Source organism: Pecten maximus, chromosome 18 (genome assembly GCF_902652985.1).
Source record: "Pecten maximus chromosome 18, xPecMax1.1, whole genome shotgun sequence".
NCBI lineage: Eukaryota > Metazoa > Mollusca > Bivalvia > Pectinida > Pectinidae > Pecten > Pecten maximus.
The window spans coordinates 6,733,778-6,855,673 of record NC_047032.1 but is presented as its reverse complement, the minus strand read 5'-3'; the positions used below and the strand labels follow the sequence as shown (position 1 = coordinate 6,855,673).

Here is a 121,896-nt window from a genome sequence, read left to right as displayed (position 1 = left end):
ACAATGAGTGGGTCTCCACCACGACACGTACAATGAGTGGGTCTCCACCACTACACATACAATGAGTGGGTCTCCACCACGACACATACAATGAGTGGGTCTCCACCACTACACATACAATGAGTGGGTCTCCACCACGACACATACAATGAGTGGGTCTCCGCCACGACACATACAATGAGGGGGTCTCCGCCACGACACGTACAATGAGTGGGTCTCCGCCACGAAACATACAATGAGTGGGTCTCCGCCACGACACATTCAATGAGTGGGTCTCCACCACGACACATACAATGAGTGGGTCTCCACCACGACACATACAATGAGTGGGTCTCCGCCACGACACATACAATGAGTGGGTCTCCCCCACGACACATACAATGAGTGGGTCTCCGCCACGACACATACAATGAGTGGGTCTCCGTCACGACACATACAATGAGTGGGTCTCGGCCACGACACATACAATGAGTGGGTCTCCGCCACGACACGTACAATGAGTGGGTCTCGGCCACGACACATACAATGAGTGGGTCTCCGTCACGACACATACAATGAGTGGGTCTCCGCCACGACACATACAATGAGTGGGTCTCCACCACGACACATACAATGAGTGGGTCTCGGCCACGACACATACAATGAGTGGGTCTCGGCCACGACACATACAATGAGTGGGTCTCCGTCACGACACATACAATGAGTGGGTCTCCACCACGACACATACAATGAGTGGGTCTCCACCACGACACATACAATGAGTGGGTCTCCGCCACGACACATACAATGAGTGGGTCTCCGCCACGACACGTACAATGAGTTGATCTCGGCCACGACACATAAAATGAGTGGGTCTCCGCCACGACACATACAATGAGTGGGTCTCCGCCACGAAACATACAATGAGTGGGTCTCCGCCACGACACATACAATGAGTGGGTCTCCGCCACGAAACATACAATGAGTGGGTCTCCACCACGACACATACAATGAGTGGGTCTCGGCCACGACACATACAATGAGTGGGTCTCCGCCACGACACATACAATGAGTGGGTCTCGGCCACGACACATACAATGAGTGGGTCTCCGCCACGACACATACAATGAGTGGGTCTCCGTCACGACACATACAATGAGTGGGTCTCCGCCACGACACATACAATGAGTGGGTCTCCACCACGACACATACAATGAGTGGGTCTCCACCACGACACATACAATGAGTGGGTCTCGGCCACGACACATACAATGAGTGGGTCTCCACCACGACACATACAATGAGTGGGTCTCCACCACGACACATACAATGAGTGGGTCTCCACCACGACACATACAATGAGTGGGTCTCCACCACGACACATACAATGAGTGGGTCTCCGCCACGACACATACAATGAGTGGGTCTCCACCACGACACATACAATGAGTGGGTCTCGGCCACGACACATACAATGAGTGGGTCTCCGCCACGACACATACAATGAGTGGGTCTCCACCACGACACATACAATGAGTGGGTCTCCACCACGACACATACAATGAGTGGGTCTCCGCCACGACACATACAATGAGTGGGTCTCCACCACTACACATACAATGAGTGGGTCTCCACCACGACACATACAATGAGTGGGTCTCCGCCACGACACATACAATGAGTGGGTCTCCACCACGACACATACAATGAGTGGGTCTCCGCCACGACACATACAATGAGTGGGTCTCCGCCACGACACATACAATGAGTGGGTCTCCGCCACGACACATACAATGAGTGGGTCTCCGCCACGACACATACAATGAGTGGGTCTCGGCCACGACACATACAATGAGTGGGTCTCCACCACGAAACATACAATGAGTGGGTCTCCGTCACGACACATACAATGAGTGGGTCTCCACCACGACACATACAATGAGTGGGTCTCCGCCACGACACATACAATGAGTGGGTCTCCGCCACGACACATACAATGAGTGGGTCTCCGCCACGACACATACAATGAGTGGGTCTCCACCACGACACATACAATGAGTGGGTCTCCGCCACGACACATACAATGAGTGGGTCTCGGCCACGACACATACAATGAGTGGGTCTCCGTCACGACACATACAATGAGTGGGTCTCGGCCACGACACATACAATGAGTGGGTCTCCGTCACGACACATACAATGAGTGGGTCTCCGCCACGACACATACAATGAGTGGGTCTCCACCACGACACATACAATGAGTGGGTCTCCACCACTACACATACAATGAGTGGGTCTCCACCACGACACATACAATGAGTGGGTCTCCACCACGACACATACAATGAGTGGGTCTCCGCCACGACACATACAATGAGTGGGTCTCCGTCACTACACATACAATGAGTGGGTCTCCCCCACGACACATACAATGAGTGGGTCTCCACCACGACACATACAATGAGTGGGTCTCGGTCACGACACATACAATGAGTGGGTCTCCACCACTACACATACAATGAGTGGGTCTCCGCCACGACACATACAATGAGTGGGTCTCCGCCACGACACATACAATGAGTGGGTCTCCGCCACGACACATACAATGAGTGGGTCTCCGCCACGACACATACAATGAGTGGGTCTCCGCCACGACACATACAATGAGTGGGTCTCCACCACTACACATACAATGAGTGGGTCTCCACCACTACACATACAATGAGTGGGTCTCCACCACGACACATACAATGAGTGGGTCTCCACCACGACACATACAATGAGTGGGTCTCCACCACGACACATACAATGAGTGGGTCTCCGCCACGACACATACAATGAGTGGGTCTCCACCACGACACATACAATGAGTGGGTCTCCACCACTACACATACAATGAGTGGGTCTCCACCACGACACATACAATGAGTGGGTCTCCACCACGACACATACAATGAGTGGGTCTCCGCCACGACACATACAATGAGTGGGTCTCCACCACGACACATACAATGAGTGGGTCTCCGCCACGACACATACAATGAGTGGGTCTCCACCACGACACATACAATGAGTGGGTCTCCACCACGACACATACAATGAGTGGGTCTCCACCACTACACATACAATGAGTGGGTCTCCACCACGACACATACAATGAGTGGGTCTCCGCCACGACACATACAATGAGTGGGTCTCCGCCACAACACGTACAATGAGTGGGTCTCCGTCACTACACATACAATGAGTGGGTCTCCCCCACGACACATACAATGAGTGGGTCTCCACCACGACACATACAATGAGTGGGTCTCGGTCACGACACATACAATGAGTGGGTCTCCGCCACGACACGTACAATGAGTGGGTCTCCGCCACGACACATACAATGAGTGGGTCTCCACCACTACACATACAATGAGTGGGTCTCCACCACTACACATACAATGAGTGGGTCTCCACCACGACACATACAATGAGTGGGTCTCCGCCACGACACATATAATGAGTGGGTCTCCCCCACGACACATACAATGAGTGGGTCTCCACCACGACACATACAATGAGTGGGTCTCCACCACGACACATACAATGAGTGGGTCTCCACCACGACACGTACAATGAGTGGGTCTCCACCACTACACATACAATGAGTGGGTCTCCACCACGACACATACAATGAGTGGGTCTCCACCACTACACATACAATGAGTGGGTCTCCACCACGACACATACAATGAGTGGGTCTCCGCCACGACACATACAATGAGGGGGTCTCCGCCACGACACGTACAATGAGTGGGTCTCCGCCACGAAACATACAATGAGTGGGTCTCCGCCACGACACATTCAATGAGTGGGTCTCCACCACGACACATACAATGAGTGGGTCTCCACCACGACACATACAATGAGTGGGTCTCCGCCACGACACATACAATGAGTGGGTCTCCCCCACGACACATACAATGAGTGGGTCTCCGCCACGACACATACAATGAGTGGGTCTCCGTCACGACACATACAATGAGTGGGTCTCGGCCACGACACATACAATGAGTGGGTCTCCGCCACGACACGTACAATGAGTGGGTCTCGGCCACGACACATACAATGAGTGGGTCTCCGTCACGACACATACAATGAGTGGGTCTCCGCCACGACACATACAATGAGTGGGTCTCCACCACGACACATACAATGAGTGGGTCTCGGCCACGACACATACAATGAGTGGGTCTCGGCCACGACACATACAATGAGTGGGTCTCCGTCACGACACATACAATGAGTGGGTCTCCACCACGACACATACAATGAGTGGGTCTCGGCCACGACACATACAATGAGTGGGTCTCGGCCACGACACATACAATGAGTGGGTCTCCGTCACGACACATACAATGAGTGGGTCTCCACCAAGACACATACAATGAGTGGGTCTCCACCACGACACATACAATGAGTGGGTCTCCGCCACGACACATACAATGAGTGGGTCTCCGCCACGACACGTACAATGAGTTGATCTCGGCCACGACACATAAAATGAGTGGGTCTCGGCCACGACACATACAATGAGTGGGTCTCCGCCACGACACATACAATGAGTGGGTCTCCACCACGACACATACAATGAGTGGGTCTCGGCCACGACACATACAATGAGTGGGTCTCGGCCACGACACATACAATGAGTGGGTCTCCGTCACGACACATACAATGAGTGGGTCTCCACCAAGACACATACAATGAGTGGGTCTCCACCACGACACATACAATGAGTGGGTCTCCGCCACGACACATACAATGAGTGGGTCTCCGCCACGACACGTACAATGAGTTGATCTCGGCCACGACACATAAAATGAGTGGGTCTCCGCCACGACACATACAATGAGTGGGTCTCCGCCACGAAACATACAATGAGTGGGTCTCCGCCACGACACATACAATGAGTGGGTCTCCGCCACGAAACATACAATGAGTGGGTCTCCACCACGACACATACAATGAGTGGGTCTCGGCCACGACACATACAATGAGTGGGTCTCCGCCACGACACATACAATGAGTGGGTCTCGGCCACGACACATACAATGAGTGGGTCTCCACCACGACACATACAATGAGTGGGTCTCCGCCACGACACATACAATGAGTGGGTCTCCGCCACGACACATACAATGAGTGGGTCTCCACCACGACACATACAATGAGTGGGTCTCCACCACGACACATACAATGAGTGGGTCTCGGCCACGACACATACAATGAGTGGGTCTCCACCACGACACATACAATGAGTGGGTCTCCACCACGACACATACAATGAGTGGGTCTCCACCACGACACATACAATGAGTGGGTCTCCACCACGACACATACAATGAGTGGGTCTCCGCCACGACACATACAATGAGTGGGTCTCCACCACGACACATACAATGAGTGGGTCTCGGCCACGACACATACAATGAGTGGGTCTCCGCCACGACACATACAATGAGTGGGTCTCCACCACGACACATACAATGAGTGGGTCTCCACCACGACACATACAATGAGTGGGTCTCCGCCACGACACATACAATGAGTGGGTCTCCACCACTACACATACAATGAGTGGGTCTCCACCACGACACATACAATGAGTGGGTCTCCGCCACGACACATACAATGAGTGGGTCTCCACCACGACACATACAATGAGTGGGTCTCCGCCACGACACATACAATGAGTGGGTCTCCGCCACGACACATACAATGAGTGGGTCTCCGCCACGACACATACAATGAGTGGGTCTCCGCCACGACACATACAATGAGTGGGTCTCGGCCACGACACATACAATGAGTGGGTCTCCACCACGAAACATACAATGAGTGGGTCTCCGTCACGACACATACAATGAGTGGGTCTCCACCACGACACATACAATGAGTGGGTCTCCGCCACGACACATACAATGAGTGGGTCTCCGCCACGACACATACAATGAGTGGGTCTCCGCCACGACACATACAATGAGTGGGTCTCCGCCACGACACATACAATGAGTGGGTCTCCGCCACGACACATACAATGAGTGGGTCTCGGCCACGACACATACAATGAGTGGGTCTCCGCCACGACACATACAATGAGTGGGTCTCGGCCACGACACATACAATGAGTGGGTCTCCGTCACGACACATACAATGAGTGGGTCTCCGCCACGACACATACAATGAGTGGGTCTCCACCACGACACATACAATGAGTGGGTCTCCACCACTACACATACAATGAGTGGGTCTCCACCACGACACATACAATGAGTGGGTCTCCACCACGACACATACAATGAGTGGGTCTCCGCCACGACACATACAATGAGTGGGTCTCCGTCACTACACATACAATGAGTGGGTCTCCCCCACGACACATACAATGAGTGGGTCTCCACCACGACACATACAATGAGTGGGTCTCGGTCACGACACATACAATGAGTGGGTCTCCACCACTACACATACAATGAGTGGGTCTCCGCCACGACACATACAATGAGTGGGTCTCCGCCACGACACATACAATGAGTGGGTCTCCGCCACGACACATACAATGAGTGGGTCTCCGCCACGACACATACAATGAGTGGGTCTCCGCCACGACACATACAATGAGTGGGTCTCCACCACTACACATACAATGAGTGGGTCTCCACCACTACACATACAATGAGTGGGTCTCCACCACGACACATACAATGAGTGGGTCTCCACCACGACACATACAATGAGTGGGTCTCCACCACGACACATACAATGAGTGGGTCTCCGCCACGACACATACAATGAGTGGGTCTCCACCACGACACATACAATGAGTGGGTCTCCACCACTACACATACAATGAGTGGGTCTCCACCACGACACATACAATGAGTGGGTCTCCACCACGACACATACAATGAGTGGGTCTCCGCCACGACACATACAATGAGTGGGTCTCCACCACGACACATACAATGAGTGGGTCTCCGCCACGACACATACAATGAGTGGGTCTCCACCACGACACATACAATGAGTGGGTCTCCACCACGACACATACAATGAGTGGGTCTCCACCACTACACATACAATGAGTGGGTCTCCACCACGACACATACAATGAGTGGGTCTCCGCCACGACACATACAATGAGTGGGTCTCCGCCACAACACGTACAATGAGTGGGTCTCCGTCACTACACATACAATGAGTGGGTCTCCCCCACGACACATACAATGAGTGGGTCTCCACCACGACACATACAATGAGTGGGTCTCGGTCACGACACATACAATGAGTGGGTCTCCGCCACGACACGTACAATGAGTGGGTCTCCGCCACGACACATACAATGAGTGGGTCTCCACCACTACACATACAATGAGTGGGTCTCCACCACTACACATACAATGAGTGGGTCTCCACCACGACACATACAATGAGTGGGTCTCCGCCACGACACATATAATGAGTGGGTCTCCCCCACGACACATACAATGAGTGGGTCTCCACCACGACACATACAATGAGTGGGTCTCGGCCACGACACATACAATGAGTGGGTCTCGGCCACGACACATACAATGAGTGGGTCTCGGCCACGACACATACAATGAGGGGGTCTCCGCCACGACACATACAATGAGTGGGTCTCCGCCACGACACATACAATGAGTGGGTCTCCACCACGACACATACAATGAGTGGGTCTCCGTCACGACACATACAATGAGTGGGTCTCCGCCACGACACATACAATGAGTGGGTCTCCACCACGACACATACAAACATTCCTTTTCACAGATTTTGTATATACAGTGTATATCTTTAGTTTGTTTAATTTCTAGTCAGTTTGTATTATGTGAGATATTTTTCAGTAGTCTTGAGACTGAGTCGAAGTCTTCCTGCTCCAGTATGGTCATCACCCGGTACATTTAGAAAGGAAGGACTTTTTTTTAAACAAATGTTCAATGTGAGGCATTTGTGTTGAAACTTAATTTCATTTGAAGATATTAAAACAAAAATAGTCCATCACTAAATTTTGTGTTTATGCAAATGTAAAAACACAGATTTTGTGTTGTAAGGTTTTAACTTAGTTTCTATTGCAATACTGGTGTGTATGTACCAATTTTTCTCCCATCTCTTAGATACCTCCTAATACAGTGGTACTTGTGTGGCTTGTGAGTGAATTGCTTGTGATAGATTGTAAAGTTTTTGGAAGTGTCTCTTTTGCAATAATGTTGAATTTCCAGTCAAAAACTAACTTAATATACATCAATGAAGTTGAACATATTCTGTTTTTCAATCTTTGACTGAAATAAAAATATTAATGAACATGTATTTTCAATTTATTAAATAATATATAATGTTTTAGTAAATTCTAAAAAAGCTCTGATTTTATTCAGAGAACGGAAAGTTCAGTTACATGGATGAGCATTAGTATTTATCCATACAAACAGTTTCTGATTGTAAACTTCTTTGCCACTTCTCTCCTAGTTGATGTAAACTTCTTTGCCACTTCTCTCCTAGTTGATGTAAACTTCTTTGCCACTTCTCTCCTAGTTGATGTAAACTTCTTTGCCACTTCTCTCCTAGTTGATGTAAACTTCTTTGCCACTTCTCTCCTAGTTGATGTAAACTTCTTTGCCACTTCTCTCCTAGTTGACTTTTCTTAATTCTATGTAAATAATCCCAAACTTTACACACATACGCATGACATATTTAGTTCAATAACCATACCATTATTGAAATATCACAATGCAATACAATGCAAGTATAACCTTGTTTTATTGCTACTATATGTACAGTAAAACCTTGTTATACTGCCACCATTTGTCAGTGAAACCTTGTTATACTGCCGCCATTATACAGTAAAACCTTGTTATACTGCCACCATTTGTCAGTAAAACCTTGTTATACTGCCACCATTTGTCAGTAAAACCTTGTTATACTGCCACCATTTGTCAGTAAAACCTTGTTATACTGCCACCATTTGTCAGTAAAACCTTGTTATACTGTCCCCATTTGGCAGTAAAACCTTATGCTGCCACCATTTGTCAGTAAAACCTTGTTATACTGTCCCTATTTGGCAGTAAAACCTTGTTATACTGTCACCATTTGGCAGTAAATCTTTGTTACACTGTCATTTGGCAGTCAATCGCTGTTACACTGGTGTGCTGGCAGTATGAGGCAAGATGGGAGAGAGATGAGGGTATTGTAACAAGGTTCTACTTCAATTTTTCTTATTTTTGCTCCCATTTTATTTGTATATATAGAATTTGCATTACGTTCAGAAGTTGTGAATGAATAGTTAGATCATTCAGGCTTGGCCTGGTGGTGACATTGGTGTTGTAGACTTCATTACTACACGGATTTCTGTCTAACAAAACGACTTTAAATAGGATTAATGGTCAGAGGAACTAACCAAAGTATAGAAGATAATAAATTTTTCAACAATCTGCTCCATCCTATTTGGTTACATGGAAGTCCTGTGATGTTAATTTGACATCTGTAATTAATTACGTGACAAAGGAGATTGTGGAAAGTGAAAGTATTGAGAAAATGACAAGTCTTCATGTTGTAATAGTAAACGGGATAAAGTGTGATGTAAATATCTTTTGGAAATAATTTGAAGCAGTTTTACTTACATATATATACATGTAAAAAGCATTATTTTTGATATTTTATGAAAATGATTGAAAATAATTTAGATGATGGAAGAATTGCATCCATCTCGCATGGTCCCTAGGTACCTCTCGGTAGTGCAACAGAATTGCAATCTAGCTTTCTTTACAAGTTTGTACTGTTCAAAGGGAAACGGATCCTGTACAAAATTAGGACAGGTTAAAATTTTTCTGAGAAGAGTTGTCTTAACAGCTCTGGTTCATGAAAATTTTCTTCAGCCTCGTGCTAGGGTGTCTGCTTAAAGGTCACTAGTTCCAGCCTAAGTGTGGTCAGGATGTTTTGTGCTGTCAAATGCTCCATATGTAAGCAACAGGAGAGTGGTTTTGTTGGAATAGAAGAATTTGGGTTGTGATTGCCTTCTGGGCGGATGATTTTGTGAAGGAGGGAATGGATAGATGTTGCCTTACAAATTTCAGCTGGCTGAATTTCTCTTTATTTAGTAGCAGATTGTGAGGTCTCTCGTTTGATTCCCAGTGTGCTAGGATATTTCCCCTTACACACAAAAGTGAATCACCGAAATAAATGAAATTCATCTTTCATGACTTTATATGATGTACAAGTTCTTTTTTCATGGTTTAAGATGTAAAATGTTAATTACCGAGATTAAGATGTTGATATTTATAATTTATTCTTCGTTATATCCACAACTTTTTTCATGTAAATTTGGATGTGTAAAAATATCATTCCGTACTAAAAAGTAGATTTGGATGCACATAATTTTGTTTTTTGTTCAAAAATTGAAAATTATCTTTCATGCTTGTTATTGATAGCTAGATGCTTCAATTATTGCACGAACAGTAAAATGAATGTCTACATGTGAAGTATGATGGAACAAGGTGTATTCACGATTCTATGAACTCTCAAATACGCAATGAATCCCTGTAAATCTTTGTTAACCAACATTAAATACATTGAAAACAAAATAAAAAATATTTAACATGTCATTCTCATCTCGGACTTGTGACTTTAGTTCCAACAGTTTTCAGCTTTTGATGCGTTTCATGGCTTTTAGCTCATCTGACCAGTGGTGCGGTTTCCGTCGTCTACTTTTGCTTAAAACTACTTCTCAAAAACCAAAATGCCTTGCATCCAATATATAGCTGGTAAGTTCCTTGGACAGAGCCCCACAAAGTGTGAGAAAAAAATCCCCTTTACCCATATTAAAGGTCAATGTTGTTAAAGCATAGAAATAAGTTCTTTGATTACGTGAAGGTCGGAGAATCATCAAAGATGTCAATAACAAGTGATCACTGCTGGCCCATTAGGCTCTGTTATAGCACAGAATGAAAATTACCGAAGAAACGAGATTCCAGGAAGACCTTAGCACTCGCCAAGGAATATTGTAAAAGTGCATATTTTAGCAGTTATTTTATTTTAGCAACTTTGTGAGCTTGAAGCATTTCCTTAAATTATACCTGAACTGGTAAACACTGCGGAGGCACAAATTCATCATGGTATTTACCTTTCTTGAATTTTTTAGGTTCAGTTATCTTTGATTGTGCAGCAGACCTGAATTCTCCTACCCACCCTAAAGCTAGTCGCGGGTACAACAAAGTGCACAAATACTTCTAGTCTTTTGTGGCGTCATGAATTGTGAAATTATTAGAAACTCGAACTTTCTTACTATACAAAATGAGAAAAAATTGGCACATTGGTGTTTTGCCATCGCGAAAAAAAATAAAGAAAAAAAAATGTAAATTTTCTGATGATGAATTTCAGCATCCAGAACAAATGCAAGCCCACATTTTATTTTTCCTATCCCTATTCAAAGAGTGAAATTAAGCTTAATTAAACTGTGGCAAAAGATTTCCCACTGTGATTTCCTTGGACATCGGGATCTAATCTTGGTTCTACAGATATAACAAAACTTATTTCATTTTTTTGTAAAATTTTATTTTAATGAGAATTTAAATGAAATAATTATATTAATAATGACAATAAAATAAATGATTTTTTTTTCAGTAACGTGTAAAACATATGATAGAGAAAGATAGAGACAACCCTACATACATTTCGCGGAACTCAAAACACATTGGAATTCTGAACTTTCACACAAACCCCAGCCACACTCATTCATTCATGATATTGAAGAGACACACCTTTCTTTTCCTCAATACATGTAAATACTCAAAATATTCATTAAGTATGTACTAAACATTTTTGTCATTTCCAATTCCCCCCCACCTAAAATTGGTCCCTAGTGTAACCACCTTATTAGCACTACAATTTTTTTATGCATGTCGCACCAAAGAGTTTTTATGCATATCACATCATATGCAATATTTGAAAAATTTCTTAATGCATGAAAATAAATATTCATAAATAAGTTTCAACCTAAACTGTGAAGTCTCACCCACACGATTCCTCGTACTATTTGAGATCATTAAGATGGTATGATAAACAGAACAGGGTTATTATGTAACACACATTTTTGTCAGTGTCCGAGTGCTTTCCATATTCAGTATATTTGTGTACAACATCCACCACTGGAATTCTTTTCATTTATATCAGAAAGTGTGCCTCCTCAACAAAAGCTTTTTGGTGCTATTTTTTTCTCGATGATAAGATATCCTACTTCAAAACCTGGATCACTTTTCTCCTTTCCTGTAATGATAAAGTAAACCGCATCTGTTATCATGATGAAACATTATATTTAAAGATTTTCAAGTTGGAATCAATTTTATTTTAAAGTTTCATAACGGGACGGGACAGGAAGAACATGGGTAAGTAAATAATCTTCATTTAACATTGTTTACAAGATCAACAATCAACATTAGCTCTTTAGACAAGTGTTTCAGATGTTGGGAGGAAAACCCACAGGGAACGAGTGTGTCATCAGTGGAAAAAACTAAAACACATCCCTTGTCGCTCTAACTAATCTTCTACTAGAGAGTTATCTGAAGCTCAACCTCGACTGCTCTCATCTCGACGGCATTCTGCACAGCAATATGTTTCAGAAAATAGTATTAAACAGACATAACCCAACTAACAATGCTCCGCCAAATTAATTGACGATGCTTGGGGGCTGCTGAAATTTCCTGCGAGAATATTTTACCATTTCTGATGATAAAACTTGCAAAAAACATACTTTGAAAACCAGACAAGTTTTCCTACATTTTTTTTGGTAAAATTGCGAAAACTTGACCCGTAAAAGAAACCAACCTTCTATATTGAATACTACATTCTAGAAATCAAATTTACTCTACACGATTTTTTTGTCTGTCTCCAATAATAACTGAAAATGGTGACTCGCAATGCTGTGCCAATTCAGCGTGATCTCCCCCAGGAGGTATTTACCTTTTTGCTGCTATGCTGCTCAGTAATCTGTTACCAAATATGAATAGAGGAATGCTGATGAGTCCCAGGTACCGCAGCGTTTCAAACATGGAAAGGTGAGTCCAGTAGCAATAGTACAATGCAAACACACCTGAAATGGAGGGAGAACATTTTAATTGGACCAATACCGGCTGTGAGGAGGGAAGAACCCCGAGGGCTGTTCCAGTAAAATACATTCCTTACAAGAGGACCCAAGAAAATACATAGTGGGTGCAAGATAAACAAGAGGCCCAGAAGGCCTGTATCTCTCACCTGGTTTATTTGAGCAAACATCAAAATAATGTTCAATCATGCTATATTTGAAACAAGGTCAAGACTCAACATGATTGTGTTTAAAGAAACCTCATGTCCCTTGGCCCCTGGCCATGGCTTATTTTTACATCAGGAATGTCAAACATTGCTATATATTTTAATTGTCAGAATAGGTCAGTCAAGTTTCATAGAGCTTCACTGTCTTACTGAAATTGTTAAGCTTGTTTGATGATCAGAATTAGGTCAGTGAGGCTTTAGAAGACTGTTAAGTCTTTAAAGCAGGTAATCATCATACTACTGAAAGTGTTAGGATTTTTTACTAGTCAGAAAGGGTCTGTCAGATTCTCTAACTTACCTCCAAGGCACAGGTGGAATCCAATAGCACTCAGCGACATTGGGAAGTTACTGATGTTAGCTCCAATCTGCAGCCACTGAAATGGAAATAAATTGGTGTAGGAATCCTTACATAGATATACATTAAACAAATATAAAAGGCATTTGACAGCCATCAAGGCTGTTTTCCGACTTGCTGTAAGTCAGACAGCCATCATGGTACTGCGTTCATCTTGTAAATCAAACTGTTAGTATGGTAACATGCTATCAGCAAATGTTTTCAGCAATGTGACAACACATACATGCCATCGTGATTCTGATATCGTTTCTAAACATCATGTAGCATGCTCCATCAACACAAAAACGTGTAACAATAAAGGGTCAATCTACATGCCAAAACATTACAAACATTTTCTTTGTTTTCCAGAGAAATGGCCGATTTCTTCCCGACTGCTACACTCCAAGAGTTTTTTCAGGAATACTACACTCACAACTACACTCAAGATTCATTATTGCTCGAAAAATAAAGTAATATGGGTGATACGAGAATCATTAACATGGATTGGAAAATGTTAAAGGTTCCGAGTTAACACCAATTAAAGCTTTAATATTTTTTTCAGCTTTTTACCTCTTTAAAAATATATAAAGACATTTTCTATCAATATCCTCCCAATGACCAAATATTCCAAAATCAAGGAATTATCCATGACAACGAATACCAAGTAATGCAAGATTCAAAATCCTAAAAGCATAGGGGAACAAATACTGTTAATCTCCATATCGGCAACACATTTAGCAAGTGTACATATGTAAGCTGGTTCAGGGAATGGTGAAGTGACGACATCATCAGATCTGGTGAAAAGTCAGCAGCTTCACTGTGTTGTTAGTTTGGTTTTTTTTTAATCTGCTGGTTTACATTTGGTAAATGACGGGGTATTTTACATGCCATCAGAAAATTATTCAGCAATTTTAGATGGATAAGCATCTTTCTGATATCGTTTCAAAACATCACACAGCATGCCCCTTACATATTATAAGCTACAACAATGCTCTCTGTTAAGCTTGTTCTGTCAAACTCGGCCGAAGATGTTAACTCTGTCAAACTGGGCTGAACGTGTTAACTCTGTCAAACTGAGCTGAACGTGTTAACTCAGTCAAACTGGGCTGAACGTGTTAACTCAGTCAAACTGGGCTGAACGTGTTAACTCAGTCAAACTGGGCTGAACGTGTTAACTCTGTCAAACTGGGCTGAACATGTTAACTCTGTCAAACTGGGCTGAACGTGTTAACTCTGTCAAACTGGGCTGAACGTGTTAACTCTGTCAAACTGGGCTGAACGTGTTAACTCTGTCAAACTGGGCTGAACGTGTTAACTCTGTCAAACTGGGCTGAACGTGTTAACTCTGTCAAACTGGGCTGAACGTGTTAACTCTGTCAAACTGAGCTGAACGTGTTAACTCAGTCAAACTGGGCTGAACGTGTTAACTCAGTCAAACTGGGCTGAACGTGTTAACTCTGTCAAACTGGGCTGAACGTGTTAACTCAGTCAAACTGGGCTGAACGTGTTAACTCTGTCAAACTGAGCTGAACATGTTAACTCTGTCAAACTGGGCTGAACGTGTTAACTCTGTCAAACTGGGCTGAACATGTTAACTCTGTCAAACTCGGCCAAAGATGTTAACTCTGTCAAACTGGGCTGAACGTGTTAACTCTGTCAAACTCGGCCGAAGATGTTAACTCTGTCAAACTGGGCTGAACGTGTTAACTCAGTCAAACTTGGCTGAACGTGTTAACTCAGTCAAACTGGGCTGAACGTGTTAACTCAGTCAAACTGGGCTGAACGTGCTAACTCAGTCAAACTGGGCTGAACATGTTAACTCAGACAAACTGGGCTGAACATGTTAACTCTGTCAAACTGGGCTGAACGTGTTAACTCTGTCAAACTGGGCTGGACGTGTTAACCCTGTCAAACTGGGCTGAACGTGTTAACTCTGTCAAACTGGGCTGAACGTGTTAACTCAGTCAAACTGGGCTGAACGTGTTAACTCAGTCAAACTGGGCTGAACGTGTTAACTCAGTCAAACTGGGCTGAACATGTTAACTCTGTCAAACTGAGCTGAACGTGTTAACTCTGTCAAACTGAGCTGAACGTGTTAACTCTGTCAAACTGGGCTGAACGTGTTAACTCAGTCAAACTGACCTGAATCTGTTAACAAGGACTTGTAGATATCTTAACTTTTAATCACAGCAAACCATGCAACACAATGCAAATTTCAAGTCCTACAAGTTCACAGTCTGACAGGGGACTTAACCATACATAGTAAGTATTCTGGCCCAGAACAACTTAAATGTCAATACAAGAGTAAAGTCACATGGAAACTTTCATTAAGTAAAAAAGCTTTTTTTGTCAACAAGGTATCAGCTTCTGTGAACTTGTAGAATAATTGGCTCCTACTTACCAAGAACAGGAGAATGACAACAGGCAGGAAAACCAGAGCTGTGAATGTCATGGATACCACTGCTGGAGGTCTCTTCTCGGCCTCACGGAACATGTGCTGAAACACAAATTCCCGAATTATTTATAACATTAATATATTTACCACTTTGCTCCACTAATGCAACATAAATATTTCCTTTTTACGATAACTTACTTTTGAAGTATTAAACAAGTATACAGCTACCTCTCAAGGATTTCTTTCATTTCATTTTAAATATATTTTATTGACTAAACAAAAAGTATTGAGTAACAGACTTTGCCAATATAAGCTCCCTCCATATTTCTTCCATCAATTGAAGAGAATTTAGCTCATCATACCTTGATTTCTGGTTTCTTGGCATAGCGGTTCTCACTCGACTTCTTTTCTACTGTTCCCTCAGGGAAGACCAGGTTAACATCAGCCTAAAACAGATCCATGTTCATAAATGAAAGCTACCAGGTAATAGTTCAAACAAATCACAATGTAGAAACAAAGGGTCCAAATTACTCAGACTTACTCAGGTCTTATCCCAGAAACACTAGCTTTTTCTCTGACCATTTCCTTTAATTAAATTGAACTTAAGGACATTTTCAGGATTCTGTTTTTATTTAATGGGGTCCTAATCATGTATAGTTCAAATAGAATTCCAGAGAATAACCATGGTCACTTTTACCTTCTAAGCTTCAAAGGGATGCCTTCCTATACAAACTCTGGGGGCCTTTATTTTTATTAGAATATCCATGAACAATTCAATAATAAATATTTAACTGGCATGTTTGGAAATACTAATTCCCTGAACACAATTATGATTTTTTTTTTTAGTATAATGTGCCCTGCATGGTCTGTCTAGCCTGCCATTGTCACATAGTGACTACAGGAAGTTGATGGAATATACAGGGCCCCGTCCACACCCTACTAATGCCGGTGGGCTATCAGTAGGGGGACGGAGTTTCTCTCCAATGTGGTGGAATGGGAATATACATCAAGTCCCCGGAGGGACATTCAGCTCCCGTACGCCACACAGACAGAGCCGGGCCAAATCTGACACGAGGTCAAATAGCCCAGATGTCAACATTGGGTAGGAAATATCTTTAAGTACACCCGATTCATGCCTTAAGAATGACATATTTGCGATGTTTCAAGGAAACGCCTTATTTTTTCTGTTCTTTTTCACAAACCAAATAGTAAATATGCCAGTACTTTGAAATCATTAACTTTTTTTATTATGTGTTCTAAAATAAGACATTTTCCAATATCATCTGAGCAATGTGTGAATCAAATTAAAAATACATCCAACATCTGGCCTACACACAGCTAAATACATACCATAGTCCAAGAGAATGGGTTCTCGATGACAGCGTCTCCAACAATAAGCTCCATGCTGTATTTACCGGACTGGTGACCGAAGTCAGATGCACTGGATCCAACATCCTGAAAACCACGTTAAACGTTAATTAGGGAGAAGGATAAAACTTTTCCAATAAATTCACATGCGACATTCCACAAGATAATATCTACTAGTATTCAGCCAAATAAACATATTTCATTTCTGCCTTCTTTACTATCGACTCATTTCGGTTTCCGCTAGTGATGGGAATCAGTTTCACTCTCAGCATTGATAATTGGAAACTCCAAATCGATCAATTATCAATTATAATCATTTTTTTAAATCCAGCACAGAATTGCCCTTTTGTAAAAAATGTATTTACATCTCAAGTATATTAGCCCTAGCCTTTGTTATCAATATTTTAAATACTGAACACAAAGCATTTAATGGTTGTTAATATATCTTTCCTTAATCACTTGTAAATGAATATTTCAGTTAAATATAAGATAAACTACTTTTTGGTTCGGTAACATTACAAAAATATGTGAAATATGTGAAGCCAAAGATTTATGAACACTTTCAGAAATTTCCGATTAATTGCCTTTTCAAAATCATCCATCTAATTTTCCATCATCGGCTCACTGGCTCACCTCATGTTCTCACCCACATTGTTTGTTTAAGGCAAGCAGGGATTTAGGCCAGTAAGAACACTCTTATTTGTGGAATAATGATTTATCTAGGCAGTATAATTGAATGAAAGTGAGAATTTACATATGTACAATTGTGTCTGCAGAATAAGATCTTCATTTTTTGTTTTTTAAATCTAACGCATTAAAAGCAGGATTATAAGTAACAACAAAGATTCATTCTTTAAATTTTTCTACCAGAAGAGTTCTTTAGTCAAGATAATAAGAAGTTTCTTTAACTAAATCAAGACTATTTTTAAACAATGTCAGTCTACGTTGTCACCTACCAGATCAAATTTGTAGGAGTCTCCAGAAGTCTCGGCCACAAAAATGATCTCTTGTTGTGTCTTCTGGTTTGTCATCTTGACAAAAGTCTGATGAGCCGAGAGTGGTTTGCCCGACACTTTCTCCTTCAGCTGGAACTTCATCACAATCTTCTGGTGGTAATCAGCCTCAAATGCATTAGCTGCTTTATTTGGGTGCTGGATCCTTTAACAATCAAACATCAATAGGAAATATTAGATCTATTTACCAGAAATTTGAAGCTTTGATGTTTCTGGTTAAAGTCTAAATCTGAGCTACTGGATTTTTCTTTTACCATCAAATTGGTATGAATACAAGAAAGTTGATGGTTTCAATTCATATAAATATCATAATATAATGAAAGTACATTATTTAATCAGCAAATTTAATTTCACTAGACATTTTCACTAGACATTTCTAGGCTTTCCCCCTGACCATCCATTGCTCACAAATTTCAAATTATACACAAATGCTTCAACACATTTTCTCATATAGTACAAATAACATAGAGATGAAAAAATAGTGCATCAGGGCTGTTCCAGAAACATAAATGTAAGTAAATCTCCTGTGACATAACTCATTCTTACAATTTTCCTTTGGCATACAATTCCTATATTTTAAATTTCGAGCCCACCTATCGCCAGTAATATGAAGTGCTTCCGTGGGATCCTTTCACAGGAAAAACTCTGAAATGTTTCTTGAGAGAGAGAGAAAAAGAAACCAACAAAAGTAAAGAAGAAAAATATTAAAAGCATGTTGTGGGAAAGGAGATCCGCCAACATTTAAATGTGAAAAGGAACTACTGGACTGTGGTCTTTCTTTGTCGTTAGTAACAATTAGGTGGACATTGCATGGGGGAGAGGGGTAGGAGATGTCTTCGAAATTTTGAAGTTTTAGGGTTAGAACAGGTACATCTTGTATATCAGAAAAAAAACAGTCACCATGTTTTAATTCTGGTTTAAAATTGGCAAAGAAAACAAGCATTATAGACATAGTTTACATAGTAACCAGTCTGATTTCTCCCAAATTCATCATATTCCAGGCTTAATAAGAGAAAATTTATATAAAGGTTTCAAAGATGAAAATGTTACAACAATTATGTTTTGGGGTATTGAGGCTGAATGGGATATCAAAAAGCAGGGAATTTAAAATATCTTCCTGTTCATATACAAGTAAATTATTACCCTACCCATAAAAGCCCTTAATTTTAACTTGTATAGTTTAGTAGATATCAAAATTTGTATGGCCATATTTCATTTCAAAATATGCTTACTGTTCCTTTCTTGGAGACCTGAGAAAGTTGTGGGTTAGTAAAGAAATTCAGATTCAGCACAAAACAGAACACATAAAAAACAGATTAAGCACACAACAGCACATAAAACAGATTTAGCACAAAACATCAGACAAAGAAGAAAATCTTACACATAGAATTTTTTTTAAATAAGATAGAAGATTAAGTTTAGAACAGAATCACATGTGTCGATTCATAGGAAATATGAAAGATTACAGACAAGGAACACAGACAAATACATTATCATATTTCTCAAAGTGTAACTCAATGAATTCTTATCATTATTTACTAAACTGAACTGACAACAGCTGATAAATATATATATATTGCCAACATCTGCCTGGAGACTTACTTTGTAGTTCTAGCAGCAGTTGTCTGATCCTTGTCGGCCACGCCCACATCGACATTTTCAACAGACACTTGTGTGGTGACCTTCACCTCAACCTTGATGGAAAAACAAAACAGCATCAGATATGACCAGACTTGACAATATATGGCCACAAAAGATTTCTAAAAAGGAACTAACATTCTGATAAAGATGTAACCATTTTGTGCCCTGCATGGTCTGTCTAGCCTGCCATTGTCACATAGTGACTACAGGAAGTTGATGGAATATACAGGGCCCCGTCCACACCCTACTAATGCCGGTGGGCTATCAGTAGGGGGACCGAGTTTCTCTCCAATGTGGTGGAATGGGAATATACCTCAAGTCCCCCGGAGGGACATTCAGCTCCCGTACGCCACACAGACAGAGCCGGGCCAAATCTGACACGAGGTCAGATAGCCCAGGTGTCAACATTGGATTATCACACTTGATAAGGGCATAGCAATTATTCCAATACTTTGATGAAATTTTAAGAGACTTGAATGAAATATCTGCAATGTTTCAAAGAAACGCCTTAAGTAAACATTTGGTAAGAAATATATTGCAATACACTTGATTTATGAATTAACCCTGAGCTATCAAAGATACAATCAATACAAAACTCAATTTTCCCCAAAACTTCCAATGTCAACACTCGAGATTTAAACTGAAGACAATAGTTGGTATCAATTCCACTAACCTCTGCTCCAGTTGTACCAATAAGTCGGCTGTCTGCTTTCTTTGGAACAACACTGATGGTCAACTTGTAGAATCCCCTAGCTGGTTTTGTCTGCATAAAGTTCAGCTCATACAGGGAACTGAAGTAAGATTTTGTTGACCAACATCATTTTTCAAACCGAAAAATAAAATGCAACGTGCAATCTCAAAAGAGAGGTCTGCAGTAAATAAAATCATGGCCATACTGTTGTTCTCATTTGTAGCTTCTGATAAATGCTTAAATCAAAACTTTGGGATATTCCAGACATCAACACAATGCCATGAAGGAGAAAGGGGTCGTTCATACATTGGTGACAGAATCTATAATAGCAGTTCACTATTATCTTACAAGTCTAGGTGGAACTTAGAATACCTAATTGCCAGCTCATTCTAATGCTATGTATTAAAATATCACTTAAAATATGTGATAACATTAAACTTGTTTAAAATCTAAAGATGCATAATATTTCTTTATCACAAAGAGATATAATTTTTATAACAAATTGTCACAAAAAAAACTTGTATCGAAAATGTGCCCTGCATGGTCTGTCTAGCCTGCCATTGTCACATAGTGACTACAGGAAGTTGATGGAATATACAGGGCCCCGTCCACACCCTACTAATGCCGGTGGGCAATCAGTAGGGGGACAGAGTTTCTCTCCAATGTGGTGGAATGGGAATATACCTCAAGTCCCCGGAGGGACATTCAGCTCCCGTACGCCACACAGACAGAGCCGGGCCAAATCTGACACGAGGTCAGATAGCCCAGATGTCAACATTGGTATTAATTACAATTTAAATTGTATTTTCAGTTAAAAAATAAAGCACTTCCAAATTTTGGAATTTGCGATTACTATCATATAACATGATAATGTTGGTTACTTTTCATATGAAAACTTGACTAAATAGGACCACACACCTATCAGTTTTACTGGCAGTGAAGGGCTTCTTGCTGAGCACAATTGCTTCATCTCCAATGTGACGGGCACTATCAGCAGTAACAGTCAAATCGCCAAGGGAATTGCCCATCAGGTTGGTAACTCGCACCTGTCAACCAATACAAAAATTTCATTATTTTTCTATGGATTTTGAGCTCACAAGATTACAGAAAGTTTCCTGGTACACTGTTTAATTAATTTCATGTTTTTACTAAAAGGAAATTAAATGATATCTTTAAATTTGAACATTGTCATCAGTTTACTATCATTATTCATAATTTTACAATACATTTTTACTTAAGAAAGAAGATAGATGTTTGTCGCTCTTAGTCCGGCGCTCTCACTGGGCGGAAGATGGTCGGGTGGAAAGCAACACTTTTATCTAGCACCCGATAGCGAACAATCCAGTCACAAACAAACTGAAGTGCTGATGATCGCCATCAGATGCAAATTCTTAATTTGTGATATTTCACTTTAATTGAGACAATTATAAATGAATTTTTTAAGATAAATCCAAGTTCCAAGTATGGCCAAATTTCTACCAACTCATTATCATACCAACAATAATTACTTAATTTTCAACATACAAAAATCACATTGTGTATTATTTGAGGTAATAGAAAGTTTCGTATGTATTTAGACTTATAAATCAACAAGAGATCCCAGAGGGATCTTGGCGCCCACCATTGAATGATCTTCATAGGTTCCATGTCAGATTGATCTTTTCTCTACTTTTCCCTTCCTCTAAGTCTTACTAATCTGTGTAAATTCAGAAACAGCCCTCTAGTACTTTTCAAACAAGGGGAACCTATATATAAAATTTAAGATTTAGCGATAATGGCTGTCTGTTGTTTTCGGATTGGTCCCAAAATGCAACACCAGGGACCAAGGGGAACCTACATATGAAATTTGAGAAAGATCCCTTCATTACCTTCTGTAAAATAGCGATAACAAACTTCAATTGTCAAAATACAAGATGGCTGCCTGTCGGGCAGGTTGTTTTCTGACTGGTCTCAAAATCCAATATGCATAACTAGGCACAGAGGGCAACCTACAAATGAAATTTCACAAAGATCCCTTCAGCAATTTCTGATAAATAGCGATAACAAACTTCAATTGTCAAAATCAAAGATGGCTGCCTGTCGGCCATGTTGTTTTCCTATTGGTCCCAAGAATTAGATGCAATATGCAGAACTACAGACCAAGGAGAACTTGCAAAAATGTTTGAGAAAGATCCCTTCAGTACTTTCTCAGAAATAGCGATAACAAACTTCAATTGTCAAAATCCAAGATGGCTGCCTGTTGGCCATGTTGTTTTCCGATAGGTCTCAAAATGCAATATGCATAACTAAGCACAAAGGGGAACCTACATATGAAATTTGAGAAAGATCCCTTCAGTACTTTCTCAGAAATAGCGATAACAAACTTCAATTGTCAAAATTCAAGATGGCTGCCTGTCGGCCATGTTATTTTCCGATTGGTCTCAAAATGCAATATGCATAACTAGGCACCAAGGGGAATCTACATATGAAATTTGAGAAAGATCCCTCCAGTACTTTCTCAGAAATAGCGATAACAAACTTCAATTGTCAAAATCCAAGATGGCTGCCTGTCGGCCATGTTATTTTCCGATTGGTCTCAAAATGCAATATGCATAACTAGGCACCAAGGGGAATCTACATATGAAATTTGAGAAAGATCCCTCCAGTACTTTCTCAGAAATAGCGATAACAAACTTCAATTGTCAAAATCCAAGATGGCTGCCTGTCGGCCATGTTGTTTTCCGATTGGTCTCAAAATGCAATATGCATAACTAGGCACCAAGGGAAACCTACATATGAAATTTGAGAAAGATCCCTTCAGTACTTTCTCAGAAATAGTGATAACAAACTTCAATTATCAAAATCCAAGATGGCTGCCTGTCGGCCATGTTGTTTTCCGATTGGTCTCAAAATGCAACATGCATAACTAGGCACCAAGGGGAATCTACATATGAAATTTGAGAAAGATCCCTTCAGTACTTTCTCAGAAATAGCGATAACAAACTTCAATTGTCAAAATCCAAGATGGCTGCCTGTCGGCCATGTTGTTTTCCGATTGGTCTCAAAATGCAACATGCACAACTAGGCACCAAGGGAAACCTACATATGAAATTTGAGAAAGATCCCTTCAGTACTTTCTCAGAAATAGCGATAACAAACTTCAATTGTCAAAATCCAAGATGGCTGCCTGTCGGCCATGTTGTTTTCCGATTGGTCTCAAAATGCAATATGCATAACTAAGCACCAAGGGGAGCCTTCATATGAAATTTGAGAAAGATACCTTCAGTACTTTCTCAGAAATAGCGATAACAAACTTCAATTGTCAAAATCCAAGATGGCTGCCTGTCGGCCATGTTGTTTTCAGATTGGTCTCAAAATGCAATATGCATAACTAGGCACCAAGGGGAACCTACATATGAAATTTGAGAAAGATCCCTTCAGTACTTTCTGAGAAATAGCGATAACAAGAATTGTTTACGGACGGAGGGACGGACGGACGGACGGAGGGACGGACGGAGGGACGGACGGACGACGGACCACGGACGCAGGGCGATTTGAATAGCCCACCATCTGATGATGGTGGGCTAATAAAAGCAGACATTGTTTTTTGTTAGGAAATACCATAGACAATGAATCTAACTACCATTAACATTTTTTTTTGCAAAATAATTTAATGACATTTTCAAACAAGAGATCCCAGAGGGATCTTGGCGCCCACCATTGAATGATCTTTATAGGTTCCATGTCAGATTGATCTTTTCTCTACTTTTCCCTTCCTCTAAGTCTTACTAATCTGTGTAAATTCAGAAACAGCCCTCTAGTACTTTTCAAACAAGGGCAACCTATATATAAAATTTAAGATTTAGCAATAATGGCTGTCTGTTGGCCATGTTGTTTTCCGATTGGTCCCAAAATGCAATACCAGGGACCAAGGGGAACCTACATATGAAATTTCAGAAAAATCCCTTCAGTACCTTCTGTACAATAGCGATAACAAACTTCAATTTTCAAAATACAAGATGGCTGCCTGTCAGCCAGGTTGTTTTCTGACTGGTCTCAAAATCCAATATGCATAACTAGACACAGAGGGCAACCTACAAATGAAATTCAGAAAGATCCTTTCAGCAATTTCTGATAAATAGCGATAACAATCTTCAATTGTCAAAATCCAAGATGGCTGCCTGTCGGCCATGTTGTTTTTCGATTGGTCTCAAAATGCAATATGCATAACTACGCACTGAGGGAAACCTACATATGAAATTTGAGAAAGATCCCTTCAGTACTTTCTGAGAAATAGCGATAACAAACTTCAATTGTCAAAATCCAAGATGACTGCCTGTCGGCCATGTTGTTTTCCGAATAGTCTCAAAATGCAATATGCATAACTAGGCGCCGAGGCAAAGCTACAATTGAAATTTCAGAAAGATCCCTTCATAAGTTTCTGAGAAATAGCTATAACAAACTTCAATTGTCAAAATCCAAGATGGCTGCCTGTCGGCCATGTTGTTTTCAGATTAGTTTCAAAATGCAATATGCATAACTAGGTACCGAGGGAAACCTACATATGAAATTTCAGAAAGATCCCTTCATAAGTTTCTGAGAAATAGCTATAACAAACTTCAATTGTCAAAATCCAAGATGGCTGCCTGTTGGCCATGTTGTTTTCCAATTGGTCTCAAAATGCAATATGCATAACGAGGCACCAAGAGGAACCTTTATATGAAATTTCAGAAAGATCCCTTCATAAGTTTCTGAGAAATAGCGATAACAAACTTCAATTGTCAAAATCCAAGATGGCTGCCTGTCGGCCATGTTGTTTTCCGATTAGTCTCAAAATTCAATGTGCATAACTAGTCACTGAGAGGAACCTACATATGAAATTTCAGAAAGATCCCTTCATTAGTTTCTGAGAAATAGCGATAACAAACTTCAATTGTCAAAATCCAAGATGGCTGCCTGTCGGCCATGTTGTTTTCCAATTGGTCTCAAAATGCAATATGCATAACTAGGGACCAAGAGGAACCTTTATATGAAATTTCAGAAAGATCCCTTCAGTGCTTTCTCAGAAATAGCGATAACAAACTTCAATTTTCAAAATACAAGATGGCTGCCTGTCAGCCAGGTTGTTTTCTGACTGGTCTCAAAATCCAATATGCATAACTAGACACAGAGGGCAACCTACAAATGAAATTCAGAAAGATCCTTTCAGCAATTTCTGATAAATAGCGATAACAAACTTCAATTGTCAAAATCCAAGATGGCTGCCTGTCGGCCATGTTGTTTTCCGATTAGTCTCAAAATTCAATGTGCATAACTAGTCACTGAGAGGAACCTACATATGAAATTTCAGAAAGATCCCTTCATTAGTTTCTGAGAAATAGCGATAACAAACTTCAATTGTCAAAATCCAAGATGGCTGCCTGTCGGCCATGTTGTTTTCCAATTGGTCTCAAAATGCAATATGCATAACTAGGGACCAAGAGGAACCTTTATATGAAATTTCAGAAAGATCCCTTCAGTGCTTTCTCAGAAATAGCGATAACAAACTTCAATTGTCAAAATCCAAGATGGCTGCCTGTCGGCCATGTTGTTTTCCGATTAGTCTCAAAATACAATATGCATAACTAGGCACTGAGGGGGACCTACATATGAAATTTCAGAAAGATCCCCTTATTAGTTTCTGAAAAATAGCGATAACAAACTTCATTTGTCAAAATCCAAGATGGCTGCCTGTCGGCCATGTTGTTTTCAGATTGGTCTCAAAATGCAATATGCATAACTAGGCACCAAGGGGAACCTACATATGAAATTTCAGAAAGATCCCCTCATTAGTTTCTGAGAAATAGCGATAACAAACTTCAATTGTCAAAATCCAAGATGGCTGCCTGTCGGCCATGTTGTTTTCAGATTGGTCTCAAAATGCAATATGCATAACTAGGCACCAAGGGGAACCTAAATATGAAATTTGAGAAAGATCCCTCCAGTACTTTCTGAGAAATAGCGATAACAAGAATTGTTTACGGACGGAGGGACGGAGGGACGGACGGACGGACGGAGGGACGGACGGACGGACGGACGACGGACCACGGACGCAGGGCGATTTGAATAGCCCACCATCTGATGATGGTGGGCTAAAAATGTTGATTTAGAGACATTTATCTGAAAATCATACCAAGTTTTAAACATCTTATTACTCCCAGGGAGAAAAATTTGATAACCTTTATGAATGAAAACCGATTGTTTGTCGCTCTTAGTCCGGCGCTCTCACTGGGCGGAAGATGGTCGGGTGGAAAGCAACACTTTTATCTAGCACCCGACAACGAACAATTCAGTCACAAACAGACTGAAGTGCTGATGATCGCCATCAGATGCAAATTCTTATTTTGTGATATTTCACTTTAATTAAGACAATTATCAATACTTTTTTAAAGATAATCCAAAGTTCTAGTATGGCCAAATTTACATATAATTACGAGAGCCAGTTCAACTAACACTTCTTCCCTCTTAGAGAGGACTCGCTGTCATAACCGTTAATTAAGGAGACATTGACAATTAGTTTCCTCCAACTCATTATCATCGTACCAATAATAATTACTTAACATTTTTCAACATACAAAAAATCGCTTTGTGTAATGTTTAAGGTAAAAGAAAGTTTTGTTATGTTTTTGGATTGAAAATCATATAGTTACTCAATAAAAACAGACAATGTATTGGTGAGGAAATATCACAAATCTGATGCCTTTAACTACTAATAATTAATTTTTCTTTGTTTTCATGGTAAATACTCAAATGTGATTGGTCAAAAAATTCTTTTCATTCTTCTATGAAAGAAATTCCAAGAATGGCGCGAAAAATGCGACGTCATAATACGACAATTGATGTTGCGTATTGATTTGAGAAAAAGAATCCCATATAAAATCAGTAAAATTGTACATAAAACATGTTTTAAATTAGAAAATCATTTTCAAAAATAAATTATAAGCGTTGCTGTCAATTATTTTTTAGTTTCATCGGGGTATGAAATATATTTTGTTTGCAAACTTCTGTAAGAATCCGCTACGCGGATTGATACAGTTTGCAAACAAAATTTGTTTCATACCCTGATGAAACTAAAAAAAATGACATCAATGCTTAACTAATATCATTACTTTGTTAAATATTCAAATGTCTTCTTTCTTAATTTTTTTAAATTTTTAAATTAATGTTGAAGATGTTGATTTTGAGACATTCATCTGAAATTTGTAACAAGTTTTAAACATATTGTTACTCTCAGAGAGAACAATTTGATCAACTTTATATATGTATGAAAACTGTTTGTCGCTCTTAGTCCGGCGCTCTCACTGGGCGGAAGATGGTCGGGTGGAAAGCAACACTTTTATCTAGCACCTGACAACGAACAATCCAGTCACAAGGAAACCAAAATGTGTATGACCGTCACCAGGTGCAATGCTATTCGTAGCCAATAATTGCCAATTTAAGACCACTTACCTGCACTACAGAGGATGACTGACTGACAGCAACAGGACTTGCTAGAGTTACGGCAACAGGAATGTGGTACTGAAATTATTGAAAATAATACTCATTCTTTATTATTTGTTGTAAAGAGGACAATCAAAATCTAGAAAATGTCTGCAGATATAAATTCCTATAGAAATATTTTTGAACATTTTTTAATTGTACAGAACACATTTAACAAAGAAAAAGAATTTTTATTCACACACTCATTCTGTTTTACACTTATAACAAATTATTCTTTGCTTCACATTGCTTTAACCAACATGATGGATCTTCACTATTTTTAATCCGCTTTCTTCCTTATCTCACTGGTGCACACTTATACCAAACTGATATTTCACTTTAGAACAACTCCATTACTCATGGATTAACTTACAACGAGTGACTTAAATTTGATGTAAAGTATCAAATGTTCTACAGATGAATGAAATGTTGTATAAGGAAATGATAAAATATTTGTCGCTCTTAGTCCGGCGCTCTCACTGGGCGGAAGATGGTCGGGTGGAAAGCAACACTTTTATCTAGCACCCGACAACGAACAATCCAGTCACAAACAGACTGAAGTGCTGATGATCGCCATCAGGTGCAAATAGGTTTTATCTATTTATCAGGATTATAATAAATCCATGATTATGTTAAACAGTGGATTAAGAAACCAGTGTTCATACCAACAGTTTATTACAACTTTGTAATGTTTAATACACTTTCTTCTTGCATAACATTTGTTTTCCATAATACTTTTGGAACCTTCTACAGAGCAATTTTTACAGACAGATTATGAAGGTCTATCTGTATATTATAAGCAGTACTGTTTTCTCTACATACCTTGTTTTCGGTAAGGGTCTTGCTAACAGAGATGAATTGACAGGCAGCTCTCAACTGGTGCACATGCTTACGGCTCAGGAAATAATTGGAAAATTTCATCACTTTATCCTGAAATTAAGGAAATTTTTTCTTAAACACAATTCATTTCAAGCTGTATCATTCTAATGTTTATCCTACAGAATACATGGAAAAATAACGAGACATGGTGGGTCACAAAATATTTCTTCACAAATCATCATCTTTACAGAAAATTGGTTGTAGTCAGTCTATATTTTGTTTATCCGAATATATGCCCTGCATGGTCTGTCTAGCCTGCCATTGTCACATAGTGACTACAGGAAGTTGATGGAATATACAGGGCCCCGTCCACACCCTACCAATGCCGGTGGGCTATCAGTAGGGGGACAGAGTTTCTCTCCAATGTGGTGGAATGGGAATATACCTCAAGTCCCCGGAGGGACATTCAGCTCCCGTACGCCACACAGACAGAGCCGGGCCGAATCCGACACGAGGTCAGATAGCCCAGATGTCAACATTGGAACATAATTATTTAGACAATCACCTCAATAACTCAATTTCTTTCCTCATTTCGTTATGAAACAGATTTACAATATCTACAGACATGTCAGATTTCAGAGCCAGATGATTTATAACACTACAATACCTGCATATACCCAAACCCCCGATTCACTTTAAAGTGGTCAAGTCTGACTTAACCTTTAACCTTGAGTGATTATCATCAAAATCTAATCAGGTGTAGAACTTGGTGTGAACATGAACTTATATTGTCGCGTGGTTCACGAGATATCTTAAATATCAACTTTCCCTCATTCCTAGTATGTACGATATAAAATGCACAGCAACTTATAAATAGGACTTTTATAAATTTGTCCCCAGGGGTAATTGTACGAAAGCTTTCCATATATAGATGGAATGATAGAGGTGAGCACACTCACATACAAATACATGGAGTTTTTTTACAATATACCCCCATACAGTTACAATAAGTTGGGGGGGGGGGGGAGAGAGGGGTTATAACAAGACTCACGGCTGATAGAGTTGGTGCTTTCTTTGCCTTCGCGGCTAATTTATAAGCTCCGTCTATGATCAAGGATGTCACATACAGTCCTCCTTCAAACTGAAACAAAGATTGTAAACAATGAAACCATCATTTGTCGATTCATTATCAGATTCCAGTTATCATGTATCAAATTAGAAAATCTTGTTTGATAAATGTACCCTGCATGGTCTGTCTAGCCTGCCATTGTCACATAGTGACTACAGGAAGTTGATGGAATATACAAGGGCCCCGTCCACACCCTACTAATGCCGGTGGGCGATCAGTAGGGGGACCGAGTTTCTCTCCGATGTGGTGGAATGGGAATATACCTCAAGTCCCCCGGAGGGACATTCAGCTCCCGTACGCCACACAGACAGAGCCGGGCCGAATCTGACACAAGGTCAGATAGCCCAGATGTCAACATCGGCCTAAATGATTTCACTTTAAGTTTTTTTTTTAATTTTCATCATAATTTGGAAAAAAACTTACACAAGCACATTATAACCAAAATAGATTTCTGAATAGAACACTTCAGAATTTGAATGATTTATTGAGCAAAGGAATTGAAAAAGTTGGGCTGAGTCTGGTGGATATAACTTTGGTGACAGGTATAATTTTTTTGATATTACGTGATGCTGTGTCTCACTAACCTGTAAGTATTTATCATCTACTTCATCAGCTTGTGCAACAATATCTTCGATACTGTCAAACATCTTATTTTCAGCTGGTAGCTCGGCTGCTACTAAAAATGCATACCCATAACTGCAAAACAAAAAAAGTTTGACATGATTTTTTTACAAGCTTTTATCTTAAAAGCAATTATTCACATGCAAATCTTAGGGATTCTACACCTTAAAAGAGCGTTGAAATGTCTGCACATGTGATGTAAAACTTTATAGCTAGTTTTATTTCAGTTATTACGCTTCACAATGGAAATCTTGCAAATTTTGTCTTTCTGCAGTCTGAATTGCTGGAAATCGGTAGAGTACAGTACTTATATATTCTTCACAATGATATAGGGGCGACTTAGATGTTAACCTTTAATTACAGAAGAGTTACGTGAAAATTGTATAACATAATCAAATACACTGTATTTATGAGAAGACTACACCGAGCATACACTAATTGTTTTTGTAACATTTAGGTGTCAAAACATTTATTGTCAATATCATGAGATGGGCTTTGTTTTGCTGGAGACCAATCAAATCAATGTTATTTTTACCTTAAAGGAGTATCATCTTTTTTAACAGCTTCTGCTAAAGCTGTGCCAACCTTGGCATTGTCAACTGCAAAATACAAAACAGGATATGCACCATCAGTTAATACAACTGGTCTGTAAAAACCAAAGTTGAAATCAAAATGTCCTCCACATAGGTTAATACATACCATATGACACTTGGTGTGGATTATATGAACATTTATACCAAGGTTTCTACTTCTGTAGTCATTATGTGTAATCCCAGGGCTGATAAAGAGTGCCATATATTAACCTAAGACTCTCATCAGGAGGAAAGCTGATCATATAATAACCAGTGAATCCAGTTGACCCTCCATTTTTAGCAATATCAGAAGTCAAGTCACAATTTCAGAGAAATATTAACTTTATTTCTATAGACAAGAGCAGATGATTACAGTAATCACAATAGTATACCCTGCATGGTCTGTCTAGCCTGCCATTGTCACATAGTGACTACAGGAAGTTGATGGAATATACAGGGCCCCGTCCACACCCTACTAATGCCGGTGGGCTATCAGTAGGGGGACAGAGTTTCTCTCCAATGTGGTGGAATGGGAATATACCTCAAGTCCCCGGAGGGACATTCAGCTCCCGTACGCCACACAGACAGAGCCGGGCCGAATCTGACACGAGGTCAGATAGCCTAGGTGTCAACATTGGGTATGTTTGCAAAATTTGCTACAAAATAGTTCTCATCACAGCTAAAATTAACACCAAAGCACACCTATATGTCAAAGAATTTGTAAAGTCCAAAACTTAAAGGACAATCTACCACATTAAAGACTCATTTTGAAAGATGACCTCATTCGACACATTTCAAGGTAATCAATAACAAATCGACAACATACCTTTAAGCCCCATGTTTTTGAGGGCAAAAAAGGCTTGGAAAATGTCTACAACAGGAGCTGTGTCCCTGATGGCTTCTCCAAGGAGGACCTCTGCCCCAGTCGCTGGCACCTAATATTAACACAACAAAGAAATGTTAACATCAGAACTAGATACCAATTAACATCACTACATTTATTAACACAACAAAGAAATGTTAGCATTTTTGGTTTTGGCAGAAGAAATGATGTCATACAACAGCAGCATCCATCCAGTCGATCGACTTTTTAGCCATGTCAAATAAATATTTCTCAGAGATTACAAAAGTCAAATATTGTCAAATAGATGCCTGTCCCTTCAATCCCAAGGGACAAATATTCTTTGGGAGTCAAAAACATACTCTTAAGAGTCTTCTCAAAGCCCCAAGCAGGTGTAATATACACCCAGAAAATTATCTTAAAAAATTTGTTAAAATAATTTTATTGGAATGGGAAGTACATTGTACCTGAACAGACAATGTAACAGGTAATATTCACAGCCTGGCCTGTATCCATGGAGATGGTCACAGACCCTGGCACAACCTGTACTTTATATCCCCCATGTGTATAACTGTATTCACCATCTAGAGGTGATACAGCAAAGTTATGGGGCTGTCATCTAGCAGAGTTTGTCCAAGCTTGTAGGATAAGAGAAAAATGTAAGGTCCATTGGCCCGGCCAGTAGATTTGGTCTGTGAGGCAAATTACCTGTAAGATTGGTGACTACTTGCAACATTCACAAATGCAAATCTTTTTGTAATTTCTGCCTTTTCATTTAAGTACTTTAAGATACTACAAACTCAGTTTAAATGAACCACGATGTTTCACTGCTGGACAAGTACTTGTGAACCCAAACTTTCCCATTGATCAGTGATGCTGAAATTTTTGTTCTGACGTGCTGGTTTGACAATTTATTTATCGGTTTGACACTTAATTTATTTATCTAGATTGCTATTCCTATGTGCTAGTAGATTTCACAATTCAGTATCCCTGCATTATTTTTGCTAGCCTGATTTTTGAAATCCAGAAGCAATGTCCTGCATTCAGAGCAGATTTGCTACTTCCATTATATAGCCACCTGATGAAAACTACCAAAATCTACTTTGAAAATATAACTTACCGTATTTGACCTAATAAGGGCGCCTACCCTAATAAGGGCGCCCCTACCTTATTTCAAGGAAATAAATCTATGACTGAGTGTCAAAATGGTGTTAAAAAGTAATAATTCATGTGAAATATTTTACTACTTATGTGTTCAATTTTCTTCAGCAAATTAAGTAACTGGAACACATGTTTTCGCCACATTTTGTGTATTCCTACAGGCTACATATGACATGTCAGTGCAAAGTTCTCAGCACCCAAAACTAAACACACATACAAATAATAACTTACCATCTTTATTTGAAGATAAAGTAAAGACTTCATTCTTGTTGATAAATAACTTTTGTTCAGAACAGAAAGCTAGTAAAAGACATTGTAAATCAATTATTAGGTCAAAGAAAACGATGTCTGATATGATCTGGGAAATCACCTGTTTCTATAAATAGAACACAAAAGAGTTCCATTTGAACATAAATGGTGGAACACACGTTCTCTGGTCTAAAGATCAGCTGGCATGGTTTACAAGTTTACAGGAGTATTCAAGTGATGTTTAAGCTTAATATATGATAATGAATAGATATCTTCATCTGGAATATTTTTATGACTGAATATTTTACCGTTTCCACAACCTTGGGTATTCTGCTATAAGGTATAGTCTGTTTCATAAAACTTCAGAATAACTAATCTTAATAAGGGCGCCCCCACTGTCATTTACCCGCGCCCTGCGCCCTTATAAGGTCAAATACGGTACTCTACTAGAATTTTGAAAATGGTTTAATTGTGGATTTAATACCTATTTAAGTACTTTATGAAAGTGTACTCTTCACGTCTAAACAGGAAGAAAACAGGTTAGAATTATCAGAACTATACTATGAAAATATCTAAATTTAACACCTACTGTAGAGATTCAGAAACATTTTAAAGTTAACTTGAAATTTATCCAGACATGTAACAGATCATATTTACAGCCTGTATCCATGGGGATGGTCACAGACCCTCGCACAACCTGTTCTTGATATCCCCCATGTGTATAACTGTATTCACCATCGGGAGGTAATACAGCAAAGTTATGGGGCTGTCATTTGAATGGCATTAATCAAACATAACGTGATACAGAAAACCTGAGGTAAACCTAGGCTTGATTATCAATACTTTTTGTAGGAATAATTTGATACAGACTCCATATATAAAAGGCAACATCTTATTGAGGAGAGAAATATAGTTGGTTACCAATAAATATTTTATATCCATAACAAGCTGATATTTTTACATTTTTCTGATAGAGAAAATTTCATTTTTTGTTCAAAGTAAAAAATGATGATTTTTTTTTTTCAAAATTTAAGAAATTTGTGTAAGGTATAAAAATCAATTGAGTAAAAAAATGATAATTTGAATCACCCCGAGTTATGTTTTTTCAACATTGTAGAAATAATCTGCCAGTTTTAACAACTTTGTTCAAAGAACGTTTTATCTATTAACTGTCTATTGAAAACTAAACCATAAATTTTGTCGCAGAATTTATACGATCATCATCCAATATAACAGAAGGTGATCCTGCCATCTGCTTTTATCTTCCCCACGCGTGAAAACGGCATCTCTGATACATACAGGTACCAGGAATGAGACCACGGGAGAGCAAAATATATACAACCAAATACTGACTTTCGCAGTTCGCAAATTGAAAATATATTTGCAAATTTATTGAAAACATTCACAAATTGAAAATACATTTTTTTAATCGAAGTCAAAATAATATTCAACAAATCACTGTGTTGGCTTTGAAAATTGGCATCAAAATTTTCTATAAAACATTGATAACAAAAAAAAATCAACCCACCAAATCCCAAGTTTTTATATTTCATTAATATTTAAATCATCACTCAAAACAAAAAGCTGTTCTGAACTAAATGTGAAAAAAATCAACCCAAAATGAACTGATTTTTAATCAGAATCTGGGAAAATTTTTTCAGGTTTGTCACAGAACTTATACGATCACCATCCAATATAACAGAAGGTGATCCTGCCATCTGCTTTTATCTTCCCCACGCGTGAAAACGGCATCTCTGATACATACAGGTACCAGGAATGAGACCACGGGGAGGGCAAAATATTTACAAATTAAATACTGAATTTCGCAGTTCACAAATTGAAAATATATTTGCAAATTGAAAACATTTTCACAAATTGAAATTAATATGAAAATTGGTATCAACATTTTCTATAAAACATTGATAACGAAAAAAACCCACACCAAATCCCAAGTTTTTATATTTCATTATTATCAAAATCATCACTCAAAACAAAAAGCTGTTCTGAACTAAATGAAAAAAAATCAACTCAAAATGAACCGATTTTAGAAAGCCTACACTAATCAGAATTTCAGGAACATTTTTTCAGGTTTGTCGCAGAATTTATACGATCACCATCCAATATAACAGAAGGTGATCCTGCCATCTGCTTTTATCTTCCCCACGCGTGAAAACGGCATCTCTGATACATACAGGTACCAGGAATGAGACCACGGGGAGGGCAAAATATTTACAAATTAAATACTGAATTTCGCAGTTCACAAATTGAAAATATATTTGCAAATTGAAAACATTTTCACAAATTGAAATTAATATGAAAATTGGTATCAACATTTTCTATAAAACATTGATAACGAAAAAAACCCACACCAAATCCCAAGTTTTTATATTTCATTATTATCAAAATCATCACTCAAAACAAAAAGCTGTTCTGAACTAAATGAAAAAAAATCAACTCAAAATGAACCGATTTTAGAAAGCCTACACTAATCAGAATTTCAGGAACATTTTTTCAGGTTTGTCGCAGAATTTATACGATCACCATCCAATATAACAGAAGGTGATCCTGCCATCTGCTTTTATCTTCCCCAAGCGTGAAAACGGCATCTCTGATACATACAGGTACCAGGAATGAGACCACGGGGAGGACAAAATATCTACAATGTGTCAGAGTATCACCACAGCAGTTTGCAGCACACATTTGATCTTATTTTTAGAGAATTTTTTTGTTTAGATTTTGTTGCGAAATTTGCTCAAGCTTAAAAAACATCATATAATTTGATATTATACATCACATAAAGCCCATAGTTGTGAATGGCTTATTAAATCTTTTTAAGAGATCAATTTCTTTGATGTGACCGATTGAAAATTCTACGTATTGCTGAACTCTTAATTTGTGAAAACTAAGGTATGTAAAAACCATCAAAATATTTACCTGCACAACGAATTTGAGACTGTATATATTTACAATTATTGCATCTATAAAACTACTAGAAAAAATCTCCATTTGGAGAAATTTTCTAAGAATCAACATCCTACCTAGTTCATGTGTGTTGTGGTTTTAATTTATCTACTAGGTTTTCTATTGAAACAGATAATATTGCATAACAATCCTAACAATATTGCTGTCATGAAAAAGTCAATTGAACATTTTTAAGTTTAGCACTATATAGTAGACAGAAGTAAAAAGACTTTCGGTAATCACCAATAGTTTTTAATTAATGATATTGTTGCAGAATTTATACGATCACCATCCAATATAACAGAAGGTGATCCTGCCATCTGCTTTTGTCTTCCCCACGCGTGAAAACGGCATCTCTGATACATACAGGTACCAGGAATGAGACCACGGGGAGCATTATTTAGTGCCATTTTAAGTCAATCTGCCTGGTCTGCTTTAGCTGTATTAAAACTTTTATTTGAAAAAAAATTGTAAACTATTTTTTTCCTATAACATTATTTCCTATGACCCATTACAATTCCTGAATTTTATTTTGTCAGATGGCTTTTCAACATTTGAAATTTTAAAGAAATTCACAACTACAGGAACTATCGTAAACAGTCAAATTTTGTTTTACCTTACAGTTGCCAAGGGCAGCTGCTGCAGCTGATGCATGGTACAAAGATGCCACATCATCTGGTCTGACCAAAGAGGTGACAGTCTTGCAGGTCTCCTACAACACAACAGCTACATTTCTTAATTTCTGCGACTACTGCAGACCTCAAGCATCAGATCCACTTGTCTTTTGCTAACTAACAAGCAAAAGATACATATAAAACCAGACATGCAGATAGGTTAATATACCCCATGTCTTTATTATTGGATGCACAGTTGGAAAATTCTCAGAAAATAAAGTAGAATTCCCAGATATGTAGTTTAAAAATTTGTAGGTTTTTTTTTTGCATCAGGGCTTTTTACTTAATTTTTTGCCAATTGGTAAGGACATTTAACTGCAAATTTTAATTTATTTGACTTTACTTTGAAATAATTTCAGTTGGAAATGGAGCCTTTTATCGACCCCATAAGGCCTGGACTTCCAATATAAACAACCTTTGCATTAGCCACAGGTGATCCCAGCAGCTTCAGTCCAAGAATGGAGTAATGAGCACTGGCTGCATCTGTGTAGGGCTGTGCAGCCTTGAACACATTGGCCAGTCTCCTCTGGTCAACTGTGGTCAGGAATGTTGATGGTGTCAATGCCTGGCCGACTATAGCCACAGCAAATAAATACAGTATTGTAGTAGCTGAAGAAGAAAAATTACAAATCAATTAGCATTGAAACTTTGAATGTAATACTGGATGTATATCAGGGTCCACCATGGACCCAAAAATCATTGGCCATTTTGACAAGACTTCAGAAATCGTATGGGACAAAACATAGAAAATTGAAGAAATTTCCCAGTTTTGGTGGGCCATTTTGGAAAATATGGGGCAAATGGTCCCCTACAGCGGACCCCCTTCAGAGTTATCCCTGTATATATAATCGTGTACAAATGTTTGTTCACAAGAATTTGTTTTGTACGAAGATTGAAAAATATGCAGCTCGGTAAACAATTTTCTTCTCGCTGTGGGACAGGGAGATTTTCCACATTTTGGTCATTTATTTGTGTTATTTCAAACCCTTAGAACAGTAAGGCTGAGTTGTTTGTTTATGGTATTAAAACGAACACTGCTTTCTTATTTTACTTTTCAGTGAGTCTCGTATTTTTAGACTCTACTGTAAATAATTTGTTGGTTAGTAAAGATTCTATGCACGAAATAGGAGATTTAATGAATCTTATATTTTATGCATATTATTAAGTGCTCATTGAAAGTGTTCTTAATTCAGTGAGCGCAAGGGTCCCGGTTGAGCTATTTAAACGATTTCTTTACAATTTAAGAATGTTCAACGCGTTACATTCCGGGTCTTAGGGAGTTGGCAAAGATTTTGAACCAGATTAACGATCGAAACGTGCCGTAACAATGTCACTTGGTGTGCATATTATATATCATAGGTTTGGACGATATTATCCGACACTATGACTATGTCTTTCAACCAAAAAATGTTTGCAACGTACCCGGACCATTTACTATGTAACACGTGGCAAGGAAGAATAATGGCGGCCACGTACCGGCACAATCATTGAACACGATATTCAATGGATTCCGCTCAAAAGCATATTGTTCCATTTGCATATAAACATATATTAGGAAAACATGTACAAATCGACGAGTTGCCTTCTATTGAGTCTACGCATATTGAATTTTAAGAGGTAATATCCCTGCATTTGTCGGCAACTAACTTACCTCCTGCCATCTTGCAAGGTGGCGTCTACCTTCGGAATAACTCTGGATTTATCCACAGATCTTAAGAACCGCGCCCTCTCGCGGATTTATTGTGACACTTGATTTGACTTGGGCGAAGCGCGGATTTTTAAGGTACTGCTTTCAATATTTTACCTGAGTATTGATTATAAATACGAAAAAATTATTGACGCATATACCAACCCCCTCTGAAGTGGTCCACCATGCATCGGACACCTCTCTCGGAAGTTGCACGTTCGTTCCTTCGCTGGTACGTTATACCCCATTCCAATACAACACAATAAAGGCGAATGTGTTCCGAATGACTTTTCTACTACATAGAAGCCGAATGAGACAAGAGTGTGTACGAAAGACGTCTTATTTCTAATATACGCTAGGTATACCATGGATCGGACGGTCTCATACCATACATCGGACAGTCCGATACCATACACCGGACACACGATTATTTCTTTGAATACATTCAATTTAACACCTCAACAATGGTATTATAACACACTAAAACATTTATGAACTTCTGTAAGCTCAAACTAGGGACGTAAATTTGTATATACTGAAACACAGCAGAACGAAAATCGGCAACCATTGCTCATTCTACAAACACAAAGAATACTTGAATGAAGTTACCTTACCTTAAAGTTAAGTTGTCATAATCACATGATTAAATTTTGGATGCATATCCGATTTAAAAAAAAATAATTGGAAGTTTCAAATTAATTTTACCGTTTGTATTATAATGTAAAAAGACAGGGTGTCATCAATATTTAGGTTTCATAAAAAATAGATTAGACATATTTAATCCGGTTCCAATTTCATAATTTATTTTGCTGTTGTCGATTTCTTTGCCGCAAGCCGTTTGGCAGCGCGCGCTTTTTTTTCCTCTAGTTTTATCAACTTGTTGTTTTCCGCGATTTTTTTCTCTTCAAATGCCTTGTCGCATGATATTACAAAGTAACCGCCTTTTGTTGTGGTTGTTGGTTTCTTATGTAGCGGTACAGATGGCACCTCCAGGAGCCACGAATCTGAAGACTGTGTGATCTAAACGAAAAGGAAAGATATAGTTGAATTAGTCAATTATTACACAATACATTGATTACATACACATACTAATACAGGTACTTATCAATTCCATCACACGTATCTCATAATATAAATGTCATTACATTATATTATATCTTTATTTAACTGTAACCGTGACGAATACCTGTGGACACATTTTAACTTTATACGTCTTCCAAGCCTGGAACGTACGGTCACCAGCCACATCAATACCAGCAGAGAGAGCTTTTTCATACTGGGCTTTTTTTGCCTGACTTATACTGCATTCAATGGCAGCTAATGCCAGCTCCGGGGGACACGTGTCGGATGAGGACGCGTTTAGCAAGGGATCCGGTGGTGACGCCCCGATATTGTCCGCAATATCTGCCATGTCCCTGTCGAGACTGCCGTCTAATGGCACTGATGACACCACTACCCCACTGTCTGTTATGGAGATCCCCAAATCGACAAGGGTACCCTCTGTCCTTTCATCATAATGCAGCTGTGGCAGTTCCTGTAACGTTAACGACACGGTGTTGTCGGACACGCGTACGTCACTGAATGGCTCTGTATGAGTGCATGGCTCAGGTGTACATGGCTTGGGAGTGCATGGCTCGGGTGTGCATGGCTTGGGTGTCTGGTTCTCCATTTCATCTATCGGGTAAACACAATAAAGAGAATAAGAAAGGAAGAAGGAAAAGAAAACAAGAGGCCCAGGGGCCTTAACGGTCATCTGACTCTAAATTAAAAACCTTATATAATTGTAGTATGTATTCTCTGTAGCAAGTATATAGTGGCACCGTTTGCCATGGTGGCCATCTTGGATTTCTGACCGACCCAATAAATAACAACACTTGGTTAGGGCCATCTCAGGATCATTTCTGGTAAGTTAGAGCTGAATCCCATTGGGGGAATTTGAGAAGAAGTTTAAAATAGGCATTGTTCAGGATAACCATGATTGCACAATCATGTTACAAATGGCCGCCATGGCTGCCAAGTCAATGATTTTATTTCAGGCAAATTTCAGCCCAATAGCACTGGTGGAAGATGAGAAGAAGTTTAAAATGTGTTTTCAAAATAGCGGCTATGGCGGCCATCTTGGATTTCGGACCGACCCGAAAAATAACAACACTTAGTCAGGGCCATCTCAGGATCATTTCAGGCAAGTTTCAGTTTAATAGCACTGGTGGAACTGGAGAAGAAGTTTGAAATGTGAAAAGTTTACGCACGGCGCACGGCGCACGGCGGACGGCGCACGACGACGGACGAAACATGATGACTATAGGTCATCCTGACCCTTCCGGTCAGATGACCTAAAAACCCCGCATGTAACAGACAAGAATTAACAAAGGGACTTAGATACCGTTTTGAAGAAACGTACGGAAAAGTTACACAGGGACTTGTTCTAAGGTCGCATCGGGTCATATATGTGCAGTATTGTGCACAAAGGATAGCTGATGGTAAAATAGCCAAAGAAAACATAAAATGACACACCTGCATACACTGATGATGGAAGAAATGCCTCTTTAGGGATAACGGTTCCATCACAGGGGTAAATCCCGGTTGCCCGAAAACCGTTCACCAAGTATTCTGGTTTAAGCTGATTCCAGGCTTTCGTTACAAGCCGAAAAAAGTTGGCATGGGTGACAGGGCATGCTGTCTGAGCCAGGAATGAGGTGGTGGTCTCTTTCCAAGATTTTTTGAAAGGCCCAAATACAGTTCTGAATAGTTTGAAAATACAAAAAGAAATACCAAAAAAGAGATTCATTTTGTAAGTAACGTTAAAAAATCTGGATATGTAACAATATTGGATATGCATGTATAGACACTAAAAAAACAATTTAATTATTTGACTGTGACGTCATGCTGCTTAACTGGACAGTCACCTTTCACCGCCGTGATTTATAATTTAGATATTAGATAATTAATTAACAAACGATAAATGTATAGTTCACAAACAATTGGTTGGATAAAAATTGAACCGCTTATTTGATATTGATTCTACCTGTCTAAGGGTTGGAGCCAGTGAGAACAGTGTGACGGCATCTCCATCAAAACTATATTGTTTTCACGAGCCGATTCAATAAGCTCGATGTGGTGGTGCGAATCGTGGCCATCAAAAATTAAAATCTGAGGACGATGTGGTCCGATGTTCTTCAAGAAGACCTCCAAAAACCACAACGATGAGAGTCCCTATAAATGCGAATAAATTGAATAGTTAGAGTACCGTATTTGACCCAATAACCGCCCGAGCGCTTAAAAAATCTTAAGAAAATGGAGGGGCACTTATCAGGACAAAATTTAGACTATGTCAGAAAAATTGACCATATTCATAAATCACGTTAACTTCCAAGACTCCATGCAACATATTTGTCTGTCTTTGTGAATTGAAATTATACTTATTTTACGTTTTTTATGGTGAACTTTTCCTCATCGACGTATACTAAAACAAAACATTACGTAACAAGTGAAATGAACATCGGAGGGGGAGGGGGATTATTAGGTCGAATACGGTACTTCAAATACGTAGCTGAATAAATTGCGTTAAGGGAAATTCAGAGATACTTTTAGTTAGTTACCTTTTATAAACGATTATCAATGCTATGTTTGCATCATTTGAATTGAGACTATAGTGCAATATCTTTTGCAGGGAGGCAACATTTTCTCGTGCAAAGTTATACCGAAAATTAGAACATTTCCTTTACTTTGTACCTGTTTTATCCAACCAGAATCGGACACGCTGATGAACGATCCCTTCGGGGCCATATCCGTGTCCCAGGACTTTAATGCCTGTTTCGTTTTCCCCTTCACAATGAAGTGGGGAGCCAGCATCCTCCCTGCGGCATTCCCGCAGGCAATCATGGTAATATTTTCGCGGTTCCCACACTTTGTTTGTATGTTTTTCGAACCTTTCCTGAAGTGAGTAAAAGTAATGTTCAGATTGTAAACACACATGCACATAAAATAAATATGAAATTTTACTGAATTGTTTTCGTCTGCCGTTTATATATGTGTGTTGGTGTTGTTTACTTTTATTCATACTTCATTACATTTACACTCTCTGACTCTGTACATGCCCTATTTTTAGCCCACCATCATCAGATGGTGGGCTATTCAAATCGCCCTGCGTCCGTGGTCCGTGGTCCGTCCGTCCCTCCCTCCCTCCGTCCGTCCGTCCGTCCGTCCGTAAACAATTCTTGTTATCGCTAATCCTCAGAAAGTACTGAAGGGATCTTTCTCAAATTTCATATGTAGGTTCCCCTTGGTGCCTAGTTATGCATATTGCATTTTGGGACCGATCGGAAAACAACATGGCCGACAGGCAGCCATCTTGGATTTTGACAATTGAAGTTTGTTATCGCTATTTCTAAGAAAGTACTGAAGGGATCTTTCTCAAATTTGATATGGGGGTTTCCCTTGGTGGCTAGTTATGCATATTGCATTTTGGGACCGATCGGAAAACAACATGGCCGACGGGCAGCCATCTTGGATTTTGACCATTGAAGTTTGTTATCGCTATTTCTGAGAAAGTACTGAAGGGATCTTTCTCAAATTTCATATGTAGGTTCCCCTTGGTGCCTAGTTATGCATATTGCATTTTGAGACCAATCAGAAAACAACATGGCCGACAGGCAGCCATCTTGGATTTCGAAAATTGAAACTGGTTATCACTATTACTAAGAAACTAATGAAGGGATCTTCCTGAAATTTCATATGTAGGTTCCCCCAGGTGCCTAGTTATGCATATTGCATTTTGAGACCAATCGGAAAACAACATGGCCGACAAGCAGCCATCTTGGATTTTGACAATTGAAGTTTGTTATCACTATTTCTCAGAAAGCACTGAAGGAATCTTTCTCAAATTCCATATATATAGGTTCCCCTTGGTGCCTAAATCTTAAATTTTATATATAGGTTTCCCTTGTTTGAAAAGTACTAGAGGTTTCTTCTGAGTTTACACAGATTAGTAAGACTTAGAAGAAGAGAAAAGTAGAGAAAAGATCAATCTGACATGGAACCTATGAAGAACATTCAATGGTGGGCGCCAAGATCCCTCTGGTTATATTTTTCTCTGTACTAGTCTAACCGGTTCACGTGTCGTGTATATTAGTTTTCTTGATTTGTTATGTATAATTATTGTATTGCCACGTGATTGCATGTTCTTACCTGTACCTGTGTATTTCACTGGTCACTCTTACACTGGACGGCAAACATTACAGACATGCTATTTTAGCAATGACATTTTGGACTATACAATGAACATTTTAAGAACCATGCATTGCGTAGTTGCCACCTTGTACAGTAAGACCTGTATGACATTAAATGTAGTTGTTGGTAAATATTAATTGCAACCGTTACGGAAATATATAGGCCTCCATGTTCATGTTGGTTTTATAATCATATGTCCATCAGTGTGTGAGAAAGTAAATTGTTTTATGTCTCGTAGTGTTCTTTTCCTACGTTTCATTTATTTGTATGCTACGTGGTTTTTAGCAGTCTTTTATTTTGATGGAACAGAATCAATTATTAATTATTGTAAAATTGAAATAACAGTGATTCAAATAACGCCATTGTACCTTGAAACAACTTTAACCGGGTCCGAAGATAAGTTGATTGCAGTCTCATCCATATTCCAGATAAACTGGGGACTGCCAGACAAGTTGTTACTAGAAAGTTCGTTCTGTAGAACGGTAAAATATGACTTAACCCGTTCTGGCCGCATCATCCGGTGTCGGACACCTGCCGTACCCTCAGGCTGTCGAAGGGACACCTCCCCGTGGCGACGTTTGAACAGTGTCCACCATTTTTCCGATGGCACTGTAGCCTTAAATGACAAGCCCCTTTTCTGGGCAAGAGCCGCTGCCGCTCTCTTGAAATTTAGCTTGCTAAAGCCAATCCCCATTTGGGATCGCTTTGTTGCTGTATTAATTAAAAAGTGTTCATCTTCCTTTGGAAGCATAGGCGCTTTGCCATTTACGGCACCTTCATCAATGCGCCCACTTACCCTGTCCCCAAGACTAGATTTGGGGACATTATATTTGGCCGCAGCCCGCCTTACACTACTCCCGCCAAACTTCACCTCGTGAACGGCGGCACTCATGGCTTCCGCCGTCCAATGGTTCTTTTTGGGTCCCATTCTATCAAATTAAAACAAAACACAGTATTTATACTTAAATTAAATTATACTATTTAATACAAATTTAATTAATCAAGATTTCAATCGGCTGACATTTACAAATTGATTTAACATGTTCAACGTCTTTGTCCTCTGCCTTAAACCCAATGTTACACCTCTGCATTGGACCACTATACTTCTTGAATTTGGAAGGCTTGTCTTTTGCTTTTAAATACACTAATCCACAGGGTATTTCTTGTTTCAAAATATCTGATATGAATTTGGCATCATTCCTTTGCAGATAAGCTGCATTCTTGCGCCTCTCTTTGTCATAACATATAGCAACCGCATTCTCATCGTAAGGGTTTTCAGGTTCATGTTTAAGATATAAGACCTGGTCGATTTCCAGATGTCTTGGTCCCCAATGATGCATTCCAACAGCATAAACCCCTCTAATTATCACATTCTTCATTTTTCCTGAAAATAAGATATTTTATTTTACAATACATAATTTATCATAGACACAAGCTTTTCCCCCATAAGCCCCCATGCTACAAGTGTAAAATTTAACTATCATACCATGCTTCGGACACTGTCCGATGCATGGTGAATTTGTGTCCGATGCATGGTGAATTGGGTTTGGCAGAAAAACGTCAAAAAAGTCTGATACAACTAAGATTTCAAATGGTTTTTTGAATACAATAATGTTTTAAAGTATATCAGCATGTAGAAAAAATGGGTTACAAAACGGCTTATTCACATTACTAAGTGGAAGGGAGATAATCCCTACACTGTAAAACACAATTAAATCCAAAACGCACTAACCTGACCTTGGATTACCGGCATTCAGTGGTTCGTAGATTGGCGGGCTACAAAGTCACGTGACCTGCTTTGTCGGTATCAGCGCAGCGTTTGATAAGTATAGTACTCGTATATTGAAAAATCAACACGGTAAAGCGTTTCAGTGTATGTTTAATGATCAAGCAAAACTGTCCGAACCATGGTATGTGTCCGATGCATGGTGAACTCACCCTAACACAAAAGGGCCGTATCTCAAATTTATCTTCTTTTTTTTAAATTTTGATAAATTACAATTCTGACTGAGCTTTTCTTATACAATATATACTTTATATCAATGGAAATTGTCTAATTCTTTTAAATCAGACCATTTCATTTGATATACAGTAATGTACAAATTCTGTAAGAAAATCTCACTACTAGATCTAGTTGTAATTTATAAAAATCTAAAAATGGATAAATTTGAGATACGACCCTCTACTTCTAAGCACTCCATGTTGGAGATACGTCCTTGTTCCTCTAAACAGTCTAGTCTGTCTACACATTACTAGATTCTACTATTCTAGGCCTCGTCACTGGAACTTCATACAATGTACTTGGAGTAGTGTGTCATGTACCAAAAATAGGTCACTCTGTAAAACTAATGTAATTTTACATCTATTTCTATTTGTAACTTGTTGCTTATATAACTATCTTTCCAAACTTGAATAAAAAATATCATGGACAGGTGGCGTTACTGGTCAAGATGAAGTATGTGATTGGTCAATGTAGCGGTAAATGCAAAATGCAGATATGCAGTTAAAAACGGAACAAAGTTAAGATTTAATGCAATCTGAATAATACTTGTGGATGTATCTTTTCAAACGACACATTAATAAAATTATATTCCTGATTAAAATGCAGTCGTATTCAGGCGCGTAGCTGCCTATACGCAAATACGCAGTTGCGTACATTTCAGTTTTCAAAAAAAAAAAACAAAAAAAAAAACAGAAAACAAACAAACAAAACAAAACAAAGAAAGAAAAAACTCTGTTATTTATATGGGCTTATCTATACACAAACTATGAATGCTGTCCCTAGGTGGTGGTTCTAGTCAAACACACTAATTGATATATAACTAGTCGTTACGTGGTAGGGAACGCAATCAATCGGTCGGTTAAAGTGGGACAAAGAAAAATCCGAAGACCTGTTTCTTTGGAAGAAATTTTAGCTCGCCCCACAGGAACCATCTTGACTTAAAACATGTTTATTGTCCAAAATAGGCACAGAGGATTTGGCACAAGTTATGACAACTTATGAAGCCATCCCCTATCAACAAAACATTTTACACAATTGATGACATTTACAAATTCAAAGTTTAAATAAGTCAATTTTACATAATTATGCAAATAGTGATATAAAGATAGACATAACTTGCATGTTTAAAATCTCTTGCTGGATTTGATGGAGGAACCATCAGCATCAGAAACAAGTCAAAATGGTACACCTGATGTAACAAAGCTCCATGGTGGTTGACAGAATTACAAAATGCTTACGCTAACATTTTAGAGCATTCAGGACATAAAAGATCAATGCCGAATTTATGCATTTTATATACAAAAATTGCAAGATATATGTATATATGAGAGGTTGAAGCAAATTCTAAATAGCACACAAAACTTAGTTTTGATATCCAACGGTTTACACAAAATATGGGGAAAATAAAAATAAATCCAAATAATTTCAAAATTAGTTGTCAAATGAAAAAGATGCCAGATATATATGCTAATATAGACTTAAAAACTTAATATAGACTTAAAAGTGTTTCGATAAGTTTAAAATGAGCTTTGATACAAAAACGTTAAGTCCTAAACATAGGAAACTTAAATTAAAAGAAAAAAATAGAATAATTCAATAATATTTTTTTTGTAACTCTACTCTACTAAATGATTATTAACTTTATTCCGGTTTGGCGTCCTCCACCTCTCTTGTCTTGATCAATCAGTCTATTTGGTTTTGTACCTTCAAAAAAGAACAAATTATTTTCTAAATTCTCCTAATTTTCTTCTGTTTATCTCTCATAGCGTTCCCTTTTACAATACATATTTATTTTATACAATTCATATTATCTTTTTTATACTAAACAGATTATATTTTTAAATATGTCTCAAGTACACGTATTTGCTTTTTTGCAGTTAGACGTACATGTAAAACCATTTTAGGTAAAAGTAGATTTCAATTGATTCCACGAGTAAAAGGGGTATCTGAAAGCTCTTTTACACATGTCAGACAATCTAACAGCTATATTCAATGAAATTGGTAAATTAATGTATTTTTGCCTGGGTTGTCACATGAACACAGTTCCCTGGTAGTTAAGCTTCTGAACTCTGACCCCTGTCAGATAGAGTGTCCGAGGCCCGGCTATAACCGGAACAAGGACATTAATCCTCGTCAATCAACCCCTCTCTGAGTATAATGATAATCGTTATAATTCCAACTTTTAACTTAACTCTAGAACACATGTCGTGTTATGTTATGACCACCGGTACAGTTGAAAGATTCATTTATATTGAATTCAATTCGACTATACTGGAACTTTTATAACTACAACTGTATTTTTATATATAAATGTATTTTACCTACACATACCGTCATGAAAACATCACCCATTGTCGCAATGATCATCCCAAAACGTCGTGTTGCGGTAACGCGACTTAAATACAAGGTTGATCTCAGGTTTTTGGTCTTGATTTCTTTCTTTTACAGCCCTTCCCACAGGAAAGGTATTGCTTTGCCCAATGAACTATGGTTATGTATGTATGGTTATTGAACACATATTCGGACATTATGTAAACGTGTTCCAAGCGTGCAAAATTAGGCAAAGTCAACACAAATTATCATTCTAAATGCTGTACAAGGCTAGCTCGTCGTTTCAAGAAAACAGGACAACGTAACTATTCGGACATCGTTAAATGACGGACTTAAATTGTCCAAACACTTAACTTAACTCATTCACCCCTCATTTCATTTCTCTGCATGCACATACAAAATAACTTGGCTACGCGCATGGTATTATCACCAAAATGATTCAAACTGATATCATTGTGTTATCTGTGCTGAAACACATTAGTTCGTTCATTTATTTCACCAGCAGTTTTATATTATAAACACCAGCATTTAAACTATGCCGTTTATCTTTTTAAATATATTTCTTGTTTAAAGATATTTCTTGTTTGTTTTAATTTAAGTAAGGGAGGGAAGTGTTCATTTAGGGAAGTTACTTTCCAATAGCAAATTATCTCCCCTTAGTTTTTGTTTGCTAAGTGTGTCGCGCGTGAAATGTGTTTTCTGGTCAAAAATGTCGCTCACACACTTTCTCCCCCATGAGAATTTCAAAAAGTTGGCAAGTGTGATCTGACACTTCAGATTGACCTTTAACCTAAATTATAGAAAATGTTCGTCTAGGATATATGTCATATCCAGTAAGCTTAGGCCTACTTCTTGTCATTTTAACTTCATACTTTGGGTGCCCTGGTTTCAACTAGATGGTGCGACGTATCATGTACCAAAGGTTGGTCACTCTGATCTACATTTAAAAAAATTGCCAGGTGTTGTTTTTTACAAAAAAAAAAAAAAAAAAAAAAAGTTAATGCGAACACGCTCAAATTAGACAGTTTGATATGAATATAAAACGCTGTTTTTAATCATGAAAGTTATCAATTGATGCAACACTTTTTGCTCCCTTGAACAAAAACAAGCCTAGCAGATGTAAAACACGAAGAAGAAGAAAAAGATAAGTATACCTAATCTTACTCGGTATAAGTGTGAATAAGGGGAGGGTGGTATTCCTTCATATTTAAAACATTAGAAAACTAATAATCGTCACATAATATTTAAGATGACATACACATTTATTCTTACTATATATAATTTTTTTTATTGCATTTTTTGCCAGTGAAATATAGTTTATCAAACTAATAAAACTTAGATTTTGCAGTGAAAATATAAATTTTTCGTTTTCGAACAATCAGACATTACCTTTGTATTCACCTCATTGAAACTTGCCGATTTTTCATATCGAAGCAAAGATAGCTAACATAGGTGGTTATTTTGCAGTATGTTTGAAATTTAAGACTATTTTTTTTTTATAAAATACTCACTTGACGTTAGCTAATTATGCACAGATTCTCTGATAACAACAGCTAAACGCTTAAATTGCGTTGATCAGTCCTTTCAAAATGGCGTTGTCAAGTTGACGTGGAGTAACGTCACAAAGAGACGACCCATCATAAAATTATGTTACTGATCCCCGCACTTTTTGACACTATTTAAATTAGTTTCTCGATGATTTTAATTCTGTATAAGAAATAAAATGCAATAAAAAGAAAATTGAATGGTTTCCCGTTTAATATAACATATTTCACTCGTATGACAGAATATTTCAATATTTTTCATACTCGTGATATATATGTTATATTAAACGAGAAACCATTCAATATCCTCTATATAATTTAGAATATAGAATCTAATGTCGTCATTCAGTACAGAGAGAGCAATGAGATCTTTTCACTGTTCCAAACGTTCTGCTGTTCAAATGTTAATCTGTAAGTGTGTTTAACCTAGTGTCCAGAAATGTTCGGCAAAGTTGATGTTTTGCTTTATAGACGCTTTACATGTTTCCCGTTGTTCATTGAGTTTTACCACAATAAAGGGACGTATCTAAAACTCTGACGATCTTTCTTGTTGTTTAACCTGTCTACAGCGAGCCATACAGCATAACACAATATTTTAACAATTTTAGCTGTATTGTGATGTGTGGCGGTAAACATGAAATATCATTGTATTGTTTTTTGTTTTCTTTTGTATTGTATTGTGTTGTGTTGTGTTGTGTTGTGTTGTGTTGTATTGTGTTGTATTGTGTTGCATTGTATTGTATTGCATTGCATTGCATTGCATTGCATTGTATTGTATTGTATTATATCACTACGACCAATGCTCATAGATTTGGTTTTGAGCGGGAAGGCCCGTCCGCCGAAAGCGACCAAGGTTTTGAAAATTGTGAAGATGTTTACAGATGAACGATCCGAATGTAATTTTGTAGTCATTGTGTGTAAACATCAGTGATAAAAAATATTTTCCTTAGACGTAATATACGGTATGAATAATTCATTTTAAAATCTAAGAAGCACAAAATGCTTTAGAAATATAATGTTTTATCTAATTTTCCATCCAATCCGTTCTATCATTAATGTAGAATTTTGCCTCCAAAATGAATAAATCATACGATATTTAAAAATCTGAAGTATCAGTTACTGTATCTGTGCCAGTTTTTGGCGGATATTTTATTAAGCACATTTCGCTGAATTATGATCAGGTCAGTATCAGTTACTGTATCTGTGCATGTTTTTGGCGGATATTTTATTAAGCACATTTCGCTGAATTATGATCAGGTCTCATTAAGTCCTTGTATATTGCTTTCTATAGCAAATAATTTGGGTACACTATCAGTTAATTTCAACTTAAAAAATTAATAACTAAAAAAAACTAAAAAAACCCAAAAAACAAACAAACAAACAAGAGGCACAGAGGGCCTGTATCGTTCACCTGGTTGGGCCAATAGTTATAACAGGATTGTATTTATCTCTCGATGTCCAGCAATGCTATATATGGTTATGGGGTAGGAGTCTCAAGGGTAGAAATAAAAAGCAATTTAAAGGATTTAGCTCAATATCCGCTATTGGGCCCTGCCCCTCCGACTCCAGGGAGCCACACCCTCCGTTTATACAACGTTTGATCTCCTTAGCCAACTAACAAATTTTATCAAAATCCATTCAGGCATTCAGGACTAGTAGGGATTCAAAGGATTTACCTCAATTTCCTACTGGGCCCCGCCCCTCCGGCCCCAGTGAAGCCACACCCTCCGTTTATATGTTTTATCTCCTTTGGCCCATAATGCTCCAGACCGAACTTCATAAAAATCCATTCAGGACTTGTAGGGATTTAAAGGGTTTACCTCAATTTCCCCTATTGGGCCCCACCCCTCTGGTCTCAGGGGAGCCACACCCTCCGTTTATACAACGTTTGATCTCCTTTGCCCAATAATGCTCAAGACCAAATTTCATCAAAATCCATTCAGTCATACAGGAAAAGTAGGGATTAAAGGATCTACCTCAATTTCCTCTACTGTGCCCCGCGCACAATATAGATACGATTGATGGCATTTATATTAGTTTTCGATTCTGATGACAGCAATCAGAAAACCACAAAGAAATGAACATGTTCCGGGTTTAAAATTCTCTTTACTAGGTAAAATGTTCAGTCACTTAAATTCATGAAAATCTTATACAACATGTTCATACAAATGAAACTGGACATTACTGATTCATATTTCATCTTCTGTCCGTTCTTTCTATCTGGGTGACCACACTTACAATCATTCAAGACACCAATTCATGTATATATACATGTAAATGTAATTACATAATTTGATAAAACAATGAAATGCATATTTTGTGTAGATGATTAAAATGAGTATATATAAAAAAAATAATTCAATCTCTACTATCATTTCTTTAATACTATTTTTTTCCGTTACAGTGGACAATCGCAATACATCTCGGCCAGTTCCGTCAAAGCTCAGTTTTGTTTCCGAGCTTAGACGGAATTGGCCGTTATATAAGCAAACTAGAGTTTTCTGAAATATGGTTCGTTGTTTCTCCATCATTCTTTCTCTTTCTTTCCTCGTTTTATATAAAAACACATTAAAGATTTTTATTCGTACATGACAAAAATATACAATAGATATTACTAATAGGTATAGCTTACAGTGTATTCAACATATCGTTTATACTGCGAAACTAGAAAGCGCATTGTTGATCAAACAATACTTGTCATCTCCCGTACAGCATTCTTCATTCCATATAGACACATATAAATGATCAGATCAGCATACTGGACTTTGATCTTAATGGATAATGTACCAAGATTCGTGCAACTGAAACAAGCTCAGTATCTCACATATCTATATATATATAGAGAGAGAGACGTTTTCGTACCCGTACATAGGCTCTAAAATAAACAGGAATTCAATTAAGTACGGTTCATTTTTTATTGAGTTTAGTTACCATTTTGGGCTTAAATTGAAATATAGATTATTAAATTTCAATTTCAGTTCTGCTTTATGACTACTGCCGGTAGCAAGATTTGACAGACGGGTGAAAACACGAGTAACTTCCCTTTGATTGTCGCGAGCGATTACTTAGCTGTTTAATGTATTCTTTCGATATTAAACTGCCTGACCTTTAACCTTTTATCAACTGGAGTTTGTGAATATTGAATCTATGTGAGGCACACTGTGACAATCGCAAAAACCTGCCATAGTAAATTGTTATCAGTCGGAAAACCATTTGGGCCCTGGCGTCATGCATGTATCTTGTTTTCCGAAGATATGACGAGAAGTGCCGAGTGATTCCGATTGCCAGTGTCCTAGACTCGGTTATAACCGGAACAAGGACGTTAAGCCCCATCACTCAATCAATCAGATTCCGATTGCCACTCACGCCTGTTCGTCATATTTTCGGAAAAAACATCAATCTGACGGAAAGACCCGAACGGATTTCCGATTGCGTTAACATATGTCCTCACTGAATCACTGGATGACACCAATGTAAGCCTTGGTTGACTTTCTGTGATGTATGGTCATGTTATCCAATAAATCTAGAATGTTCATAACTGACAGATCACATTTAACACCAGTTTCCTTTAGATTTTTACTTGCTGCTGACATTCATTTTCAGCTTCTTCTTTAAGTTCATATTCTGGTTTCCGTATACTTGCGAATACATCTGTTTCCCCCGTGAAAGCTTCTACAAATTCTAAAAAAAAAAGAGAAATAATTATATGTTTTGTTCAATTTGTTGTTAAAATTCAGGAGCCAATATTTCGCAGTTGTCCAAATATGAAGTAGACTGCGGGTATGAAAATTTGCATAACACTGTCTGATAAGCATTCTTCAGTTTATAGTATCCGAAATTATATTTTCTGGGCATTTATTTTCGCACAATATTTAATGACAGCGATAATAGTGAAATTAAATCCCTCGCAAATAATATTATATCATCATTAATCAAACTGATTAATCTCTTCTTCTTATGGTGTTAAAGTTAGATAGTATTTTGCGGTAATTATTCGTCTATAAGACGATAAACACTCAAACAATTACGACCTGGAATTCAACAAATACTTTAGAAATTGTTCTGTTACATTTGTCGATGCCTGCACCTTCTTACTATTTCCCTTTCTATCTGAATTCATCGGATTAAAAAAATAGAAAAGAGGTGAAAATTAAAGCAAAACATACACTAAGTGAACTTATTGGCCTTAGACTAACCCAATCCCATCCCCAACATTCAGGTGAGGTGTGCAGATTCTGATTATTCATGCACTCAAACACTGTTTAAATGAATTAAATATTCATGTTTTTAATTGCATCGAAGTGACAGAAAGAAAGAAAGAAAGAAAGAAAGAAAGAAAGAAAGAAAGAAAGAAAGAAACCCGTACAGGTCCTAGTCCACATATATTTTTCAGAATTCCTAAAACTATATTTACCTTCGCAATCAATCTTGCCGTCACCATTCGTGTCTACCACTTTGAAAAACTCATCGATTTCCCCTTTACTGAATTTCCCCCCGGCCTCGCCTTTCATTGCGCCATTGAGTACCACGGTAAACTGTTTTTTGTCTAAGTAGCCCCTCTTGCGGCGATCAAGTTTTTTAAAGGCGTCAGCCACATTTGCCTTCTCCTCCTCTTGATCAATTTTCCTCATTAAAATCTTGAAGTCCTCCAAATCAACTGTGCCCGAATCTGTAAAACAAAAATAGCTATATGTACCCAGGGTTGATCTTATAACATACTGTAAATTTAGTACGGTGTACATTATTACGAATCTTCCCATAGGACCACAACACATCAAATTGGCTGCCGTTTTAAAATAATTACAAATATTTTCCGATTTCGGTATCCGTCTTTCAGTAACATGCATGTGAGTCAATACACTTTCCCTTAAATAACATTTAGCATTCTATAGCCAGTTAAACAAGAGATCCCAGAGGGATTTTGGCGCCCATCATTGGATGATCCATATCAGTCAAATGAAAGACTGATCTTTTCTCCTCTTTCCTCTCTTTCACTCTTCTTTTAAAACATTTAATAAGTTTGTATAAAACGATAAAGCAAGACCAACCTGCAATTGCAAAATCCAAGATGGCAACCTGTCAGCCATGTTGTTTTATAATCAGTCCCAAAATGAAATATGCACAACTAGGGACAAAGGGTAACTTCCATATGGAATTTGAGAAAGATCTATTATGTTTTTTTCTGTGAAATAGCGATAACAAACTTCAATTGTCAAAATCCAAGATGACTACCTTTCGGCCATGTTGTTTTCCGATCGGTCCCGAAATGAAATATACATAACTAAGGACCTAAGGTAACTAACAAATGAAATTTGAGAAAGATCCCTTGAACTCTTTCTGAGAAATAACGATAACAAGAACTGTTTACGGAGGGACGGACGGACCACGGACGCAGGGCGATTTGAATCTGATGATGGTGGGCTAAAAAAACATTCAAAGCAAATTCAGTCGAGAAATTCTCAAACGATTTTGACTATTCCTCTATTTCGTGGTTTAGACTAGTAGCGATTTCCCTATATTTCCTCTATTGGGTCCCTCCCCTCTGATCACAGGGGAACATCACCCTCCATTTATGCAATATCCAATATTGCTTCAAACCAAATTTGAGATCAAAATCTGTGGTTCAGGACTAGTAGCAATCTAAAAGAGTATTAACCTATATTTCCCCTCTTTGGCCCCGCCTAGAGGAGCCACGCACTCCTTTTATACACTATTGGGTCTACTTTATACCCAATGGTGCTCCAGACCAAATTTGATCGAAATCCATTCAGTGGTTCAAGACAAGAAGCGATTTAAAGGATAATTATGGTGTATTTATATTGCCTGTTTAAAAAAAGAGGAAGCAATGTTGTATTTCATATTTCATGATAAATGGAATTATAGTCTCCTTCATAATTGTGGTGAGAGATACTTACTATATAGTAGATTCTCATTTCTTTGTGTGAAACAACGAATGTTTGAACATGTCCATTGAAAACTGCATCCTGGTATAGCGGGAATTAAATACATTGTGTATATATTTTTTTATTTTCGCGGGGCTAATGCTTTGCTGTTGTCCCGGTGGGAACTATAATTCGCGAGTGTTAAATTTCGCGCCTCATCGGCTTATACACATCTAAATTTCTTTGTAATATATCTATAATTTCCTTATATACATATTCGCCTAGTATTTATTTTCGCGATATACATGCACTGGTATTCAATGCCGTGAAAATAGCGATAAGAAATCCCCCGAAAATATTACCAACTTACCAGTAACTTATATAAAGATATACAAAGCGATAGTGAGGAGAATTATATTAAATATAATTACTATCAATGTCGAGGGCTGACATCGTCTGGTCAAGATCTTCCTCTGTCGGGCACATCTCAAACATGTGGTAGCCCCGTTTTATCTCCGCCTTTGTAAGCTGGCCATCCCCGTCCAAGTCAAACATATCAAAGACTCGTTTACATTCTACAAAACAGGTAAAATATATAAGCATACAGAAAGTTATAACAATGGAGAAAATAACTATAACAAAAGGCGCTATGAAGTATATAAAGAAATAAAATTTTAGATATTTTGATAATATGAGTTGTTTGTAATGTAATTTTGATTCGGGTACAACGTTTTGTCGGTGTGCTGTGGAGATTATCAATTCAAACATATCTCCTAGATAAGCAAAGGATTAATAAAATCTGTCACTCCCTTGGGGGTAAGACAGGGTATTCTCTTACCCTGGACAGGGATATCCGCAGTTTTACCGGGGTGAGATTTCCTTATCTCACCCTAGGGAAAAGACAAGCTACACGCGCTCTTTGCACGTTCTCAGCAATTCCATTTCGTCACGTCAACAATATCATGACGTCACGTCGACAATTCAATAACGTCACGTCAACATTTCCTTGCATTGATGTAACGTCAATATTAGATACATAATAGGGTAAACAGGGTAAGAGAAAAATAATCATTCACCCCCATGGAAGTGAGACAAGGGAATCTCAACCCTCGGGGTAAGATAATTAAGCTACCAAACACTCGGCAAGCCTCATGTTTGGCAACTTAAGAATCTTCCCCTCGTGTTCAGTTCTACTGGTAAGCCGCGTTCCATTACGAGTATGGCAGATCCGTACCGGTACGACTGGTACGAACCCGATAAAGGAACGCAAGGCGTGTCATCATTTCTCTACCAAAAACGAAGATTCACCTGTGAAGTATGAGAGAAAATCATATATATGACATATGATAATAAGCGGAACATTCCACATAATATTATGTGTATAGTATTTCCTGTGTAGTTAGGTTTCTGCTGCAATCGGGAACCGTCGGCACTTTCCGTAAACGAGAAAGTATTCTATTTCTCGTTTACGGAAAGTGCCGACGGTTCCCGATTGGCTCTGCTCGTGGATGGAATTTTTGGTCCCCAGATTAATCGCTTTTATTTTCGAATGCAACGTTGACTTATTGAAACACCAAGCATATGTCATCATGTTCGTGTGAAATTATACAATAAGAAATCAGACTAAGAATTCAGATTATTATGTTCTTATCCAATATCAAGAAAGCATTAAATTGATTAAACCAGAGGATCAATGTATCCCCTTCTATGCTTTAACAATAATTAGCCTGATTTTTACGTCTCTACCTTCACTGCCGAATTTCCACAATTTTAGTCCCTATAGATTTACTGACGATTGACGAGGGGGCCAAGAAGAACAAAACAGTTGCATGACCCAGACTTATATCTAATGCTTTACTTATGTACTTTCTCTTACTACACGAAAGCGCTATTCATTTGTGTAATTTTAAAGGGGCATTCCTTCGTTCGAGCATCAGAAATGTGCACATTTTTTTTATGAACTCTATGTCCGAATGATGATTATATGAGTGTTTGTGCTTACAGGTAATGAAATAAACGCCGAAATATACAGGGAAAATGCGGTATCGTATACAAATACCTTATGTCTTTGCGGTAATGAGTGATACTTCGGGTCGAATTAAGAATTTTCAGGACTTAATGCTCGAAGAACTTTGGTTTATCTTGAGAGTAAAACTGCCTTATCAATGTAAAGATTATAACTTTTACTACTTGGAAAAAATACTTATTTTCCCGTAAGTTTATTTTTGACGACCTAAACTTTATTCAAATAAAAAAATGTCCCTTTAAAAGATAATAAAATACATACATTTACAGTACAAAATATATATAATTTATCTATAACCACAGACGTCTGCTTCTGGTTAGTAATAACAGAAAATAGATATTAGATCCAATTCATACTATATAAAATATATTGATATAGGTATGAGTATGGCTAATATTTTCTTCAATTAATACTAACCAGAGGCAGACGCCTGGCCATAACTTACAAAACGTCACAGGGACCTGACCCCGGTTTTATCAACGTTCCTTCTCTTATAGAAATTCCTTAACTTAAAATTATCCATGGGAAAGAATTATAGAATTCAAGGGAAATTCCTTTGTAAAATGATTTTCTTTAAATCCAAAAATTCTTTCCTATGTGAAATTTTAAGTGAAGGAGTTTCTTTCCTTAAATCTAAACATACTTCCCACTGTGAAATTTTAAATGGAGGAATTTCTTTCCATTTTAAGTAAAGGAATTTCTTTTAAGTTAAGGAAAATTGATGAAACCGGAACAGAAGTATGTGAATCCAAGATGGAAATATTGAAAATATTGATCTAAAATTAATTTTAGAGAATGTTTCGATCTACTTTATCTTACTCCCAGTTTGTATTGAAAAGTAATACTATCTCGTGTGTCTTTTGATCATATTTCAAACATGAGGATGGTTATTCTATTTACTAGGGTTTATCCCATTATTTAACCAACCTCTTATTTTTTTGAGAATGTAATGGATATGCCCCCCCCCCCCACCCCCGCCCTCAAAAAAAAAAAAATAAATGTATTCTTTACCATTGCGACTCTTGATACAAATTTAAATGTGGCCTTCAAGATAAATTTGGTTTGTTTGGTTTGTTTTTGTTTAACGTCCTATTAACAGCCAGGGTCATTTAAGAACGTGCCAGGTTTTGGAGGTGGAGGAAAGCCGGAGTACCCGGAGAAAAACCACAGGCCTACGGTCAATACCTGGCAACTGCCCCACGTAGGATTCGAACTCGCAACCCAGAGTTTTAGAGTTAGTATTTTTGGTTCTGCTTCTGGAAATCACAATTCGCTTTGACAGGTGCCACAATCTTGTGTCTTTGAACAATGTTTTGGGAACGAGAAAGGTTTTTTGCAAGTACTTTTTCTTGGTTTTATCTATCTGGAGTCAGAATTTTAAAAAGTACACGTGTAACAACTTTGGACGGGCTTACCAGATAATATATATTAATTTTCATAAGGCTATGTGATCGCCATTTGTAACACGATACTGACTTGTATTGTTTTACTAATGACGTAAATTATCCAGATATGATACGATGCCAATTTAATCCACAAATTGTAATAAGAGAATTGGACGTTAAAGAGGCATTCCTTCGTTTGAATAAAATGTAGGTCGCCAAAAAAATCTTAATAAGAAATGTGTATTTTCCCCAAGTTGTAAAAGTTTTAATCTTTGCTCTAAAGGGAAACCAAAGTACTTAAGTATTAAATCCTAAACATTCTTAATTCGACCCGAAGTATGACTAATCACCATAGAGACAGATTGTATTTGTGTACGAAACGTCATTTTTCTGTACATTTCCGCGTTACTTTCATTACTGATAGGCACAAACAACTTATATGATCCTCATTCAGGCATAGATTTTATCAATATAATTTTTTTCTGATGAGGGAGTCCCTTTAAGAATTCATTTTTTTTAAATCCTGTACGGAAAGCAAATTTATATTAATTTTACATTTTGTTTTTGCTTTTTGATCTGGTTTATCTGTTAACTGGTTTGAGATAATATCTTTAATCTCATAACGTGGATTTCAGTAACTGATACATTTAAATAGTTTATAATGAGTCAACTTAAACATACTTCAATTAGGTCCCAATACGCACGTCACATCAGTTATACAGACAATAGTCTGTTATCTCCTATTGATCAATACAATACGTTTGTAATCAATTAAATATGAAAAATACAATAACATCATTATGTGTTTTTTTGCCAGGAAGGGTCATAAGTTAGCACAGTTATACTTTGTACATGTGAATGAAGAGGCTTAATTTGTGTTTTTTTTTTTCCAAACTCTGTCAAAATCTGATCTGCCTTTTGACCTCATGTTGTGATAATCACTGGAGATAGCAGCTCGATATACTCTAGTGATTAACAGAAATGTAAGACAATATTTTCTCTTTCCTCTTTTCATGGCTTAGCCGCTAGGAAATCAGGATCGGTGTACAATAGCCCATTATTTCAACAATTGTAGTATTGCATTGTTTTACGGCCTAATAGATAGTTTGAGTCACCTAGGATCAAGAGAAGGTTTTGTAATTTTCGATACTGAATTTATAGTGTTTTCGTTCATATTGGTCATCCTTCTGAACATCCACAGATTTGGTGCCAGACATCATTGATGATTCCTAAGAGGACGACACATGTGTATGATGTGAATAGCATCATTGACGAGTCCTAACAGGACGAATAGTTGTATGATGTACCTAGGCATCATTGACAAGTCCTAAGAGGACGAAACAGCTGTATGATGTCCCTAGAATCATTGACGAGTCCTAACAGGACGAAACAGCTGTACGATGTCCCTAGTATCATTGACGAGTCCTAAGCGGACGAAACAGTTTTGTATGACGTCCCTAGCATCATTGACGAGTCCTAAGAGGACGAAACAGCTGTACGATGTCCTAAGAATCATTGACGAGTCCTTAGAGGACGAAACAGTTGTATGATGTCCCTATCATTATTGACCAGCCCTAACAGGACGAAACAGTTTTGTATGATGTCCCTAGGCATCATTGACGAGTCCTTAGAGGACGAAACAGTTGTATGATGTCCCTATCATTATTGACGAGTCCTAAGAAGACAAAACAGCTGTATGATGTACCTAGCATCACTAACGAGTCCTTGAAGGACGAAACATTTGTATGATGTCCCTAGTATCGTTGGCGAATCCTAAGAGGACGGAACAGTTGTATGATGTTTAACATCATTGACTAAACAGTTGCATGATGCCCCTAGCATCATGTGCAGTCCTAAGAGTACGGAACGAATGATAAATCACTTAATAGTTGTCAGAATTGTTACATTCCTTTGACCAAAAATTAAAAATTTATCCTAGAATCCGACCATAATAAGCGATCTATGGGTAGGACCCCGGGGTTATTTTTTTCAATCTGGGCAATCAAACAAACCTACGTTCGCCATACCGTTAAATTGACTGGCTTGGGACTTCGTTCGCGTTCCTGTATGATATGCAAAGGAGATGGGTCAGCTAAGCGACTGGTCATTATTTTCTGACACCAACCAAATAGCTAGCTGTGATACTTCGATTTTGTCATTATATATTCCAGAGGGTGAAAAGAGCGAAAATGAACGTTACCCCTGAAGTATCGAGGTTCGGGAAAAAAATGAACGACACACATATTTACACACAGAGAAAAGGTGAAGTCAAAAACAAGAAAATATAGGCAGGCACCTGGACGCATGCGCATAGCAATATTGAAATAATCATTACAAGAAAAAACGAAGACTTACTCTCTTCAAACTCATCCATTTTTGTCCAATTTGAAGTCGACTGTTGCTCCTGAAACATTCAATGTAACAGTCATTTTACACCACTGTAAACTTATGTTCTTTCGCGGTGACTTACTTTCGCGATTTCTGTGATACAAGTTCCCGGCGATTAACTTTCGCGAAAAAGCAATGACCACACGGTTTATTTTACTTTGGCTGTGCGTCATTCTTCAGTTCTCAAAATATCATTCCTTGTTTAATTTATGGTAATTAATTTTCGTGTGGCTTGTTTCAATCGCAAAAATTCGCGAAAATAAATTGCTCTCGAAAGAAATATTGTTTAAAGTAATTTGAAAACAGCATTCGATTTAATGATTCAATCTATTACCACGATCAGCTATTAAGCGTATTTTGTAATACGTTTTATGAAAACTAAAATAACTTTATAACAGTACATAAGTAATATATTCTGAAATCATGGATATATAATATGTATGTTTGTAAATGCATTACCTATATACAGTTTTAAATCAAAATTTTCTGCACGTAATAGCAATCCTATAGTATAATGTACTTTCTAATTTTGCAAAGCACTTAAGTATCTATGCACTACGCATACATAATATGTGCAATCTGCACATTATCAGTAATATATTTATCATTACTGTTCAATACTAAATGTCCTATAATATATGTAGCACATTTTCACTATATCACACGAAAAACACTCCTCTGATATTACAAGTATTATTATCTTCACTTCACTAGATAATCTATGTACTTTGTAATTAATGATCACTAAAGCTGTATTTACTAAATAATCTATGTAATTAATTATCTCTATGATTTTATGATTAAAATATCTTCACTGCTATAGATAATCTATGTAATTTGTATTTAATAATCTATGACAATGACACATTTACCAGACTAAAATAACCTATCAATAACTTTTACATTATCACTTTAACGCACTGAAACATCTACATACACACCGGGTTCAATCGTACTGACCGGGCGTCGGTTCTTACATCTGGGCGTCGATGAATTTTACACCCGGGCAAAAAATGAGAAGTGTTTTTCCTGTCTGTTATCCTTTCAAGTTATAGCCAATTTATCATATTGTTCCGCGGTCTGGTTATTTTCCTTGAAGGACAGCATTATCACATAAAAAAAAGAGAAACAAATTCTCAACCGATCTTCCGATCCCGTCTTCGGCGTTTATATTCTATAGAAATTATCGTTGCCCGGGTGTAAAATTCATCGACGCCCAGGTGTAAGCACCGGCGCCCGGTCAGTACGATTGAACCCGGTGATACTACGCTACACAAAAATAATTCAAAATAATGTCGATCCCTTAATTACAATAAATAAATAAGTACTCGTAAGTAAATAAATAAATAAATAAAACAGACAGGGTTATTCAAAGGAAAAAAAGGTATAGGATGCTGAACTAAATAGTATTCTATATCTGATCCAGCATAGCGTAACCTTTTCATTGAATTAGATATTTGACATTGACTTAAAAAATAATCTGTATGCTGAACGAAATTTCCTCTGCTGCTTAGTTGCATTATATATTAGACATATAAATTTGAATAAACCAATTACAATAAAGATTAAAAAGAACTAGTAATACTTACCTTGGTAGGTATATAAAGTTCCCAATAAGTATACGGACTAACGTTGTCGGGTTACACTACGATAATGTATCGAGTGTCTGGATATTTACTAAAAAGTCACACCCCGGCGATATTCCCTTCATTTGCATACCATGACGTCATATTGGTTTAATATGTCTGAGCATATATAGATGTTCTATCTATTTTTAGGGTAGATCTTTTCTTATCGAGACCATAAACTTTATTCCAAGTGTATTGTTGATTTCAGCGAACAGAAGAATTAAAACATCACTGGTTCACTGGAGGCATTAGTGGCCCGATAGTAAAGTGTCTGTAGTTGACGTCATATATATATATTGAAATATAAGATGGGTCACGTGACAGGGTTAGTCCTATATAGACCTGTAGTGTGAAGGGTTTCAGAATGTCAAATAACAATTACTTTGTCATTGAAGATTAAATAGCGTTAAAAACATGCATTGTAAACAAAATTAATTTGGTAGACCGCACTATCTACCTTGGACATCACAAGAGAACCGATACGTTTTGTGTGAATTAATTTTGCGCCATGTCACCATTAGTACGGTGCCGACCTATTGTTGTTTGATTAAGTCACGTTTCCGGAATATAAACCCTTTTTAGTGCATACATATTCCAAATATATATATATTTATGGTAAACATTGTTTGTGTTGTTTTAATTAATTGTATAAACGGCAATCCTCTCCTCGAGTTTAAATGGCCTCTATCTGATAAACAACATCACCAGGTGTATATATCTAGCGGGACATAAAAACAAAGACAATTCAAAACAGTTGTTAAATGTTCTTGACAGTTCATGCACCTGAAATGTCCTTGAACATGCTTCAACTGCCCTGATAATCAAACATTTAACACGGGGAGGTAATGGATACGGTTACATCCATGATCAGATCAACATGCTCAAACGTTGGATGGATTTGAAAACATTCCATATTTGTTGTTGTCACGTGCATGTTATTGTTTAGCTAGCCTGTTTTATCATGCACGCCTTTGTTAAATAGAAGCAGATTTAAGTACCACAAGCAAAATGAATAGATAAATAAATTTGCGTTTAACCAGTATAATTAGACAAACAACAGAATACCGAAATAATAATGAAGCCATAATTCAAAATCAAAGTCGATTATGAGAGCAAAATATAGACAAAAATATAGATTTACTTGGAAACTCTTTAAAAAATGTCCAAGGAGACTAAGACCAGGTGACCTGGAATAATAAGCGTCGTAATTCATCCGTCATACACATCTAGGTCAAATCCGGGTCGAGTCACAATCTCAAATGAGAGTTGGGGATGTGATTTGTTTATTTGTTTTTGTTTAACGTCCTATTAACAGCCAGGGTCATTTAAGGACGTACCAGGATTTGGAGGTGGAGGGGCCGGAGTACCCGGAGAAAAACCACCGGCCTACAGTCAGTACCTGGCATCTGCCCCACGTAGGTTTCGAACTCGCAACCCAAAGGTGGAGGGCTAGTGATAAAGTGTCGGGACACCTTAAGCACTCGGCCCCCTTTGGGTTGGTGACAACGGGATAAATTGGTATAAGCATACAAAAACGTATGACGTCATATCGCAAAGGAAATAAAATGTTTCCAATCGAGATCATATCGACCATTAAACTAGCTCGTGGTCTTTATCAACTTGCATCTCCCGAAACCCTGCGATGTTATTTTTTCCGTCGTGATTGACGCAAATCGTGAAAGAAATATTATGAAGCGGAAAACATAACCTGGGCCTATCAGTCCATGCGACCCCAAAGGGTTTTGATTTTCATCACAGATTCTGTGATTTTCCCCAAGACATTGAATACACATGTAAATACTGTATGTGTATGAATCACGGTTGCTACAATCAAGAATTCTAATAAGATGTTGATGAAAGCATAGCCAGAGCCTCATTCAAATTTCGTCTGATGGAAACCAACCTCATCCCAAGTGAAATTCGCATTATCGCTTATTTATAAATAAATTAAATAATATTTCATCTGGAGCCGACGATGGTCTGAACATTGTTTTTTGTTTTCAAGGTTTTGACTTCTCCTGAACAAATAGTTTGTTGGGGTTTTTTTTTGTTTTTTTTTTGTTACCGGGTAGATCTTGTAGTATTCGCATCGTCTGACTTTTTATTGTAAATTCGGCGTTGACTATATTTATTTTAAAATTTATTCATGTTAAAGTAATCATTTAAAACTTCAGCAATATTACTGTTGTATGTTGTGGAAATTGATGTTTCTATTTCATACTTATAAGCCGTAAGGCTTCAAGTTGAATAAACTATTGAACTATTGAACAGTGTATTAATGTAAAATACAATTATTTTAAAATACATGTACATTGATGTTATTGCCGTTAATGTTAAATACAAATATTCTAAAATACATTGTTTTAATGTCAAATATAATTATTTTAAAATACAATGTATTGATGTTAAATACAAGTATTCTAAACAACAGTGATGTTTTGGTGTATTGCTGTTTAATACAGTAATCTTCTATCACGGTGATATTACGATACAGTTATGTCACGAGCGGCCGATTAGTTACGTCATACCAATGTTTATCATTCACGTTGAGGGTCGTACCAGGTACAGAATACTCCTTGATTCCGTCGATACAGCGATAAACTTGTATCTAGTTTTAAATGACATGCGTCTTAGGTGAACACCGTACACCATACCGGTTCATGATTTGTATATATGATTCTATTGTTACACTAACAATACCTAATACAATGATATGTATTTTTTTAATGTATTTTTCATGTTATATTCTGTCACAACAAATTATTTAACTAATACCTGGATCGACAAGGTTTTTTTTGTTTTTTTTTTGTGTGTTTGTGATTATTTTTATAATTTATCAAATTGAATTGTCTGTGGTATATGATTTAGTTACTTAAGCGTTAACAGCACGGGTAGATAACCAAGCGCCATTGTTCTCTAATGAGACGTAAATTAAAACAATGAGGTGATTAACCTCTGGCCTTACGATAGATGTTGAAATATACCTCTGTTCTCAAAACTGGACTAGTCTATTGTAAACACGCGAGTGGTTCAGTAGGATAATTATATCGAGTCAGATTAACTGATAAAAGATAAAAACTGGTCGTCAGAAAAATCAGAACAATTTCCTGTGATCTATTGACACCTCTTCAGATACCGAAACATACGTCTGACTTGATATTCTTGTACGTGTGCTAGTTTTAATGAAATATCGCTCAGCGACATCTTGAAGCATGCATTAGTATTCGTTTTGGTTTGTTAAGATTTTACATAATGATTGATTTCTCGATCCATTCTGATGTTAGTTACAATAACTGAAATGTATTCATGCAGTCAGTCGTGCTGTGTGATAAACGCGTGTCAGCAATATACATCTAATACGTTATACTATATAATTAACCTACAACTAGTCGTACCCATACGAAAGTACCTCTACAGCATGAAAATATTTGTACACAGAAATATACTCTCTGGAAGGCACAATTTAGCAAATATCATTAATTATCTGGTAGTGCTGGTCTGATTTTTACTTCCACTTTCGGATCTGACCTATTTTTTCGTCTTTGAAATTTTACCTATTCACTATATCCTTCATAACTAGCGAAAACAAAATACATTGATTTGTAGTGTTGCTTTCAAAATGTAACTTAAAAATCAGGAACAATCCAGGAAAACTTTTATATCTTTAAGGAGAATTTTACATCCCAGATTTATATATAATACCTACAAGATTAACGGGTATGTTATACCATACATGCCCTATAGCTATGTAATCTTATTGCTATTCTCTTAATGATATACCCGTAAATTAATAGTTTTATTTTATACAACTACATATAACAAAATACCACAAATTTGTCGGGTATTGGTTTGTTCATTTGAAGATGTGCATATTAACAATTTTTTTTATAAATTTCTTACACATACATGTACTCTGTGAATTCACATTTGCGTCTTGTACGTCTTGACCGTCGAACAGGTGTTGATGGAGTTATGTCTGCTGATACTGCTTGCCTATTAATTGGAAAAAAAAACCTGACATATAATAATTGATATTGTAGGAAGGATTGCTTGTTCATTTATCATATTTGGACTTACTTTTTTCAAATACAATCAATTACTTCAATATCTATACATGTATGTACCCAAAATATATTGTACATGAAAATAAAAAAAAACTCACTCTGTATTAAACTGAGAACTGACCAAAGATAGAGTCCTGCATGAGTTTAGACAGAGTTCATCACTTTACATTAAACATTCAGTAATAAACATACCCTTTATCAATGTTTCTGTCATCTTCTTCGAAAAATAAAGGAGATGTGGATCTTCTCTCTCCTTTGTAGCCAGGGCAGTGTCCTCGTCTGCGCCCACGTGCACGTGCACGTCCACGTCCACCACGGCCAAGTCCACCATTCCCATGTCCTTATCCATCTCAGACACTACTTGTGACACTTGGAGTGAACTGGAAAGTAAAAGGAGCATTAAGTGTTTGCACATGGAATCCAATATTAATTAATTTAAAACATAAAATAAAACTTTATAATTAGTAAACCTAGTATCTGATGAGGACAGGGCTTATTTTCTACAAAAATTATGAGCTCTGTAACCTACCCAAACACCTGGCTCACGAATACCAGGATATTTTCCATGACGAGGAACTGCTAGTTCTGGTAACAGCACATTGTAGTAAAAAGCATTAACCTTGGGCAAGATACTCTTCCACCACTTTTCATCACGATAAATCCGTTCTACATGCAATTGGTAGGGATTCAAACAGCGTACCGATTTTAGGGGCCGCGGTGGCCGAGTGGTTAAGGTGTTCCGACACTTTATCACTAGCCCTCCACCACTGGGTTGCGAGTTCGAAACCTACGTGGGGCAGTTGCCAGGTACTGACTGTAGGCCGGTGGTTTTTCTCCGGGTACTCCGGCTTTCTTCCACCTCCAAAACCTGGCACGTCGTTAAATGACCCTGGCTGTTAATAGGACGTTAAACAAAAACAAACCAAACAAACCAAATCTCAAACTCCCTGGGAAGCATGCAGCCGGAGCTGCCATTTCGGCGCTTACAGCTAACACATGGCATTTCTGGCACTGTCCCACCATGTACTCGTTTACAGTTGAGTCGACGGAAACACGAAGATATTGTTCAGTACAACAATGCGCTCGTGCCGGGACGCGACCTGCGCGTTCTACCACCAGACCAACGTGTCTCCAAATTATGAGCTAGTTGCCTACTTGTTAGTCTCCTACGGATGAAACCGGTCGACTTTAGGCTTCTTCCCGTCCGTCTGTCTATCTGTCCATCTACTCAAGTTTTCCACAAATTTCTCAGCCATGTTTCAAGGTTTCAGTATGAGTAGCTACAGATCAAGTTCAAGTTTAAGGGATTTTCGGTCAAAGTCACTGTTACTATTTTTACCATATTATGGTGGCATGGATCTGCCATCACATAATGAGATAATTTTGTCAACATAGCGAGATAAATATACCATATAGCGAGATAATAAAACGACATAGCGAGATAAAACAACCGACATAGCGAGATAATTTAATGCGTTTACGAAGTCGCTATCTCGACATCTCGCCGCATTAGATGTTACTACTGACATGAAGTTTTTTCTTGTCAACGTCACGTGACCCCATTCGAAAGTTCAGCGCGCCATTGCACATGAGGCTTGGACAGGGAAGCTGAACGGCCCAACACCTACAACAAACAGGTAAACTAAGCATGTTAGATACCTATGTCAAATGTTACGATACTTCCGAATGGAGGTCACGTGACGTTGACAAGAAACAAAATCCATGTCGGTAGTAGCATCTAATGCGGCGAGATGTCGAGATAGCGACTTCGTAAACGCATTAAATTATCTCGCTATGTCGGTTGTTTTATCTCGCTATGTCGTTTTATTATCTCGCTATATGGTATATTTATCTTGCTATGTTGACAAAATTATCTCGTTATGTGATGGCAGATCCATGCCATAATTTTTATCTTATTATAATTATCATGTTCGTTTTATTGCATGTACTAACCGGGACGTCTGGCTTACTTGTCTTACGCTCCACCGATCGAGCCGAAGAGCAGATCTCTCTAGCCGAGCGGTATATTGTGGCTAGTATTTTATTCCGTCCGTATAGACTCTCGCTTTACGCTAATCAAAATTTCATACTTGACTCGACGCCATATTGCTTACTATTATCAGTGCGCGATGGAGCGAAAACGAAAAAATACAACATTTATTTTTTATATATTTTACCCCTTATAATTTTTAAATAATGAATTTTTGAATTTAATATAGAATCTAACAGGTTTTGGGATATAATAAGCTTAGTTTTCTTAATTTAAACTATGCAAGAAGAAAAACACAATAAATCATATGTGGTCTTTTCGGTCCATTGCGTTCCGATTCGGGTTGTTAGTCGTACTGTCACTTCCAAAATGGCGGGTCAACAGTACGAAATTTTGACTAACGTTAAGCGAGGGTATATACGGACGGAATAAAACACCTAGATGGGACTAAATGGGTGTTCTGGGGTAAATAAATATCTCATTTATCCATATATGTAAGGTAGGTGTTATGTCACCTCCGATTTTATTGTATTTGCACCAAATTCCTAGCGACACCAAACGGTGTCGGATAATTCCACGTTTTCATATAGTAGTGCGCCCTGGCCCTACACCAGACATGGTGACAGGGCCAGAGAAAACTCGGGCTACATACTCCCCCTCCAGGAAAGAACTCGTCCTCGAGTTTCAAGGGTTAACAACAATTCTTGGGGAGCAAGGCTGAGTATTCCCCCCCCCCCCCCCCCCCCCCGAGTCCCTACATGGGGGCCAATGCAACAGAGCGCATGGTTAATAAAATTTAAATCACTGCCTCTGCTAGGGATCGAACCCGCGACCTCGGGCTCTCTAGCCGAGCGGTGCATTGTGGTTAGTATTTACCAGGGTTGCATATACATTTATACTTGATAAGGTAAAAAAAACAAATACTCATACAATTTGGTGTATTACTGGATCAACATTGCTCCATGAATAAATGACGACTTGGCTTAGCTTAGCCTAAGGTCACAATTGATGTCCTGTGGAGTAGCTTTAAATCCTTTAATCATGCACGAGTTGTCTCCCTTATGAAATACATTTGAAGAATCAAAACACAAACAAAAAATGAGTGAATTTGTCAATTTTTTCAAACAATGAAAACAAAACAAGAAAAATTAATTGCAACAATATGTGGAAATCGGTTTTACACGTGATACATGTACGAATACTTATTATTTTCAAGTTTACGACAGAAAATTGATTTAACACTCGTTGCTATTCAAATTGTTTGAAATTCATTTTGAGTGCATGCATGCATATATCGGTATAAATAAGAGGAACCGACACAGTACTATTGGGTAGGTCCGGAGAGTTCAAGCAGCTACATAGGACCCGGCAATTTGTCGATGACAAAGCCACTGAATGCACAAAGTTCAAGTCAATAACTTAAATATGCTAATGAGTTCGATGTTGATAGCCAAGCAATATACCTACCTACAAAACTACTAAATATATACTTACCTTGAAACTCAAGTTGAAGAGCCACAACAATACCAATGTAGTAAATGCTTGTTACTCAACATTTGACCTATCTTTTCGTCAGATAAATAGATACGTTTGTAAAATAATATGGTCGTTTAAGGACGGTCCTTGTGTGCGAGATGTTTTGGGATGTTGCGGTATGTTCTGTTTTCTTGTGATATATCTTATATACTTGTGATATATCTTATATACTTGTGATATATCTTATATACTTGTGATATATCTTATAAACTTGTGATATATCTTATATACTTGTGATATATCTTATATACTTGTGATATATCTTATATACTTCTGATATATCTTATAAACTTGTGATATATCTTATATACTTGTGATATATCTTATATACTTGTGATATATCTTATATACTTGTGATATATTTTATATACTTGTGATATATTTTAAATACTTGTGATATATCTTATATACTTGTGATATATCTTATATACTTCTGATATATCTTATAAACTTGTGATATATCTTATATACTTGTGATATATCTTATAAACTTGTGATATATCTTATATACTTGTGATATATCTTATATACTTGTGATATATCTTATATACTTGTGATATATTTTATATACTTGTGATATATCGTGTATGTGATAAGATATTGTACTTATTACAACATGAAGAATTAATATCATTTTATGTCGGCTATATGAAGAATTCTAAATAATTGGGTACTTCTTTCACCCCAAAGTTATCATGGAATATGTGCAGGAGTAATCTGGCTCATCAAGCTGGGAGAGCTTTGTCTGCCCTTCAGAAATTTATTAACTACATTTAATTTATTATATATTAAAAGATCTTTTTTTCTGTTTGATCATATGATAGCTCCAAATTTGTGCTATGGAGCTGAGGTGTGGGGTTTTGAAGAAGTTGATGTCATAGAATCAGTACATCTTAAGTTTTGTAGATTTATCTTAGGTGTGGAGTCCAGTACAAACAGAAACACATTATATGGTGAGCTAGGAAGGTATCCCATGCATGTTACATTTATTATGAGATGTAGTAAGTATTGGTTGAAGATACTGAGTATGGGTTCTCATAGGTACCCCCGTGCCTGTTATGAAAGGTTAGTAAATCTGGATGCGGCAGGCAGAGTTACATTTGCTACAAAAATAAAACGCCTCTTATGTAACTTAGGTTTTTCTGAGGCTTGGTTGTATCAAGGTGTTTCAGATGATGCTATTTTAATACAGCATGTTAAGCGTAGACTAATTGATGTTTTCTTGCAATCATGGTATAATAATGTGTCTACTAAAGACAGTCTAAGTATGTATGGTAGCATTAAGCCACTTTTTGGTATGGAATTATATCTAAATAATATTGTAAATAAGAACATGAGTAGTACTGTTACTCGTTTTAGGTGCGGTAATCACCACCTAGCAATTGAAACTGGCAGATGGAAGGGTCAGTCCAGATCTGAGAGAGTATGTGTCTAGTTTCAATACGTACCAAAGATCTGTGGTCGAAGACGAGAGACATTTTCTCGTTGAATGTTCTATATACGAAAATCTTCGAGGAGAGCTGTATCAAATAGTGACACAGCTAGAATATGTTGTACTCTTATGACCGACCTACAGTATGCAAAGAGGTTAGGTATGTTTTTGAGAGATGCCTTTAAGGCCAGAGAAGACTATCTGAACAAAGTCAAGTTTAAATTTGTTTGTATTTTATATTATAAGATACTATACATGTATTGTAGTTATATTTATATCCTGGTAAGTTAGTCAATTAGGACAACTTTAATCTATGAACTATATATGTACAAGTGTACGTCATATCTATAATTCATGGTAATAGTAGTGAAAGTGCATACTATTATTGCACAATATTATTAATATAAATGCTACTCCGTGTTTTTTCTTATACCTGTCTATCAGTATTTGTGTCACAAAAGATGATACTAAATACATTATACATTTTTGTCATAGCAGTGTTTTCATCATTTTCTTGATTTTTTATGATAAATATGATGTTGATATTACTGATTTTCATATTGATTTGTACATCTTATATTGTATATCAAACTTTTCTTCCAATGTTTTGTTAAATTTTCAAATATTATATTTCGGAACAAATATATAATAGCTTTCTATGATGTACTTTGGGCTGGAGGTCTTAAATGCTGAATTAAGTTAATGGGATGAGATGAGTAATTTATAAATAATTATGTAGTGAATATCCCCGTTTTATCAGGGACTTATGAAAATACACTAATTACATTATTTGAGAGTTGATATAATTTGCTGTGTTTACAAAAGCGCTGTAGTGTTATAGATAGGTCAGAACGGACGGTATCTACCCGACGTAGGCCCAATTGACACCTTTAAAGTTTCAACAGGATGCTATTGTTTAATGACGTCACGTATATAGTGACCTCACAAGTATATTCATATCGTTATATTGTCTTTTCTATAGTCTACGAAGAATATTGGTCCTGCTGTAACTATACTACACGTTAATGGAGTCATTATGGTATGTGTATGGAATTGTCCTCCGTCATCTTGTACGTTACATATTAATTTTAATTATCTAATCAGGTATATTTGTTACCTATATGCTGTATTGCATATAGATATAATAAAACTTGAAAACGTGTTGCTAACTGAGACACCTGTAGGTTGACACGAACGCTAATTAACAAAACCTGACAGGTCGGCCATGTACCAATCAAAATGTCAGGCCCATACAGGTACGGTCTTAGTGCAAAAGATTTAAAAAATGGATAGTAATTGAAAATGTAAATTTCATTATTGGAAATGACAGTGAAACAAATCTCGACAGAGTCATCGTGAACTGAACACTATGGCGGCCATAATCATTTACAAACGGTAACCGACAGAACCACTTTGCGTCACGTTCGGCGAGGTAAACTGAACTGTAATGATAAACTTGCTTTAGTATTAACCCAAGTTTCAAAGCTCTTTTCTATTATTTACTGTTAACAACTAAACAAGTTTCTATGGCGATGGTCGATTCTAATAGTATTAAAAAAAAAAAAAAAAAATCTTAACGCAAATTTACATAAATTGGACAAATTAGAATCAAATGGAACTCATCTTCTACCAAATTCTGCTTACAATGATAAAATGCATAATCAAAACTCTTTTGATGAGTAACCGATGACACGAAAAACGAAAATTAGATACCAGTCCGAGACAAATATCCGGATTTGATTTTGTCAAATGTTGCTGCAGGGTAAAATAATCCAACATGGATATTTAACATTTTTATTGATTTTTAACAAACTCGCTTCGTATTTGTATAAAATTTTCCGTTGAGCGTTGCTTAAAAATGTGTGAAAATCTGTTTTCGTTTTCAAGGATCTTACTGACCATCAAACATCATCAAAACCAATAGACAGCAATGCATTGCTAGATTGGCAACGTCAATATTCATACACTGACCTAAGTATACAAACGTCAGGACTTAATTTACTTTAACCAATATCTAATTATCCAACACGTCCGGGTACTTTGCCTATGTTAATGACCTAGCTCAAAGCATATCATAGAAGACGATGCGCCGTTTTTAACATTAAGATTTTTTTTCTGAACGTCAAAGTGTATTTTTTCTATTTGATCAGCAGGTGTAAACCCCCAAACTTCGCGACTGTAGTTAAGGACAGTAGACCCACAAACAGCAAAGACATTCAAATTAGATTCAATATTTAGAGCTAGATTGTTAAAAAACTTAAAAATATTAAACACACATCTGCGTTCGTTGTCAGGATCAGCTCATATAGTAAGTTGAGATTTAGAGAATTTGCCGTAAAAAATCAATGTGACTCCAAGGTACTTAAAACTTACCATGCTTTTAATTTCATTGTTTACGTTTACTCTACAGCCATTCCGGAATATTTACATTAAGTATGTTTGGATGTATTGATGAAAATTGTATTCATTTTCAGGTCTCTGAAGTATTTTGTGTACCGGAAGTGCTATATTGTTATCATGATTGCTTCAAATCATTAAACAAATTAAATGCGGAGAGTTATTTTTATACACTGATGTCGCAAGGATTCTCCCGGTCAAGCGTCCAGTCCAATGGTCATGTTCGGAGATCGTGACTAAACATCAGGGATTGCCATTACTATATGTGTATAACTATAATTTTAGGTTATTTGGGAGTATGCGGCTTTAATATAAGTTGATATAACTTGTTCCTCAATTGTTGTAAAATAAATAAATTTTGCAGTTTTAGCACATTTATTTTTCTCTTTTTGCTACCATTCCCCATGCCTAACTTAAGAAACACTTTCGTTTTCTTGTGATGGGAGCTTTTCTTATCCAAGAAAGGTTTTGTTTGTTTGTTTTTGTTTAACGTCCTATTAACAGCCAGGGTCATTTAAGGACATGCCAGGATTTGGAGGTGGAGGAAAGTCGTAGTATCCAGAGAAAAACAACCGGCCTACGGTCAGTACCTGGCAACTGCCCCACGTAGGTTTGGAACTCGCAACCCAGAGGTGAAGGGCTAGTGATAAAGTGTCTGGACACCTTAACCACTCGGCCACCGCGGCCCCTAATCCAAGAAAGGCGAATAGAGTTGAAATGATACATAGTATATATTTGTGAACAATACTTGAGCATATATATTTCGTTAAACATATAATGCATGAATATGGCACAGAGAAAACATACCGAGGATGAAATCGCGATCACATGGATCATGTCACTGGTATCCATATCTGTTAACAGATTTGGCAAAAATCAATCTCCCATGTCGACAGTTGTATTTCAAGTAAAGCAAAATTTTCTTTGTGGGCCAATGGCTTGGTGATTTTGTTTGATTTCCTTGTTTAACGGGCATTCATTGCGATGTGTGGAGATTTCTTCAGCAGGAACTGCAAAGGGACATGTCGGTCAACAAAAAGCAAGCGTTGCAGAAAGAAAGAAAAAGTCAACTAAAAACATATTGCTATTGAAAACACTTTAATGCATGCTTTTAAAACAGTCCAATTGTTACGAAAAACTGATTAAATCCGTTTCCTGATTTTTCTGTGAAATAATTTCCAAACATAAGATTTCTGAGCTTTTCGAGCAAAATGTTGCTTATAAAGATATGCCATTCACGGTCTCACGAAGTACCAGACTCCGTCCAGGTTCATGGTTTGATTCGATACACCGGAAGTCGAGTTAAGTAATCTACAGCGGTCGGGCCCGGTATCAAACAGGAAGCTGTCACAGTCCGGCTGTCTGGAACACTTCAGCCCACAAAATCCTTGGTTTGATGCGTCGGTGTCCACAAGAACTGGGAAAACGTCTCCTGTCGATCCAAGTGTAGCTTTCCATGTATTACCAGTACATGAACCTGAAAAAAGTTATTTGTTTACAGATACAATAATTATCCAATGATAAATTACTTTCAAACCAATTGTTTGACATTTCGTTACACTATTGTTTTCGTCAGTATTCAATTCCATCAAATTTTATTGTCATTGAATATTACATGTTCCACTTTACCATCATTTCTAAAAGGTAGTCCTTAATGTTTGATTGTATCATTAGAAAATACAATCAGGATTGATTATCTCCCTTTTTCCTGAGACAATTTCTTATTATGTTTTAATGGATTGAAGTTTATATCTCATTTTTTGCCAATGTGTTGATATTGTCTAAATCATAATTCATTTTTTTCAATTTGGTTATTGTCTATTATTTCGTTCAGTGAAGGAACAGTTTTATTTTGCTTTCAGTCAGTTATGTCATGATATAAATTGAAAATAAAACCGGACCAAGCACCGAGCCTTGGGGAACACTTGCATTTACATTATTGAATATTGAGTAAAATTCTTCTGATGAGACTCTTTGCTTTCTATCAAAAAGATATTTTTTAAACCGTTATGGTGTATGGCTATAATTTTACCTGGAATACATTCATCTATATGCCGATTTATAATATCTATTAGGTGTTTATTACATTCATTTGAGTCCAAATTATTTGAATATATATCCCGATACATGTTATTTATGGTTCTATTCATTTGATTAAAATCTGCGCCATCATCAATACATTGTTTTCTTGTAAACTTTATGTTTAAATACAGAATATGAACAAGTAAAGTGAACAATTGAATGATCTCTGCATATTTGTGATTTTACTGTAGAATTTTAAATTAGATTTATATTATTGGAGAAGAGTATATCAATATCAGTGGCCGTGGTATCTGTAACCCTTGTTTGTTAATTAATTTAACTAGTGAGATTACATTTTTCTAGGAGTCTACTAAGGTGGTGGTTACCAGAAATGTTTAACATATATAATTTATATCATCTGTTACTATAATGTCCATAGCAGTATTACAGGCATTATCAAGACCATCAAGTTTATACCGGCAGACATTTTTAGTTGTAGCAAGCTCATTTTTGCTGTACAAATTTGTATTGTTCAATATGATGAAAATTTTTGTGGAAAATTATACAATTTTGATATTATTTTTACACTTCTGCTGTAACTCAGGCACTTTGGATTGCTAACTCCGAAATGATGAAAAACAACACATATAATAATGAGACAAAAAAAAAAAAAAAAAAATCACACGGACCTCACATTTTATGGGTGTTTCAGAAAGATTAAATTGCTTTCTTTTGATTTGCTAAATATTCTAAAAAGTTTGATACCAGAACTTTTTACATAAAGCCTACAATCTGCACAAAATGGTAAAAAAATGAGTATTTTGCTAGTGAAAATTTAGGGGAAGTTAAATGTAAAGGTTAAAGAAATTAAGCTTCTACAATTTGAAAGAGAAAACTTTTTTGTCCGTTCTGCAAGCATCCATAGATATCTGACAACTTTTATGCGAGATATTTTATGGGTCTGTATTGCTAAAGGGCAAAGATCAAATTTCATTTAAAATCACCTAATGTTGAATTGGTATAGTTGACCGATAATAACATAAAATCGAACACACGGACATACAATTCTTTTTACATTTTCTGCCATGCCATTAATTCCCGTATCCAAAAATATATACGAGAAGAAAGTTTAACGCAGGAATTTTTTGACATCACAGAAGAATGCATCCTTAAAGCAAGATACATACATGTTAGAGGTGACACCACCGGGCATCCCTGTACCTCTAGGCTCATTGATCTATGGTAGGCTCCATTTCCGGAGACACTTATGACCCGGATGTACTTAGCGACGATGTTTCCCTCTAGGTTGTTGGTCACGATTGAAACGTCGTCGACATTTCCAGGAAATACCTGTATTGAAAGAGATTGGAGGATTCCTAGTAATGTTATTTTCATATCACTAGTAATATTTGGGCATGATGCATTACGATAATCGCAGTGTGCGAATAAGTAGGAAAAATTAATTTATTTAGTCTATAATGGACCTATCTTCATGTGATTTTCAGACTGTATAACAAAATTCGACATATAGCATATTGGCACCCCTTCTACGACGACGACGACGACATCAGACGTCGTCATATAGAAATAAGATCCCATTTTCTCAATAAAGGGTAAGAAGCAGCCCTGATTGATCTTGAGGTCGATAGAGTGAACGAATTGTTCAGGGCGAGTACACTGGAATACAAAGCCGGACCGAAAACTGGAAGAGTACATTGTGTTGTAACCTTTCATCCCAGTATGCCAGCATTATCAACAATCTTATATAAACACTGGCACATCGTGCCGTCGTCCAGCAAACTCGAGGATATTTTCCTGGAACCACCTATATTAGCTTATCGCAGACCAAAACACATAAGATTTAGTAGTCAGTGGCAAGCTACCTTCACCCTCTCATGCTACAGCCACTGGCTGTTTCGAGACATGTAACAGTAAGAGATGTAAACTCTGTCCGCATACTCACAATGCAACTGTGAGACTAATGGACAAAAATATCGCATCCTCCAGTCGGTTTCATGCACATCGGCCAATGTAATATACCTTTTTATAGTTACGTGTGCCAAGTGTAGCATGCAGTATGTAGGGGAGACCAAAACACCACTCAATCTGAGGATCAACAGCCACCGTTGTTCCATCAAACAGAAACGCCAGGACTTGACAATAGTGAGACATTTCAACATGCCGAGCCATACATGGCATAACATGCGGGTGGTCCCCATTGACTGCTGCAGCAGTTTGGGTGACCAGCAACGCCTAAATAGGGAACCACATTTGATTAACCAACTCCTAACCGGCTACCCACTCGGTATGAATGAGAGATAATCCTCCACATGTTACGTAGTTGAAGGGCTCTCATATCAGAACATCTCACTATATGTCAAAACTAGAGATTTAGTCGCCTCTATCATTCATTTGGAGTTCAAATGATGGAATAAATATTTATTCCAAATTATAGTTTGAAGTTCTAGCCACACACGAATGGACCCCCCCCCCCCCCCCCCCCCCCCCAAAAAAAAAGATCCTGCTAGATTGAGTTTCATTTTTTAATCAATATCTTCGTTTTGTGTGTGAATATAATCAAGCCATAATACAATGTCACTTCATGGAACATATTACAGTTTATGGTAACTGTATTTCCATGCTTTTCACATACCGTATCTCTAACTAAAAATAGAGGGCATAATACAAATGCTAAAGAATTTTCTTTTTATTATTACGTATGAGACTGTAGTGATGATTGTATGCCAGGTCCAAACTTTTCAATTATTAATAGACCATAACCCGTTTTTCAATGATTAAAGGGTCATATCTATAAAAAGGGCATTATGAGAAATTTTACTGAGTTGATAGGGAGGTGATACGTGACCTAATTATCAATTTAGTTTGAATCAGTTGGGTAGACGGCAAATCTTCCTTGTTTGTGGGAAAGGTTCTTTGCACAGTATTAAGCGTTTTACACAAACATTCTGCTTAAACATACTGGTATGATAATTTTATCTATCTTCTCGTGGAATGATCAAATATTTTTCCAAGCTAAGTAGAAAATGTAATGTTAGAGAGTACAAAAGACTCCCAAGATATTTGCACGTGCACATTTGAATACAAATTGAGAGTTAGATAAAATGAATTTAACTGCATCATTTAAGCATTTAACTACTAAAACAAGTATATTTTTAAACTAAATCAAATTGAGAGATAGATCAAATAGAGCCAAGCAATGAATTTAACATTTATGCATTGAACTGCTAACGCGCTTCATAAACTTTGCCCTTGTCAAGTTGGCATTCATAAAGCCATGAATGCCAACTTAAAGCAGTTCAATGCTTACATTTAGCACTTGTGATTTTGAATCCCATTTCTCTATCTATTAACGAAATCAATTTTTTCCGCGTTTATCGTCCACGATTTCTGTCAACCGCCTACCCGTGTTCTTCCGCTTAACGAAAAAGTGCGTGGAACAATGAAACACACGACAAGAATAATCAATATATTACTTATATTTGATATATATTAACATGACGATGACAAATTACACTCGTTAAATTTAATTTTCTATGGCAGAAGGTTTATTTTCCATTCTTTGTTAACCTCCATTTTCTTTACTCCCGGCAGTTGGCAGTTATCAGGTGGTAACGCCAACATGCAGTTGGCAAGGTCATATGGAGGCAACGCAATCAAGTATATAGATATAACATATACACCTAATGTAGGAATTACATAAAAATGATTTTAGTTAAAATTATACGTATATACACTAAAATCATTTGTTAATTTTATGGATTATTGCTGTCATCGAGACTTATTTAAGGTGAATATCGCTCATGATATATACAAATGTAGATGTTGTGATATATTCTATGAAATTTCTAATAACATCAACATCGAGTTACTAAAATTACTAAACATAGCAAGATGGCGTTACCTTCACATCGCCCGCAGAGTTCAATATATAACTCCATGTGAGCCCGTCCATACTGATATTCACACTGTACGAAGCCACCCATTCATTATAATGGCGTCCACGAGTCTGTATTGCCTTCAGCGTCGAGACAGTCTGAAACTCCACCTGTGAGTGAAAAACACGGGAAATTTAATTTGGATAAAATAAATATGTCATTTTGAATAAAATTAGAATTAAAACAGTATTTATTGTTACCAATCAATAACAAATAACATAAATAGTGTTCAGTATTATATTTTAATTGTACTTAATTTAAATTTGTTAAAAATTACATATATGATTATACTATTTAGTATTACATACAAATAAGTTTGTTCACAATTACATATATATACTATTTAGCATTACTTTCAAATACACAATTACACATAGATAATATTTAGTATTTTACATAAATAAGTTTGTCCACAATTATATCGAGATATCTTCATTGACAAGAAGTATAATTTTGAGATTTATTGCAGAAAATAAGTCATTTATATATGCACATGCTGTACAGTTCTAAGATGCTGCATGACTATTAGTATTGCCAGAAATGATTAATATATAAGTACCATAGCAATGGGTACTATGTAATAGTAACGACATAATGTAAATGATGTGATTAGATCATGCAGTAAATAGCTGTGAAATGGAAATAACTTCTGTAGAAAGAAAATAGCAAATGATTATGCTTGAGATTGTTTTCAGTAGTACAGTTAAAAATATATACAATGTACTTTGTATATACTCTGTGTCATATACTTAACTCTGTAATATATGTATGTGAAGTTGGGAAAATTAAAAAAAAAATCCAAGTATTTGCATTGTTTCTGTTGTCCGTCACATGTAAACAACTGGAAAAGAGATTACTCCGCGCAACAGACTATGAGGGTCAACACGCGGACACGCGCCCCAATGATACATGGAGTTTTATTTCCCTCACAAGAGGTATAGATGGTGTTTTATATCCCTGGCAGCTAACCAAGGACACTGTTACAAACATGAGGTATAACTATGTTCAATATTTTAGGAAAAAGTAATAAAATAAACCTGGACATAGTGTCCGTCGCCGCTAGTCGAGGGGCACCAGCTGTTGGAACTGTTTATTCTTAAGTCTTGAATTGGACAATGGAAATGGTAAGAGGACGCTGATAACGCACCGTCAGAAACACCGTAGGGCCCAGTCACCAGATCGAAATCACAAGAGCCATCTCCAGCTGAAATATGTTCATATTTTTTCACTTGCATAACTTGCTTCTCCCGTCAAAAAGTGAATGAGTTTAGTGGTCTTTTCGGTTGCAAGGATCTGATAATACGAATACTTAATTAATTTCACAGTGAAAATTTTAAGGGTTACAGACTACTTATAATGTCACTTAGTTGTATCATTACAGGGTTACTAGACTTATTAATGTCACATAACTGTATCATTACAGGGTTAATAGACTAATTAATGTCACATAACTGTATCATTACAGGGTTACTAGACTAATAAATGTCACATAACTGTATCATTACAGGGTTACTAGACTAATTAATGTCACATAACTGTATCATTACAGGGTTACTAAGCTAATAAATGTCACATAACTGTATCATTACAGGGTTACTAAGCTAATACATATCACATAACTGTATCATTACAGGGTTACTAGACTAATAAATGTCACATAACTGTATCATTACAGGGTTACTAGACTAATAAATGTCACATAACTGTATCATTACAGGGTTACTAAGCTAACCAACGTCACATAACTGTATCATTACAGGGTTACTAAGCTAATCAATGTCACATAACTGTATCATTCCAGGGTTACTAAGCTAATTAATATCACATAACTGTATCATTACAGGGTTACTAAGCTAATCAATGTCACATAACTGTATCATTACAGGGTTACTAAGCTAATCAATGTCACATAACTGTATCATTACAGGGTTACTAAGCTAATCAATGTCACATAACTGTATCATTACAGGGTTACTAAGCTAATCAATGTCACATAACTGTATCATTCCAGGGTTACTAAGCTAATCAATGTCACATAACTGTATCATTACAGGGTTACTAAGCTAATCAATGTCACATAACTGTATCATTACAGGGTTACTAGACTAATAAATGTCACATAACTGTATCATTACAGGGTTACTAGACTAATAAATATCACATAACTGTATCATTACAGGGTTACTTAGATAATCAATGTCACATAACTGTATCATTACAGGGTTACTACACTAATCAATGTCACATAACTGTATCATTACAGGGTTACTAGACTAATTAATGTCACATAACTGTATCATTACAGGGTTACTACACTAATCAATGTCACATAACTGTATCATTACAGGGTTACTAAGCTAATCAATATCACATAACTGTATCATTACAGGGTTACTAAGCTAATCAATGTCACATAACTGTATCATTACAGGGTTACTAAGCTAATCAATGTCACATAACTGTATCATTACAGGGTTGCTAAGCTAATCAATGTCACATAACTGTATCATTACAGGGTTACTAAGCTAATAAATATCACATAACTGTATCATTACAGGGTTACTAAGCTAATCAATGTCACATAACTGTATCATTACAGCGTAACTAAGCTAATCAATATCACATAACTGTATCATTACAGGGTTACTAAGCTAATCAATATCACATAACTGTATCATTACAGGGTTACTAAGCTAATCAATGTCACACAACTGTATAATTATAGGGTCACTAGAATAGTTAATGTCACAAACTGTAGCTGTATTATTACAGGATTTCTATGTTAAAACCTTATCGGAAGTTGACATTAAATAAAATACATGACAACACAAGTAAAACATAGAACTTTAATATATGTTTGGGGTTGGTAAGTTAGTGAATAGCAGCATTTTCAAAAAAAACTGATACTGATATTATACATGACAGTCAGTTCGAACCGAAAATAATATAACCGAAATCAAGAATGGAATTTCAAGCGAAAAATGTTTGAAATGATTAATCGCAATGTTGATTAAACTTAATATAGATCAAATTATAATATCTAAATTTAACAAAAACCACTTGTTATAGGTGGGTGATAAGTCAATTACAAGACTTTTAAGTTTCCAGTTAAAATAAATATCTTATAATTAAATAAACTTACCACACAATTTCACCATGGAAAGCAGGACAAGAATTTGTATGACTCCCGCCATGTTGCCCGAAACAGAGTCCAGCGGCTTTGTTTTAGACCTCGGTTGAGAATGACATGTGTATATATCTATGATTGTTAATGCGTTATCATTCTTTTGTTTGTGTACAATTGATTATTGTGTTGGTTTTACTAAGTTCACTACGCTAACAAAGCGAGACAAATGTCATCAAATGGAATGAAATCAATGCTGGCTAGATAGAACTGTTTATTTGACAGAGTCATGGCATTCTCTTTTAGTTGGAACTGAAATGTAAACAGACTGTAATGTCATTATACCATTCTCATACTGACCAGTGGTCGGCTGGCACAGTGGAAACATACTGACCTTTTCCCCGGTCGGACGTGAAAAGGTATGGGGTAACCTGTCCGCCCACGTAGGATTTCTCCAAGTACTATAGTTCCACCACTTCATCTGGTTCAGTAAGTTATTTAAAAATATACAAACTTCATTCATTTTACAAGAAGTCGAGTCTATGTCGAGTGTATGACGCACTTTCGAATATAGATCTCAAGTGTAATTCGCACTATTGACTGTTGATCTTATGTGTATTTTGCACTATCGACTGTTGATCTTATGTGTATTTTGCACTATCGACTGTTGATCTTATGTGTATTTTGCACTATCGACTGTTGATCTTATGTGTATTTTGCACTATCGATTGTTGATCTTATGTGTATTTTGCACTATCGACTGTTGATCTTATGTGTAATTCGCACTATCGATTGTTGATCTTATGTGTATTTTGCACTATCGACTGTTGATCTTATGTGTAATTCGCACTATCGACTGTTGATCTTATGTGTAATTCGCACTATCGATTGTTGATCTTATGTGTATTTTGCACTATCGATTGTTGATCTTATGTGTAATTCGCACTATCGACTGTTGATCTTATGTGTAATTCGCACTATCGACTGTTGATCTTATGTGTAATTCGCACTATCGACTGTTGATCTTATGTGTATTTTGCACCAGCGACAGTTGATTTTGTGTGTTTTTTGCACTATTGTCTTTGAATCTTGTCAGTCACCCAAGAAGTCTATGCCATACGTATCCCGCACTTTCGCACTATTGACTTTTGGATGTTTTTCACTCATCCGACGAGTCTATTTCATGCATATTTCTCACTATCGACCTGGATCTTTTCAGTTACCTAAATAGTCTATTTTTGACTACCTTGTCTAATATTTTTGTATAGCAACACTATGTATTATATATATATTTATATTAAACACATATTTAAGCTAAGGTTTCTAAATAAACAGACTCCAGTATGTAGTAGTATATGTTTGATTTTCTCCATTGAGTCGATTACTTATATTTCTATTATCACTAACATGACATGGACAAATGTAACGCTTTCAGCAAATGAGTTTTCTTTAATTTGCTTATTATACACTTCCGTTGTATTACTATATTGCTAACGATGTTGATTCCATAAATCCTATGTGTTATGCACCTGACCTGGTACAAATCTACATATATTTATATACCTTACGATCTTGTATTTAGTATTATCCATTTTATTTCTCTCTTAATACATTTGATTATATTTTTACAATTTGTTTGTGTCGCATATTAGTGAAACAATATGGTAATGATGTAAACTTTATTTTGCTTTGTACTCCAACATTGTGTAAGATCACTAATTGTACATCAAGTTCCATTACCTGTCTAATGACTTGACAACTATCTGGTATCTCCCTCTTTTCTCCAAATTCGGTTCTAATGAACGTACTTCACTTTGTGATAGTAATTTTTATATTCCTTTCTTCCGCTGCCCGATCACTTCCTATGTCTGCACTGCAGGTAGGGCGTAAGAATTGTACCTGCTGCCAACATTGCATGATCGTAGGAGGCGACTAAATTGAGAATATTATCTTTTCTCTTCTTTCTGAACAACTTTCTTCTTCCATGACAATGCCTCACTTTTGGACTTTAGTTGAGCGTTCGCCCCTGTGAGGAAGGTTTTGGGTTCTGTCCCCTAGCCGAGACATACCAGAGTCTTTAAAAATGGTAGTTGCTACTCCTGCTTAGCGCTCAGCATATTTGGAGTGGGACGACTGGTTCGCCCGTTGTCAGTATAATGTGACCGGGTGGGGTGTCCTGTTGGGTGTGTTCGGCAGTATGCTTCAGTGAGGTAGCAATATAAAGCGGCAAAAGTTCCGGCCTATCACGCAGCCTCCCAAAACACACAAACGCACTCACCACACGCATGCATGGCGCTCGCACGGGAGGCCGTCTTTAAATGACCTTAGCTGTTAATAGGACGTTAAACAAAATAAACCAAACAAAAACCTTCCTATGTTGTCCAGTGTGCCTTTGACCACATCTATTATCATAATTACGACACCTCTTCGAGCATGCAATAACCTCCTTGCCATATCTTGTATAACACAATGCCTAGTGTTTTCGCTATACATCGTGTTCTTCAACAACTTTATACCATCCGCTAATTTCGCCCTTAACGTGACCGTTTCCAAAACGTTAAATATTTCATTACTCTTATTTTTGCAATTTGTTTTTACGTTTTATTTCCATGAAATTATTATATCATTCGGAGAGTGGTTTCGAAGTAGGTCATTTTACCATCCTCTCTAACGGAATTATTTACTTTGATATCTTGACATTATGCGTTGATCAGTTAGTCCATATCAGGTGATATTGAGTTTAACCCCTGTCCCTTTACTACCATCCGATCATTTGTTCCTACTTCCTATAAAAATATCAGATCTGTAATAATAGGTATTCTTCTATCCTCAGGATCAGCAGTCTCAAAGATAAACCCGATATGCATTTCACAAGTGCTAACTTCACTTCCTCTTGGAGCAGGTACACTAACGAAAATATATCCTTATCTTTATGTTCTGCTCTAAACTATTGGGCATTTATTTCTATCTGGATATATAGAGCTGAATCCTGGTCGGATATCTTCTATATCGTCTATAATGTGGAAGTTTGTAATAAAACAACACATAGATTTTGGAAGGTTAGACTTATACAAACAGAATGGAATCTCCTCATTCACATAAATGTTTTGATGCGCACTGTACAAGGATGATTTATACTATCTTTTTCATGATGTCTTGTTAATCATACTATCCAGTAATTTAAGGTCAATGTGTAAAGAAGTCAACATAGTAAGATTTGTTGGTTATGCATAATACAAGTTTTTATAAAATTTCATGATAAAAAATTGCAGCAACTACTGCAGTTAATACAGTCTGTATACCCTCTTAGAAAATAGAGAAGATATTGAATAGTTTCCCGTAAAATATCACATATTTCACAGACATAAGTCAAAATATATATATATTCTGTTTTGTAAGTAAAAGAGATATGATATTCTACGGTAACCCATTTAATTTCATTTATTATTTACTTTATCTGTACGACGAAAAACTCTAAAAATATATGCGCTGAGAAAGTGATTTCAAACATGACTGCTTGTACTGGTGGCGCGAGACTTTTCCCGCGGGATACGATTTCAAAGTTGAATGGGTATAGGATTGATTGAAAATATAGATTATACACGTGTTGTCTTAAAGAGAGTTTTATTAATGTACTTCCATATTATTTTGTGTGGATTATCAGTTTTAAAACATCCCCTAATGGATCACCAATCACCGTGAGTCACCGGTATCCATATATACATTGGCGACAAAAATCAATCTCCCATGTTCACAGTTGTGCATTTCTAGTAAAGGAAAATGTTCTTAATGGGTCCATGGCTTGGTGAATGTGTTTGATTGGTTGTTTAACGCGCATTTATTGTGATGTGTGTATCAGCAATAACTGCTAGAGAAACAGCAAGCATCGCAGAGTGAAAAAAAGTCACTCATAAACATCAACATAAACATATTGCTATTGAAAACCCATGATTCATTTTTTTTTAAAAGCAGTCCCATTGCTACGAAAAACTGATCAAATCCATTTCCTGATTTTTATGTGAAATAATTTCCAAACACAAGATTTCTGGACTTTTCGAGCAAAATGTTGCCATTCATAGTTTCGCGAAGTACCAGACTCCGTCCAGGTTCACAGTTTGATTTGATACACCGGAAGTCGAATTAAGTAATCTACAGCGGTCGGGCCCGGTATCAAACAGGAAGCTGTCACAGTCCGGCTGTCTGGAACACTTCAGCCCACAATATCCTCGACTTGATGCGTCCGTGTCCAAGAGAACTAGGAAAACGTCTCCTGTCGTTCCTAGTGTAGCTTTCCATTTACTGTTAGTACATGAACCTGAAAAATGTAGTCAATTTGTGTAAAGACTAAATTGAACAATTTTAAACAACAATTATCAAGTGACAAATGACATTTCATCACACTTTATTTGGAAACGTTTTCGTCAGTACTAATGTAAAAGAGGTTATTTCCGCGGGGATTATTTTAGAGGGAGAGGGGGATTAAACTTTACCCGTGTGAGTTATTCTCGATGGGTTAAACTTACGCGGAGGGCTTATACGCTTCGAGGTTATTTCATCGGAGTTAAACTATACTTGTGGGGTTAATCCCGCTGGGGTAAACTATACGCGGGGGTGTTATTTCGGAGAGGGGTGACTATACGCGGGGAGAATTTCTGCAGAGTAAAAACTATACGCCTGGGGTTATTCCCGCGGGATAAATTATAGGCGGAGTGTTGTTCCCGCTACGTCAAAAATATACGTGGGGGGTATTTCACCGGGGTTGAACTATTCGCATTGGGTTAATCCCGCGGAGGTAAACTATTCGCGTGGGGGTTATTTCCGTGGGGATAAACAATACGCGTGTGGTTAATCCCGCGGGAGTAAACTTTTCGCGTGAGTGTTATTTCCGTGGGGGTAAACTTATACGCGTTGGGTTATTTTCGCGGCGGTAAACTATACGCGGGGAGTTATTTCCGCATGGTTAAACTATACGCGTGGAGATATTTCCGAATTTCCGAGGGGATAAACTATTCGCTTTGGGTTATTTCCGCGGAGTTACACTTTATGCGTGGTATTATTTTTGCGGGGGTAAACTGTACGCTCGGGTGTCATTTCCTCAGGGGTAACTATAAGTGTGGGGGTTAATCCCGTGGGGGTAAGCAATACGCGTGGGTGTGATTTCCGCGTTTTATTTTAACTATACGCATGGGGGTTATTTCCGCGGGGTTTAAACTATATAGCGAATATAGCGAAGTTAGATCCCCGCGAATATTGCCAGCCATACAGTATCTTAAAGCAGGTACATACACGATAAACTCGCACACCGGACATCCCTGTACCTCTAGGCTCATTGTTCTATATTTGTTGCCATTGCCGGAGACAATTAAGACCCGGATGTACTTAGCGACGATGTTTCCTGCTAGGTTGTCGGACGGAATAAAACACCTAGATGGGACTAAATTGGTGTTCTGGGGTAAATAAATATCCCATTCATCCATATATGTAAGGTAGGTGTTATGTCACACCCGATTTTAATGTATTTGCACCAAATTCTTAGCGACACCAAACGGTGTCGGATAATTCCACGTTTTCATATGGTGGCGCTCTGGCCCTACACCAGACATGATGATAGGGCCAGAGAAAACTCGGGCTAGTTATATACTGTGTGCAGGCGGAACGTGTGATGCTGACCGTCACACAGAAACAGGTACGTAATCATGTAACATGCAAGTAAACGTTAACCGGATACGTATATCGGTGTTGTTATACTCAAAACCGAATCATATGAAAAACTGATATGAAGACTGTGTATAATGTATCTTGCATTCACTAGTATAGGTTCTCCTGGTTACTGTCAATTACAGGAAGCGAAGTAGAAATGGATCTTCTGAATTCCAATGACGAACATCAACAGTCCAATGGCAACACAACATGTTTCACTGAAAGAAGAAATAATGAGGACATTGGAGTATCTAATGCTGACTCTCTATTGCACAACTGTGCTTCACAAGGTTCCGGTGATGGCTCTCAACTGTCCAGTGGTATCACACAAGGTTTCGGTGTTAACTCTCAACTGCCCAGTGGTATTACACAAGGTTCCGGTGTAACTCTAAACCATCCTGTAGAGTTACACAACGTTCCACTGTTGGCTCTCAATCATCCAGTGGTATTACACAATGTTCCGGTGTTGACTCTTAACCGCCCAGCGGTATTACACAACGTTCCACTGTTGGCTCTCAATCATCCAGCGGTATTATACAAGGTTCGGTGATGTCTCTGAACCGCACAGTGGTATTACACAATGTTCCGGTGTTACTTCTCAACCAGTTGTATTACACAAGGTTCCGGTGTTAACTCCCAACCAGTTGTATTACACAAGGTTCCGGTGTTAACTCTCAACCAGACGTATTACACAATGTTCCGGTGTTAACTCTCAACCAGACGTATTACACAAGGTTCCGGTGTTGACTCTAAACTACCCAGCGGTATTACACAATATGTCGCTGTGGACTGTGAACCGCCCTGTAGTATTTCACATGGTTTCGCTGATGACTCTTAACCGCCCAGTGGTTTTACACAAGGTTCCGATGATAACTCTCAACAGACTTCTGAGGATTTATTGTTATCCCATTGTGACTTGAGTTTTTAATTAGAAGGAAATGGTTGAATCCTAATCGATTCACAGAATGAAACTAGAGGCTTTATTCAATTTGCAAAAATGTTTTTATGAAACTTATACTAATCACTCATGTTTGCAAGGATAGAAGTGGCGAAGGTTCTAAATGTCCATTTTCCCCTAGGTGAAGGGCTTGTGTGGGTGGTCAGTTTTCAACAAAATGTGACTCGATTGGGTGTAATGTTACAGTATCAGGCCGTGAAATAACAGTGTGATGACACTATACAAGTGTGTTAACTAACACCATCACCAAAGGACCCCGTTTTTTTGTCTTTTCCCTTTTCTTTCTTATTTTCCCTCAGCTACACGTCAGCAGATTCATCATGTAGTTATACAATGTATACTACATATTTTTATGAAATATGCAATTTTTCTTCAGAATTTAGAGTTGTGCTCAATGTTAATGCTATCAAAATTAAAATCAGTGTATTTTAACCAAATATCTTTCATTTTGGAATCTTTGATACTTAAATATATCATATCATACTCAAACATACATATAAAGATATTTTTTGGCGGTTTTCGGGCTAAATTGTCTCCGTTGTATCGTTAATGAGCTAATTGCTCATATTTAAGCAACTCGCAAAGAAAACTTAAGTTACCTTTTTCGATTAAAATCTTTTTTTTATCTTAAAACATAATCTTAAAAATCAAAATATAAACATATGAAAGTTGCTTAAATATGAATGTATATTTACATAATGGAATGTCAATATTTTTATTGATGATCGAAATGGTAGGATATGTTGAAATATTGATGATTTTAAGTATCAAAGAAATCTGAAATACAAAGCATGACTGCACTTGTTATAACCAGTTAACGTCATGTTATGCAATATATTGCCAAAATCTTTTTTTTGTAAATAATTGTTTGAATAACTGTAATTTAGGCGTTTATTTTCATTTGAATGTTGATGTATGTGTACACAAACATCCAATCACGATATTTCTACTTATGTAAAGTACAACGAGATTTGTGACCCGCAATGTTAGAATCCAACCGTCCACAGGTCCAGTCTTATGTAAATATGTATAATATATAATATTTACTGTCAATAATTGTCAGTGCCCATCAATTCAAGATCAGTTGTTTTACATCCTAGTAGTATACATCCTAGTAGTAATACATACATGTCCCTGTATATTAAGAGATGGCGCTAGATATAGTGTTATATTGCTTCCTGTAAATCAAAAATCTAAAATATCCTTCATAAGTAATGGCCAGATCAATGTTTAATTAATGTAACAGCAAATGTCTCAATGCATGGTGTTATAAATACTAGACACTATATTTGTTTGATGTGAAGTTATAAGGTTGAGTGTTTGGTTTGGTTTGGTTTATTTTGTTTAACGTCCTGTTAACAGCTAAGGTCATTTAAGGATGGCCTCCCGTGCGTGCGACATGCATGCGTGTGGTGAGTGCGTATGTGTGTTTTGGGAGGCTGCGGTATATTTGTGTTAAGTCTCCTTGTGATAGGCCCGAAATTTGCCGATTTATAGTGCTATCTCACTGAAGCATGCTGCCGAAGACACCCAGCAGCACACCCCACCCGGTCACATTATACTGACAACGGGCGAACCAGTCGTCCCACTCCAAATATGCTGAGTGCTAAGCAGGAGAAGCAACTACCATTTTTAAAGACTTTGGTATGTCTCGGCTAGGGGACAGAACTCAAAGCCTTCCTCAAAGCGGCGAACGCTCAACTAAAGGCCAAAAGTGAGGCATTGTCAAGGGAGACATTAGGAAGAAGAAAGTTGTTAAGAAAGAAGAGAAAAGATAAGATCCCAAATTTAGTCGCCTCTTACGATCATGCAATGGAGTAGCAGGTACAATTCTTACGCCCTACCTGCAGGGGAGAAGGTTGAGTGTGTATCATGTTTTCTTGTTATAAGGGTTCAGTATTATTTCGATGAAATCGGTATCTGTACTAATGTCATTCTCACGGTCTGTAAGTTTGCACTATGATGATTAGTTCATATATGTATTGGCTGTTTAAATTCCAAAGTTAAGTACTTTGATGCTAAATTATGTTAATGTCAGTTTTTTTTCTATTTTGGAAATTCTATTTAATGGACGTTTGGATTTAATTTCACTGAATACATTTTGAAAAGTTGATTCCGAATGTGAGACAAACCCTTATTAATGAGGACAACAAATATATCCTTCTGTTGAAGTTATCTCCCTTTGGTCAGGTTTATATATCTACTGTATATAATTATTATAAATGCAAAAGATCTGTCTGTATTTTTGAAACCCTTTCCATGTTCATATATAATATCTGTGCTCACCCAACTTTCTTTTAACTCATTTAAATCATGAAATAACAGCTTAAGGATAGCCTAACTCTCTAAATAATTTCTGTCCTGAAGTCATTCCGAAATTCCTTCAAATCATTGAAAACATATTTAATCAAATATCAGATTGAACACCAAATGTATATGCGATCTATTGTAAATGTTATTATATTGATCACTCTTATTGACACGGATGGAAGCGCACGAGGCTGTTAATGTGGGAGGAAACCGGAGTATCAGGAGAAAACCGACGTGGTCATTCAGGTGACCCCAAACCTTTTCACGTCCGATCAGGGAATCGAATCCCGGCCGCCTAGGTGAAAGGCAAGTGTGTAATAACTTTCCAACCCGACCAACAATGTTTCGTTATAGAATAGAAACGTCAATGCTTTATATAGCTATATAAAATTGATTAGCTATGTTCGATAGACGAAAATGTTTCCATTATTTGAATTTGTCTGTAATATCCATGATAGTTTTGTGATTTACTGTGCCTTCTATAGACGTGACTATCCAAGAAGCAGCATGCGTTGCATTGCTCATACAGTAGCACACTTATTTTGATACACTTTAATTTTAGAGCAGATGATAATTATAAAGGTAAGTCTGCCAAATTAGAGCGATGGACTTTCGTTACATGGTACTCTATGTTAGGTTCTCATTAAAAAAATAACCGATCGTTCAGCCAGTTTTCTTTTACACAAGAAAAAGCAAAAAGTATGCATGCACTACATTGTTAAGTCTATATATGTAGATGCATTTTCCATTTAGCTTATTTTCAGGAGAAATTGTTTTACATTCGAACTAATATCTAGCAAACTGCTATTACGTACCATCAACTTTCCTTTTCCTGTGAAGTTGTATTAACTTAAATGTAGATTATTTTTCCCGAAAATATGACGCATCGATGACGTATATCATTGGTAGAACTCAATTTGTTTTACAGCCCATCGACAACTAGGGTCAATTAGGGCCAATCAATAATATCGTTTTTTATTTTTAACGTTAAAATCAGATAAAATTGGTCATTTTTAAAAGCATTCGTATTGTATATTTATATCATTATGATAACAAAGTTGGTTAAAATTGGTAAAATATATATTTGTATGAATAGATTATGTGAACTTTGTGATATATATAGAACGTCAAAGACAGTAACGTAAAAGACATCAAAGTCTATAGAATAGATTGATTTCTTTCCAGTAGCTAAATATTGTTTTCGAATCCACGGAACTGAAAAGGGTTTTCATATCCGGGACTCGAAAGTATTTATTACGAATGTGCTTGAAATCGGAACATTTTATTAAAAAATGATCCACTGTGAATTGAGCATCACATGCATTACACACCGATGGATCCTCTCGTTTCAAAAGGAACGAATGAGTAGAATATGTGTGCCCGGTACGGAGAAACAAGGTTTTGTATGAGTATATTTTTTGGATCTTGTAATTGTAAATTCTGAAGGACAGATAGAGAGTCGGAACAAATTATTGCCTTTCTAATGCGTTGTTCATCGATATGGTCGAGGGCCAAATCGATGGCACATGCTTCCGCAGAGAAGATAGAGGCACCATCTGGTAAGCGGATTGAAGAGCAATGGTGATCGGAATAGCATGCTGCGGAGACCTTTACTCCATCTTTTGAGCCATCAGTGTAGATCTGAACATGATCAGGAAAATCTGAAAAGCACTCCCGAAAGGAGGATTTGTGTTCTTCGGGTAATGCACTCGATTTTGCCCTCTCGTGTAGAGTAAGGTTAATATCCTGTGTTTCGACAAGCCATGGCGGTACATCCGATACAGTGCATCGCCTATGTTGTCTAAGCGTATGTTAAGTTCATGAAGAAAATTCGAAATTCGAATGCCAAATGTTGGTAAGAGTTTTTGGTTTTGAATGAATATGTTTGACAACAAGATCAAAAGCCGGGTTTTTCTGGTTGGATTTCAATTGGGTGGCATATTGAAGAGCAAGTTTTTTCCTTCGGTCATTTAAAGATGGTTCACTTGCCTCTACATAAAGGCTCTGCACTGGTTTTGTTCGGAAAGCACAAAGTGCTAGACGTAATCCTTGGTTATGGATAGGATCCAACATCTGCGGTAAGAATTGCGTGCCGATCTATAAACGATGGAGCCATAGTCGAGTTTTGATCGAATAAGTGCCCTTTAAAGTCGCAAGAGCATTTCACGGGTCCGCACCCCAGTCAGTATGTGATAGTAGGCGTAAAATGTTCATTGCCTTTGAGCACTTATCCTTTAGGTGTTTAATATGTGGAACAAAGGACAGTTTCGAATCGAAAATTAGTCCGAGGAATTTAGTTTGCTCGACAACGGGAATTTTGCTACCATTTAATGTTAGATCTGGATCATTATGTGGTTTTCGTTTTTGGTAGTGCATGCAGACAGTTTTTGATCTGGAAAATGTGAAGCCGTTTTCATCTGCCCATGTTTGTAGTTTTCCTAAACATTGTTGAAGTTGTTCTTCGACCTATAGCAGATCAAGAAGTCATCAACGAATAGAGACCCTGGCCAGTCTGTCTTATAATATATATTTTCATGTTATTTCAAGTAATCTAATTAATTCCACATATATCAAAATTATTTTTCTTTTATCTAGCTATTCAGATTTATCAAAGATATATTATTAATCTAAATTTCTTTCATATTTACATCGCTTTTCGATTTAGACTGTACATGTCATTATTTTCCAGTAGTTGTTTTAAATTGATTTTGAGAATCCCAACATCTCGTCAAAAGAAAACAAAAACATATAATTGATCATTTTACTTGTATTAACTTGAATAACCTATAGATTTGCATAAAACAAGAGAAAATTAAGAAATCACATTAATATAACGACAATTATCTTTTTTTTTAGTTTCGTCCACATCTAATTCAAAAAATTTCTTGATATTGATTATCTCCGAAATCATTTTCCGTCCTTGTTAAGACCAGAGATTTGTTGACATGTTGTATCCGGTGGTTCCACAAACGGGTGTTCTGTTGCGTTTTCTGCGGTCAAAATCCTTGACTGCTATGCATTAAATGCAAGATATTATTCGCTTACGTAAACGTCAAATTATATTACAAAGATGTATTTTTATTTTTGATATTGAACTTTTCATAAAGGTAATGATATTTCCTGCTAAGAGTTTGTCCAGATGAACAAGAATGATACCATCATATATAAAACAGAGATTATGATATTATTTATAAAATAGAAATTATAATATTATATATAAAATAGAAATAATATTATTATATATAAAATAGAAATGATAATATTACATATAAAATAGAAATAATAATATTATATATAAAATAGAAATGATAATATTACATATAAAATAGAAATGATAATATTATATATAAAATAGAAATTATAATATTATGTATAAAATAGAAATTATAATAATTATATAAAATAGAAATTATAATGTTATATAGAAAATGATAAAGATAATATTGCATAAATCGACATTTGACAATATAAAAGAAACAGGCAAAAGTTTTAACGTTAAGAATTGGTTGGATGAAAACTTACCTTAAGTGAATCAATGTCCGCAGATATGTAATGAATATACTTCGACTTTTCAAGAGCTGATCGGAATCGAGTCCTTACTGTCGCATCTGTCCAGTTCCATGTCTTTATTATAGGTATGACGTCATCAACGTCGTCAGTTATAGTATCGTAGACCGGTGTACTTTCGCAGGAGGTAATATGCATACGGGGGTAATATAGAATGAATGCCTCGCACATCTCGTCTTGTGTAGATACCCCTCCCTTATAACATGATTATATAATCAATTTACTTAATGCTATTTTGTAATTATATAAATAAAATATTAAAAAACCTACATTTAATCGGAAATCTTATTTTGATGCTATTCGCATTGAAAACCGAAAGTTTACTTATGACTGCGTTAAATTCATTTCTTCATATACTTTTTATATATACTTATATGCTCTATTTTCTGCTAACATACCTTTTTCCTCGATCAGTAGTACTAGTGTGCTAATTCATCATTTTTTACTATTCTGTTCAACACTTAAGATACACTTAATGCTTGAGTTTAAATATGTTTACAGTAAATAATTTACCATTCTCTCTCAAAATCCTCTATTCAATCTAGATACAAACGATATTATGTGTATCATTTTGGTAGTAGACACACAATGCATCAATAAACTGTAACAAAGTTACAACTAGACTTTGCATTAATTAATTTTATATAGATTTTATATCTCACTAATTGATATCCTACGGGATATATCTTTTGTACTACTGAGTTGTGTTCGTATATATTCAGAAAAGAAATTCCTATTCTCGCTTTTTATAAGTCATTTCTGAATGCATATTAACCATGGCAAATTTCGTACACCGTTCATTATCGTGCTCACTGACACCACTAACAATAGCATTGTTATAATCATATTTGAATTTATTTGCTTTACAAATGTTTGTTCAGGGCATGCCTATGCTAAGGAGATACTGTGACAAAGTACACTGAATAGTTTTGAAAGTACAAAGCATTCAAAGCAATGTATTGATAGCGATCGAAAGGTCAGTTTGTTAGTTGGCATTGTGATTTAATTAACAATGACATTATCCGGCTAAAAGAAAAAATCGAATTACTCACCTGCGTGATATTCTGCCTGTGGCTGGAATCGTACACGCAATTGAGCTCCAGCTTGTCAGTCTGTAGAATAGAAGACCCCACCAAGAAAATGTTGTAACGTTCGTTACAATTTAATTTGCATCTGCTAAATACATTAAATTCCATGAATATGCATCTATAATTACTCTTCATTATTGCATGATTTGTTAGAGAAGACTTCTGTCTAGTTTTATCCCCAAGCACATTTTCTATTGTCTCCTTTGACAAAACTTTTACTTTTTGCTAGTTGAACGTCCGCTCCAGCAAAGAAGAATGCTTGTTTGTTCATGACTTACTAAAGCGATTTAAAATGGATTTTGTTACTCCAGGTCTGAAGGTTGTAGCTGAAAGCGATTTACTAAGAAACATAACTTTCCTATTTCGTTATCAGTAGGACGAGACACTAGAATGCAATGTCTACCTTATATTGGCCCCAATATAAGGTAGACATTGCATTCTAGTGTAATGACAGTATAAACCGGCCTTTTGCTTGCACAAATTGAACAAGGGGCCGTCCTTACGCGGCCTTAATGCATTGACAGTGCATTAAAATGTGCTGTGCAACCACTGTCATATAAAATGTCCTGCTAGTATATGCCGGTTGATTATTTTGACGAACATGACAGTAGAGATGATAAAAATAGAGAAAAAGTAGCCATAATAAATTTTCTTTGTCTCGCATGATTTTTTTTATCATGATCCTGTATCTTGATACAAAAAAGATACGAAAAGAAAATGTTATATTTATCTTTAATCTTTAACATGTTAGCATCTTTAAATATAACTGATATTGATATAGTTGAGCAGAAAAATATTAATTAAACGGTGTCTGAAACTCGTCAGTGATGATATATTAGCTATTGATATCTTATGCGGAACAGATCAATGGGTTTCACACAATCACATTGACAAAGCATATTATCAGTGCCGAATGTACCTTCCAATAATAACATAGCAATAGAAATTCGAGCATATAATATAAACATTTAATATTGAATTTCGTTTTGATTCAATTTCTTACCACTGATGTTACACAAATGATTTTTACCGGATATATTGTTCTCTTCTCTGAAAGGTAGCGCATGTCTTGGAAATCAAAATCGAAGTGCCTGTCGGTCACAAGGGGTTTAATCTCTCGGCCGTTCCTGTGTATACGTGTAATCATTTGCCTCCCCAGTAGATGGGAGTGTTGTAGAACTGCAAATATTTGTATGCCCTCTGGTGGTATACCCTGTAGTTACAATTACGGGAATGTATTTATTACATGTTGACAATCTATCAGAAACACACTTTCCTTTAGGACCACATTTTCTTTCCCGTTTAGCCTGAACAAGATTTTCTCTATCGACCCTAGGTTTTGATTTCTCTGTCACCCCTCAAGTAAGATTCGATTGAAAATGTCTTAATTCCTCATGCTAGGGGTTAATTGTATTAATCTTATCTAATTGGGCCTTTCCAATAATTTTGTATTAGAATCTATTTTTTTTTTTTTTTTTTTTTTGCTATCGGAATCCTGATTTCGTTTTAATGTTCTCTTGTTATTATGAGAGAAGTCCTTATCTTGTCGATGGAAGTTTAGCGACAAAAGCTTATGACATACTAACTTGTGTTCGTAGTTCTAAACAGGCCTGTGGTTTATCGATCAAAGATCTAATATCAGGCTGATATGACTCGTAAGAAAAGAAAAAAAACCAACATTTTTTTTTCTAGAGAAATCTTGCATAAAACACATATGTACCTTTAAATTCACTATAAACATGATTGACGTTTAAGGGATCTCGCTTATTGTATTGGAGATGAACAACTAATTCCATGCTATCCACACGTTTAGTTTAGGCTTAGAGCTTGACGTAAACAATTAATATGCAAATCGTAGAATGCATGTGGCTAGTTTAGGGAGTTGATGGTTTTCAATGACATGCATGTACATGTATAATAATTTCTTCATCAGATGTCCGATTAATAAATGACCCTTTATTTGTACCCATTTAACCTTCAAACGAAGCATTGCAATAGGTCAAAACATGTCGATAACACCGTGAAGCATACTATTTCGCAATATACATATTGAATATGAAAATGCGTCATAGATGTGTATTGTCCTCCTTGACCACATTAAAAATTCTAGGGGCCAATATTATCGAAAATGAGGAAGAGACGCCTGAAAGATGAAACTAGCCTGTAATGGCGAATGTAAAGATACAGAACCTATTTTTAACTCATTTATCAGTTTTATCGTCCTTATTTAAGCATGTTCTAATTGGCACGATCTGATCATCAGAGCTTATCAACGTTGTTTTATAAAAGATACAAAAATAACAAAACCATATAACGGGTTTTCAAGAGTTCGTAATAATGTTGTTGATATCAATTTGTTTTATTTTATACATATGAACTCTGTTTAAGATACTTTAATTGTATAATTATAAATTTACACGTATTAATATGCCTTATATAGCAAAATTATAATGAAACATTTTAATATTTTCACGTTATATATATCTTCAATTACGAACTAACCTTTTTGAGAAAACTCGAAGGACAAAACGCCTGCGAGACGAAGTTGGGTTCCATTGGAGGAATGATATGCATCCGAGAAACACCCATTCCTAAAAGAAGCAGTCCAGCATCGTGTTTCCGAAGTGTTGGTGTCATTGTTATTCGGATACCAGAACTATCAACAATGCCTGTAGAAAATACTTTAAAAATCAACAAAGAATATGTTTTTCAAATTAAACTGTTTTTTTTTTCTAAAAGATAAGGAAAATAAGCCCAGTTGTACTATAGGTTAAGAGTCTTAAGCTTCATCGACAGCGCCCGACATTACCCAAGATCAGGTAAACGAATATTCAAGTACGCTTGAATAATACGCATTGAAATTATACACCAAATAAGTGACATAGAAAAATTGCGTATCTTAAGTTCGCATGCATGCAAAGATAATAATCAAAATCATTGTAATGGATGCATTGTTGAAAATCTTTTCCATGGGAAAATAAAAAAAAAAGTAATAATAACGAAAATCATGTGAATTAATTGAAAATATATAAAGTGCTGAATTATAATATGAACAATCGTGTTTAGATATCTCGAGATTCATATAAACTAATAGTGACATCACATACCTGCCTTGGCCGTTGGATTGTTGTAATGTGTCTCCATGACAAAGAAGTCTGGATCATTAGCAGTACCGAGTGAGAACCCTGTGTCTGGTGGGTAGTAAAACGTCTGAAGATCGAAAAAAGAAAAGAGGCGATGTAATTTATGATTTCAACTTGAATGTAAAAAACAATAAAAAAATTCAAATGTGAGCAATATCAAATACATTGAAAAAAAATGTATCTTTTTTTTTTTTAAATAAATAAAGTTTCAGACACATTAAGCGATAATTTAGACTAAAACATATTCATCTTATTTTACGCTATATACTCTCACTGCACTTTTGCAAGGTCGAACATCTACATGCTGGTACCAAAACCATCTATGCATTATAATATTATCTATATTGAACAAATTATATTGTATATGATATATCTTAAAAAAATGCCCTGTATAAATTCTTCAAAGCGAATAAATCATTAATTGTATCTTATTCATTTTTGTCGTTGAATTTGTTTTATTACCACAAAAGAATGGCAAAACTATCAAAAACGAGAAAAACTGTTTATAAGTAGAAAAAAAAGTTTTTGCAAACTAAATTTATCTTCTGGAGTATAATTTTGGAAGGCCAAGTAAGTTGAAAGTCGCCCTACCGTTCCTCCTAAAGCCCATGCAACAAACGAGTGGTAACAGCCTTGAAGAGGTTTCGGTGTATTGTAAACTCTACCACACCGAAATTGAGCTCCGCTGTAAGATGTAAGTTCAGCTGCACGTTGATTGCAATGAAAGACTACCATATGGTGTACTACCAGTTCGTTTCCAGGTGTTATGATGGGCTCGTACTGAAAGTTAATGTAGAATTAAAACAAAGATGTAATCCTGTAGATTAGTAATACAAAGTCTCATCTAGCTTGTAGTGAGCTAAAGCTGTCTTTAGCAGATTATTTAAGAAATAATTAACGATGATTCGTGTATTATTGCAGGATATACAACGAGGACGAGGATATTTTGCAATTAAATTAATAACGAAGGCCGCAGGCCTGAGTTATTAATTAAAATTGCAAAATATCCGAGTCCGAGTTGTATATCCTGCAACAATACACGAGTCAAAGTTGATTATTTCTATTCTACCATGTACTGTTTAGTTCTGAGATCGACCTCTTTCTAATAGAAAAACAGCAAAGAAACCCCGGGAAAACCTTGTAATTTATTTCTGGAGTATTGAATTCTTTGTTGATGAAATATACAGGCAATACAGTACTACGATCAAGAGCATCTATCATATGGCATTGATTTTGAAAATTAAAAAAAAAAGGATTAAAAAAAAAGAAAAAAAAGTGGGGGCCTCCGTAGGATTCGAACTCGCGTCGTGATAAAAATGTATTGAAAGACTAACCCATTAGCCCACTCGGCTGTAGTAACCTTTTATGAAACGGTTGAATATTAGATATTTAAAATTGTAACAGCCGTGACTCACGAGCGTGTATTATTGGAACGAGCGTGGGTTATTGGAAAATAATACATGGTTTTTAACCAATCAAAACTGGCGTTACTTACCAAACATGGTAGAATACTTATTGAAACTTAATGTATATTTAAGTATTTTAGATAAAGATCATAGGTAGATAATGATACCTATACAATGACACTTGATTTGGACGTGAAACATAATACTTAATTTTATCGTTTTGGGCTTTTAATTTTCTATCTTTCTTTTGAAGGACGTATGCAGATGTCCGCACAATGTTTTTGTGGCGTTGTGCGATTAAATACTGTAATTATCTTCAGACTTGAATAATCCTTTGTACATTCATAACTTCAAGGTTTTACTGACATACTATACCTTGATCATGTGATGTTTGGAAGCAAGGGGAGGTAACGTAAATGTTTGGCAGGAATAAACCGTGGTATCATTGGGGACATGGTACTGTTGGTAAACAAAACAAAAAAAATAAAAATACAAAAATATCAAGATCACAAACAACAGTATTAACAGTTACTTTATAAAACAAAGATTCTACACCTCCGATAAAGAGACATGTTGACTAACGGAAAACAAGAGAAGGCATTGTAAATATGTATACTATATAACATTTTACACGATTACAAACCCTCTAAAATCTCAAACTTATGATTTTAATTTTTAGATTGATTTTGTTTATTTTGCTTAACGTCCTATTAATATCCATGGGCATTTAAAGACATGCCAGGTTTTGGAGGTGTGGGAAACCGGAATATCCGGAGAAAAACCACCGACCTACGGTCAGTACCTGGCAACTGCCCCATGCGGGTTCCGAACTTTTTTAATTCGAAATAAAAAATCAATTATATATATATTCAATCTTACTTAAGCGATTCTTATAATGACGCTGTTTTATGGACTATTAAGTAATGTATTACATCATTTCAATATGGTATTTATTGACGATTTGAATGCAAGAGCTTCACAGATACATATTGCGTGCTCCCAAGACATTATCAATAACCATATGCTATGTATCACCTTGTGTTTTATTGAACAACGTGTTGATTTTTTATGAAGTATATGTTTTAAAATTGTCACCTGGATACAATTTTGCGCATGGATAAATTCATTATACACTGTCGTCCCGCCATTTGCATAGGGACATGACGCAGGTTTTACTGAGTGAATGCGGTCCGTTTGATCAGGGATATCGGAGTAGATCTTTATATTGCTAACTGGCACGCATTCACTTCATCACTCAGAGGTATGCAAAGTCATAGGACAGCGAGAGTCCTTTTTTATGGTCTTATTAAATGAGAAGAGAATATTAATTTGTTTGTGTTTTACTATTAACTATAAAATATCGCGTCTTGAAATTTCGCTCGCGCGTACATGAAATATATTAATACGCATTGAATGAAATCACGATTTGGGTGCAGTTATGTTTTTATTGACTGCAAATATATCTAGATAGTGGAATGCAACATTAACTGTACAAACCCAGCTTAAAATAATGATGATTTGGTTTGCACAATTTTTTTTTAATGTTTCGCCATTTGAAACAATTTGGTATTTTAACATTAATTATGTAGAACTTTATCAACTACTACCAGTCGTCACTTCCGCAAATAACATCTTAGCAATCAAAAAGGGAAATCAAACAAATTAAATTATCTCTTCAATCTTACACTTTTCTGAAGGAAGTCAAATGTGACTGCATCGCTAGGCATATTGACGTCATCGGCTGTCAGGGAGGAAGACAATAGCATGACGCTCTTTGTTCCCCGCCTGGTGGCGCCATGGTAGGGGATGCTACCCGCCACATCGTCCGGATGGTAGGAGAAGATAATTCGAGTAGTATCACTCTGGAAAACAAAACGTTGACTAATTTCAAAGCTTATAATACAAGCATATACACTATATTACACATTTTTCAACATCAATAATCTCCGGACTGATACATTTGTGTTGCATTTATTTTATTTATGTCTATTTTGATAAACTTAGCTTCCCCTATTAATAATAAGAAAAAAATGACGTGGTGATTTCATTTTTAACGGACCGGTACAGCTAGCCGAAAATGAAAGAACCGGTACTGGTCCTCCTTATCTACCGTCCTGTTATTTCTATACGTACCGTAATAACCATATCATCAGCACTATCACATGTGTTGAGTTTGCGTACAAAGGTAAGGACAGTACCGGAAGCAGTTTCCTTGCCAGCGATGAGAAACCAGTCTTGTGACTGGTCAACAATTGGCGGTGCATGTTGGGTAGTGTGATAGTCCTGAATAACAAGCATTACAATGATACATATTAATGTGAATCGTAAAAAGTGCAGATGTGATGAAATCATTGATAATTACAAGATAATCGACTTCCTTATAAAAAATACACACATAACGAGGTTTCTGAAAAATATCTAATGATCATTATTTCATTCACTCTATACAGGGCTATATCGCTGAGTACGAGAACATTACAAAAGGTAGACCTTAAAATAGGTTTGGCCGTCCTTGACTCCCCCCACGATGACGTCAGCTGGGAACATCTTTCCATTCGGGGAGATTCCGAGTCCAATATATCCATGTGTGTTCACGTGAGTCTCAAAGGTAATATGAGTGTCATTGGCGGTCCAAAATAGCCAGTATTGACCAGTCGTATCCAGCTGGACATAATGGTCAAAATGGCGCGTTGGCGTTGGCTTTGGTATCTGTAAACATTATTGGAAACGGATCAATATTGTTAAGTACGTTTTCTACCACAAAATGAGGATGCTATTCAATTCTCAAGGCATGAAATAATCATTACAACTGTTGAATAACATTCAGTTTATACCACACGTGGACTAAACTCTAAATGCGTTATGTTTGGTTGATACGGTGACCTTTGACCGGGACATTGTTTTTATTACGTGGCTCAATCCAATTTGATTGACCAACACTTGAAGGCCGTTTCACGATGTCCAGGAAATGATAACGCGTTAGAACAAGTTCGCAGTTGTTTTGTTATATTCTTGAAAATATATATTGAAATTTATCAATTTATTACTTTGAAAGGATAAACCTCCTTATCATTTTGTTAAGAATTGTAATGAAATGTAATATTTTCATACATTTCCAACTTTGTCAGTTTTGCATATTCATTAGCGGCATTTCAAATTAGGTAATATCATTACACCTGATATTGTGAAAAGAACACACATTGACACAAAACAGGTCACTTCATTCTCAGAATAGTTTTTCTATTTTGGTAGAAACAGGTCACACAAACTCATGGCTGTTGTAAATGGTATTTCTTTCACTCTTGATAGTTATTTTTCAAAAGGTACAAAAAAAAAAAAAAAAAAAAAACACTCGGTTAAGCTCGATGGTTATCTTTTAAAAGTTACAAAAAACATTCGCTTAAGTTATTGTTTTTGTAACTTTTGAAAAATAAGTAACTCGATTAAAAGAAATATCTTATACAACAACCACTCGTTGTGTAACCTCTATTTCTCCAATAATTATCGATCTTTATGATTTATGTAGCTTCAATGCTATGAGCATTTACATTCGATTTCCCGATCAGTCCTGAATATATATGTGGTCCCCCTGCCTAGCAACATGGGTCTTCTCCGGGTACTTCAGTTTCCTCGAGTAAGGCCGATCGCGCGCTTTAATCTGGGACAACAAGATGGATTTATTATAAACTGATATACCTTGATTCCAAATTATTTATTTATCTTTTTGGAAGAGGCTGTCCATAATGCCTGGTCTGAAAGTATGTCAATATTTCAACCCTACTATAAACAAACATTTCTAATTGGCTAAGAAATTGATGGTACAGTCGATTAACACAAATATGGCGTCGCCATTTGTAACGTCGTTTTTGATTGGCTAGAAGAGTTGCGAACCATTTTTTTTAAAGGAATGGGTCTGTAACAGAAAGTAAAAACTGATATAGTTAGAGATGAAATAATTAAGAATAGTTTTAATTGTATTCACACACTGAGCTATTTGCATGATCCGCTAAATTGATCTGGAATATTCCCCTTTGTTTTTTAAGATAAGTGTAAATGTTGAAATATGGCGCGACCAAATAGACATCCTCAAGAAAACATGAGAAAATTCCTATGCTCCCAAGCTCTACAGCTTTACTTGACAGTCAAAACGTGAACGAAACAAGATGACACACTTCTACAGGGCTGAGGTCGCACAAGCACATTTGTCTCGTCAATGTCCTTGGTGATGTGTCAATAAACAGTGATATGTACACAGTGTTATCATGCAAGGTTTAAATACCTAAAATGTACCATGTTAACCTCAATTACGTAATCCTATAACCTTGTTAGTTTAACTGATTTTACTCTGAGTAATAAAGACACATTTTCAATACTTTTTCCTAATAATATTTGGCCCCATACCTCTGGATTACAGTATCAAAAAGCTTTTAAAAGTGTTTAAATATTCAGTAAGTCAACGAACAGTATACAAGATGTTGCTTTCCTTTCTGTGGCAGCTCTGCGTCTATGTATTTTGAACCAATTTGATATTTTTTAAGAGATCATAAAATAAATAAATTAAGCTGAAGATAAGGATACTCATCTGTATACAGTTTTTTGTAGCCAGCTTAAAAGATATAAAACAATATGAATTCTGAACTTATTTTGACTATATTTAATCTATTTCAATGTTATTTTCCAAGTCACAATTTAATTTTTCGATATTTACTTAATAGTTTTCGAAATACATTTTCTCAATATGAAACTGGGCCTTTAGTATAATCCTTATATGTATCATTCAAAACTTGTAGTACATTTTAATTAAAATTGATAACATGTATTTTAACATTAATGATAATACGTACATTGTATAGCGATATTAGCCATTAACTGTAAACTCTTTGGTTTCATTATATAATCTTAGATAGCTGATTGGCTGATTCATAAAAAAAATGAAAGTTGTTGAATGTGTGTAGCAGAAAATTTATATTATGTACTGTGTAATATTGATTAGAAATAATGTCGGTGCTAAAATAATTTAGTTTTGTATGAAACACCTCCATAACAAAATTTTTGACGTTGCGAAATGTAGCGTCATTTTTGATTGGCTGATGACGTTGCGTAATAATTTATCACAGAAAAGAGTTCGCCAAAGAAAGTGTGTATAAGACGAAATTAAATTATAAGAATTAACATTAATTATTTTTTCTGTTATACAGTCATAACATAAAGAAACTGGAGTGTACTCTCTTCATAAACCGCTTCGCGGTTTATTTAGAGTACACTCCAGTTTTTTCTGTTATGACTGTATAACAGAAAAAAATAATTGATGTTAATCCTTCAATATTTTATGAATTATGGCATTGTGCATATAAACACCACAGCAAAGTACGCCAGTAAGGTTAATCACCACAAAACAAGTCACTGACACAACGATAGGCTTTTACTCACAGCAAGGCGGAAACAAGAGAGAGTACAATAAACATGATACATATAAAGCCGGATCCGGGTCCGGAATTCCGGAATGCAACAATTAACATTACACAACATATTTATGTTGGCGCCACCCTTTTTCAATACAATAAAAGTCCTGCACATTATGGAAGGGTGCAAACTTAAAAGTTTTTTTTAAACATCTTTTACAAGTTTACTGAACGGTATATTTACTTTCTGCACAAGGTAATAACTAAAGTCGTTAGCACAATATGTCTAGCGAATAAAGACAACTGGAACACGCTGAACACTAACATTTAACGCTAATAAAGGATATAGTCATCATAACGTTTTGGCACAGTCTTTTGGCGTCTCGGACGACTGGTCTGATTGTCCAAACTACAAGAACTAGGGGAAACATCATCGCTGGTAATAGATTCTGGGCTCATCCCTGATCCCTTTAGATCATCACAACACGGCCGAGAGCTGGTATCCGGGGGTGGCATCGAGATGACAACTGGAATGTCTGGAGTTGGGGTTGGAGGTGCTGCAATAGGTACGACTGAGTTGTTATCATCATCATCATCATCAACGCTTAGGTCTTCAGTAGGAGTATCCCTAGAGCTACGAGTTGTGCCACACTCAGTTACTTTGTAACAGTCAGACTTCTTCACTCTGTAGGAGTTGGCACGTAACTGGTTACCAACAAATTTCTGTATCTGGCACCACAAACCATCAAGCTTTGACACCAAATACCTGTCGCGAGCTGATGACTTATTACGATCCGCGTAAAGATAAACCAGATCACCAACCTGGATAGAAGGAACAGTTGGTACACGCCCATTTGGAGCCTTGGCGTGCTGACTAGACAGGTGATTGGACAGTCTGCGGTCATATTGTGACATAATTAAGTCCTGGTCACTAATAGGGATTTGTCTGTTCATGAACTGGTCTCGCTGGGTCCACATTTCTCGTGCAGATAGCCCGCGACTCCGGATGCGCGTATTCATCCGAGATGTGGCAAGTGAAAGGACAAGAGGGGTTACCGCGCGACACATTGGATCTTGACGTAAGATCTCATCCTCCAGTTCTTGTATTGCACGTTCCGCGACTGGGTTTTTGTTTACGTTCTTAGGGTTTCCCAATTCCAATGTCAACCTGTATTTCCGTAGCAAATCGTCCTTGACAAGAGCTTTGAAACCGGGAGCGGGGTCAGTGCGTATAACTGCATATGGTCCATCAAGAGGATGAAGCTCAATGCAAAGACGTATAAGTGCATCTCGTAGAGTCTCACGCTGTTCGTTCTCAAGTAGAGATGTAGCCGTGTATGATGTGACACACTCGCGGACAACCAAAATAAGTTGCCTTTCCCGTTTGACAACGTCTGCTGCGAACATGCACCCGACAGATACAGGTGGGTCTTGTGAAGTCTGCTCGAGGGCAAAGGAAGGAGCTTTCTTGAGCGACGCGCACTGATGGCAGGTGTCAGTAACCTGCTGTATAGCTGTATCCATATCCAAGGCAAAGAAATAACGATGGACAACCGTCTTAAGCTGATGACAGGTAGGATGCTCAAGTTTGATGTGTAACGAAGTTAACAGACCATCAAGCACCTGCCGCGGAATGATGATTCGATCCTTCGACGCACAGAATGGGGTAGTCGACTTCACGACAAGCAAGCCATCTTTAGAAAGGGATGCAACATTAAGATAACGCTTGACATCTTTTATGTTAGTAAGTTTCTTAGAGGGGCGTGTTCCCTGTCGTAGATGGGCACATGTGCGACGCAAATCGGAGCATTCAGATTGTATGTTCAACCAAGCGGAGCGGCTTGTGAATGGCAACTTTGTGGATCCGTCCAGAATTTCATTCATGTTCACGGTTCGAACTACGGCGCCACTCTCTAAGTTAACAAACGTGCAGATCTGACATGTAGGAAAGTCGCACTCCGGGGCATTACGGCTAGCGAAATCCGATGGCAGAATGGCTGATCCAGACACATGCTGGATGGATACCTGGAAACGGCTAGCTGTCGACAGAAATGTGGTGACTCTAGGACTGGCTGAAAATTCACCTCGACACAGCTTCTCAAAAGCCTGGACACACGGCTTGCTGTCTGTAAGAACACATGGTTTCAAGGATGACTGAATTATATATGGACTAAAGTGCTTGACAGCCGAAGCGATAGATAAAGCCTCAATTTCACAAGGCATCCAGGTTGCTTGGTTACCGCGTAGCTTAGCACTGAAATACCCAGCAAGTTCTGTTCGATTGTCGCGTGACACATAAAGTGTAGCACCGAGTCCGGGGTTTCTCACAGCTCCATCAGTAACGATCCAGAGCTGGTCACTTTGGCGAGGTAGCGTAATAGTGCGACTGTGGGATAAGGCTGCCTGGGCCTTTCTGAATGTCTCGAGTAGTTCATCAGCCCACAGAATGGTGTCTTTCGATTCACGTCCAGCTACAATTTCATCTAGCTGTGATAACAATGCAGAACAACCTTTAACAACGCGGGCTAAAACCTTGTATGCGCCGATGAATGATCGGAGGCCGAAAACTGTAGTAGGAGGGCTGCATGTTGAGAGAGCCGCAAGACGGTGCGGACTAGCCTGAAGGGTGCCAAGTCGCCACACCCAGCCAAGAATGGTCGTTTGCCTCGGGGCAATAGTAGTCTTTGTGGCAGACAGATTTAAGTTACAACGGTGTAAGGCTTCCAGAATCATCTTCTAGTCCAGTAACCTGTCGGACCTTGGCAAAGAATTGTCGGTCTTGACTGGGTAAGTATACACATTTGCTCAAAAAATGGGTATCCGGCCTACCAGCTGCCTTGCATAATGGGCACAATTTGCGATTGCGGGGTTTACCTGAGGGGGTTCTCGGAGCTCGTGACGATTCGGTGTGCGATAACTCAACTCGGGAGATCTCGGCACGCATGGCCTTAGTATCAGCGACGGAATGGATTTCCTCTAAGAGTGATTCAAGTGCCTGCGAGATCTCAGGCTTAATCGAAGCAAGTGTTCGGGAACGAAGTTCAGTACCATATCTCTGTTTTACTAACTTCGGTAGATCAGGGTGAATTAAGCGGAGCCACGTTAAGACCACACAGTTCTCCAGCGTAGGAGTAAGTTCCTCATCTTGAGCAATATTCTCACCATGATGGGTTATACCCATATCCCTGCGAAGTAAATTGTCCTCCATGAAGGCCATTAGCCTTTGATAAAGATCCTCAGGTTTTTCTGTAGGTCCTAAGGTGATGCCGGCGAAATCAATAAAATGTGCCCCTGTTGTCTGAAAACCGTAATGGAGTCGTATAGTTTGCCAAATGTTCTCCAATGACGTAGAATTTTTCACAATCGTATTACGGGAAATGACAGGACAATAGTTAGCAATCTGCCCTAACATCAGTTCCAGCATACTAGCCTTTTGTTCTCTAGTCAGTCTATTGTTCTCTGGAATGTTAACGTCGTCATTTAGGAAGCCCCTGAACGGTGTGTTCCTTACCTTCTTTTCCCAGAAAAAACCTTCGGCGAGAAATCTGGCGAAGTTAGCGTCCAGTGATAAGGTGTAGATTAAATTTTGTCGCCAATTCTCGAAGGATGTTACTGTTTCTGATGTCGTTAGACACCACTGCTTAGGTGCCCTGTGAGTGTGGGCCATGCTGTTGACGATCGTGTGCTCACGGTAGAAATCAACTACGGAGTGACTTTGCTGACACAAATTATGTGATGAAAACGTTCTGTGATGTCTTTAAAATGACAACATGGGTTCTAAGGCCGCTGCCACCACGCCAGTAAGGTTAATCACCACAAAACAAGTCACTGACACAACGATAGGCTTTTACTCACAGCAAGGCGGAAACAAGAGAGAGTACAATAAACATGATACATATAAAGCCGGATCCGGGTCCGGAATTCCGGAATGCAACAATTAACATTACACAACATATTTATGTTGGCGGTAGATATTTTATCTTTAGTACAATATAGTCATATTCAGAAATAATATCAACGCGAAAAAATATCTAATATGAAGTATCGCATTGTGAAAATAAACCACATTTTGAATAAGAAATTTTATCACACGAACAATATAGGTTTTATTCGGAAATAATATCAATGTAAAATATTATATAAATCAAAGCATTGTTTATAAACCATATTACAAATTAGAAATCTTACCTTAAGTACATTATAGTATTAATCAGAAATTGTGAAGTGTGAAATTAGATATAATTATAGCATTGTATATAAAAACCACATTATAAATGATGACATTAGTTGATCAACTGCAGCACGTTGGTCTATTAATATTATCAAAAATTCATGTATTGTACCTATCGCATAAACTATTACTGAATGCTACTTATCCGCATACATTTTTGTATGCTCAATGTTTTTTTTTTCCTTTAAAAATAAATAGATACTGGGAATAGAACAACTTGTATAGTACTAATATATAATAAATATTTATATGTATATCGGTTTATAGATTACACAAAAAATATTACATAGTCTAGAACCAATACGACAAGCTTAAGGTATACTAGACATTTCACCGGAGAGGATACTATTTTTCTTACCTGCCTTTTTAATAAACTGTGGAATACTCACGTAATTAACAGGATCTGTCGCCTGAACCAAACCAAACGTCACTAATCCGACCAAAATGGTCAATTTCAATTTAAAGATTGTCATCTTCAAATTCGTCTGTGTCGCTCGTCTTACATTATTGAAATGAAACAGGGCGGTTGTGGCACACTAAGGTGATATTGAAGTGCGATAAGATTTGGTTGTCATTTCAAAAAGTACAGGTAAACGATGCCCCAGTTCAATCGATATTCCAGAGCTCGTTCCATATCTCGCGATATATGTCGGCTTCCTGACAACATAAATTATGATTCTAGAGATGGAGGTTGGTGAAGGTCATGGAAATATTTCAAGGTCGAAATCATAATCTGTATATGTTGAAGTGTAATACTTCCTTTTGTGGTATAGATTGAAATGTGAGTTGGTCTCTTGTTTTGAATTTTATGTTACAAGGTAATGAGGAGGTATTTCCGAGGCTGCTCCTTCTCGATTATCTGGTCATTTTATCATTGATTGATTTCAAGGACATTTGTTACACACTGAAAATGACATGTATGGCCACAAAAGAAGATGCGCAAACATTTACATCCTTATCTTGTAATCTTTCCTTATATTATAATATTTGCATTTGTGCCGCAGTGACATTACAAATCTAGAACGTTTCATTCTGGGTAAAATAACTATAAACGAAAAGATAGTTAATACATACGTGAGGTCAATGAAAACAAGCCATGCAAGCCGTCACACTTGACTCTCGTTTGGACGAGATGTCATAGAAACCATAGTGATATTGATTGTCGTTAAAATTAGCAGTTTTAAGGTTTCAAGGTGAAGTCCGAGAATCTTTCCAATAGATGCACGCCCTACGGGCTGCTCTGTAAATTTAAACATTCAATAGCATCTTGTAGATACAATGTATGTTTTATTTATTTTTGAGAACAAAAAGAAAACAAAAATAAGGTCACAGTTCAAACTGCTTTCGGGCTTGTACATCATATACATTCTATTTACCTTCGCCAGACAATATAGATCTAGATTTGGCCTTATATTTTGTGTATGTTTCAGTAATTTACATTTGTAATATAATCATTTATTGGTTTTCATATCAAAGTCTTAAAAAGGTTTAAGCAATTCATGTTGTAAAGGAAATGTCTTCGTATGTATTCTCAGATAAACGATTGCGTCTAAATATATGTCAGCGAATATTTTATTAACAATACACGCACCAGCCCCTCTTGTCCGTGCAACAGGCACAGCTTATCGAGCTGTCGTCTTGCTATCGGCCTTACTTGGCAGATTTATAAGATAGCTAATATCAACACGACCACCACCAGCATTACGGGGGATATATATTATTACATGTATATGTATGTCTTTAGGACTGTTTTATCTCACCTGAGCTCACATGTACTTGATATATATGCAAGGGGGGTTCCTTTATCGATCACATTGTGGATCCAAAGTCGCATTAACTACATGTTTGTCGGAGGTCCAACATCATTTGGGGGAACAACTATATTTTGCTTGTTCATTGTTTTTTGTTGTTTTTGTTGTTTTTTGTTGTAAATTTTGGTAACTATATACATGAATAATAACTTTCCATATTTCAATCGCAACAATGTTAGTATGAGTTTTGTTTGTGTCCCTTCAGACTAGGAACACATCAACCCCCCTTAACTGTACCCTATTTACAGCCTTAGTATTTCCTTGACCCGACTTCCACACAAATAGTTACCTTATAATGCATAGGTTCAAAGAAAAAATATCTGGATAATAAAAAAAACCGCTCCACTGCTTTGACGATCATAATACCAGCATGTATTTAACAATGATACCATTTATTAAGAAGTAGATGCGTTTTCTTAAAGAAATAATATTCATTCTTGATTTTACAACGGGGAATTTAAGGGCATTAATATATATTGAATAAGTTGCAAGTGATATATTAGTAAGTAGAAATGTCTTTACACACGTTAGAAATATTAACCTTTCTCTTATTTTTGATAAATAAAGTGACATGCACACATTATAGGTAAACAAATAAACGAACTTTGTCTGATTTGTTCATCTAAGGTGTAAACATACATATCATACAGTTGTCTTTTTTATTAAGGAAATTGTTATTTCCATCTGTGCCAAGAATTGAAAATTAGGATTGACGGCACCGATCTGTTCTCTCACATCCACCATATATATTCCGGGCTTAGTGTACAGCAAAATTAGAGTAGATCTTTTAATGCAATAGATGTTTTTATGCGTGCGAAATTTAATATTTGTTTTGCAAGGCATCTTTATTGTCCATGGGTATAAGAGTGTTTCTATGCTATCAAGTGGATTTTTTTTCAGTAATGATATTTTAGTGAATTTCAGTGTTTTCTTTAAACTTCTCGATGTGATCACATTTGCACTGCGAGTGTTTTCGATATAGCAAGAAACGTGTACTGTTTTGGAAAAATATGGATGCGACCTAGATTTGCACGGCGAGTGTTGTCGATACAGCAGGAAACGCGTACTCTTTCGGAACACATGGTCATATTCTTGTTCTGGGTCCCATTCAAGATTATGTAATTGATAAGACTGATTGTTCTGCTTTAATTCATTTTTTTCCCCAAATGAAAATGGTACTTATCATGCAAAATACAAAGTGTTGAGGAAACTCAGGGACGCTATTTGAACCACCAGCTGTATTCATATACAACCCTTATATATATAAGTGTTTGATGAAAGTTGTAATGTCATCAGAGGTAATACTTACTCGACAAAAAGCCGGTTTATATCAAACCCAAAAGGTAGATAGGAAACATTGAATTAAGAAGAATATTAACATTTGATATTCGCGTTAATGAAAAAAAGTCATTAAAAGAAAAACATATGGTTATAATCAATTTCATTTACTGCAAAACCTTAATTCGGAGTGAGTACAGTGGTTTTGTTTTTGTTTTGTTTGTTCAATTGTATATTTTACACTCACAATGACCATACACAATGCTATTCGTTAAATCCAATCTATTTCTAGAAACATGAACATGATTCGTTATCAGTTTAAACGTCTGTTTATACGATACATTGCAACTAGACTCAGGTCAAATGCGATTGTGTCCTCTCATTTCATGGTCGTCATCAAAATCACTTCCGACCCACAACAGGAGCGGGCAGGTGCTGGCATGTCGTATCTTTGGGTTCTACATACGGGTAGTTTGTTGCGTTGTCTGTTGACGTTAATCGTGCCTGAAAACGTGATCACGGTATAGTTTATAAGAATCGGGGTACAAACATATACTTTATGTGTGCGATAAGAAAATATGAAAAATAAAGTCTTTTGCACAAGTTCTGATCTTAACCCCTTGCATAATTGATGCCACCTTGTTGAAAATGGTTAATTCTTCCATACATATTCGCTTATTTTTCAGGTTATTTTGTCATGTAAAAAGTCATGTTCGGGTATCCCTTCGCCTTTAATATGAATTTTGATATTGCCTTTCTCTACAGCATTTAAAACGGGATATTGTCATCACCCTTGAGACAATTCTGTTTTTATTTTGAAAACCTTCATTTAAATCTTACCTTTACTGCCGTGGTGCCTCCAATAGAAAAGTGTATATGTTGTGAGTGCTGTCCTGAACTTTTCCCTAACAGCAGCATCAGCCCAATCCCATGAGCGAATCATATGAAACAGTTCGGTAAAATTGCTTGTTATGGTATTGTAGATTGGCACACTGTCGCAAACGTCAAGCTTTATGCGTGGATAATACAAAATGAATCCCTCACACATCTCCTCGTGTGTAGAATATCCTCCCTTTAATAGAGTATTTATGTCAATGACTACCTGCTTATAACGACATACAAACCAAAGATAAAAACAAGATACTTTGCATAGAATAATGATATCACTGATAAAACAATTAGTGAAGTTGACAGTGATAATGATGACAGAACGCATACCTTAGCTATTAGTTTGTGTGTTTGTTTGCTTGAGTTTTAAGGCCCATCGACAACTAGGGTCATTTAGGGCCAAACAATAATATCGTGTTTTTTTTAATGTTAAAATCAGATAAAATTGGTCATTTTTAAAAGCATTTGTATTGTATATTTAGATCATTATGATAAAAAAGGTTGGTTAAATATGGTAAAATATATATATATACCAATAGACTATGTGAACTCTGTGATATAAATAGAACGTCAAAGACAGTAACGTAAAATACATCAAAGTCTATAGAATAGATCGATTTCTTTCAAGTAGCTAAATATTGTTTTCGAATCCACGGAACTGAAAAGGGTTTTCATATCCGGGACTCGAAAGTATTTATCACGAATATGCTTGAAATCGGAACATTCTTTTAAAAAAATGCTCCACTGTGAATTGAACATCACATGCATGATATATTGGAGGATCTTTTCGTTTTAAAAGGAACGAATGAGTAGGATATGTGTGCCCAGTATGGAGCCGAGAGAGGACTATTTCCTCTCTACGATCCTTCCGACCCGGCGTGGACGCTTTAAGTTTCGGTTGTACTTTAAAAGGTTTGTTGCTCGTCTCGAGAGACCAGCGCTGCTGCCATTTACTCTGGATGGCAGAACTAATTACAGGTTTGAAATCTGTATACGGTATTTCGATATTCGTTTGTTGCAGATTTAAAGCATGTTCTGCTTGGCGGTCAACAAGTACGTTGCCTTTAATTCCGACATGGCTCGGAATCCAAAGAAATGTTATTTTGCATTTTTTTAAGATACGAGATATTCGAAAAACAAGGTTTTGTATGAGTATATTTTTTGAATATCGTAATTGTAAATTCTGAAGGACAGACAGAGAGTCAGAACAAATGATTGCCTTTCTAATGCGTTGTTCATCGATATGGTCGAGGGCAAAATCGATGGCACATGCTTCCGCAGAGAAAATAAAGGCACCGTCTGGTAAGCGGATTGAAGAACAATGATGATCGGTGTAGCATGCTGCGGAGACCCTTTTTCCCATCAGCAGAGATCTGAACGTGATCTGGAAAGTCTGTAATGCATTCCCCAAAGGAGGATTTGTGTTCTTCGGGTAATGCACTCGATTTTGCCCTCTCGTGTAAAGTACGGTTACCATCCGGTGTTTCGACAAGCCATGGCGGTACATCAGATACGGTGTACTCGCCTATGTTGTCTAAACTTATGTTAAGTTCATGAAGAAAATTTTAATGCCAAATGTTGGTAAGAATTTTTGGTTTTGAATGAATATGTCTACATAAAGGCTCTGCACTGGTGTTGTCGTGCTAGACGTAATCCTTGGTTATGGATAGGATTCAACATCTGCAGGTAAGAATTGCGTGTCGATCCATAAACGATGGAGCCATAGTCGAGTTTTGATCGAATAAGTGCCCTCATAAATTCGCAAGAGCATTTCACGGTCCGCACCCCAGTCAGTATGCGATAGTACGCGTAAAATGGCCATTGCCTTTGAGCACTTATCCTTCATGTGTTAGCTTATTGCTTAAGTCCAACAAAGTAAACTGAAAACAAATTATTCGTTGGTTCATTCCCTTGAATTCTTTGGAAACAATTACTCAACCATACTTTTCCTTCAACCCCATTATTTCTGCAAAATACTTCTGTTAATACTACACAACAAATGTTCATACTTATGTGTATATTATGTAATTTTTTTGTTAGCCTAATGTTTTGAATAATATTGTCTTTGTTCAGATAAAAGTAACGAAGACTTCATTCGTGCATACCAATGTAAACCAGCCTCACACATAACTGCTATACCCACCTGGTGAATTAAGTGTTTTACTTACGTATGTAATGTTTTGTCTGTGTCTAGAATCATAAACACAATTCAACTCCAGTTTGTTAGTCTGCAAAAGAAGAAAACATCCTCATTGGAATTTCTTACTGTCAAATGTTGCTAGAATATTATGGAAATGGTCCATATCTAAAGGTATGCACTCTAACGTATGAGCTCCTATTCATCCCCCTCTTTGTATCTGTAACTAAATTTGAATTTATTTCGACATGTCCTCATTCATTTTTGTACAATCCATTGATTTTTTTATGGAAAATCTTATTCTGCACATGCTCAGTTTATGGAAAATTGTATTCTACGCATGCTCAGTTGTTGCATTTGATACTACGGGCACATGGCATACCTTGATCATGTGATGTTTGGAGGCGAAGTGGGGTAGCTGGAAGGTTTACATGAATAAGTCGTGCCCGCTGCTGGAATGAGGTACTGAAACGCAAAATAGATAACAAATTGAGAAAATAAACATCACCTTTTTCTACAATGGAAAAAAGAATAGATCGCTATTATGCTTTTCACACTAAATACAAACACACTTTTTATAATGTATACCAATATAGCAAATGCCCTTAACTGTTGAACTCTCATCTTGTCAATTCAACATAGTTTATTTGCATAATATTTAAATTCCAATACCGGGACTGAAAAAGCCTCGCTGTGGAAACAATAAATAAAATCATCTGGACATAGACATATTTTGAGGACATTAGTCATATAACTATTCACTTTATAAAGAAACTTCAAACGAGCGATCTATATAATCATCATGTATATAACAAAACAATGTAAAAGAATCAAACTAATAAGTAAACAAAATGGCTGCCTCTGTTTCGTTTTGCCCTTAAATTTTTACTTATAACCAGTCAAAATGTAAGGTTTCTGAGTTATGTGATAGAAACACTTCTTAAATTTATTTTTATCTTTAAACTTGTCTCGAAGATTAAATATTTGCTAGCCTTGAAAAGGTTCTAGGGCTCGTTTCATAAAATATCATACTTGATACAGGTAAAAACTCTTCGAAGCTTCTATGTAACCCACTACCATGGGAAAATGCAATGAAATATGTGACTTATACAGTTCATCATATGAAGGTATGTGGGGCGGGTAAGTTCTACCCGAGGGAGTTTAAATAGGGGTCAGAACTGAGGATCACACCTTTTCGTGAAACGCATGGGGAAATCGATCCAACATGGCAAAACTAAATAGAAACTTTGTATTTTTTCTCGGTGACCGAAAATGAATCCAATTACATATTTGGAAAGATGCGAAAAAAGTATGGTATATCATGAAAAATAAGCTGACTGTCAAAGTGTCAAGATAACAACAAATATGAATTAATGTTTGTCAGAGGTGATCGGCTTTCCTGAAACTGCTGAATGATGTTTGATATCACGTCACATTCCTCCGCGTATGCTTGCTTGCATAACGAAAAATGGGTGTTCCACATGTGACAAATGTATCACACATATGCAAAGGAGTTAGAAATAGTTGTCTTACATGGTCATGCACCAAATTATATGTGGTTACATCACTGGGGAAACCGACGTCATCGGCTGTCAAAGAGGAAGACAATAGCATGACGCTCTTTGCTCCCCGCCTGGTGGCGCCGTGGAGGGGATGCTACCCTTCAAGTCGTTCGGATGGTAGGAGAAGAGAACCCGAGCGGTGTCATTCTAGAAAACAAAACGTTAACTTATTTTAAAGCTTATAATACAAACATATACGCTATATTATATAGATTTTTCAACATCCACAATCTCCAAATTGATAACCTTGTTCTTCATATATTTTCTTTGTGTTTATTGTTATATCCTTAGCCTCCCGTCTGCATATGCCGTTTTTACGACCCCAATTGTCTCTGAAGTATCCTAGAAGGACCCGATCAAAACACTTCTATATCCTTTCTTCAGCAAATACTCACATGCATACTATATTGTACTATATTCAGACTTAAAAAAAGTAAATTGCAAATTTTGGATATATAACACAAAAGTATGCTATTTCGAAATATCTTGACTTATTGACTAATGAAAGTTCAAAACAGGGTGAGGGTGAGGGTGAGAGAAAATTGTCGTTTGAAAATAAAGACAATTTTATTGTTACATAAGTTGATATTCTCAATCGTCTCTTTCGTTTGCTCCTGTATATAGCCGTTGGTACCATTCGACCCTTTTCTTTGTGCTCGTGGATAAGACCATGCTAGTTAATATTCGAACTCCAAATCTATGAAGCTAAGGCCCTACGGCAGTCAATTTGTAATTTATTATTGGATACATTGAACGAGTTTGTTAATTTCAAATGAAACATTTTCTTTTTTTAACAATTCAATATTGCGTCGAAACGAGTATTATATTATATTTATCACTTACTAGAAAACCCTGATAATAAATATATGTCTTCTATTTTTTCTTCATTCCATATATATTTAAGCATTGATGTCAATTTTTTTTAGTTTCATCGGGGTATGAAACAATTTTTGTTCGCAAACTGTATGAATCCCCGATGAAACTAAAAAAAAAGACATCAACGCTTATAATTAATTTTTGAAAATGATTTTCTAATTTAAAACATGTTTTATGTACAATTTTACTGGATTTAAATGGAATTCTTTTTCTCAAATCAATACGCAACGTCAATTGTCGTATTGTGACGTCACATTTTTCACGCCATTCTCGGAATTTCTTTCATAGAAGAATGAAAAGAATTTTTCGACCAATCACATTTGAGTATTTACTTTCGAACTCCAAATCTATGAAGAAAAATTAATTATATAGCATCCATAAACAGAAGGCAATTTTCACTAAGGAGACAATGTATGGCAAGCCAAGGTGGAAAAAAGTCACTATTTATGGATATCCATAAATCGATATATGTATATCCATAAATCGATTAATGGATATCCATAAATGAATTATAGATATCCATAAATAATTCTCAATATCCATAATTAATTCTAATATACATAATTCGATTTATGGATATCCATAAATCCATAATTCGTCTTGAATTATGGATATCCATAATTCATTGATGGATATAAGCAAGAGATTTATGAATATCAAAAAATGAATTATGGATATCCATAATTCAAGCTGAATTATGGATATTCATAAATCAATTTTAAATATCCATAAATGAATTATGGATATCCATAAATCAACGCCCTCTATATATACCAGTAGAATTGGTCACATGCACGAGGAGTTCCAAAACACGATAGGTGAAATATAGACCGTATATAGTTGTTAAATGAAAGTAGGTCGTAATTGTCGAGACTGATTAATGGATTATACCCAAGCCATAGACATCGAGTTCGGCGAAGCGATGATGAGCGTCACAACCAATGGAAAAACAAAGGGGCGTGACGGTTACTAGTACGTGATCAGGTAGTCAGTGCATTTGATAAGAAGATATTAAATAGACAATTGTATAAGTATATTGGATCCTTCACATTATACGTAATACTGAGACATATTGAAGTTTAAATTCTTTCATGGAAACAATGCCTTTTTACATTACGTGATTCATATGAATACCGACTTATCATAAATCATTTTGATACCGGAATAATATATCCAGAGACGTGTACAAGTCTCTGACATATCCAAGAGTTTAAATTATCCAGCATTAAATTTCCAATTGAACCAAAGCTTGCTACGGACGAAAAAACAACGTAAGCTATTAAGAATTCCACATTCTAAATTTCCTATCGAAAGAGACAGGTGGAATAAGCCTCGCGAGGAAAGGTCATCTGCATGGAGTGAATCTTCAAAACAAATCAACATACTAAATATCACGGTTTAATTTACCAAAGGAAAATAAAAGGAAGTAATTACTTAATGTCATTTTTTACAGAGAAAAAGAAGAAGAAAGAAATTCAACTACTTGAGAAATTTGTTCAAAACGAGATATTCATCAAAGTATATTACAAAAATGTATGCTGCAATTGTTTGTTTAATTTAGGTAAAGATTTAGCGATACAGTACTAGTGTTCATTATTTCAAC

General features: G+C 37.0%; 6 protein-coding genes, 1 long non-coding RNA gene and 6 other non-coding genes across 14 annotated transcripts; 1 reads left to right on the top strand and 12 right to left on the bottom strand.

Moving 5' to 3' along the window:
* Positions 1 to 11,657: 11,657 nt before the first annotated feature.
* Positions 11,658 to 39,010, bottom strand: LOC117316214 (dolichyl-diphosphooligosaccharide--protein glycosyltransferase subunit 2-like). The gene is made up of 19 exons (XM_033870742.1): positions 38,965 to 39,010; positions 37,729 to 37,922; positions 37,256 to 37,351; positions 32,254 to 32,362; positions 31,391 to 31,454; positions 30,819 to 30,930; positions 30,157 to 30,246; positions 29,109 to 29,216; positions 28,257 to 28,325; positions 21,708 to 21,835; positions 20,772 to 20,889; positions 20,060 to 20,151; positions 18,401 to 18,602; positions 17,427 to 17,531; positions 16,439 to 16,522; positions 16,083 to 16,178; positions 13,646 to 13,721; positions 13,000 to 13,129; positions 11,658 to 12,306 (listed from the first exon to the last, which is right to left on the bottom strand). Exons 1-19 carry the CDS (start codon positions 38,972 to 38,974, stop codon positions 12,291 to 12,293), a joined length of 1,899 nt encoding a protein of 632 aa, XP_033726633.1. The 5' UTR covers positions 38,975 to 39,010; the 3' UTR covers positions 11,658 to 12,290.
* LOC117316215 lies at positions 14,516 to 16,075 on the bottom strand. Its single transcript, XR_004529845.1, has 2 exons — positions 15,824 to 16,075; positions 14,516 to 15,655 (listed from the first exon to the last, which is right to left on the bottom strand). It is a non-coding gene; the product is annotated as an uncharacterized LOC117316215 (long non-coding RNA).
* LOC117317201 lies at positions 16,925 to 17,178 on the bottom strand. The gene has a single exon (XR_004530142.1). It is a non-coding gene; the product is annotated as a small nucleolar RNA SNORA73 family (small nucleolar RNA).
* Positions 20,255 to 20,509, bottom strand: LOC117317204. Its single transcript, XR_004530145.1, has one exon. It is a non-coding gene; the product is annotated as a small nucleolar RNA SNORA73 family (small nucleolar RNA).
* LOC117317202 lies at positions 21,317 to 21,570 on the bottom strand. The gene has a single exon (XR_004530143.1). It is a non-coding gene; the product is annotated as a small nucleolar RNA SNORA73 family (small nucleolar RNA).
* LOC117317203 lies at positions 29,394 to 29,647 on the bottom strand. Its single transcript, XR_004530144.1, has one exon. It is a non-coding gene; the product is annotated as a small nucleolar RNA SNORA73 family (small nucleolar RNA).
* Positions 30,340 to 30,595, bottom strand: LOC117317207. The gene has a single exon (XR_004530148.1). It is a non-coding gene; the product is annotated as a small nucleolar RNA SNORA73 family (small nucleolar RNA).
* LOC117317205 lies at positions 31,812 to 32,065 on the bottom strand. The gene has a single exon (XR_004530146.1). It is a non-coding gene; the product is annotated as a small nucleolar RNA SNORA73 family (small nucleolar RNA).
* Positions 39,011 to 39,197: 187 nt separating the features above from the next.
* LOC117316213 lies at positions 39,198 to 42,238 on the bottom strand. The gene is made up of 4 exons (XM_033870741.1): positions 42,026 to 42,238; positions 41,515 to 41,741; positions 40,187 to 40,674; positions 39,198 to 40,020 (listed from the first exon to the last, which is right to left on the bottom strand). The coding sequence occupies exons 1-4, from the start codon at positions 42,070 to 42,072 to the stop codon at positions 39,802 to 39,804; spliced, it is 981 nt and encodes a 326-aa protein (XP_033726632.1). The 5' UTR covers positions 42,073 to 42,238; the 3' UTR covers positions 39,198 to 39,801.
* Positions 42,239 to 52,470: 10,232 nt separating this feature from the next.
* Positions 52,471 to 63,476, bottom strand: LOC117316211 (neo-calmodulin-like). Its single transcript, XM_033870740.1, has 5 exons — positions 63,377 to 63,476; positions 61,755 to 61,803; positions 56,420 to 56,563; positions 54,521 to 54,775; positions 52,471 to 53,787 (listed from the first exon to the last, which is right to left on the bottom strand). Exons 2-5 carry the CDS (start codon positions 61,771 to 61,773, stop codon positions 53,675 to 53,677), a joined length of 531 nt encoding a protein of 176 aa, XP_033726631.1. The 5' UTR covers positions 61,774 to 61,803; positions 63,377 to 63,476; the 3' UTR covers positions 52,471 to 53,674.
* Positions 63,477 to 75,915: 12,439 nt separating this feature from the next.
* LOC117316210 (contactin-associated protein-like 2) lies at positions 75,916 to 84,047 on the bottom strand. Of its 2 annotated transcripts, none has more exons than XM_033870738.1 (5): positions 83,955 to 84,047; positions 81,850 to 82,016; positions 80,779 to 80,922; positions 78,044 to 78,206; positions 75,916 to 76,311 (listed from the first exon to the last, which is right to left on the bottom strand). In XM_033870738.1, the coding sequence occupies exons 1-5, from the start codon at positions 84,004 to 84,006 to the stop codon at positions 76,070 to 76,072; spliced, it is 768 nt and encodes a 255-aa protein (XP_033726629.1). In that variant the 5' UTR covers positions 84,007 to 84,047; the 3' UTR covers positions 75,916 to 76,069. The 2 variants fall into 2 exon arrangements, with proteins under 2 accessions (XP_033726629.1, XP_033726630.1); XM_033870739.1 differs by having other exon boundaries at positions 81,850 to 82,105; positions 83,955 to 84,027.
* Positions 84,048 to 89,500: 5,453 nt separating this feature from the next.
* Positions 89,501 to 91,292, top strand: LOC117316209. The gene is made up of 2 exons (XM_033870737.1): positions 89,501 to 89,622; positions 89,780 to 91,292. The coding sequence occupies exons 1-2, from the start codon at positions 89,538 to 89,540 to the stop codon at positions 90,184 to 90,186; spliced, it is 492 nt and encodes a 163-aa protein (XP_033726628.1). The 5' UTR covers positions 89,501 to 89,537; the 3' UTR covers positions 90,187 to 91,292.
* A 4,364-nt stretch (positions 91,293 to 95,656) lies between these two features.
* LOC117316208 (DBH-like monooxygenase protein 1) lies at positions 95,657 to 112,232 on the bottom strand. Its single transcript, XM_033870736.1, has 12 exons — positions 112,131 to 112,232; positions 104,599 to 104,817; positions 104,242 to 104,391; positions 103,794 to 103,970; positions 102,484 to 102,567; positions 101,294 to 101,482; positions 100,667 to 100,769; positions 100,062 to 100,228; positions 98,590 to 98,772; positions 97,524 to 97,583; positions 96,427 to 96,666; positions 95,657 to 95,913 (listed from the first exon to the last, which is right to left on the bottom strand). The coding sequence occupies exons 1-12, from the start codon at positions 112,212 to 112,214 to the stop codon at positions 95,812 to 95,814; spliced, it is 1,758 nt and encodes a 585-aa protein (XP_033726627.1). The 5' UTR covers positions 112,215 to 112,232; the 3' UTR covers positions 95,657 to 95,811.
* Positions 112,233 to 121,896: the final 9,664 nt, after the last annotated feature.

Bases quoted from the DNA above. Each gene is read 5' to 3' on its own strand.
- LOC117316214 (XM_033870742.1), bottom strand. The intron at 30,247-30,818 runs GTTAGTGAGACA...TCTTTGTTTCAG, and splicing joins TAGATGATAAATACTTACAG to TTTGAAGGAGGACTGTATGT. The intron at 17,532-18,400 runs GTAGGTGACAAC...CGTGGTTTTCAG, and splicing joins ACTCCTACAAATTTGATCTG to GATGTTGGATCCAGTGCATC.
- LOC117316213 (XM_033870741.1), bottom strand. From the start codon at position 42,072: ATGGAGATGCCGTCACACTGTTCTCACTGGCTCCAACCCTTAGACAG. The intron at 40,675-41,514 runs GTGTGTCATTTT...TTTACCCGATAG, and splicing joins TCCATCATCAGTGTATGCAG to ATGAAATGGAGAACCAGACA. The intron at 40,021-40,186 runs GTATTCGTCACG...CTTTTCGTTTAG, and splicing joins AAGTTAAAATGTGTCCACAG to ATCACACAGTCTTCAGATTC.
- LOC117316211 (XM_033870740.1), bottom strand. The intron at 54,776-56,419 runs GTAATTATATTT...TTTGTTTTACAG, and splicing joins GTCAGCCCTCGACATTGATA to ATTCGGGCACAGTTGATTTG. The intron at 53,788-54,520 runs GTAAATATAGTT...TTTTTTTTTTAG, and splicing joins CGGCAAGATTGATTGCGAAG to AATTTGTAGAAGCTTTCACG.
- LOC117316210 (XM_033870738.1), bottom strand. From the start codon at position 84,006: ATGGCGGGAGTCATACAAATTCTTGTCCTGCTTTCCATGGTGAAATTG. The intron at 82,017-83,954 runs GTAAGTTTATTT...AACATATTTCAG, and splicing joins TTCCATGGTGAAATTGTGTG to CTGGAGATGGCTCTTGTGAT. The intron at 80,923-81,849 runs GTTTATTTTATT...TTTCACTCACAG, and splicing joins GCGACGGACACTATGTCCAG to GTGGAGTTTCAGACTGTCTC.
- LOC117316209 (XM_033870737.1), top strand. From the start codon at position 89,538: ATGATGATAGGGCCAGAGAAAACTCGGGCTAGTTATATACTGTGTGCA. The intron at 89,623-89,779 runs GTACGTAATCAT...TGTCAATTACAG, and splicing joins TGACCGTCACACAGAAACAG to GAAGCGAAGTAGAAATGGAT.
- LOC117316208 (XM_033870736.1), bottom strand. From the start codon at position 112,214: ATGACAATCTTTAAATTGAAATTGACCATTTTGGTCGGATTAGTGACG. The intron at 98,773-100,061 runs GTTAGTTCGTAA...TTGTAACTACAG, and splicing joins CTTCGAGTTTTCTCAAAAAG to GGTATACCACCAGAGGGCAT. The intron at 96,667-97,523 runs GTGAGTAATTCG...TCATGTTATAAG, and splicing joins ACAGGCAGAATATCACGCAG to GGAGGGGTATCTACACAAGA.